Source organism: Tiliqua scincoides, chromosome 1, assembly GCF_035046505.1.
Source record: "Tiliqua scincoides isolate rTilSci1 chromosome 1, rTilSci1.hap2, whole genome shotgun sequence".
NCBI lineage: Eukaryota > Metazoa > Chordata > Lepidosauria > Squamata > Scincidae > Tiliqua > Tiliqua scincoides.
The window spans coordinates 307104846-307249024 of NC_089821.1; the positions used below are offsets into that span (position 1 = coordinate 307104846).

The window sequence follows — 144179 nt, forward strand, 5'->3', positions numbered from 1 at the left end:
AGGTTGTTGAAACAAAGAAAATTGTGGATAAAATCAGAAATGGAGCTTTGTGTGGAAGGACTGTGAACTCAGTGCTGGTACTGAAAACAAACTTCTGACAGAAAATGTGTTCAGAGATGTACCCTGTTCCCTGACTGTAAATCAGTGGTTCCCAAACTTTTTAGCACCAGGACACACTTTTTCTAAACAACACACTAACAGGACCCACTCAGGTTTACCAGACTTTTAAAAAAGGAGATCTAGAAAGAAATATTTTATTTATATGTAAGTAATAATAACCAGAAAAAGAGACCCTCAAACATTTATCTCTCTATGCAGGTTGAGCCTCATTATTTGCGTGGGTTCCATTCCAAGTACTCACTTGGATGGCAAAAAAAAAAAATGCACTATAGCAAATCAATTTAAAAAACAAAGTTTCTTTGCTCCAGTGATTTAAAAACAGCCTTGCTGACCTTTGGAATGTAAGATAGGAGTCATTAAGAAGACAATCCATCATTCAGTCCTTTTCACTCAGTCCCTCCCTTTCTGCAAAGTGATTCCCTTTCTTTCATGTGCTCAGGGGGGAGGGAGGGGTCGCCTGGAGAGAGAAGGATTGATGAATTGTCAGCCAGCTGCCCTCTCTCTCTCTCTCTCTCTCATTAAGGAGGCTATTGTTAAAGGACTGTTCAGTTTTCTAAACTGATTGTAAAGGGACGCATTTTTCCCTTCTCCAGGGATCAGCACATTCCTTCTCATTTGCAGGGGCCATTCGTGTTGAGTCAAATCCATGTATAAATAGGCTGGACCTGTATTTACATGTACTTGCAAACTGCAGGAGCCAAGCCCTTTGCAGGGTAATTAGCAGCTACAGTATCTGATTTTTGAATAGCCTCAGGGCTTGAGGCAATTAGTTAGCTGGTCTTTCCATTACCCTTTGGCAACACACCAAAAACCAGGTTGCGACTCACCAGTGGGTCAACCAGTGGGTCCCAACCCACAGTTTGAGAACCTCTGCTGTAAAAACCTCTGCTGCCACTTGTCGAAAGGTTGATGGTAAAAGCTGTACCTGCCAAAATTCTCTTCTGTTGTAAAAGATGCCAAAACCTGTAAACCACAAGGATCAGGTGGCCACCCTAAGCTGGTCTTATCTTTGCTCTGCTGTGGAATTTCTCCACCGATCTTCAGGGAGCATCTCACACAGGTGCACAAGTGATGTGTATCAGAAGAATGATAAATTGAAGACTGTGAACTACTCATTGATACCAGCGCCTTACTTTCCCACTAAGAGACCCAGGGCCCAATCTTATCCAATTTTCCAGTGCTGGTGCAGCTGTACCAATGGGGCATGCATTGCATCCTGTGGTGGGGAGGCAGTCCCAGAGGCCTCCTCAAGGTATGGGAATATTTGTTCCCTCACCTCAAGGATGCATTGCAGTTGCACTGGTGCTGGAAATTTGGATAGGATTGGGCCCCCAGATACTTGCCAGAGGAATCTTTTCTTACATTTTAAATCAGTTCAGAGATGAAACATGTGAATAAGAGCGACATCTGGTGACATACAAGGGTAATGCTGTGCCATGAAACAATTTCAAGTTGGCTTATGTTGCTTTACATGCCTGAATTGGGGGTGCGTGATGGACATATGTCCAATGGGAGTTTTATTTTCCTTTGTCAAATAGCAGTCACCGGTTGCGTGCGTGTGTGAGGGAGAGATCCAGATCAGAACCATGGCAGGGGCACCTCCTCACAGGTATTTTGAAAGAAATATTATTTAAACAAAAATTTTCTCAAGGTGGTTTTTACAGCAAAAAGCTGTCTCCCCCCCCCCCCATCTCATAGGGGGTTACAATATCAAAGGAAACACATGGAAGAGATGCACACACCCCATTTGCATCTGCACTTAGCTGACCAAATTCAAATCCAGGGCCCCCAGGTGCTGATCGCTACTTTACAAGATCTTTGTTGTTCAAAGAAGAATAAAATTAGGAACCTGTGGATGGCCAGTTTTGTTTGTTTGTTTTGCCTAGCCCAGACTGTTGAGGGAGAAACAGTGTCTCTAGCAGGTTTCATGTTTTAAAAATGGGTCACTTGTGTTTAATAAAGTGGCCCAAATTAAACCCAAGCTGCAGTCTGGTGTCTTTGGGGTGGGGGGGCAAAATGGTAAATAGAATGCAGGATCCAGGGAAATGCAAGTATCTTGTGGTCTTGTGTGCTCCCTAATGCATCTGGTAAGCCGCTGTGAAATTCAGGAAGTGGACTACATGGGCCCTGGGACTGATCCAACCAACAGGGCTCTTCTTATGTTAACTCACTCACCTGCCTAGGGCTTTAACAAACACACATTTGCTTGGATGTTAAAATCTCTGTGAAACCCACAGGCCTTTCTTCCCAACAAACATGATGAGAGTTGAGAATAAACTCATCAGCAAACACGGAGAATAGTGCTTCACTTTTCTTCACAATAGTGCCTCCCTTTGATACATGCACATGAGTGCAGACAAGGGTGCAATAATGCTTGCCTCCAAAGCACATTAGACTTTGAACATAAGAAGAGCCCTGCTGGATCAGGCCAAAGGCCCAACTAGTCCAGCCTCCTGCATCTCACAGTGGCCCACCAGATGTCTCAGGGTCCAATCCTATCCAACTTTCCATAACCGGTACAGCAGCAATGCAGCCCAGAGGCATCTGTGACAAGCAGCAATGCAGCCTTGAGGAGGCGTCTGTGACTGCCACCCCACCAAGGATGCAGCACACACCCCATTGACACTACAGCACCGGCCCTGGAAAATTGGATAGGATTGGGCCCTCAGGGAGCACACAAGACACAGGAGACCTGCATTTTGGTGCCCTCCGTTGCATCTGGCATTCAGAGGCAGCCTACTTCTAAAGTCAGGAGGTTGCACATACACATCATGTCTTGTAACCAGTAATGGATTTTTCCTCCAGAAATTTGTCCAATCCCCTTTTAAAGGCATCCAGGCCAGATGCCGTCACCACACCCTGCGGCAAGGAGTTCCACAAACTAATCACATGCTTGGTAGAGAAATAATTTCTTTCTTCTGTCCTAACTCTTCTAACACTCAATTCTAATTTTGGCTGGTTTTACCTGGAGTAACAGCACAAGCCTATGCATGCCTGCTCAGAAGTAAGTCCCATTATAGTCAATGGGGCTTACTCCCAGGTAAGTGTGGATAGGACTGCAGCCTAAGAGCCCAATCCTCTGCATGCCTGCTCAGAAGTAAGTCCCATTATAGTCAATGGGGCTTACTCCCAGGTAAGTGTGGATAGGACTGCAGCCTAAGAGCCCAAGCCTCTGCACGTCTACTCAGAAGTAAGTCCCATTATAGTCAATGGGGCTTACTCCCAGGTAAGTGTGTATGGGATTGCAGCCTTTCTTTTGGATTGGGAGGGAGGAGGATCAGAGGCTTCCCTTGTCACCTCCAGTCAGCCTCTCGCAGCCAGCAACGCGCACCCCGCAGTGAATGGGCGACCCTTGCCCTGCTCTGGACACCCAGCTGTCTCACGTGACGCACCTGCTACTCCCAGGCTCCTCTGGTTGGCGGCTGCCTAGCAGGGGGCGGGGAGAGGCGGTTTCCTAGGCGACCGCTAGCTGCTGCTGCTACACACAGTGGCCTTCAGCACCACTGGAGGCTCCAGGTGAGTGAGTGGCTGCCAGGGAGGAGGGGCTGCCCCTGGCACCTGTCCTTCCTGCCAGCCGCCTCCTGCTGGCCCCCTCCCCCTATAACTTGCACCCCCCATCCTAACCTTGCCTCCCCCCCTTTTACAACCCCTCCTTCCCCCTTCCTCCCTCTGCCTGCACCCTTTCCGGCATCCCATGGAGGGGGGGGCATTTTTTGCCTGCAGGTGCACACTTAGCATCACACTTAACCCATTTTTGCCCACACATTTGGTCCCTGTTGCGTATATGCAACGTTGGGCAAAAATGGCTTGACTCAGATTAGCTACTCCTCTGTGGCTCCTGACTAGTGACAGGCAGTGGGTGGGAAAGCAGGTGAGGCAGAGCCTCCGCAGTGGAGTCCTCTGAAAAGCGCCGCCACCGTGGAAGGCACCCAAGCACCCACAACCCATGCGCAATGCGCGTGGGTTGTATGTGCTTGGGTGCCTTCCACGGCGGCGGCGCTTTTCAGAGGACTCCACTGCGGAGGCTCTGCCTCACCTGCCTCACCTTGCCTCCCCACCCACCGCACATCCCTGCTCCTGACTCGTCTAGAGTCACAGTGGGCTGGTTAAGGGCTCACCCCTGAAAAGTCTTCCACCAAAAACAAAGCCTCCTCTTGGAGGAGACTTAGACGTGGCCGGAGGGCATGGAGTGAGTGGAAATTCCGACCCTGGTCAATGATTGTGATGGTAGAATTGCAAGCCCTTGCCATGGAACACTGCTATTGTTTAGGACTTCTGGGTGAGTCCTTTTGGAATATTGTCAATTTGCAAAGCTCTTGCCAGGTCTGCCTTGAATTACCTTTAATTCTTTACCCATTGTGCAATATGTGGAACTCCTTGCCACAGGATGTGGTGATGGCGCCTGGCCAGAGATGCCTTGGAAAGGAGATTGGACAGATTTCTGGAGGAATAGTCCATCACCAGTTCTATGCCATGATGGATACTCAAAATCTCCAGGTTTTAGAAAGAGGCTATCTCTAAATGCTAGGTGCAAGGGAGTAGCAACAGAATGCAGGCATCTTGTTGTCTTGTGTGCTCCCTGAGGCATCTGATGGACCACTGGGAGCTATAGGAAGGTGGACCAGATAGGCCTTTGGCCTGATCCAATAGTGCACTTCTTATGTTTTATATGCTGCCCTAACAATAACAATAGTGTTTATAAGGAGTACTGTTGGATCCTCAGAGCAGACACAGAGGCAGGCTGTGCAGCATGGCCTTTCCCAGTTTGAAGAGACACTTGGCCAACAGTCTGAGGCTAAGAGGCAAAGAAGGAAGGCCCACAGCCAGGGAGACAGACCAGGGACAGACTGCACTTGCTCCCAGTGTGGAAGGGATTATCACTCCCGAATTGGCCTTTTTAGCCACACTAGACGCTGTTCCAGAACCACCATTCAGAGTGCGATACCATAGTCTTTCAAGACTGAAGATTGCCTACAGAGATGTCAACCCAACATCTACACATTGTCTGTCATATTCTAAGCCCATCCAGCACAAAGGAAGAGGGGAACAAGAGCCCAGGCAGTCCTCCACAAGCACCCATGGAAACCCCAACACAGCCCACTGATCATGGGATGACAGCCTGATGTCAGATCAACAGCCACCCCATGTGCAAACAGCCAGTCATCACAATCTACCCTTCTGCAGTGTTGTTTGCCAGAGTACTGTCAGGAAGAACCAAGCAGAGGGGGTGGTGGCAGATGCAGGTCCACTGAATGGCATTTACTAGCACAACACCCCCCCCCCATAGCAGGAAGGAGCATCAGCATGTGGAGATGTGTGACACACAAAATACAGTTGTAGGCGCCTGCATGTTCCCCTCTTAACCCTCTTTCCAACTTATCCCAAGATTGGTGGCTTTTAAATGATGAGGCTAATTTGCCAGCAGGTAACTATATTGTCATTCTCACCTTTAGGTCTTCTGCTGTGTCCATTATGCTAAACTGCTTAGAAAATGATCCAGAGTGATACTCAAGACCAGATTGCTTCCGAGGAAATAATTAAAGAGCTTGTAAGTTTAACGTGTTGATAAAGGTATCTTTTTTTTTACATATATATATATATATATATATATATATATATATATATATATATATATATATATATATATATATAATGAACGTAGCAGCAAGGAACCTGAGAATTCTACTTCTGTGAAACAACCTGGAATTTATCATAGGACTGTTGCTTCCAGATCTTGCTTATAGGCTTCCTGGAGGCACCTGTTTGACCACTGTGGCAAGTAGTATGCTGGGTGAAATGGAGCTTTAGTCCCATCCATCAGAACATCTTCTGATGTTCTACTTTCCTGCTGTGACTCTAAAAAGGGAGGCTGAGTTTTTTGCTGACCTAACTAATTGCTAGTGGACCTTTATGTACTCATGTAATCCTTCTAAAAAGCTATTTATGCTAATAGCCTTTGCAACATCCTGAGTTTTCTAGATGAATTATGCATTGTTTGAAGTTTTTGTTTCTTTTAAGCCTGCTGTTTATGAGTGCATTTCAGTTGGAGGCTCTTCAGAACATTTGCCTTTGGAGAGAGAAGAAAAATAATTTTTCCATATTCCTTTTTTTTCCCTAAATTGCTTCTGATTTTTGTTAAACCTCAATCTTAGGGCTGGCCCAAGCTCCCCTGCTCTACACTTGAGGTGGTGTGGTGAATCATTGCCACCCCTTGCATAGAGCATAGCTGCCCCAAATGGTGCCCAGATGCACACACCTCTCCTCCCCTCTCCGGCAGCCTCCTTGGCACCTGCTCCTCTCTCTTCCATTCGCTGCTTTAAAAAAAAAAAAAATGGGACAGGAAATATGTGGAGGGGAGGAGCCAAAGATCATCTTGGCCACCACTCTTTTTTCCTCAACACACTTCCACTTTTGCTCCCTGTGCCTTTTTAAAATTGCTGGAGGAGGAGGAGAAGTGGTGGTGGCGGTAGTGGCGATGGCAGTGGTCTGTGGCAGCAGCTGCTAGCATGCCACTACCAGGGCTGGGCCAGGTAAGGGGGACAAGCACTCTGGAGGACAGTGGGGAGTGAGAGGCTAGAGACCAGCAGAGGTGGCTGGAGGGTGGGGAAGAGGCCAATCATTCCATTTCCTTTGCTGAGAACAGGCTGGATCCAGCACTCTGTTAGCAATGCATTTGGGACCAGTCAACTGCTTCTGAGAATCCCATGAGTCAAGGTAGCAGCCCTCTCCTGCTGCTTGCACATTCAGAGGTACCCTGCTATTCAGAAGTGCGCTGCTTCTAAACCTGGAGTTTCTATTTAACTCTCATGGCTAAAGCCCCAGCTGTTTTATACTTCTTTGAAAATAATGGTAAAGGAAAGCACTTGTGAAATGAGGTTCATTCCTAGGATCTTTTATGTCCAGCAGATGGCAGTGCCAGCCCAAACATTGCACTTGACATTCTCACATATGGTAAAGGCTGAGAGTCAGTACGTTATGAATTGACTAAGATCTGCATAGTATAATTGCTCACTCACAAGAACCATCTGAACTTTGACCCTATTCACATACTGTACATGACTTTGTGAACTCCATGGTACAATCCCCTGCTGCTCCAGTATGATTTGAATGAAAGAGCCAGGTGGTCAGGACCAGTCATGTGGACTAAGAGAGCGACTAAGATGATTACGGGGCTGGGGCACCTTCCTTATGAGGAAAGGCTATGTCCTGTGGGCCACTTCAGCCAAGAAAAGAGATGCCTGAGGGGGGACACCTGGAATATTGTGTCCGGTTCTGGTTGCCGCATCTCAAAAAAGACATAGTGGAAATGGAAAAGGTGCAAAAGAGAGCTACTAAGATGATTATGGGGCTGGGGCACCTTCCTTATGAGGAAAGGCTACGGCGTTTGGCCCTCTTCAGCCTAGAAAAGAGACACCTGAGGGAGGACATGACTGAGACATACAAAATTATGCAGGGGATGGACAGAGTGGATAGGGAGATGCTCTTTAAACTCTCACATAACACCAGGACCAGGGGACATCCACTAAAATTGAGTGTTGGGAGAGTTAGAACAGACAAGAGAAAATATTTCTTTACTCAGCATGTGGTCGGTCTGTGGAACTCCTTGCCGCAGGATGTGGTGATGGCGACTGGCCTGGATGCCTTTAAAAGGTGATTGGACAAGTTTCTGGAGGAAAAATCCATTACAGTGTACAAGCCATGATGTGCATGCGCAACCTCCTGATTTTAGAAATGGGCTATGTCAGAATGCCAGTTGCAAGGGAGGGCACCAGGATGAGGTCTCTTGTTATCTGGTGCTCCCTGGGGCATTTGGTGGGCCGCTGTGAGATACAGGAAGCTGGACTAGATGGGCCTATGGCCTGATCCAGTGGGGCTGTTCTTATGTTCTTATGACATGATTGAGAAATACAAAATTATGCAGGGGATGGACAGAGTGGATAGAGAGATGCTCTTTACACTCTCACATAACACCAGAACCAGGGGACATCCACTAAAATTGAGTGTTGGGAGGGTTAGAACAAAGAAAATATTTCTTTACTCAGTGTGTGGTTGGTCTGCGGAACTCCTTGCCACAGGATGTGGTGATGGCATCTGGCCTGGATGCCTTTAAAAGGGAATTGGACAAGTTTCTGGAGGAAAAATCTATTACGGGTTACAAGCCATGATGGGTATGTGCAACGTCCTGATTTTAGAAATGGGCTATGTCAGAATGCCAGATGCAAGGGAGGGCACCAGGATGAAGTCTCTTGTTATCTGGTGTGCTCCCTGGGGCATTTGGTGGGCCACTGTGAGATACAGGAAGTTGGACTAGATAGGCCTATGGCCTGATCCAGTGGGGCTGTTCTTATGTTCTTACTACTTGTTACAGCTACTTGGCTTTTCTCTCCCTCTTAATACACTAGCAATAGACTTCCTGCATGAAGGGCCCCATTGATGTGGTTCCAGTTAAAAACTTGCTGGATAATTTTGAGCCAGTCACTATCTTTCAGCCTAATGTACCCCACAGGGTTGTTGTGAGGATAAAACAGGAGGGGGATAACCTTCTATGCCACTGAATTATTTGGGGGAAGAATGGAATAAAAATGTAGTGATAATAACAAACCAAAAACCGGAACTCCCAGGGAATCCACATAATTACCACCTTTTTCTACATGAACCTGCCCACCAGTGCCCCTGTCATTGTAGATGTATTTTTATTTATCACAAAAGTCTGTATGCTGCCCTTCAATAAACATAGTGTGGTTTATAAGTTTAAACTATAAAATACAATACAAAAGGTGGGGAATCACCCATTAAACCAGGTGGGTCAAACTCATTTCATACCGAGGGCCGAATGACATTCATGATGCCTGCTGAGGGCCAGAAGCGATGTCGTTAGGCAGGAAGTGATCTCATTAAACAACTCATAACCGAAAATAAGCACTTTTTCTCACTTAGGAATCCATTAACTACAAATGACAGAAGACAAAACATGCAAATCTTTATCATATCTCAAGATATGGGAGAGCCCAATTTTCGTGGGGGCTGCCCTTTCAGCAGTAACACCTCAGCACTGCTCAGCAGCTGAGAGCCTGAGGGTTGGATAAAAACCTTCCGCAGGCCGCATATGGCCCCCGGGCCTTATGTTTGACACCCCTGCATTAAACAATGCTGATAAAAGCAACATTAGAACAATTTGGTAAAGAATTCAAAGACCTGGGAAAATAAAAAGGGTTTCACTTAGTGACAAAAGGATATCAGCATGCAAGTCTCCCTGTGGAGGACATTCCACAAATCGGGTACCACCTCCCAGTTGCCATCTGCCTCACTTCAGATGGTGAGTGTGCCTGGAGGAATGCCTCTGGGAATGACCTCAGAGTGCAGGCAGGACAAGTCATAAGGTGGGGGGAGTTGCTTCAGATTAGGTAGGGGGCTGCCATTGAAAGGGCCTTTTTATGGATTATGCCAAATTTTGGAACTCTTTCCCCAGATATTTCTGCCCAATGCCCGTATTGGTGTCCTCTTGGTGCCAGGCCAATGTTTTCACATGTTCTTTTAAAAACTTTTAGTTGTATTGGAAATCCCTTTGATTTACCTGTCTTTTTTGTGGATTTTAATGGTAGATGCAACATTATTTATCTGTTGTTGCTTTTGCTGTTTTTATTAGCTGCTGCTCTTGTTGCTTTTTATTAAATTTCCTTTTTCTGTATTGTAAGCCACCTTGAGGCCGTTGGGTGAATGACAGGATAAAAATGCTTTAAATCCAAGCCTCCCAGACTGTTCACTGCCTGGGTCACATCACACAGACTTGTTCTTATTGGGGGGGGTAGGTCAGTTATAAAACACATTTTGTACATACCGATAAGAATTTTCACAATATAAGAAAAATATTTGCAGCTCTGGCTCTGTTTCTCAACTGAGTTCTCAGCAAGAGCAATCCAGCTGAGCTGTTCCTTCATCCAGCAGGAGAAAGCAGGTATGTGGTGGGCTCAGTAGCATAGCTAGATGGGGTTCAAAGCACTAGGTTTTGCAGGGATCCTCACCGTGATGTGAAGGCGACCTCTTCTCATCCCCTTCAGAGCTATTCAGGGCGATGGAAGCAAAACTGAGGTGAATGTATTCACCTCCGTTTTGCTCCCAATGCCCTGAGTGGCTCTGAAGGGGAGGGGGAGGGGGGGTTGCTTGCAGGCTGTGGTGAGGCTCCTTGCAAAACCTAGTGCTTTGCGCCTCCCCCCCTAGCTACAGTACTGGGTGGGGTGTGTGGGAGGGGGCAAATGCATATACAATATAATAATTGTTAGCCCCCTTGATTTCGTTTAGAAAAGTGGAATATAAATAAAATATATAACAAATAATGCTCCTGAGCTCAGTGGACTGGTCAAAATGAGTTGAAAGATCTAATGTAGCCTGCAGACCATTGGTTAGGGGCTCTCCGCTTTAAATAAGGAAATGAACAGTTCATATAAATACAATTCCAAATCTGATGCTTTTCACTATTATATTTTCTTGAAAAGGATCTTTTTTGAAGAATGGCAACTCATATGGCATGGCACAACCCATGTATTGATTGGCATAGTTTATGATCTTAGGGATTCAGAGATGGGCTGGGGAGAAATGTGCATCTCCTGGAGGCTAGAGGCCTCTAGTTTCCTGCACCTACAATAAAATGCTGTACCACCGAAGTCTCATTATCATCACCTCCACACTCTCTGTCATGTGTAGTACTGAGCTGTAATAAGTAAGCTCATTGTTGTCGGAAGAGGCAGCAAATGGTAACCAGAAAAAATGCACATAAGAACATAGAACATAAGAACAGCCCCACTGGATCAGGCCATAGGCCCATCTAGTCCAGCTTCCTGTATCTCACAGCAGTCCACCAAATGCCCCAGGGAGCACACCAGATGACAAGAGACCTCATCCTGGTGCCCTCCCTTGCATCTGGCCTTCTGACATAGCCCATTTCTCAAATCAGGAGGTTGCGCATACACATCATGGCTTGTACCCCGTAATGGATTTTTCCTCCAGAAACTTGTCCAATCCCCTTTTAAAGGCGTCCAGGCCAGATGCCGTCACCACATCCTGTGGCAAGGAGTTCCACAGACCGACCACACGCTGAGTAAAGAAATATTTTCTCTTGCCTGTCCTAACTCTCCCAACACTCAATTTTCGTGGATGTCCCCTGGTTCTGGTATTACGTGAGAGTGTAAAGAGCATCTCCCTATCCACTCTGTCCATCCCCTGCATAATTTTGTATGTCTCAATCATGTCCCCCCTCAGGCGTCTCTTTTCTAGGCTGAAGAGGCCCAAATGCCATAAAAAGACCCACAAACTTTGCCCACATGGGTTAGGATTAGGGTGGGGAGATTCAATGGGAAAGGGTTAGGGTAAGGGTAGGGTTTGGGATTAGAGCATTTTTTCTGTGGGCAGTTCTTGTGTGGATTTTTAAAATGTGGGCTTTTTTCGTAGAACTGCAGAAAATGCATCAAAAGACAAAAAAGTTTTTTCTCTTAGGAGTACAACATTTACATTCTACCCCAAAATTAGTTCCACCTAGTTAAATGGGACATACTCCTAGGAGAGCCCTTGTTGATTAATCCATCAGAATAGCCAATTAGAAATGTTTTGTTCAATTAAAAAAGTGTCCTTGATTAACTGTGAAGCAAAAAGAATCATTTTTTTAAAAAGTTGATTATTTCTAATGTAAGTACTTCGAAATCTATGCTAAGTGCCTTCTCAGAAGAGGCTTTCCCTCCATCTCTTTCTAACATGGCCAACTGAGTGTTGGCAACCTTCAGTCTCGAAAGACTATGGTATCGCACTCTGGATGGTGGTTCTGGAACAGCGTCTAGTGTGGCTGAAAAGGCCGATTCGGGAGTGACAATCCCTTCCACACTGGGAGCAAGTGCAGTCTGTCCCTGGTCTGTCTCCCTGGCTATGGGCCTTCCTTCTTTGCCTCTTTGCCTCAGACTGTTGGCCAAGTGTCTCTTCAAACTGGGAAAGGCCATGCTGCACAGCCTGCCTCCAAGCGGGCCGCTCAGAGGCCAGGGTTTCCCACTTGTTGAGGTCCACTCCTAAGGCCTTCAGATCAACAGAATCTTGCTAACATGGCCTTTTATATATAATCATAAGGAGAAAATTGGGTGACTTTTTTTGTCTTCAGTATTCTTTTATGCATGTGCAGATGATGCAGATATAATTATGAACTAAACTGATGAATTTATTAAAATCCATATGATGATTAAGATTTCTGTAATTGAGTGACAATATTGTTATCTTATTGAAAAGGAATGAACGGTTTGTTGTTTCTCTCTTCCCCTTTCCCTGTTGCCAGTGCACTTCCAATGGACTATCTTATGAAAAAGTTGAGCAAGAAGGATCCATCATGGTGAGCCTGGAGATGTTTTTCTCGGGCTACCCCAAAATGGTCGGCCTGACGTATTTCCCCAATTTAACCAGGCTGACTCTTGTAAGACAGAGTATCTCACAGATTTCTGACCTGAGGCACTGCCCACTACTGAAAGAGCTCTGGGTGGCTGAGTGTTGCTTGAAAGTAAGTATAGCTTTTCTTTTCGTTTATCCTTTGGCCCCCACTGCGAACAGTTCTCTCTACCCCTCTGCCAACTAAAGACGAGATTTCATACGTATAATGAAGTGGGCTCTGGTCAATGAAAGCTGATGCAGTGGTATATCTGGCAGTGTTCAAGCTGCTACAAGCCTCTTTGTTACTTTCTGTTGATCAGGTTTGGTTGGCTTAGATTTTGGAGTTCTCTGTTCAAATTCCCACTCAGACATTACAATTAAGAATATTACATTACAATTAGGAGTATTTATATACAACTTTTCAACAAGAACAACACAACAACAAAAATTCACGAAGCAGTTTACACAACTGAATAAATGACTTCCAGACCCAAAAAAGCTCAAAAGATACAGAAGAAACACCAGCAAAGATCTACTGGAAATGAAGTTAATTATGCTAGGGTAATGGATGAATGCCATTGATTCTGTGGTACTATAAAATGGGAATCCTAGCAATCTGGGAAGCAGCAGTTCATGAAGTTTAAGGGGAAAAAAGTTATAAAATGTTGCATATTTAAAAAATAATTGTTTATACCCTTTCCTTACTGACACATCCTTGATGAACAAATCAATCTCTCTCTTCCATGCATTTGTTTGACGGAAGCATTTGTCAGAAGGTGTTGGTGATTAGTTAAATTGGTGGGAATGTTTTCATCAAGGTAATTTCATTCAGGAGTGCACTTCCTACTGCAATTACTTGAAAATAATGCATGATTTCTTCCTTTACAGAAAATTGATGGTCTAAGACCATGTGTTCATTTGCAAAAGCTTTACCTCTATCGCAATATGATCTCAAGAATTGAAAATCTGGAGACTTTAACAAAGTTGGAGGTTGTTTGGCTCAATGGCAATCAGATTAAAGAAATAGAGGTAAGATTGGAGGTTTTGGCCATTGATTCTTCTGTATTGACTGGGTGAAGGGAACTAAAGGGGGGAAGGTAATGCACGCAGCAGTTCAGAATGCTGCCACTTAAGGGCAGAACATCTCCTTGATTCCACCCAAGAGCCCTTAAGCTCTTACTTAAGACTTCATTTTTCTGCAATTTGCTGGAAGCAAAATCAAAACAGAGGTTTTGCACAGTATTCAGCATAGTCCTTCATAAGTTTTTCAGGGACTGTAATATCTGACTCTAACAAAAACTTTCTATAATGTTTACAGGGGTTGAACACACTGCAGAAGTTGAAGGATCTTAATCTTGCAGATAATTCTATTAATAAGATCGGTAAGTGATATTTTAAAATGCCAAGTAATATTTTACACAGCTTGCTTTGCAGTTGTGGAAAGTGGAACAAAGGCACCTGGAGAAGGGACTGCCATCGACCTTCAGCTGTTTAAATGCAGAATCAGAAAGCAGATTGAGAACCACTGTGCTCAAGGCCAATGGAGGAAAGGGCAAGAAGAGGCCAGCATCTTGCAACAAACACCCAGTATTCTTTGTGCTTAAGCTGAGGCTTTGTGGTTCAAGTTCCAACCTGTTAAACGCTCTGTTCAACTGGTTCCGTGCTTAAAAATAAAATAAAAACAAAATCTGAAAGGACAAGTAAAAAATGGTTGGCAACCTTCAGTCTCGAAAGACTATGGTATAAGCCTACAGCACCCGGTATTCCCAGGCGGTCTCCCATCCAAGTACTAACCAGGCCTGACCCTGCTTAGCTTCCAAGATCAGTCGAGATCAAAGCACAGTTCAAAAGCAAGGGAGAAGGAACTGTGCTGTCTTCCCCTGTGTGCATCCCATGATCCAGTCTCCTACACACTGACTTTCCACACTTACCTTGGGGAGACTTCCAACAGCTGAAAATCCCCTGCAGGAGGCAGTGTAGCCCGCATCATTGCCTCTGCATCACCACAAAGGGATTTAGTTAGGATTGGCCTATAAATGTGTATTATTCTTCTGTTCATTTTTGTTGTTCCACTGAATTGGAATAGGCCTTCATATAGTGATATATATTGTAACTAGGCCGGAGCCCTCGGAATGCATGGAGTAAAATACACAAACAGAAATTCACTTTGAGATACAATATTTTCTTCTTGTTATATATATTTTAGGAAATTGCTTGGACTCCATTGGAAAAATAGAAAAATTAAACCTGTCAGGGAACAGAATATGCTCATTGAAGGTATGTGCTGGAATCTCATTGCCATTTAATAGGTTTTCTTGGTTGCCTGTGGTCAAGTCTGGGACTGGGGGAAGAGGGTGCTAACTCTTCCTCCCCCACCCTCAAGACTCTTTGTCCCACGGGGGGGGGGGGGGCGGACTATATTGGCAACACTAGTTAATAGAAATGTGAAAACCTGGAAAAAATTCAGCAGCTCCATCTCTAGTACTGCAATTAGTGTTAGAGATATAAGTGCCTTAACATTATTCAAAGAGCCCAATCCTATGCTCAGCCAACCTGTGTAATACAGCATTGCCAACACAGCCTCTGCTGCATCCCTCAGGCTGGCCAGAGACCACCAGCAGCCGACAGGTAAGTAAAGAAATGTTTTCTTACCTTCTCCGCTGCTCCCTGGTCCCCAGTGGGCCTGCTTGAATCTATGCCAGCTCTTCTGCTGGTGTAAATCCAGTAGGTCCAAGGGGGTGCATCAGGCATGGACTGGGAGCACAGGATCTCAGTGGCCGCTTCTGTCCTGGGCCCAGCCCTCTCACTGCCCTGTTCTGCCCCCCCCAATCCTTCCCCCCTTCACCAACATATCAGTGTAGTAGATGATCTGGTATCCATAAATGTCCTCTGAGCATATCTTTGGGGCCAGCTTTCCAGAGCCTCTGCCCACCAGCTCCATCCGGATCCATCCATCAGTGATGATGGATCACAAGATCTATCATCGCATCCTTCCCATAGGGCTGGGCTGTCAATTACTTAAATGTAGAAAACAGTACAGTTATTAGTGGAGTACAGTTGAAGGGTATATATGTAGGATGAGCAAGAAGTACTCACAAAAGAACTTTCAGCTTGAAGTTCGGGACCTAAATGGGGGGCGTTTCCTGAAATGGTTCCCTCCTCCTTGGCCCACCTTGTTTTGCTGCCACACCTGTCTCTTAGCAGTGGTGCTCAGCTTCAGGAGGCTATGTAACATTATGTTGAGAGCAGAGGCATCACTAGGGGTTGCGACACCTGGTACGAGAGCTCATTGTGTCACCACCATGATGGACCTCCTCCCATACCAGACCATACACAATAAATTACAATATCATACGCACAGCCTACATGCATTGCCATCACTGGAGTTGGTGCAACCCTATTAACTTAATTTATTTCAGTATATAACTGTACAGGTCACCCAACGAATCATTAACCAACAAAAACCAGTGACCAACTTGATGACACTCCCATAACTGAACAAGAGTTCTAGTATTAGTTCTGATATATAGAAAAGAGAGCCTTAATGGTTCCCTACTATGTCCTAATAACACTTCATTGGCTATTGGAACAATCAGTATCATTGGTCAGTTTTGAGTTATCCACTTTTTGTCACATAAGGCAGTTGTGATTTCCTTTTATGGTTATTCGGCCATAACTTTTGATAGAATACAGATACTTCAACACAGCTTGTTTCATTGCATTTTGCATTAAATTCTCCTTTGAATGATATATAACATGATGGTATTATTTGAAAATGCAGAGATTTTCACAATTTTGGCTGTGATGGAGGATGTCACAGGAGTGATGTCACACACACTCCTGAGGGTATCACCTGGCGTGGTCCACACACCCCTAGTGACACCACTAGTGGAGGGGACTTCTGGTATTGGCAGCATATGGGTGGAGGCGTAATTGGAGGGGGGCGGACCACTCAGTGGCCCCTCCCTTCGGAGCCATTCCCGTTGGGGGGGGGCAAAACGGAGCCGTATGGCTCTGCTTTGATCCCCCGGGAATGGCTCCCCGGGAATGGCCCCCGGGGCCGCTTGCCCACCTCCCTGCCAGGCTGAGTGCTCCGCCCCTCCACCAGCTACGCCACTGCATATGGGAATTAAGTGTGGTATAGGGAAGCATGATGAAAATGGTTCTTGGTTAAAGAAGCCTCTTCTTTTTTTATGTTTCCCCTCAAGGCTTCTCTTTTACGGATTAAACATGCATCTTTTCCCCTAAAAATAAAATGTATTCTGAATGTGGTTCCATTTTTTTCAAAAGGAAATTACGCACTTGGCAAGACTACCTCATTTAACAGATCTATGCCTGAATGACCCCCTCTTTGAACCCAACCCAATTTGTCTCCTTTGCAATTATGCAACACATGTGCTGTATCATATTCCTCATCTTCAAAGGCTTGATACTTATGATGTTTCTTCTAAACAGATCAAGGAACTAGCAGAAGTAGGTGCAAAGTTATCAAATTATTTTAGAAATAGAGCCTAATTAACAGAACCTTGCTCAACCAATCATAGGAGTTTTATTTTGTGTAATCAATAAATCTGCACATGAACCCTCCCGAATTATTCTAAGGTATACTTCTTTGTTCATAGATGATGCACGCCCATATCACACCAAGCACTGTCTGAGAAACGGGATTTACTTCTGATTGAACATGTATAGGATTGCACTGTTAGTTTATTTGGTTATGTTTGCTGTGTCCAATTACCCTCTGTGCACATTTTAAAAATCATATTAGTTGTCAACTTATATTTTGTGTCATTGCTTGTTTTTGAATAGTGTTTGTTCCCACTGATTAGAGTGAATTTTTTCATTTTTATTCCAAGCTATTTTGATTTTCTCTAGACTAGCTGAGGTGTTAAACTCATGTCATATAGTGGACCAAATAGCATTCACCGTGCCTGCTGAGGGCCAAAAGTGACATCATTAAGCAGGAAGTGATTAAGCAGACGATGGCCAAAAATAAGCACTTTATTTTCACCTACAAACTTATTAGCTGCAAGTGATGATAGAACAGAAAGTCAGCATATGTTATTTTCAAAATATGGGAGAGCCCAATTATCTTGTGGGCCAGATAAAGACTTCTGCAGGCTATATCTGGCCTGCAGGGCTTATGTTTGACATGCCTGCTCTAGAGGGCTCATGTTCGTATCCATTAGAAATGTATAACCCCTGGAATTGAGAACAGCTCCCTCTTTAGAGTCCTTTTGGTGGGGGCTTATGACCTTTTTATTTAGGAGGCCTTTTATGCTGACAGCAGGGCGCAGGGTGCTTTATGAATGTGTTTTAATTTGGGATCCAGGTTTTTATTGTGTTTTATTGTTTTTAATGTCTTTCTGTATAGATGTATATTTTATGTTTTAAATATATTTTTAATTGTGAGCTGCCTTGAGTGTCCTTCAGTGGATAGAAAGGCAGGACATAAATTTCTTAAAATAAATAAAATAAATAAAAAAACGTACTGGGACTGGGGTAAGTAGTTTTGAAATGCCATTTAACAGCCGAAGAAGTTACTTAAATATGATAGTATTTCAGGATTGTTACGATGCTTTTGCATCTAATTCCTGTTAACATTTAGAGGCCTTCTTGGGATGAACTTCTTGGGATGAAATAATATTTACTTTTTGGGCTTTCCTATATCTTTGAAGTCGATGGTGATTAAAAAAGTGATGTACTACAATATGCGAATCAAGAGTGCTCAAAGACAGCTCAATGAGGAGCTTGAAAAGCTGAAAGAGAGGAAGTCCAAGCTTCAGAAGCTGCCAGAAGATCGAATTAAGCACTTCAGCTGCAGCATAAAGCATGTAAGCAAAATAATTCAAGAGCACCAAGTGAAATGAGTGCTGATTAGGCTCCATAGCTACTTCTAAGCCATGAACTTGCCAGGACTTTGTCTCCCGCTAGCTCTCATCTTGCAAGTGCCTATTGCCAACATGTTCCTCACCAGAATTCTGTGCAGTAGTGACCTTCCCCACCCCTATGTACAGTCCAGTAGGATCCTCAAGGTTATTTCATAAATTTCATTTATTTATCCTCAAGTTCATTTATTTCATTTCTTGCCCACCTTTCAGTAGGATCCTCAAGGTGGCTTACGTGAAGCATTATCATATAGTATTGTTGCTTCTACCCCCTCTGGCACATGGCATTGTTCTGGGAGTGCATCTCTTCCCTCCCAGTCTTTTTGCTATCCACAGGCAGAGAGCAACATGTATCTATGCTGGCTGGATTTTGAACAAGGCAACAGAAAAGCCAACCACCATCACACCGCAGCTCACTCAAGCCACATCCAGGAGCAGAAGCTGTAAAGTGATAGCAGTTGGCTTTGTGAGCTGATTAGGTGTTCTGTTGCCTCATTCAAAATCCAGTCAGTGTATGCGTAATCTAACTGCAATACAGTCAGAGGGTGTAGTGTGTGCTTCAGCCCCCTGTACAAACATGCTACTCCACTGCATGGATGTTGGAGCATGATCCCAATCCCTTCACAAGAAGTACCCTGTAGTTATTTATATTTCTAACTCAAGCCATCCTTGGGATAGTTAGAAAAAGCAACTCCTTCCTCACCACCGTAATATAAAATTTGAGCAAATTGTCTGACATTTCCCCAACTTTTCCTGATTTAACCTTGAACCCTGAAAGTCCTCCAAGAGAGGTAGCCTTTATAATCCTTTTGCAAGTTGCTCTGGACTGAAGTAATACTAATATTGCAGTTTTCTGATGCATTCCATTTCATACGTTGTGGCTGAGCCCCAAGGCGTTTGTCATTTTGTTTAATAGGTGGAACGCGATCTAGCAGAATTGCAGACGTCTGGCAAAATACGGGCTAGCAGACCTCTTTTGAACAGAGACTCTGAATGTGAAAAATCAGATGGGAACTGTGACAGTCCAGATGAGGCCCCTGAGCAAGTCAGCCTCGAGGATCTGATTCGTCACAAATTAGATGCCCTCCAAAGAAGAATAACCTTCTGGAATAGGAAACTAGAGGAGTACGTATGTTTTGTGAAATGTACAAGAGCTGCTGTTTGAATGGGCTTGGAACTTATGGCCTCATCAGTCATTGGTTGTCCTCCAGGATTCTTCTTGGGGTGAGATATAGTGCAGGCCTTGGATTTACACTCTCTCCCTTGGACTTTGTCCTTCCCCTTCCTTGTTGTCTGTTCCCCCATTGGAGCAGTTGGAGCCAAAAAGGAACCCTGCATTTATTTGAACTGCTGTGTTATTCCGGTGGGGGAGGGACTTGAAAATATTCGTCCAGGCCCATAGCATAGAAAGAAGGACAGAAAAATTAATGCCAAATATCCAGAACCTAAATACAAGCCTTAGAACCCAATCCTATCCAACTTTTTGAGCCAATGAAGCTGCATTGTAGCCCTGATGGAAGGGAACAAACGTTCCCTTACCTTGAGGAGGCCTCCGTGACTGCTCTTTCACCGCAGGGTGCAGTGCACACCCCTTTGGCATGGCTGCATCATCACTGGAAAGTTGGATAGAATTGGACCCTTATTTATTTAAAGTTATTAAGGGCGTAGTCCAACCCTGCACTGGAACAGGCAAGCCAAGAGGCTTGCACTGTATCCAGCGCAGGATAGGGGCCAGAGTCGGCTCAGCCAGAGGCAAAGGGAAACTTTTCCTCTTACCCCTAGGAAAAGCACCCTGGCCCCTATGGGTCTCCTTGAACCCATGCCACCTCCAGAGGTGGCGCAACTCCGAGGACAGCGGAGCGGCTTCAAGTCACTCCAAACCCCCTGGGAACGGGGGTTGGGATCCGGCATAACTGCCTGCCCACTCGTTCTGCTGACTTGAACAGCATGGGTCATCCATTAAAATTGAGTGTTGGGAGAGTTAGGACAAACAAAAGAAAATATTTCTTTACTCAGCGTGTGGTCGGTCTGTGGAACTTCTTGCCACAGGATGTGGTGATGTCATCTGGCCTGGATGCCTTTAAAAGGGGATTGGACAAATTTCTGGAGGAAAAATCCATCACGGGTTACAAGCCATGATGTGTATGCGCAACCTCCTGATTTGAGAAATGGGCTATGTCAGAATGCCAGATGCAAGGGAGGGCACCAGGATGCAGGTCTCTTGTTATGTGCTCCCTGGGGCATTTGGTTGGCCACTGAGAGATACAGGAAGCTGGACTAGATGGGCCTATGTCTCCCACCGAAACGCATCATGATGCCCAGTATGAAACCTCTGGGTTGGAAACGTCTGGGTTTGAGACTTTTTTTTAATGAAAGCTAGATATTCAGGACTAGAATCACCCTGTAGAGGTCAGCCCTCCCATACTGTGCTGTCAGCCCCCTTGAATGCACCAAGCATACTGTATGATTCTTTGGATCAGGGCCATTTTCTCTGCTCCATAATTATTCCTTTTAGTGATTCTTCTAGCTCAAGTGTGTCCTGCTCATTTTGTTGCAGAATTGAAGCAATTTATCAAATAGAAGTAAAGAAGAAGAAGAAAAACAGTAATCTAATAGTGCAGTTTATGCTAACTGAATTAGAAACCGTGGGAAATACACGATTTGAGGAGGGCTCTCCAAGTGATTCCTGGTATGGCTCTCTGAGATACGAAATTTTCAGTCTGCAGTACTTTGGGAGCGGGGCTAGTTTGTTTAATGTGTTTTGAATCCTTTTGTGGCATGAATATTTCTTTCCTTTGAATATACCTAGCAATTGTAAATAAAATTCTCAAAGTAGGTATCAGTAAGAATAAGATCAACAAAGTGTTTCAAAATAAAATCCTTAAAATGACCAAAGTTCAAAGTTGCAAATTTAAACAGCTAAAAACCACAGAAGCAGATTTTTAAAACAAACATTCCACAAAACAGCAATTAAAATCATTCCACGTACAAATAATCCTGTCCCCATTCAATAAAAATGGCCATGAAAGTTCTTGAGCAAACAAAAAAATTTGAAACTCGCACCTAACATCTTAAGCAGTCATCCTCCTGGATGCCATCTTTTTTTCCCCCTTACAGTACCTTTTCAGAGCTACACTGTGTCAAATATATTATCTGCCTGAAAGGAAACTGTGGGACAGGACAACCGTGGCCATTAGCTGCTGAGATGTGTGCCACCTCTGGCAAGGCTGCCCAAGACCATTTCAGACCATTTCAAATAGACCAACTATATTTCAGTGTTGCAGCTTCATTTGGTGGTTAAATTGAACCACCTAAGACCAAGACTAGGATGTATGGCAAGCCCATCAAACATGCTAGAAGATGGTCTGTTTAGATTTAAATAAAAGTTTATTGGGTTGAAAAACCATGGTCAATTAAAAACAAGTGCTACCGTGATGTTTTGCCCGCTGTCTATGGCAGGCTTCTTCAGAAGTTGGTGCAACTCTGCTGAGTCGCACATCACTTTTAGGTCTGTTTAGAATTCAGCACTTGAAAGGGTTTGCCCAAAATAATTTATTTATGAGGTGTAACATACCATCTTGTGCCCAGTTCCAAATCTATTATTCAAAATAAGGAAAAAAAAAATTACACTGGGCAAATTTGAAATATGTAAGTAAGGAACACCAGCTGACCATAGGCTACAGCTTGCCATTTTTTTCTCTCCACAGATTGTATCACAGTCATCAAATATTTACAAGAACACCTTATATGTGCTAGGTGCTGTATAAAAATAGGAAACACAGCAATCCGCTTCCCTCAGGCTCACAGATACGTGAGACTTGAGGACAGGAGGAGAGTTGAAAGGAAAGGGGAGTATTTTATGCTAGCTGAGAAAGAGCAAAAAGAGGAAAAAGAGTTGAATAACCTTGTAATCAGAAGAAACAGAGCTCAAATTATGCATTGAGAGAGGAAGATGAATTTTTAATAGGGGAAAGGTGAGGTCTCCACACATAAGGAGCCACAAGATAAAGCACAGAGATGAGTTTGCACTAAGGAGTGGAGGTTTAATAAGTGTTTGATGAATGGAGGTACTTTGGAGAAGAGAGAAAAAGCAACAAAAAAAAAACTTGGGAGGAAACAGAATTTAATACGACACAATAGGGGAACCCAGTGATGGGAAAACATACTATTGATTCAATGTCCTCTGTTTCCCTGACCACAGGTTTAATTCCTGTTATGATTTAGTACTATCCCGGTTTTGTGCCTGGGACTTCAAAGCGTATGGCATCACAGGAGTGAAAGTGAATCGCGTAATCAGAGTTCACAACCGGATTTTGAGGTTGAAATTCGAGGACAAGTTCCAAGTCTTTGCCGAGAGAGAAGATTTCAGTGAGTCCGTGTACGTGAAGAACTCTGGAAGGAAATTTAAAGAAGGAAGAGTGATATGATGGACGAGATCAATTTTGCGAATGAGAGTTGTCTTTGTTAACCTAAGTTTGAAACCACAGTTTAAAGGGTATTGCAAAAGGATCCGGTTAACATTAACACTGCACCATAGTTAAATCAAATCTTGGAAAGGGGGAAGGGAGATTCATACAGCAGAAGGAGAGAGTGTGCAAGCCCAAAGCATGCTGTGGATCTCCTCTTCACTGTCGGGGGTTCATTTTTAAGGTTTTCCTGTACCGAATCACGATCAACATATTGTCATAGCCCCCATTTTCTATGTCATGCAGATAGCTTGTTCCAAACCCAGAATGGACAGCTAATTGGAAGTGTATGGTTAGGAGATGGCTTCCTCACAGACCTCTTAGCACTTGAGACAGCATGGGAAACGCTGCTCCCTGCCCTATACCTGTTAATGTGCTAGTCACTACTTCTCCCACTTTCTGGACTAGAAAAGGAAGAGGGGGATGGAGGGGGAAGGGAACTAGGGATCAGAATTTCCTCTTCTGCTCCCTCCACTCTTTTTCAGTCCAAGGAGTAGGAGGCGAAGGCAACTGAATGGGCAGAGGTGGGTGTCCCACCATTCGGCAGGTACAACCACTTGCCTGGGCTGGTCCTGTCTCCTGATACCTTTGATATGTATCTTCAGTGTTTTTGAAGGAGAGAACTTCTTTAAACTCTGACGGCAGACTTCAAATCCCCAACTCAACGAAGAGGAGAGACTGGAGATATGTGTTGGCAGATTTTAACCATGATAACTGAATGGCCTCTCCAGGATCAAATGTAGTGTACTTTTGAGAGCAGATTCTGGAAGCAAATGAGAGAGAGAGAGAGAGGCCATCACCTGGGAGCTTCAAAGGGCACCTGAGTGATCACGCTTAGAGGGAGGGTAGTGTGCTAGACCCGTCTTACTGAGGTTCAGCAAGACAATTTTTGTTGGACCAGGGAATCAATTCTTATGTGTATGACTAAAGTTATTTATCTTGGTGTTTTCTTCTTCTAGAAGCTACAGGAAGATGCTGGAGTATCTCTTCTATGTTTCTCCCCCAGAAGTGCCCTTGAAAAAAAAACAACTCATCCAAATCCTGGAGGAAGGCTTCCAGGTACCAAAAAAGGTAGGAGGATGTTAAATGTGCCAGAGCCCATCCCTCTCATCTTCCCAGGTTTGACTTCTTGGCCTCATTGTGTTATAAAGCATTTCATCTGAACTGTGATTTGCACCTTCAGAAATGTCCCCTGCTACAGTGCTCCTAGCATATTTCAGAGTATGGGGAGGAGTCTCACTATTTGAGTGCTTCATTTAAAAAAAACACCAAACACTTCCTTGCATATAAGAAACTAGCATATCAGGGAGGATGTGCTAATAGCTCAGTCCTATTCAGATGTGGTACTGATGGCGCACAGACACAGGCCTGATGTCTGTCATATCCTAAGCCTGTCCTGGAAATAGCACACTGACAACGCACCAGAACTAGTGCAACAAGTGCCAGATGCCAGGCCTGTCCTGGCAATGCAGTTTTGACGCAGCCCTTCTGAGCAACACATCCATGGAAACATCCGCAGATATGGTGTATCAACTGTGAATATGCCATACTAAATTAAAATTTAGCACCCAGGCCATTCAAATCTACCCCCAATAAAGCTAAATTTTGTAATCCATATAAATCAATGGTTCCCAAATTGTAGGTCAGGATCCACCAGTGAGTCGTGACTCAGTTTTTGGTGGGTCACAAAACTGACAGGGCTGGTTAAGCTGTGTACATCAAGCGTTAAACAAACTGCTCCTTGGGTGCACCGCTGCCCAATCACCATTACAGCCATACCCGTTGGCATTTATAAATCAGGAAGCAGCTTTAGGGTTGCAGAAGCCTTTAGGGCAGGGGTGCTCAATAGGTAGATCGCGATCTACCGGTAGATCGCGAGGCAAAATGAGTAGATCACAGAGTGCCGACCCCCCCTTCAGGTGCCTCTGGGAGGAAACGCCGGGAGTAAGGCCCATTGTACTCAATGGGGCTTACTCCCAGGTAAATGTGGTTAGGATTGCAGCCTCACAGCCTAATCCTAGGCATGTCTACTCAGGAGTAAGTCCTGTTATACTCAGTGGGGCTCAAGGTACACCAACATACATTGTACACATAAATGTTATATGTTATGATGGCGCGAACATTGTAAACAAAACTCTGGTAGATCTCCGGGCCTTGCTGGGTTTCAAAGTAGCTCTCGAGCCAAAAAAGTGTGAGCACCCCTGCTTTAGGGCAAGGGGAACACCAGAATGGTCCAGATCCAATGTATGTGGAGCTCAACAAACAAAATGAAGGCTGATTCTCAAAAAAGTAAATTCTGCAGTCAACTGTACATTCCATGCTTATTTGTGCTCAGATGGAATCATGGCATGGACACAAAATAGGTCTGCCCCAAAAGAATCTCCAATATCACAAGCTTGCAATATATCAATGTTGGCATCCTTCAGTCTCGGAAGCCTATGGTATTGCGCTCTGAATAGTGGTTCTGGAACAGTGTCCTCTCCAGTGCGCGAAGCCTGGGTAAAGTAGATATGGAGGATAGACTGTTTCCCATGCAGCAAATCCCCCCTCTCCACATTGCTGAAATGGTCCAATGGAAAGGCAGAAGCCAATATGGTTGGTTCCAGCAGTGTCACAGGAGTTGCCAGAGTGTGACTGTGTTCAGCCATGAACTGCCTCAGGGACTCCGGCTCTGGATTTTGCCTCGAGGTTGACTCCTGAAGCCTTTTCCATAACTGGATGTAGCCACAAGGCAGTGGAGGTTTGGGATCAGAGTTTTCCTTCTCTCAGATGAGCTGCCTTCCCAGGCTAACGAGTCCCATCTACCCGGTGGCTGTTTAGTCGCCTCTTACGACAAGTACAGCCAAACTGAGGACCTATTCTTATCCCCCAGCCCCCAGGGAAGAGATTTGGGGGAAAATATATTGCAATATAAAAATGCATTTATTTAGGTTAATATTGCACCTCCTCCTCCAGGATGCATCAGTCTTTCCATCCTCATTTCTCCTCACATTTGTCCTGTAAGGTAGATCAGGCCAAGGTCACAGAGTGAGTTTTATGGCTGAGTGAGGAGTGCAGCTTGAGTCTCTGCAGTCAAATCCAACCGCTCTGCACTTTTTCAGCCCACTTTCCTTCCTCCCTTTTGGTATCATGTCACAGACTTCCTGGACTTCCTTCCCTTGTAATTTACTCCTGCTTCCCACCTGCTTCCCACCTGCATATCGTATATCAAACCATTAGTCCAGAGTTGAATGCTGAGGCCTGTTTTTTGCTCTTTTTAAGGCACCTGGCAGCAAGGAGGTAGCTGTTGAAGCCATCCCACTCTCAAATAGCCTTAGTATCTGTGAGTGTCCAAGAATTGAATATTTACAAAAACAAGCCAGAATCAAGGGAGATTCTGAGGACCTATTCAGGCATGGTAAGATAAGAGACGTTACTCTAGATGTTTATGGATACAGCTGCAAAGTCACTTTGCAAAAGTCATGCAAATTATTATTATTATTATTATTATTATTATTATTATTATTATTATTATTATTATTATTATTATTATTATTATTATCAACAACAACAACAACAACAACAACAACAACAACAACAACAACAGTATTTATATGCAGCTTTTCAACTAAAGTTCACAAAGCGGTTTACAGAGAAAAATCAAATAACTAAATGGCTCCCTGTCCCAAAAGGGCTCACAATCTAAAAAGATGCAAATGAATACCAACAGACAGCCACTAGAACAGACAGTGCTGGGGTGAGGTGGGCCAGTTACTCTCCCCCTGCTAAAAAAAGGAGCACCCACTTGAAAAAGTGCCTCTTACCCAATTAGCAGGGGTTTTGCCCTTTTCAGGTAGGAAAAAAAACATAATTGTGGAAACACAGTTCAGATTGTTGCTGAGTTACTACTGTCACTTGCTCTTCACTGCCTCCCAGTAAGCCTCCCTGCTGGGCCCCCAGCTTACTTCTTGGGCGACAATCCATCTGCTTCTTCCCATGGGTTTGTTTTACAAATCCAGTAGCTACTCCTCCATCATCCAGTAAGCTAGCCTAGGGCCCAATGGGAAGATTTAACTGGACCTGGAAGTGCAGAAGGTTTAAGTCCTCCCTGCTGCTACTCATAGTTACAGTGACAGTGGTGGAGTTGCTGCCTGTAAGAACATAAGAACAGCCCCACTGGATCAGGCCATAGGCCCATCTAGTCCAGCTTCCTGTATCTCACAGCGGCCCACCAAATGCCCCAGGGAGCACACCAGATAATAAGAGACCTCATCCTGGTGCCCTCCCTTGCATCTGGCATTCTGACATAGCCCATTTCTAAAATCAGGAGGTTGCACATACGCATCATGGCTTGTAACCTGTAATGGATTTTTCCTCCAGAAGCTTGTCCAATCCCCTTTCAAAGGCGTCCAGGCCAGACGCCATCACCACATCCTGTGGCAAGGAGTTCCACAGACCAACCACACGCTGACTAAAGAAATATTTTCTTTTGTCTGTCCTAACTCTCCCAACACTCAATTTTAGCAGATGTCCCCTGGTTCTGGTGTTATGTGGGAGTGTAAAAAGCATCTCTCTATCCACTCTGTCCATCCCCTGCATAATTTTATATGTCTCAATCATGTCCCCCCTCAAAACACTAAAAGCAGGCTCTGGCAGCCCACCAAGCTGAGTGCAGATAGGCTTGCAGCCCAACAGCCATTTCAATGGCACCCTAAGGGCTCAGCATTTGCATGGGTGAAGTCATCAGAACCTGTTTGCACTTAAGCAGCTTCTGGCTATACACCTGCTCCCTGTTTCTGTGACACTGTGTAAAAAAAAAAAAGTCCTTGCAAGGTGACTTTAAGAAGTCTGTCCTGTCATTTTCATTTGGTGACTCTCTCATTTGACAAAGAACGTTATCAACCTTGGTTATAGCCTCCACCTTAAATTTTATAGTGGTTTGTTCTAAAAAAAAAAGTTATATCATGCCTTTATAATTCAGGGAGTTTTCAAGGTGGCTTTCATTCATCAACAAGAAGGTCACACATGAATCTACCTGTCCTCTAAGAGTATCTGATGAAGCCCTTTTGCCTGGACTCATGGGATGCTTAAGAGGGGCTCTTTGTTGTGCAGCCCTTGACCCAAGAAGTGTGGTTCTCCCCCTTGCCCCACCGCCAGCATTCTGTCATTATTTTAACTGTTTGCTGCTGACAAACATTAATTGATCTGTTGCCTAGTAATATATCATGTTCCATTCTGTACTTTTATGTTACCACTGGCTCAGTTCCCCTCGAAAGGCCAGAGGCTCATAACACCAGCTCCTATACAGACCATCATTGGCCTGAGGGTTTCTCTACTGTATTGTTCTTTTTAAAATATCATGAGCCATCTTGAGAATCTCTTTAGAGGCAAAGTGAAGAGAGACAGAGAGAGAAACTTTGGGTTTGATTTCTGCTTTTTTTCTGCATTGTATGCCTGCGTCTTTGCTGGATAAATTGTTTTTCAGTCTTTGTTATGTAAGCCAACTTGAGCACTTTTATTTGGGAGGTGAAAAGGCAGGATATAAATGTTTCAACCAATAATCATTTTATAGATAATTAAAAAATATACAGCCACCAACAGTACAAGTAACAGTTAAGCAGCAAAAACAAAACAGGCAGAACTCAAAAGCAGCATCAGCAGCACAGATGAGAGACTGAGTGCCTGGGCAATTAAAATGATCTTGGTTTGGCACCTTAAGTTCATCAAGCTGGGTGCCAGGGGAACAGCCCTGCGGTGGGCATTCCATAAAAAGTGGGGTGGTCCTTTCCCCAGCTGCCAGCCTCCTAACCTCGGGAGCCTAACCTCCGGAACCTAACCTCCTAACCTTGGAGAAAGGCCTTTAATGATTATCTTGATACAAAGGAGCAGGAAGTTCTTTAGGCTTGCATTGTTCACTCATTACTTGAGTCATGAACATTTAATTGAGAATTAATTGTGTTATGCAATAAATAAGACTCTCTTTTCTCAGGAAAACTCATAATTGCAAAAGTCTTTCTTGGACACAGTGCTTTAGCTCATGAGTCATATCCAATTGAGCAAGAATACTATCCTGAAACCGATTCGGTGTACAGAATTCGCCATGTCTTCCAAAACTTTGCCTGTACATCTGATGACAAGACTGTGGACCAGCAAGGGAAACCAAGGCGTGAGTTGGTTTTTCTAACTTGAGTTACTTTTATGCTTCTAGAGCAGCGTTTTTCAACCGATGTCCCGCGGCACACTAGTGTGCCGCAGGGCCGGAGGAGGCAGGCAGCAGCCACCGGTGGAGAAGCGGTTGCTTTGGTTGCTTTGACCCTCAGGCAGCAGGCGAAAAAGGAGCTGAGCAAGAAGAAGGCTGAAACCCGATCCTCATTTACCTGGGAGTAAGCCCCGTAGACTATTATGGGGTTTACTTCTGAGTAGACACGCCTAGGATTGGGTATCAAATCCATTGTTTGATTGGGCAGTGAGAGAAGCCTGGAGGAGGTCTGGGCAGAGTGAGAAGGAGCCTGGGGCAGGCAAGCAGGTAGGAAGCCAGCCAGTCTGCTGAGGCCAGCAGCCTAAGAATGGACTGGCCTTTGAAGTACCTTCTCCTTGCCACAGTTACCTGCAGCTCCCTAACGCAACCCTCCCTGCCTTGCCTTTGCCTTTGGGAGGAAAGGTGCTGGGCCACAATCCTACCCACACTTCCTGGGAGTAAGCCCCATTGACTATAATGGGACTTCCTTCTGAGTAGACATGCCTGGGCTGGGCTCTCAGGATCCTTTCCTAGCCCCACTTTCTTGGGAGTAAGCTCAATTGACTATAATGGGACCTACTTCTGAGTAGACAGGCATAGGATTGGGCTTTTGGTCACACTTTTTTTCTGAAATACAGGAGCAGGCAATGGGGGGGGAGAATGTGAGGCAAGTGATTCTGGACTTTTGGAAGGTGCAGACAAGAGAGGAGAGGGACAGTAGGAGAGGTGCTAACTGCAATTATGAGATGGGGGAATGTGCTGTGGGAGGGGGTGGGGTGGGGGAGAGGAGGAGAGAGAAGTGCCAATTGCCTGCTCCTGTATTTGAGAAAAAAGAAAGCAACCAAAAGCCCAATCCTAGGCATGTCTACTCAGAAGTAAGTCCCACAGGCACATTCCCCCCCCCCCCCAGTCTTTGGCTGCAATCCTAACCGCACTTTCCTGAGAGTAAGCCCTATTGAACAAAATAAGACTTACTTGTGAGTAGACCTGGTTAGGAGTATGCCCTTTGTCATGTAATGATTTAATTGTATTAATTATATTAATTAAAAATTAATTGTAATGTAGTGATTTAATGTAAGTAAAAAACTAGGAGTGTGCCTCGACAATTTTAGTGCCTTGACAGTGTGATGTGAGCTGAAAAAGGTTGAAAATGGCTGTTCTGGAGTGTCATCAGGGAAAGCCAGTTCTGGTGTTCCTCACAAGGTGTCAGGGGAGTCTGTCATATCATAACACCTGGAACATAACCTCAGATTACGGGCAGAACTAAATTGCAGGGATAGCAAGGGACTGTGGCTATGCTGGTGGCCAACTAAGGCCTCTTAACCCTATTGAATTTATCCTACCCAATGTATTTTAGAAGGCAAACACTCAGGACAAAATACTAAGGAGAATGTGATAGAAGGAAGCGTCCAACCTCCTGAATCGCAGAGTTGAGCTGCATGGTTCAAAAAGGAGGGCAAAATGGCTGCCTCTTCCAGTCCCTTCCAAGAATGGTGATTTACATGTGGACACCAGTGCAAGCCATGAATGGGGAAAGTTATCTCTCCAAATGCTAATTCCCAGAAGTGAAACTCCAAGGGATGACAAGTGTCCCAAAACTGATGATAAAATCAAAGTTTCCAAGAACCAATTTAAGGCCCAATCCTATCCAACTTTCCGGCTCTGGTGTAGCCACAATGCAGCCCCTTGGTAAGGGAACACATGTTCCCATACCTTAAGAAGGCCCCAGTTACTGCTCCTCCACCACGTGATACAGAGTACATCCCATGGGCTCAACTGCACCAGCACTGGAAAATTGGATAGGATTAGGTCCTCAGGAGCCTATTTTTCATTTACTTGGAAGAGTTTTCAGGATGCAAGGAATAAACATCACAGGCAGTGCAATCTAAACAAGAAAATCCCTTGAGCTCAGTTAAATAGAAGCCTGCATGTACGAAGGCAAAATACTTCTGAATGCTGTGTGCTGGGGTCTGACAACAGCAGTTTCCTATGATCTTGGTCTGATCCAGTAAAATAATTCTTGATGCTCATGCTATGAAATACCTCTGAAGAACCACAGAGCTCTGGTGAAGGTCTCCTTGATGGGTAATTAGTCATTTGGCCCAGTGCAGTTCATCTTCATTATGTGTCTCAGAAGTTATGATTTGTAAATTCTTCAAATGTTGGTGGAAACTTACATTGGGGCAACGGTTCTCTTATAGACTCCCAGTTCTGGTAGTAAAAAAAAAAAAAACAAAAACTCTTCTTACAAGTTTCTACATTCTGCAGTTAAAACCTTATTGTAAGAATCTGAGAGCACAACTGCAAATTCTTGAAGCAACAATTGCAAATTCCTGAAGCAACAAAAATCACCAAAGAACTTCAGGGCAGGCACTTTCTCAAGCACAGAAAAACAGAAACTGCTTTTATCACCTCAGGAAGTCATAAAGCATGAGTAACCACTAGAGGGAGCTCCAACCACACATGTTACCTCTGCACTTCTCAGAAATAGATTTTTTGAATTTTGCCTGCACAAGCGCATGTTCTGACCCGAGGCTACAGAAGGAGGAGGAAGGTTGTGCTAGAGACTGTTAGGAAAAGGATTGAAAATAAAACCGCCAGTAAACAAGGCGTCAGTGGCAACACTAGGGTTTCCGTCACCTGATGTGGGAGGCCAGTGCTTCACCCCTATGACGAACCTCCTCCCAGCAGTGGGTGGGGCAATACCTTGGGTGGTTGGCGTGGTGATGTTCCATTGTCCTGCTCCTGCTCGGTTTTTTTTTGGCTATAACTGTTGATAGAATAGAGATATTTCAATGTGATTTTTTTCATCGCATTGTTCATGAAATTACACATCGGTTGATATATAACACGATGGTATTATTCAAAAAAACCAAGATTTTAGGAATTTTAGCCAGTAGTAGTGGTGCTACCCTTCCTGTGCGTGTCGCCCGGTGTGACCTGCACCCCCCTAGCATTGCCACTGTCTCTTGTTTTCAACCAATTTCTCTTTGTGTGTGTGTATACATAAGAAATATCTCCTCCTGAGTTCAGTTGGACTTACTCCCAAGTAAATAGAGCAAGTCCTTACTTGAAATAATTTCATTATAAAGTTTGTACATTCCCCCCATGTCTGCATGTGTTTTCTCCGGCCTAGAAAGCTCAGTGTTTAATAGTAGATGTGCTTGGGGTCTTTATTTAGAAGTTTGGTGATAGTTCTATAACCAGAAATATGCTGTAGAAATTTAACTCTTGTTTACATATATCAGTTAGCCTCTGGCAAAACTGGTTTCATGATAAGTGCTTTCATGATAAGTGGTTTCATGATAAGTGCACTGGGCTGTAGGGCTGTGGGCTTTTACTTACACTGTTGCAGGTGGTGCAGGGAGTCCTACGCAGCGCTCCACTTCCGGTTTCCAGGAGATGCTTTGTGATCACTTGTTTTGAACATTCCAAACCTCGGGGAGCCCCGGGAGGGCTGCGTGGGGCCCCCTGCACCTCCTGCAATGTCCTGCAGCCCAGTGTGAGTAAAAGCACCCCCTCTTCCTCCCCTTAGCGATGTAATCCTGGGGATCGCATCACTGCCTTTGCTCCTCCCCTGCAAAAACTTACTTAGGGAATAAATCTCCCTAAAAATTTGAGAAACATGCTGTAGAATATGCAGGAGCAAATTGTCATGAAAGATCTATCAATGGCAGTTAGCTACAATTGCTGAATGGAACTTCTGAATACCAGGTCCTGGATATGAATGATAGGGAAGGACTGGTACCTTCATGTCTTGCTTTTGGGCTTCTTGGAGACCCCTGATTGGCCACTGTAGGGAAAAAAACTGACTTGAAAGGGCTCTTATTATGTTCTTCTAGCAGTCTAATGCTACCTTTCTGTCCTTTTTTTTCAGCTCCAGAAACATGTTCCCTGGAGTACAGGAACTGTGACTGCAGCCTTCGACAGTGTGAGTGGTTTGTGTTTGATCGCGAGCTGGTTTTGCCAGAGTACGTCGTTGAGTTTGAGTACATCACATTGGTACGGATCTCCCATTTGCTAGCACCATGTCCCGCGCTATGCACTTGTGCAGACTTGCTTTTCAGTTGTGCTAACAGCAGCTTCCCTCATAGGTTACTGGGATGCTTGCTGCCGTCCTACTGTGTAGAGATGACATGTTCAGATGAAACACAAAGGTGCGAAAGGAGACTGATACCCAAAAGCCCCAGATGGAATGCTGGGGAAATCATTTCCACCCCTTTAAGAAAGAATTGGGAATGTTGGTGATCTCCAAAGCTGGAAACAGATATTAGAGTTTCCATAGAACTGAAAGCAGTGAAAAGAGAGGGGCCAGCACATGCATTTAATATTGTGTGTGCTTTGGCTCTCAGAAATTACTGTCTGTCTTCAGCTTGAAACATTGTTGTCTGCTTTAAAAAAAAATTAATTTCTTGATTTCTCTTGTCTTTTAAAATGCACATGAAAGGCAACTAAGAAGATCAAATCAACAGAAAATGTCTGATTTTTGTAGTCTGTAGTAAGCTGTTTTTGCAGCTGTTCTCAAAGTGACCATGGTCACGGCACCCTCCTTTCATGGCAGCCTTTTCTTCCCAGCTGTCCCAGGTGCTGCTGTCTTGAATTGCACAAGATCTCGCGTGATCCAAGATGGTGCACCAATGCTGGGAGAGCTGGAAAGAAGAAGCTGCCAGGATCACTCTGTGGTGCCCCTGTGATTTCGCCCCAGTGCCCTCAGGTGCCGTGGCACACAGTTTGGGAACCACTGAATTACTGCATGGTTAGAGGCAGTATGAATCCCGCCTGGGAGAAGTGGGGAGGGGGGAATGCAGCTCAATTTTGATTTGTAGAGCATTTGAAACTGAGTACTATTGTTAACTTTTGGGAAATGAATGAGTCACAGGGTGCAATCCTAACCGGCACTTATGCCAGCATAGGAGCCTCGGGAGGGTCGCAAACGTGCCGTAAAGCACGTTTCGCCTCTGTGGGAGGAAGCTGCGTTGGCGCATCTAGATGCGCCGATGCATGGAGGCCAGCAGAAGCCTCCACAGTGGCTTCCTTCCCGCCGCTTGTGCCAGTGCACCCGCGCTGACACAAGCGGTGAGGGTAGGCATGGGGGGTGGGGAGGAGGTGGGAGGGGGCATTTCTGGGAGGGGGGAGGGCGAGCAATGGGCGGCCCCGGGGGCGGGCGCGTAGGGAGCCAGAGGTGGGGCTTGGAACTGGCTGTTATGCCAGATCCGAATCCCTGTCCCCGGGGAGAACGGAGTGGCTTCAAGCTACTCAGCTCTCCTCGGACTTGCACCACCTCCAGAGGTGGCACAGGACCGAGGAGACCAATTGGGGCGTGCAGCCCTTACCCAGGGGTAAGGGGAAGAGCTCCCCCTTGCCTCTGGCTGAGCCGGTACAGCCAACAAACCTGCGTTGGATGCAGCACAATCCTCCTGGCTTGCCTGCTCCAGCGCAGGTTTGGATTGCGCCCGCAGTCTCAAAAGCAAATCTGTCTGCCTTGTCTGTAACAAACAATTGAAAAGAGAAACTGTTGGGTCTTTCATGTAGGTGAAAGTGGAGCCTCTGTTCTCCTCTCTCAGTAATGTAGTTGGGGAAGAAGGAAGGAGAAATTCAGCAGGCTTTGTGTTGTCTCGAGATCTGCAACACGATGATGAAGTTTTAAGCATGGAGCCTCCAATCAAACCTAAGCCCAAAATAATTTGCTTGGATGAAAAAACTGTATTAGCTGTTGCCAAGGCCAACGTTTACAGTCAGATAATGGTGAGAATCCTCTTCATCCTCTCTTGTTATATTAATACACTATTGCAGAATCAGGATTTTTCATTATACAGAATTTGATTGTCTGCAGTGTTCTTTAAATTTCAGCATAGGGCACACCACCCTGCTTGCACTGCTCCTATTTAAATATTGCCACATCATTTTTATGTCAGTTACCAAAAGAAAATTGTGTTCATTATTGATCAGTTAAATTTACATATGAATAGACTATTTTGCAGCAGAAGTATGCTTTAGTTGTTGTCAGAAGATGTCGACAGCATCCTCAAAGAGGATTATCTGTGGGAGAAGGCGGAATGCCTCCCTCTGATACAGGGAGAATCTGTCGCTTTTTTAGAACTACTGTATTTGCATTAAAATAACCTTTTAAAAATTGCTGCTCATTTAATTGAGGGCACGTTTTTATTTGTTCACAAGGTTTTACAATCAATTACTCTATCAATTGCTTGTTAAATATTGCAGCTGTAATCTTTATTAGTGTTTTTTTTTTTAAGAAATCACTTTAAATGTTTCTTGCATCATGGTTGGGCGTTCAGCGGATGTCTCAGTTTTTATTTTATTTTATTTGCAACTGTTTTCACATATTTTGCCCCTTCTTTTAATTTTTCTTAGTGTTGTTTTTGGCTCCACTTGTTTTTGTTGTGGTTTAATAGTTGTGTTGGTCTACTGCTTTTGCTGTTACAGGTTTTTATGACCTATTAATGCTGCTGCTGCTGTTCCTTAATCCTGGATGTGTTATTTCTTTTTGAGATTTCTGAAGAAACGATGGATTGCTTGGCTGTTTCTCAAGCAGTCACCCTTGGGTGCCTTCCAGGAGATTGTTGGCTCATCAGTACCTGGAACAAATGAACAATTTTTCACTTCACTTTCAACATAGGTTCTGAATCTACATGGGAACAGGCTGAGCAAGCTCCGAGACATCTCCAAGCTCATTGGGCTGCGCAAACTCATCATCAGTTTTAACGAGTTCACTTGTCTAGATGATGTTTATCACTTGGTAAGGGAAAAGTATCCATGCTCTGAGGCAGGGGGTGGGTGTATTCCTGATAAACAATCCTTTGGTTTCCTCAAGGAGTGTATAGTTTTTTTTATAGCCCACCCTTTGCAAAAGGCTTGTGGCAGGTAACAACTGTTACGCTGCACATGCTGGATCTTGTCTGATCTCGGAAGCTAAGCAGGCTCAGGCTTGGTTAGTACTTGGATGGGAGACCGCCTGGGAATACTGGGTGCTGTAGGCTTATACCATAGTCTTTCGAGACTGAAGGTTGCCAACCAGGTAGCAACAAGCTGTCATGTGCAAGGAAGAACATAAGTAGAGCCCTCCTGGATCAGGCTGCTGATGTATCTAGTTCAGCAGTTCCTAGTTGATGGGGGAAAACTGCAGAAGCTCTGTTGAACACAGGGCTTTGCAGAATGTGGCTATCATCTGTATCTGTTTAAGCTTTTTATACACCTTTATTGAAATCCACTGTATTGTAATTGTAGATGTTTGTATTGTATTGTTGGAATTGTAATTCTGTTAATTATACAGTTTCTTCACTGTATAATTCCTTCGCTGCGTAATACTCACGTTTAATACTGCACTGCAGCCAAACCTGGAGTACTTTGATGCCAGCCATAACCATGTGATCACCCTTGAGGGCATCAGAGGCCTAAACAAATTGAAGTACTTGGACCTGAGCTGGAACCAGCTGAAAAAATTAGGAGAAGAAATCAACATCTTACGGAAGCATACACCAACTGTGCTCAGTCTGGACATCAGGCATAACCCCTGGCATAAGGTACAGTTAAGAGTTCCTCAGCCTCACTGCCACAGTAACTAACTAGTGGGTATCTGCTGCTGTTCCCATCATTACTTTTGCTATATTAGTTGTACTACCACTACTTACTGGCACTACTGCTGCCTACAATATTAATTTGTACTAACATTATTATGATTTACTCTACACTCATTCACGCTACTAATGCCATCCTCTCCCACTAATGCTAAGACTGCCAAAGCTGTGATAGTTGTACTACCACTACTTAGCAGCACTACTAGTGCCCCTGCTAATACTACTGCTACTACTTCCACCCACTTCTATTTCTACAATTGCTTCCATAGTAATACTCCTACTACTATGCCTGCTACTACTCTCACTGCCCACTACTACAGATAGTAGGGATGGTATGACATGGAATAAGAAGGATGTTTTCAATCTTCTGAAATCAGGAGTGGACTTGATTTCATAAGCAGGTGTCTAATACTTTGAGTGTGACAACCACCATCATCCCTCCAGCCTGGGTAATTGGAGGAATATTCACCGCCTGGGGGAGAGCCACTGGTATCCTTCGAGGTGAACTTCACTTCACACCCCCCTCCCACCTTGGTAAACAGAAAGGTCTTAAGAAAGTAACTATGAATAGGCCTGACAGACTGTGCTGGGGAGAGGGGCACTGTACCTTACCACTGACCCACTGAAAAGTTCTGTAAGATAGAAAATTTATGCCATTCTGTTCTCGTTTTTCCCCAAGCCAGCCTCTGTGCGTTTGAGTGTGATCGGTCAACTGAAGGCTCTGACACATCTAGATGGTGTCCTGATTACTGAACAAGAGGCAGCAACTGCTGTTGAGTTTATGGCAAGCTCGAAAATCACTCAGGTTTGGCATCATAAGAAACTTTCTCTTGGTCCTAATTTTAATCACATTAATCATAGTTAAGTTATCAGATTTAGACTACGAGATATTATCTGTGTGTTTTTTAAAGAGAGTAGATGACAGCTGTAGAGTGCTTGATTCCTCAGTTTGATTCCTCCTTTCCTACCTGGCAGTGGTAAAAAGTGACTGTGTTTTGTTGTTGGAGTTGTCTCCATTCAGGGCCTGCTTTTTCTCATACAGTATTAACGCTTCCCTGCTCCTTGCAATATCGCAGTTCTCCCTGTGCCCAGTTAGCCTTGGCCGTGGCAACTGCTTTCTTCATCCTCCCTGGATGAACATGCGGCCTCTCCGGGCCTTGAACACCTCTGGACATGACTAGAGGGTGCCTCTGGTCATGTCGGGAGATCTGGCGTGCTCTGACCCGCAGATTTGTTTATCCACAGGCTTTGGCGTCTGCGGGGATTCCACGAATGAAACCCCCACGGATGCTGAGGCACAAGTCTGTTGTCCTAAGCAGAGCCTCAAGAGGTGAAGAGACTTAAAAAAAAATCTCATAGATATTATAGAAAACAGCATTTCATTTCCAGAATATAACAGTCCAGAAATGAATGAAAAAAGTTAGCTCTAATAAGGGAAAGACGAGTGTCTTCTCTCCTAAGAGATAAAAATTACAAAATGTCTCATTGAACAGTTTGATTGACAGCCCAATCCTATGTACAGCAACTCCCTGTGTGGTGATGCAGCAATACCAATGTGGCTTCCCCTGTATCCCACAGGGCAGTTTTGGCATGTTGAGGTCTCTTCAGGGGAAGGGAACGTTTGTTCCCTTGCCCTGGGGTAACACCCGGCAGTGACCTTGGGTCAACTCGGACCTGCGCCGCCCATCTGCGTTGACCCATGAAGACAGATCAGACCCAGGAAGGGAGTTAGGACTTGGCAGGCACTGCTGCTGCCCAACCTGCCTTCTTCCAGGGGCTGATCTCCTCCTCCCCACCCTTTCGCCTCCCATTCCACCTACACCTGCCCGGTTCCACCTACTTTCTGTCTCCCTCCCAACCCCTGCATGAACTTACCAGTGGTCACCCCTGCAAGAACTTATTGGTGGCAGCAGGCATCTAGTTCCCAGTGTCATGCGAACCCAACTGCTTGCCACTTACGGCAGCTGCAAGGCTGTGCTCGAGGGCACTGGAACATTTGCAACAGTCATAAATCTGTTTACACACCAGAACGCCAGAAGTTTTTTTGTTTTGTTTTGTGGTTGTTTTTTTTTGCCAGGCGTCTCTGCTGGAATATTCCAGAACTGATAAAGAGAAATTGCGTGTGCTTGGTGTCCTGCCTTATGCCAAAATTGTGAGCCAGATTAGCAGGAACAAGGTGAATGAGTTTCAGAGCAACTGGCCTTCTATGGTAAGGAGAATCTGATCAAATATCTTGCATTTATTATTCAGTTACGATACCTTGCTTGTCTGTTTACTTTCTAGATTACATTCTGTTTGCAACAGAGTTTGTGGAGATTACAGACTGTTTAATTACCTTGATGAAGATAATTTTTATCAAAACATATTGAACAGAGCAAGCTAATATTTTGTGCCCCTTATAGGTTTACCTCTCCCTGCAGTGGTGCTTTTCCTCCCCCTTCTCCCACGGTATTTTAGCCTGACCTCTCTCAAAGATTGTTGGAAAGATGAATTGGGGTAATTCCATGTCTGTTGCAGCAAGCTCTTGTTGATGGGAATGGCAAGATATTAGAGAGAAATTTTAAAGTTCAAAACTTTGTATATTCTCATTACAGAGATAAAAGAAGCATTAGGCAGATTATGAACAAAAAAACTTTAACATCTACTCAAAAAATGATAGTTATATTCTTTAGCAGGACTGAATTCAAGAACTCAGCTTCAGGGTAAACAGCTTGTGAATACGGCCCCAGGAGAGTTCACAGCTCAGTGACAGAGCGCATGCTGAAGGCCCTAAGTTCAGCCCTCCCAGTACTGCTCCCAGGAAGGATGGGGCAGATGAGCAAATAGAGGCCAGGGGCAAAGATGCAGATTTAAGGGCAGCACCTGGGAATTGCGTGGTTCTTTTGTGGGGCCCCTGAAGGGATCTCTGGGAGCCCCAAGGCTCCAAGAAGCACCCTCTGAGAAACACTGCCCTAGATGGATCAAAAGTCTGATTTCATACGCTTTATATGTGAATGGTATAAAGGAGCTGCCTTACGCCCAGGCAGGGCAATGGTCCCTTTAATCTAGGGATGAGCAGCCTCTCTCCAGTTTCTCAGAACAAAGCTGGTCAAGCTGATGTCAATGCAGTGCACCTGGGCAATATTCTTGCTTGCTGTCTTGACCACCCACAATTTATAGTGCGTTCTGTAAGATAAACCCTTTGAACAACGCCATCTAGGAAGCTCCTCGGGCACCCTGACCTATCATAATCTGTGTTGTGACCCATCATCCAGAATCATGTTAATCTGCCAAGCAGAAAAGGTTAAAAGCTCCTCTGTCAGTTCAATTTGTTGGGTGGTGCGTAGCATAGCTAGAGGAAAACACATTTGCGCAGAGCATTCTGTTCATCATGCATTAGGAGAAGTACATTCATAGAAACGGCCACAAGAAGCAGCATTTCAGCTGATGGTGTCGGCATTACTGGGCAGCATCAATATTAAAGGTAATTTGTATTGGGACAGGACACATTTGTGTAGAATCAAAGTTGTGTCACAATTGGAAGCAAAGGCAAAGGACCTTGTTGACAGCATTTTTGAGTAGTTTCAGAGAGAGAAGTTCAAATCCCTCCCACCCCAGTTACTTATAACTGGATAACCCTTTGCATTATCTCTCAGCCTCAGTTTCTCCCCAACACAAAATGGGAATCGTAGGACACCTTGTTATTTCAAGGTGTACAAAGGATCTGTCTATAGAGGCAAAGTAGGCAGTACAGTTTACACAACATGCATTTATTACTCTTTTGCACAAAATCTAAACTTCTTGCCATTTCCTCATAAATTGGACAGCACAGGTCTGTGTGTGACCTGGTGCTCTGACTCGGAACACTGGTGGTGACACGAAGCTCCCACTAGCTCCCATAACCCCCATTCAGACACAGCAGCATTGGGACAGGAGTAAGAAATGCAATGGTAGCTCTAAACTTTACCGTTTTGGGCAGGGGACCGAAATAATGTAATCGCTGAATGTTTGGTTTGCTGAGTTCCTATAAGTAGCTGCACAGAGCCTGGCTTGGCAGGTGAAGCCTCTCACCCCATTTGCTGTGCACTGGACAGGGAGCTACCTGTCAGAGGCTTACAGAATCAGAACCCTTAGCCTAAACCCTTAGTCTGAAAGAGCAGGGACATTCTTTTTTTTTAATGTATATTAGGTTGGCTGACTGTGCATTGGTCACAACCCCAGTATTTCTTAAACTAGACCTCTACCATTAGCAACCCACAAAGCCTAACACAGTCCAAGGATTGTTCAGCTGCCTGGGTCACAGTTGTGCATACCTACGTAAGTTAAATCCCCATAGCTCCATGTGACCCCTCAGTGCAAGAATTAAGTCATGCAAACCCTCAGTTATTCATCCTTTCCTGTACCGTATCTGCATGGTGCTAATAACAGCAGTAAAACTTTTTTTCCCCCTTACAGATTACTGTGTTAGACCTAGATGGGCAGCACCTCAGCAAAATCAGCAATTTGGAAAAATTAGAGAATTTGCGATGGGCCTCTTTTAGCAACAATAATCTCACTAAAATAGAAGGGCTGGATTATTGCGTCAATCTGGAGGAGCTCACTGTGGATGGAAACTGCATCTCAAACCTTGACGGTAATGTGTTAGCACAGTGCATTCTGGTCCGTAGCCACAGGGTCCTGTGGGGACCCGGCCCTCTCAGAAACATTCCAGGCTCCTCCCTGAGTGCTTAGTTGTTCTGAGTGCAAAAAATTCTTTTACTTGCGGAACTATAAGGAAAAGTGTGTGACTGGTATTGTGCCAATTGTCCATGGGCAGCCCAAACCAATGCAGTCCGGCCAGCAGGGAACGTGCTGCATCCCGCGGGGGAGCTTCAGATTGTAACAGCCTCTTCGAGGTAAAGAAGCATTTGTTCCTTGGCCTTGGGGTAAGCCTATATATCTGGTGCCAGTCTGAGTGGATACAGGAAGGTGAATCAAGGCTGGGAAGGGAGTTAGAATGCTGCCAGTACCGCTCTTTCCTAGGCCTTGATCCACCTTCCTCTCTGTTCAACCCTACCCTGTATTCCCTCACCAGCAGCATAGCTGGAAAGAGTGCCACTCCAGGGCACACCTCACAGAGCTGCCCCCTGACCTGGGCTCCCCCTTACCTAACTCCTCTGAACGCAACCAGAGCTATGCTCCAGTAGCATCTGGAGGGTGTTTGAAGGCCTAGGGAAGCTGCATGTGACCTCCCCGGGCCTCAGAGTACATTCTGGCTGCAGAGCTCTGGTTGCGTTTGAAGCGGGGTAGTTGGGAGCAAGGTGCGCAGGACCCCGGGCTGCCACGTGGAGTCCTCTGAGCCCTGTGATCCCCACTTCCTGCCTCCTGTGATCCCCACCCCCTCTATACAACTGCCCCCACCTCCTACCTTCCTCTCAAACCCTGCACTAACTTGCTGGAGCTCTTTCTCCATCCACTGGCTCACAGACTGTGCCACTTGTGGAGGCCAAACCACGATGCATTTTATATCGTGCTTTGCGGCAGCCGCAAAGGACCTTACAATGTCAGAACACTAGTTTGGGCAATGTAAGGCCCTTGCTAATGAATGAGCCATGTCCACTTTTTATCTTCTAGTATTCTGGCCAGTGTGTACAAAGGGTCTGTGGTTACTAAATCTCAGTGGCTGAGCATAAACTTCTCAAGTTCAGTCCTTGGCATCTCCAGCTAAGGGTAAGGTAGCAGTTGATAGGAAAGGCCTGGAGGACTGCTGTCAATCAGAGTGGACCATATTGGTCTAGAAGATGGACCAATGGTCAGTCAGTCTGACTCGGCAGAAGGCAGCGTCCTGAGCTCCTATATGCTAGCTTCCTCAGTATTCCATACAAAATTCTGGAATGGCTTAGGAAATGGTTAAACAATGCAACCAGCTTCAAACTGACAAAGCATTAGGCCAGTGGTTCCCAAACTGTGAGCTATGGCTCCCTGGGGAGCCATGGAAACCAGCCAGGGGAACCCCAGAACTTTTTCACTCTACAATATATAGGATTGTAGCCCTAATAGGAAGCCATGGCCAGTCAAGTGGAATGACTAGTGGTCAAGGGAACCACCAGTCAAAAAAGTTTGGGAACCACTACACTTGGTCATTATTTTTATTTCCTAAAATTAGATATTATGTTTTTAATGTTAATGCACTTGCATAACTTTAAACACATTAGGCTACCTGTATTTGTCTTCTTTCAGTCCTACAATATCCTGCCCACTCTGGTTCCCTCATAACAAAATGTCTGTCTTTGGGTCTAGCTGCTTTGCAAACCCATGTGCCCTCAGGCATGTTGTTGGCAACCTTCAGTCTCGAAAGACTATGGTATCGCGCTCTGAATGGTGGTTCTGGAACAGCATCTATGGCTTATTTAAATAACCAGTGTTACTTTTCCTTCCCGAGGCATTTCAAAACTCTCCAGACTCATGCGGCTCAGCGCCAACAACAACCACCTCGCCAGCCTTGAGAGGAGCGTGTTTGATAACTTGTCACATCTTCATTATCTGTCTCTGGAGAACAACCGGATCACATCACTGGGGGGTTTGCAGAAGGCCTACGCCCTCATCGAGCTGTACATAAGCAACAACTATGTTTCCTCTAACCAAGAGATCTACCAGCTAAAGGTAAAGGCAGCTGCCTGAAAGCCTGAAGTTGGACTGGTGTAACATAGTGCGTAAGACCCACACATGGTGTGCTGGTGGACTTCCCTGATAGAACACCCAGTGTCCTTTTTTTAAAAGGTGGCCAGTGACAACATTCAGAAACCAGGGGAAGAACTTTGCAGTTTTTCAGGTGATTCTGCTGCTGACCTGAAAGTTGACATCCTTCAGCAGAGAAACTTCAAAGGGAGTGTGCAAAATTGCTGAGTTAGGATGTGGTGGGAAGTTTGATTCTGTTCATTGAAGCCTGAATCAAAGGGATGGTTTCCTATTCCATTTACAGATGTTAATTAATGTGGTTAGCCAAGGAAAATTGTATTCTCATTACTGCCACTGTAAATTATCACTCTGTTTATCTTAAATATTTAAGCTTTATCTAGAATTCTCACAGATGATTCACTTCTTGCTTTTTGTGGTCACTTGGCTCAGCACTTGCAATGTTTTTCACACCCTCATGTGTGTCCAACCAAGGGTAATACAAAAATGCACCTGAACTGAGGTCCACAAAAGCCTATATTTTCGTTTAACAAATGTGTAGGTTTTTTAAGTTGCCAGAAGCTCATTTGTTGTTTCGACTGAACCTGATGATTGCCTGACCTTGGGAAATCTAAGCCTTCTTTAAGGGGTTTAATTATCTCAGTACATAATCCAGTTACCTTGGGATTTCCTTTGCTTTTGAAATTGTTGAGTTAATTAAGAATTGACTGCCCTGTTCCTTCCTAGGGGCTGAACAATCTGATCATCCTGGACATGTATGGAAATCTAATTGTTTGGAAACAAGATAACTATCGGCTCTTTGTTGTTTACCATATTCCGTCTCTGAAGGCCTTAGACGGTGTTGCAGTAGTAAGTTGTTTCCTATACCTAGCGTTTGTTTAAACCTTTTATCTTATAGGTGAAGAGAACAATGTGTGCTCAGCAGGAAGTACAGGTGGAGTGACTTGAGCATTCAGCACTCCTAAATATCTAACTACAGCACAATCGGGAATTTCTCAGATCACACTCAGGGCCAGATTGGATGAGATTTTAGAATTCCATGACTGAATCAACCATCTATTTAAAGACCAGATGTGGGAAGGGGGTTGCATTAAGATTGCACTGCTAGGGGAAGGGGTTTCATCTTTTTCACCTGTTACGTTTAATAGTGAAAATTGCCCCTTCCTCCAAAGCTGCTGTTTGCCCCAATAGAGAAAACACAGATGTATACAATGTAGTTTTGGCCCTTACTTCCCAGGGTTGAGTTGGGAACCTCTTCGAAGTGGAGCCCTGTGATACTGGAATATGGTACAAATGGTACTAATTGTTCCTGGGCATATTGTGAGAAACATACCGAGGTGATAAAATATATCCATAAAAATCCTTCAGTCCTTTCTCATTGTAAGTGAATATGGGATGAAAGCCATTTCTGAAAGTGCACATTAGCCAATATAGGTTTTGCTTTGCTTTACAGAAGTGAGAAATGCAAAAACTGAATTCTCAGATGGCAAAGTGGCCATGATTCTTTTGACAAAGTAACTTGGTTTCAGAGTCCATTATTTACAAATGTTTAACTTGCATGAATGTTCCTAGAGTGACTTGCAAGTTACTTAAAGTTTTGTTGAGTTGTCCATTCATCAAGCTAGTCCATTAACTAACCAGCAGATTCCACCAGGCTCAAGACAAGACTCCACTTTGCAAGGCAAGTTTAGGGAAGGGTCACATCTCAGTTTAAGAACATTTGTTTTGCATACAGAAGGTCCCAGGTCCAGTCGATAGGGCGACTTCCTGTGTTCTTTAAACTGATCCCTGGGGGAAGGCCGACAGGAGCCGAGGGGCATCCGGTTCGGGACTCCTCATCCCTATGGGATGAGGATGGGGAGGTTAGAGAACAACAAGACAAAGGCAGGGTAGGAGAAGAAATTGGGAAAGGTAGGGTGATGGGATGTGATAGACGGTTTGGCACAATGAGAGGATGCGGGGACAAAGGAGCGAATAAGCAGCCCATCCTGGGGCATTCCGTGTATAAATGCTTTTATGCGAATGCCCGAAGTCTACGAGCAAAGGTGGGAGAACTGGAATGTCTGGTGACAAGGGAAAATATTGACATAGTGGGCATAACGGCAACCTGGTGGAATGCGGAGAATCAGTGGGATACCGCAATCCCGGGCTATAAACTCTACAGGAGGGACAGGCAGGGGCGTGTTGGAGGTGGGGTGGCCCTTTATGTTAAGGAAGGGATAGAATCCAGCAAAGTAGAGATTGAAGGTGGGTCCGACTCCACCGTAGAATCTCTGTAGGTTAAATTACCAGGCTTGTGCAGCAATGTAATACTGGGGGCGTGCTATCGTCCTCCAGACCAGAAATCTGATGGGGACCTTGAAATGAGGAAACAGATCAGGGAGGTGACAAGGAAGGACAGGGTTGTAATCATGGGGGACTTCAATTATCCTCATATTGACTGGGTCAATTTGTGTTCTGGTCACGATAAGGAAACCGGATTTCTTGACATGCTAAATGACTGTGGCTTAGATCAGCTAGTCACGGAGCCCACCAGAGGACAGGTGACTCTGGATTTAATTTTGTGCGGTATGCAGGACCTGGTTAGAGATGTAAACGTTACTGAGCCATTGGGGAACAGTGATCATGCTGCGATCCGTTTTGACGTGCACATTGGGGGAAGAATACCAGGCAAATCTCTAACAAAAACCCTTGACTTCCGACGGGCGGACTTCCCTCAAATGAGGAGGCTGGTTAGAAGGAGGTTGAAAGGGAGGGTAAAAAGAGTCCAGTCTCTCCAGAGTGCATGGAGGCTGCTTAAAACGACAGTAATAGAGGCCCAGCAGAGGTGTATACCGCAAAGAAAGAAGGGTTCCACTAAATCCAGGAGAGTGCCCGCATGGCTAACCAGCCAAGTTAGAGAGGCTGTGAAGGGCAAGGAAGCTTCCTTCCGTAAATGGAAGTCTTGCCCTAATGAGGAGAATAAAAAGGAACATAAACTGTGGCAAAAGAAATGTAAGAAGGTGATACGGGAGGCCAAGCGAGACTATGAGGAACGCATGGCCAGCAACATTAAGGGGAACAATAAAAGCTTCTTCAAATATGTTAGAAGCAGGAAACCCGCCAGAGAAGCGGTTGGCCCTCTGGATGGTGAGGGAGGGAAAGGGGAGATAAAAGGAGACTTAGAGATGGCAGAGAAATTAAATGAATTCTTTGCATCTGTCTTCACGGCAGAAGACCTCGGGCAGATACCGCTGCCCGAACGGCCCCTCCTGACCGAGGAGTTAAGTCAGATAGAGGTTAAAAGAGAAGATGTTTCAGACCTCATTGATAAATTAAAGATCAATAAGTCACCGGGCCCTGATGGCATCCACCCAAGGGTTATTAAGGAATTGAAGAATGAAGTTGCAGATCTCTTGACTAAGGTATGCAACTTGTCCCTCAAAACGGCCATGGTGCCAGAAGATTGGAGGATAGCAAATGTCACGCCTAGTTTTAAAAAGGGAAAGAGGGGGGACCCGGGAAACTATAGGCCGGTCAGCCTAACATCCATACCGGGTAAGATGGTGGAATGCCTCATCAAAGATAGGATCTCAAAACACATTGACGAACAGGCCTTGCTGAGGGAGAGTCAGCATGGCTTCTGTAAGGGTATGTCTTGCCTCACAAACCTTATAGAATTCTTTGAAAAGGTCAACAGGCATGTGGATGCGGGAGAACCCGTGGACATTATGTATCTGGACTTTCAGAAGGCGTTTGACACGATCCCTCACCAAAGGCTACTGAAAAAACTCCACAGTCAGGGAATTAGAGGACAGGTCCTCTCATGGATTGAGAACTGGTTGGAGGCCAGGAAGCAGAGAGTGGGTGTCAATGGGCAATTTTCACAATGGAGAGAGGTGAAAAGCGGTGTGCCCCAAGGATCTGTCCTGGGACCGGTGCTTTTCAACCTCTTCATAAATGACCTGGAGACAGGGTTGAGCAGTGAAGTGGCTAAGTTTGCAGACGACACCAAACTTTTCCGAGTGGTAAAGACCAGAAGTGATTGTGAGGAGCTCCAGAAGGATCTCTCCAGACTGGCAGAATGGGCAGCAAAATGGCAGATGCGCTTCAATGTCAGTAAGTGTAAAGTCATGCACATTGGGGCAAAAAATCAAAACTTTACATATAGGCTGAGGGGTTCTGAGCTGTCTGTGACAGATCAGGAGAGAGATCTTGGGGTGGTGGTGGACAGGTCGATGAAAGTGTCGACCCGATGTGCGGCGGCAGTGAAGAAGGCCAATTCTATGCTTGGGATCATTAGGAAGGGTATTGAGAACAAAACGGCTAGTATTATAATGCCGTTGTACAAATCTATGGTAAGGCCACACCTGGAGTATTGTGTCCAGTTCTGGTCGCCGCATCTCAAAAAAGACATAGTGGAAATGGAAAAGGTGCAAAAGAGAGCGACTAAGATGATTACGGGGCTGGGGCACCTTCCTTATGAGGAAAGGCTACGGCGTTTGGGCCTCTTCAGCCTAGAAAAGAGACGCTTGAGGGGGGACATGATTGAGACATACAAAATTATGCAGGGGATGGACAGAGTGGATAGGGAGATGCTCTTTACGCTCTCACATAATACCAGAACCAGGGGACATCCACTAAAATTGAGTGTTGGGCGGGTTAGGACAGACAAAAGAAAATATTTCTTTACTCAGCGCGTGGTCGGTCTGTGGAACTCCTTGCCACAGGATGTGGTGCTGGCGTCTAGCCTAGACGCCTTTAAAAGGGGATTGGACAAGTTTCTGGAGGAAAAATCCATTATGGGGTACAAGCCATGATGTGTATGCGCAACCTCCTGATTTTAGGAATGGGTTAAGTCAGAATGCCAGATGTAGGGGAGAGCACCAGGATGAGGTCTCTTGTTATCTGGTATGCTCCCTGGAGCATTTGGTGGGCCGCTGTGAGATACAGGAAGCTGGACTAGATGGGCCTATGGCCTGATCCAGTGGGGCTGTTCTTATGTTCTTATGTTCTTATGAGCTTGACCATTGGCTTACCTAGCTCAGTATAGTTGACATGGACTGGCAGTGGCTCTCCAAGATTTCAGAAGGGAATTTTGTTCTGCCCTCCCTGGAAGTTCTGGGGATTGAAGCTGGGGTCTTCTGCATGCAGATACTCTTCCCCTGAACTGTGGCCCTATGTTCCCCTGAACTGTGGCCCTATAGGCCCAGTCCTATGTTCATAGAGCACTTCCATTTCTTTTGGCTGATGTCAGTATTCTGCATTTGCTTTCATATGACTTGGTTGACATTTAAAATATCCTCTGTTCAGGAAGCAGCAGAGGTTGAAAATGCAAAAGATCTGTTTGGTGGCAAACTTAATGCTGATATGGTTGCAGAAAGACTGGGACATTCAAACTTCAGCAAAATGCAAGAACTAAACTGGACAGCGTCTATGATCAGGTCAGTCATTTTTTAATGTAACAGTGAAGGGCATCCAACTGTTGTCCTGCTCTTTATGTTGACAGACTTTCCAAAACCACATTTCGGCCTTTAATGCTGCCGGTCCTGTTTCCTCTTAAAACTTGCCAGGACAATAGATTCTAAAACTTCTCAAATAAAAGCTTTTTTTCTGTTTCCCGGCTGTTGTTGGGATGTGTTTTTTTTCCAGAAGGAGGAAGGACAATTGATGGCTTCCTGTCCTCACAGTCCATTCTGTTGCCACTTTCTCTGGCTGTGTAATTCATTCTAGCATAGGGAAGACTAACTGGTGAATAAACAGCTCAGCCTGCTATGGGTCTTGGCCTCTTCAGATCCATCTCTGCCTGCTGATCTACTCCAGCTGTTCCTCTTGAACAGTGGTTCTCAAACTCTCTGAGAGTCTGAGAACCTGGGGTAAGTGCTTGTGGGGGTGGGGACTGGGATGGGAGGGATGTCACGACAGCGCCACAGCAATCCAGCACCATGGGCACCCAAGCACATTACGCATATCTGGGGGGGACTGTGCAGCCCCCCGGTGGGTCCTGGAGGCTTGCGGCTGCCTCCTTAAGCCTCCCCTCCACTGCAGTGGGCTCCAGTTTGTAGTCGGAGCCCACTTCCAGTTTACGTTCGGAGCTCCACAGCCCAGAGTTTCCTAAACCAGAAGTGAACCGAATCTAAACTGGAGCCCACTGCAATGGAGGGGAAGCTCACAGAAGGGGCTGCAAGCCTCCAGGACCTGCCAGGGGCTGTACAGCCCCCCCCAGGTATGTGTAAAAGTGCCTGGGTGCCCACAGCGCCACGATCTCTGCAGCATAGTTGGGAGACCCATTGATAGGTCACTCCCCTTAAGGGGAAAGTGACTCCTTTTGGTTCCAATGCTGGGTTGTGACCCACTGCTTTGAGAATCACTGCTATAGAGCATATTTGCTAGCTGGGGAGGATTTTGCACCAGAAGCCTCCCTACTTACCACAAGTAATTTTTTTAAAAGTTAAGTAAATGTGTATATCCCATCCCAAATGTGTATATCTCCAAAATTGTCCAAGGCAGCTTACAATAAAAAATAAGCATCATAACTAAACAATAAGTTCATGAGTAAGAACCGCTGGCTGCTGCTTCGTGTGGCCGGCTAAGGTGCATACTCATAAGTAGACCAAGTGTTCTTTGAAAGATCTGTTGAGGTGTGGTTAGGAACTTTACAGGAAAGTAAATTCCTCTTTAACATGGAAGTAACTTTTCTGTGTTCAAACTTGAAACTGAGCACTCGAGCTGCAGTGTAGTTGTCGGGTCCAGCATTGATCCAAATTTGCTGGCTCTTACCGAAGGTGTGTTTAGCCCAGCATGCTATCTCCAACAGGGAGTGGCCAGACACCCCAAGGAAGCTTGTAAGCTGAGCATGAGCATGAATGATAAACTATTATTTATATTTCCTCCAAGGAGCTATGGGGGGCAGGCATAGTTCCTTCCCTTCTCTTTGTCTTCAGAACAACTCTCGAAGATAGTTGAAGCTGAGAGATAGTGACTGGCCCAAGGTCACCCAGGAAGCTTCAACTACCCTCCTCTGTTGGTCCACTAGGTGGTAACTGGAAGCACAGTGACGGCAAGCACTGAGATCTCATCCATAGTTCTAATAACACTGGCAGACCTATCTTCTTCTATGACTTTGTCTCATCCTTCTGGATAAAAAAATTCACAAGAAACACCAGCAAACAGCCACTAGGAAAAAACACTATGCTGGGGTGAAGAGGGACAGGGTCAGTTGCTCTCCACCTACTAAATTCAAAAGAGGACCACTTTTAGAAGTTCCTCTTTGCCCAATTAGCATAGGCAGTATTTGATTTGCCTGCCACTGAACTCTCTTTCTCCTCTAAATGCATTTCTTGCCTGAATCAGAATGGTTGATCTTGTGCCAGCAGAGCAGTTTAAAAACATCACCAGTGTGAATTTGCAGAACAACAATCTTGCTTCTTTCAGTGGATTGGTCTACCTCCCTAACGTCAAGGTGAGTCCTGTTGCTCCTGTGTCCTACGTCTTTCCTGTCATACATACTGAGCATACTTACTGGACTGTTAGAGATGACCTTCTGGATGGATGATGACCATGTCAGACTTATTAATATCATGTGTGCTGTTTATACTCCACTTTTAAGTCAAGGTTGGTCCCCAAAGTGGATTACAACTGAACCCACAAAACATACAATATACTGTATTACGGATACATGGGAGTGTTTATGGCTGTCTCTTCTGATCCTGAAAGTTCAGCCGTAACCCAGGTTCCAGACTCTCCCCTCCAGAAGAAATTGCCTGCTGATGAACTTGGGGGCTGGCAGATGGTAGAGATACCATCAACCCACAAAAGCCGCCCATCCGATTAGTCTTCTGGTCTCTGGTAGCTGAAGTCATTCCCCGTCAGCCTTCTTCCCATTTGCAGTATGCAATTGTTGTAAAGATTGCATTAGAATTATGTGTGGAAGTGTTTGGAACATTTAACAGTGCTGAATATTATCTCCTAGGTGAGTGACTGTGCTCATCCATCACTCATATATGACACAGACTGTATTCACTGACAGACTGTACTCACTTATTTGTCCTATTTAGTTATTTCATAATTTTGCTTATACCCTGTGGGTTCCTACAAGGAGTTTGGAGTACCTTACTTAAAGCTTCCAGGTAGTTTGCCATCTAGAAAGCTTTAGCCTACTTAAATAATAATAATAATAATAATAATAATAATAATACAGGTATTTATATACCGCCTTTCTTGGTCGTCAGATTTCTCCTCAGACTTTATTCAAGGCGGTTTACATAAGCAGGCTATTTAAATCCCCGTGGGGATTTTTACAATTGAAAGCAGGTTCTATCTTTCAAGAACCACAACATTCAGATGTTTCTTTCTGATCTGGTTTCACATTCTGGCCTCCATCTTCCCACGCTCAGAGCAGATGGAATAACTCAGCTCAGCTTGTCAGCTGCTTCAAGGTCGCACAGTTCCAGTGGCCTCAAACTGGCGACCTGTGGATGTTATCTTCAGGCAAACGGAGGCTCTACCCTCTAGACCAGACCTCCTGCCCAGTAGTATTCAGTAGTAGAACTACTCAGAAATTCCTCAGTAGAATTCTGAGAATTCTACTCAGTAGAAATTCAGTAGTAGAACTGCATTCTGTGCCTTTAAACTATTCTCAGGGCCCCTTGTATGAATGTACTGGGGCCTGAAGATAAACACTATGGAGATTGTAAAGCATTTGCAGTATAAAGGATATGTAGCAAAAGAAGGCTCCAGAGGACCAGGGAAGGAGGCAGTTTCTGCTGGTCCCATGCAGAAATAGCGTTAGTAAGGCTAAAGAGGCCAGGTCTGCAGAATTCTGCTTATGCCATTTGCACTGGAATTCTGCAATTTCAGGTATCATCATAGGCAGTTAAAAATCCTTATTGCTAACATGTGAACTGAGCAGAATTTGTTTGGTGCCCTCCAACTCACTTTCATGCAGGTTCTCTGCCTGAACTACAATCACATTGAGTCAATCCTCCCCAGACAAAAGCCTCCAAATCACCTGACGAACAGGCAGCTACTGTATCAGAAAGTGACATCCAGTGGCTATGGACAGCAAGGGTCTTCCAAAAGTGGCAGGTATTGTCTAATTCCAGCATGAGCTAATTAAGGGTTGAGATGGACTTAATGCTTTCAGAGCCATGAGGCCAACCTGGACTTGCCCTTGCTCTATGTGTTGCAGACATACCTTTTCCTCTGTAAAGTCAAGCTCTGAAAAAGACACACCTGTAAATTTGTAACAGAAGCTGGTTGTGCATACTACTGATGGTCTGGTCCAACATGGGCCTTTGATGATGGACCTTTTGGGCAACTCTTGACCTCACTCCTGATTCTCACTTCTGTTGACTTCAGTCTCACTTCAGTCTCCAGCCAACAGACCTGCTACAGGTTTGTTGGAATGCAGATCTCCCATTTAGGAAGGCATCCATCTCAGTTCAAAGATCAAGGTGGAGTCCTTCCACCAGGAGACCTACTTGAAAGTCCACACTTGCAAGATAATTCCTGGAGGTAGCTCTAAGCTCCCCTTGAGACAGAGCCCTTCCCAGTTGACTGTTGTACCTGATTTCTTCCTCCAAGGGAACATCTACTGGCTGAACTTTACTTCGCTACCTGAAATGAATACTTTTTCCACTGATTGATTTCCTAGAACCATCATGGTTCCAGTAGATGGATCATCTGGAAAGCTGGGACTAGCAAACAGCAGCCATCCCAGTCAGCCACACAGTTGTTCCCACGATAACTGTTCACACAGTGTGAGAAAAACATGGTCTTTTAAAAAAGAGAAATTGGCTTCACTGCCACTAAACCCACAAGTAGATCACTGGTCAGGGGCTCCACCCAGCATTTACACCAGCTTCTCCTCAGACACATCTTGAGGCAATTGAAGGGGTATGATGCACCCCTAGGTTAGTAAATGAAGTAATACAGAGGTCAGTCAGAAATGCAAAGAGACATAAGTGCCCCTTTGTCTCTTAGCCCTTTGGTCCAGACACACAACCTCTTGATCACTTCTTAATCTAGGAAAATTGGACTTACTTGTACAGTCTTTTCCTCAGTCCCTGGGTCCAGGTGTATCATGAAGCTTTTGTGCTTTCCTTCCTAAAACATCTGGCAAAGAAAACATGCACTGTGGAGATCGGATATCTTTGACAGACCCTAATCAGGCTTAGCTATTGGGGTATTACGTTTCTGAACCTTTTTTAATTAATTAAAAACTGCTTAATTCTATCGTCTGATACATGGGAGTATCAGCATTATCGTTTTACTTAAGGCAATTAAGTACTCTAGTTGAGCCTGATTAATTTATCTAACTTCAAGCTTCTTCTGGGCACAAGGATGCCCGTAACGATCACTGTTTCAAATGTTAAATTTGCACAATTTGTACAGAACTGCATTGCATTGAAGCCTTAGGACAGATTACAATTGTATTTTCAGCACTGATGAAGGTGTTGTGATAGAGTCATATTTGTCCATGGTGTGGACACTATATCTATCCCACTATCACATCTGTTCAGATAGGTTTTTTTCAAGTGGTGGAAGCACTACAAAAACCTTTAAACTCTGACTGACCCAACAATAATAGGGGAACCAAAAGGAGGTTTGTGCCCAGGCAACCAGGGCAGCTCTATCACACCACTTTCAGGTCTCCTAAAACCTATGGAACATGCAAAGTTGCTGAGAAGACTGCTGATCCGTTTAGCCCATGTTATTTATCTGTCTACAATGGCAGCAGCACACCAAAGCCCTCCAACAGTGTTGTGTTTGTCTGCAAAGTGGCAGAACTACTGCATTTAGATTTTAGATATCTTGTTTTGTGCTTCCTTGCCAGCATATGGCTGTTACCAAGGGGGCATCATAAAACTTTTACTAAATAAAAAACAACTGTTTCCAGCTGTTCCTCTTCCTTCCATCCGGCATTCTGTGGGTGGAAGAGTGAATTTCCATGTTTATGCTTGATGTTCAAGGTGTGGATCCAGTTATAGCTCAAAAAAAAAAGTTCCTCTGTAAGTGTATGTAACGGGTTATCTTTTTTTCCCTTTTAAAGTTCTAGTGAAAAAAAACCCAGCAGCACGTGGAAACTTCTTTCTGCAGTTGTTAAACTTGGAGGTTCATTTCTGAGCCCTACCCACTGACCCAGTTCTTGTTTTGTTTTAGGGATATGGAAAGTTTGCCTCCGCTAATGGAGAGTTTAGAAGTCCTTCATCTGGGTTATAATGGAATTACCAACTTGTCCCTTCTGCAGCTTAGCAGGCTTAAAAACCTGAAGTTTCTGTTTTTACAGGGTAAGTAACATCAGCACTTAGTATATGTAGACAATGGATCACAGGGGCGCTCCCATGAGTTGCTGCAAGGACATACCTAACAGACAGGAGCCTCTCCTGCTTCCAGTCAGGGAGAACCCCGTCACCCTGCAAGTAAACTTTTTATTGCACTCCATCTCATCCTTCTTTGCTCTTGGCTTGGCAGGCAACGAGATCAGTCAAATAGAAGGTCTTGATGGTCTGCAGTTTTTACAAGAATTGGTGCTGGATCATAACCGAGTCAAAATGATCAGTGATAATTCCTTTGCCAAACAGAGCTCCCTGGTGGCTCTTCACCTAGAGGAGAACCGCCTGCGTGAACTGAATAATTTGCAGTCCCTGGGGAGACTGCAGAAGCTTTTCCTTGGTCTCAATAGAATCCAGGTACAGTGGATCTGATCTGATGGTACAGTTGCAAAAGACCCCAAGGCAGAATCCTCCGTTTAGGTGCTCTTGCTGCTGTTTCACTACCTCTTTGGATTGATGAAGAAACAATCGAACCATAAAGTCAGAGGTTCCCAAACTGGGCGTCAAGACCCCAGGGACATCATGGGAGGCATGCCCACCAAGGTGCTTATCAGCACAATTGAGATGCAACAGACCGAGGAGCAGAAGCTCTGCTCCATGAGCTGCATATCATTTCACTGGGTTTTGGGGGGCCCCAAGCCCACCCTCACCTGTTTAGTGCCAATTTCAGGGTCATCTCAAGTTGCAGAACCAGGAAGTAAGTGCTGCTGATGTTGTTGCATGACATTTTGTGGCATCATTGGCACTTCCGGGTTCCATGACTGGCAAGAGCAGGGCGTGGCAGGCCCAATAAATTTGGGAAGTGCTGCATTAAGTGATCAGCTGGGAAGTACAAGCTGTCAAGTTGCTCGGCTCCACTGTTGATGGATATAAAATAATGGGTTTGAAATATTACTGAAGGTCATTTAGACCTGAAAGGCCAACTGGCCACATCTACCCGCCCCCCTCAATTCCCATTGTCCTGCCCTGCTTGAAAGTAGCATGTGAATCTCCTTCATTGCTCTCTGAAGAGGTGCCTCTTTAACACAGAAGGCTTACAGGGCATCCTTTGTGTACATGCTGGGAAGGGTGCCTATTGTCCTTAGGCAACGTCATCCATAGACTCCTTCTTGCCTCTTCCAGCCAATCAATAAAAAATATTAAAACAGGCTCTCAAAGATCCCTGAAGGACCTAATAACTCCATGCCTTATGCTTAAAGTTTTATTGTTTTTAAAGGCTCTAATATATAACATTTTAAATCTTGGGACAGGATTTGTCAGAACTTGAAAAACTTGACTGTCTTCCTTGTCTTAAAGAGCTCTCCATCTATGGAAATCCAGTGAGTACGCTGTTTTGCAAGACAAACATGCATTAAGCCTGTGTTTACCTTTTGTCTCTTTCACTGTAGTTGTATGTAATCTCTGGAATCAACGTGTGCTATGCAGTAATGCCACATTAAAGTTGCAGCGCTCACATTGATGGCTTTCCAGATGCTCACAATGATGGTTTTCTGTGCACAGCGTCTTAAGGCAGATTGGTTCACTATCCTCAACTGGTGTTTTGTTTAATGTAATATGGCACATTTGAATGTGTATGTTGGAATTCCCCCAGCGTTGTGAAACAGGTCACATCTTTGCGTGGTCAGCAAATGACTGAATCAGCTTTGAAGCGTTCCAAGTTCTCCTTGCCCTGGTAACCTCCAGATTGAATTTCTGCTATGCCTTAAATGTGTGCAGCTCCCTTTTGAAGTCTTCTGAGAAACTTCAGAAAGTCTTATGAGAAACAAACCTGAGTTGCTAACTGGCTGTTAGGAAATGCATCCTAGGAAATGCATCTCACCAATTATGAAACAATTTCACTGGCTGTCAATCCATTTCCAGGCATAATTCTCATGCTGGTGCTTACCCTTTAAAGCAGGGGTGCCCAAACCCTGGCCCTGGGGCCACTTGCGGCCCTTGAGGCCTCTCAATGCGGCCCTCAGGGAGCTCCCAGTTTCCAATGAGCCGCTGGCCCTCCAGTGATTTGTTGGAGCCCACACTGGCCCGACGCAACTGCTCTAATCGTGAGGGCGACTGTTTGACCTCTCGCGTGAGCTGTGGAATGAGGGCTCCTTCCACTGCTTGCTGTTTCACATCTGTGATGCAGTAGCAGCAGAAAAGGAAAGGCCAGCCTTGCTTTGTGCAAAGCCTTTTATAGGCCTTGAGCAACTGCAAGACCTTCATTCATTCATATAAGTTCATCTTTAATATATTCATTTATGTAAACGTATGTAAATTTATTCAAATTTGAAATATAAATTAATTCTTTTTTTCCCCCGGCCTCCGACACAGTGTCAGAGAGACGATGTGACCCTCCTGCCAAAAACTTTGGACACCCCTGCTTTAAAGCACTGTATGGCTACCTGGAGGACCACCTTTTCCCCTTATACATGTCTGTGCCATGCAGTTATAATTGGAAGCTTTTTTCTTTTCTCTGACTGGCAGAAGCTCTTCATAGGCAGGATCTTTCCCAGCCCTGCCTGGAGATATCAGGCCTTGAACATGGGGCCTTCAGCATGCAAAGCAGGTGTTCTACCAATCATCTACTCCCTGCAGATCCTATGCACACATGGGGTAGAACCCGCAGGAATAGTCCCCTCCTTCATCCACTCTTGTGAACAGACTTATTGCCTGACAACAAGATAGTCTGTGTTCATGGAGACTATAAGTTCACTCATAAGCACAGCCAACTTCACAGCCTTTTCCAAAGTACCCTCAGCCAACCTTATACATTTGACCCTCTTTGTCTCCGACTAAGATCAGAGTCATAATGATGACACAGTTTAAATGAACAATTTTTTTTGCCTTTTAAAAGTGCAATAAGAGCTATTAATTCTTTTTTTCTCTTTCTGGAAGAACAGTTTGTCCTTGTCTGTATGTGTGCCTAATTGCAGGCAACTATCAAATATTGATGTCTCATAGCTGCTTTTTCCTGCAACATTTTCTGGAAAGCATAAATAGAGAACTTAACATTCCTTTCTGCCTGTAGCCCTGCCTGGAGCAAGCGAAGGAGAAGCACTTTATTGGTATCTTCCTTGAAGGTAGTTGGTCATCTCTACTTTGTGAGATTTCTGATTGGTTTGGGAACCACTGCCTCCAGCCCTAGGCATCAAGCTCCTGACCTCCCCCCTCCCCCCACACCCTGATGGGATTCTAAGTTTAGGGAAACTCAGAATTTTTCCTGCATGAAATTTGTAAAGAAGTAATAAAATAAGTGCAACCTCGTCTCTGCCATAATTTTAGCCAGAGCTTATTTCTGAAAGCAAGCTTCAATTCTGCAATAGATGCTATAAATACGTGCTGGAATCCCTAGCATGTATGCACTGCTGAAACAGAGACGCCTGCGTTGGCTCGGTCATGTTGTGAGAATGGATGATGGCCGGATCCCAAAGGATCTCCTCTATGGAGAACTCGTGCAAGGAAAGCGCCCTACAGGTAGACCACAGCTGCAATACAAGGACATCTGCAAGAGGGATCTGAAGGCCTTAGGGATGGACCTCAACAAATGGGAAACCCTGGCCTCTAAGCGGCCCGCTTGGAGGCAGGCTGTGCAGCATGGCCTTTCCCAGTTTGAAGAGACACTTGGCCAACAGTGTGAGGCAAAGAGGCAAAGAAGGAAGGCCCATAGCCAGGGAAACAGACCAGGGACAGACTGCACTTGCTCCCGGTGTGGAAGGGATTGTCACTCCCGATTCGGCCTTTTCAGCCACACTAGACGCTGTTCCAGAACCACCATTCAGAGCGCGATACCATAGTCTTTCGAGACTGAAGGTTGCCAACAACAGCTGTAAATAATGAATAAGGGTGCCACTTAGCATGGACAGGGTGCTTCTCCCTACCGAAGAATAATCCTAGCCATCCCTGCCCTGTACATCTGGGATCAGGGAGGGTAGCAGTTCTGGAGCAGTTCCTTCCAGCATTGTTGCTGCACTCGCATTTGGCGCTCACAGATCTCCTGCATAACATACTGTTTTTCCTGAATAGCAAGAATATGTAGCTAAGCACCATTATCAAGCTCATCTATCTACTAACAGCGAATGGAGGTTGCTGCACGTCTGTCTGCTTGTACACAAAATAGGGCCACCCCTCACGTAATAGTTCCTGTGCGCACAGAGAATCTCAGAATCTCAGGAACAATAGTTCCTGTGCGCACAGAGTTGCAAAAGTAGAAGTTTGTAAATTGAAAGAAAAAGGGGAAACCTACCTATACCCAAGCAGCCTGGTGTGGTTGGAGTCAAGCTCAGTGACCACCCCCCAAGACACAATGTCTTGAGGTGTCAGTCAAACAAAGACACCAACAGAACACAGGGGGACATGATTGGGACATACAAAATTATGCAGGGGATGGACAGAGTGGATAGGGAGGTGCTCTTTACACTCTCACATAACACCAGAACCAGGGGACATCCATGAAAGTCTAGTGCTGGAAGAGTTAGGACAGACAGAAGAAAATATTTCTTTACTCAGCGTGTGGTTGGTCTGTGGAACTCCTTGCCACAGGATGTGGTGATGGCGTCTAGCCTGGACGCCTTTAAAAGGGGATTGGACAAGTTTCTGGAGGAAAAATCCATTACGGGGTACAAGCCATGATGTGTATGCGCAACCTCCTGATTTTAGAAATGGGCTATGTCAGAATGCCAGATGCAAGGGAGGGCACCAGGATGAGGTCTCTTGTTGTCTGGTGTGCTCCCTGGGGCATTTGGTGGGCCGCTGTGAGATACAGGAAGCTGGACTAGATGGGCCTATGGCCTGATCCAGTGGGGCTGTTCTTATGTTATGTTCTTATGTTCAGAGAGGCAGCATTGACCTGTTTAACCCATTTTTGCCCAGCCCACAGGTGTACACATTTGGTCCCTGTTGCATATATGCAATGTTGGGCAGAAATGGCTTAAGCTAATGAAGCAATAGGATTATGGAGAGAAAACATATTTTTGCATATCCCACTTAATAACTTTGGAAGTTTCTAAGTGACCCCTCACTGATATGAAAAGCAAGTCTTTGCTTGGCACCAAAAATACATCCTAGTTGGTGCCAGGCAAGATTTTCTGGGGAGGGCATTGCATTTCCAAGGTGCCACAACCAAGAAGACTCTTTCTCTGCTCATCAGCTACTTGGCCTTGGATGATGGGGGAACCTGGTGGAGGGCCTCTCAAGATTGAAGGATTCAGGCACGCATATGTAGAAGAAAACTACATTTCCAGAAGATTTCCAGAAGCCAGTCTCAAGCCATTAGGGGCCTTGTGGGCAACAAGCAGCTATTCAAATGAAACCTGGAACTGATGCAAGCTAGGAAGCCAGAGAAGGATGTGAATAAATTCTTGCCACAGAACTGGAGTGTCAGAGTACTACCAAGTTCAATTCAGGGCGCTGGTGCTTCCCTTAAGGGGCTCTTCACAGCCTGGGTTGCACATTTCTCAGAGAGTGCCACTCCTTCCAGTGACCCACACAGCAGCTTTAATCATCTTCTTGGGCCCTCCTGTGCGTTCAGCTATTTGTGAAGAAAGGCCTGTTGCAGCAAGAAGCAGGCTTGTTGTGTCTGTTGCCCCAAAGTGGTGGAATCAACTCCCCACTGAGGTCTGCAATTCCCCCTCTTGATTGGCCTTTGAGAGCAGGGTCAAAATATACCTCCTCCTGTTTGCTGTAGCAATCTCATCTGGTTGTCATAAATCAGCTGAGTTTTACAGTGTTGGGGTTTTATTTGATGCTAGGTTGAGCATCTTTAGAAAAGCTGCTAAAAAGTGATGGCTATAACAATAAATTGCTAGTATGAGTACACCTGACCTGGGTTAACCAATGGTCTCTTTCTCTCCCCACTCCAGGTATCTCGCAAGATATGCCACCGCCCGCTTCTTGTTTTTCGTTTACCGAACCTTCAGGTGTTGGACGGAGTAACAGTCAGCTCAGAGGAGAGGGCGAGGGCCGAGGTCCATTTGCTAGAACAGCAAGTAAAGCAATTCTTTTAACTAAGGTCTGTTTTGGCCTCATGCCATTTTGGAGGGGCGAGACAGACTGCTGTGTTTCCACCTTCACGAGATGTTGCCAGTAGCGGGTTCTTTTCTTCCTTCCCCTTCTTCTAAATTCAGCTGCTTTTTAATACGCGTTTCAGGAGCGTATTATTTTCTTGTAAGCCATATTTTCTTGTAATTGTGGTGTCAGCATGTGACAATTCAGCCATGTAGCCTGTTTCATTGCATTCAATGTTTCTGCAACACCAAGTCATTCTGGGGACAGCATGTCTGCATGTCTCAGAATGATCAACTTAGGGCCCAACTAAGGGCCCTACTTAGTGCTTTGCACCCCCTCTAGCTACGCCACTGGGCCAGCTCATAATGCTTGCCTCATCTCCAACATTAGTATTATAGCACTGCAGCTTTCTCCAGGACTCAGATTCCAGCACTCCCTCCATCTCATATACAAGGAATAAGTGAAATGATGATTCTTGCCCCATTGAACATTACTTGACACTTACTTACACTGCAGGGCTTCTGCCATTTTGCTGCACAATCCCCCAATTTGGAGGGATCTTTGTGGAGCTCTTCACAACCCATTCTAGATTTTACCACCCAGAAAGATTTAGTGTCAACCGCAAACTTCGCCACCTCATGGATTATCCCCACCTCCCCATCAAGCAAGAGTCCCTTATGTTACAGAGTCCCTTTGCATTTATGGACCTTCAGAGTGACTGTCTCTTGGGGTAAAGGAATGAGCACAGGAAGCCCCTCCTTCAGTGAAGGAAACAGGCAAGGGTGCACATGTACAACACTCGTGGTGTACATCTACATAACCTCTACAAGTGTTCTACAGTGTACACAGGACTCTGGACTGGAAAATGTTACTGGATTATACACATGTCCTGATGTACATATCTGAATTTTAAAAAGTTTCTGGTGTTCTTGTGCCCTTATTATAAGTGTACATGTTCTCATAACATGTTCTCACAGCATTTTCCTGTGGCCCCGTGTGTGTGGTGAATCTTACACTGCAAGCAACTGTATCTTGGACTAAAAATACATAGACAAGTATGTAACCTCTCCGGCATCCCAGTTCGATCCCTCACCATGCTAAAGCATTCAGCTGTGCTGACAAGGTGTGTGCTGCATGCTGTGATGGGGGGGGGGGGTTTCAATCAGGAGACCTGGGAAAGGTAAGGACAGGAGGGGATAGTATTACTTCGTGAAATTCCACAAATGACATTCCAAAGATGAATTATCAGAGCAATCTTATGCATTTTTCTTGGAAGTAAACCTCACCGAGTTTAATGGGACTTACTCCCCAGAAAGTATGTATGGGTTTGCAGCCTGAGGGCCAAATCCCATCCAACTTTCCAGCATTGATGTAGCATACTGTAGCGGGTGGGAAGCCTCCTTAAGGTAAGGGAACATTTGCTCACTTATCTCAGGGCTGCACTGCACCTGCATTGATGCTGTTAAGTTGGAGCTTGACCATTACAATATTGTATGAGAGGTCTTGTGTAGAATGTTGATAGCCTTTTAAAGGTTGGGAGACCCCACTTCCGATCTGCCATTCACCAGAGGTCCATCCATCTGTAATTCTCTTTAAGCCCACATCCCACAAACATGCACCAGGCAAGCCCTTTGCCTTGTTTGCAGGAGCAGAGGCATCGCATCTCAGTGTAGCACCAGCTCAGCAAGTCGCTGCACGAAAACAGACGCGTTTTTGCCACTCGGAGCTGCTGTGCTTTGTATACAAGACTTCTAAGTGCTTGTGGATTGAGTCGCTGCATGTTGTAAATGCTTTATTTCCAAACTGACCTGTGCTTTCATACATTGGACATCACTTAAAAATAAAAAACATGGCTGCATTAGTGCAGCTGGGGAAATCATGTAGAGGCTCTCCTCTCTTTAGAGAGATCTCTGTTTCATGGAAAGCTTCACTGGAGATTTTCTACCTCGTTAGCTGGAACAGAACTGAGGCATTATCTCGTTAGGCCACCGAAGTGGAACAACAAACGATCGCTCAGTTTTCTCCATGACATCCAAGCTGTTCTTCCCTAAGTGCTTGTTGGAAAGTTAAGAAGCAAGATGAAGAAGATCGGTTTTTTAAAAATAGATGCTTTTTACTTTAAGCATGACAAAAAAATTTCATATGGAAGAACGTATCTTAATTAGCACCTTATTTACTACCAACATTGTCAGAGATAGTTTGGACTCTGAAGCAGAAAATCCAAATGCAACACCCCCACACACACAGCTGCATGAGGGGTGTGTTATGTATTCCTTCTGCAAGGTTTGACCCTCGTAGAATGCTATGGGGAGAAGATGCTTCTCTCCAGGCATTATGTAGGACAGCAATTTTCAACATTTTTCTTTTCATGGCACTCTGACCTCTATGGTCTTTGCCTCTTATGGTGTCACTTCTGGATTCCAGGAGATTCTTCCAGGTTCAGCGGCTCTGTTTCTAGGGCAACTGCCTGTAGTAATAATTGGTCTGTCCTTCCTCCACCAGCTCTGCCAGCAGAGGAAGAGGAACAGACAATTTGTTACTACAGACAGTTGCCCTGGAAACAGAACCCAGAAGAGTTTTCCAGCAATTTTTTCAACTGCTGTGCTCCAAACTCGTGTGGCACACCTGTGGACCATTCACAGTACACCGAATAAAAATTGCTGATGTGGGGGTTTGAATCATAGCGGGTTTTCTCACCTCATCAACATGCTTATGCCAATCAGGATCTGTGCACTATACTCTTAACCTGTTTCCTTTTGGGGCTGGAGCTTGCTGCATTTTCCCCATTCCTCCAAGGCTTTCTTTAATGAGACATAAACAGGGCCTGCTTCACAGAGGAATTTTGGTTTTCAGACATGTAAAAACATGTCAGCAAGAGATGTGGGGGCCACTTTTAACCCTATCCCTGAAGGTGAGGAAGAACAGTTGGTGACGCTACGGCAATATGATACCGTCTGGTTAGGGACTAGAACATGGATGAAAATAAAACGTGGAAGAATGTCAAAGAATAGCCTTATTTAGCTTGCAAGTTTATTTTGGCTGCAAAAAATGTCAATAACTATATAGCACATGCAAATGCATGCAAAACCTAAATAAACATAAGAACATTGTCAAACGGTGAAAGAGGAAAGCACATGGACAAAATTTGAAATGTGGTTATAATTGAAAACAACTGGTTGCGGCACGTTCACAATAGGAGAAAAAAGTTGCAACTGTGGGCCCGCTTCCTGTGCCTGTTGCTCTGCTGGCCTCTCAGCAGGCAGTTCATCAGGAGGAAGAAAGTGCGTGATGGTGGGACCACATGTAATTATAATGCCGCTGGGCTCAGCAGGCCAGGCAAAATGTGCTGGTGGGCCATGCTTTAGAGACTTCTGGCTTGTCTTGTTTGACCAGACCCCTCATGTCTAGTTTGACCTTTAGCCACTACACTATACCATCTCTTAGACTGTTGCGTGTCACATACGTCATCTTTGCTAAATGCTATGCTGTCATTTTCAATCACCATTTTTTTTACTTTTGTTATGTTGTCAGTGTTGTTATGTTGTTAGTTTTACTTTTGTTATGTTGTCATGCTTAATTTCCATAGCACAATAAACTTAAGCCTAACACCCCCCCCCCCTTTTTCAGAAACTTGTATACTGTGCCTTATCTATTAACTTTCTTAAACTCTGTTGGAACAGACCCAAGGACCTAGTTTTTTTTAATAGTTTGTTTAAAGTTTGCAGGGTGAGGCATTGGGGGACTTCTCTGGGCACCATGTTCCCCTGCACTGGGGTCAAAATGCTCTCTCCACTCATAGTTCTAATTCCCCTGGCCTGAAGGAAGGAGAAATATTACGTCATATGCAGGTTTATCTGGGATTGGGAAAAGCAGGGCCTCTGAGAGGAATTTTATCAGGGGGTAGAAAGTTTCTGTTGGGCCCCTTTGCAAAGAGGGAGGCATGAAACAGAGCTGGGGAGGGTGGTGCTGGGCAAGCAGAACTGGGGCAGGGAGGGGCAAAACAGTTTAGGGGGAGTGTAAAGACAGCTGGAAACGTCTTTGGAGCCCAGGTCTACCAACCCATGTGGCATCAGTAGTGTCCCCAGCATCCCGTGTAGGCAATAAGTCTGAGTAGATAGGAAAACATAAGATACCAGGAAATTTCTGGGACCCCTCCTTTGGCTCCTGGGCCCCCCTTTGAACCCTGGGCCAGGTACAAATTACCCCCTTCACCCCCCTCTCGTAGGCCCTGGGGAAAAGCGAAAACCTGAGGGGAGAATAGGTCGTGGTTGCGGCTGCAAACAGCTCTTGACGCTCTAGCTCCACAAACCAGGTTTTCTGAGTTTTAAATGCCAACTCTGGTGAGAGGGTTCCTAGCAGATCTGCTGAGAGACCTATGGCCTGAACCTTATTTAGGAACAATAACAGACCTGGGGAGAATGTTGGATGGGTTAATAGGTTTCTGAGCAGAATATCTTGCTCAGACGTGTAATAAACCCTTAGCCAAAATTTGCAGAAACTCACCCAGGCCATGGTTTCCAACTTGTGTTGGCCGGCTTCCAAACATAATACTTCGTATGGGACACAGTGTGGTAGAGCAAATATTTTATATAGGAACCATGACTGGATCCTCTCAATGCTGGCACCAAATGCAGATATCTAAATAGGACATACTATATGTAAGCAGCCTCAGGAGCACAGGGCCTCGATTATTATTATTGATTAATAATTTATTGTTGTTATTAATACATAAAAATATCTTTTCTTCATATCTTTTTTCTTTTTTGGTCTAGTGGGTCGTGATAGATTGTCATTTTAAAAAGTGGGTCCTAGTGCTAAAGTGTTTGAGAAGGACTGCATTAGGGTGATCAGAAGCATAACAGGACCTCTTTTGCACTGTCAGGAACTGAAAGAGCACCCTCCAATGTGCCCCAGAATCCGCTGCAGATGTTCCCTTGTTTCAGAGTAGATAGACCAATGCAGAAAAGGTCCACCGGGGTAGAAAGTATAAAAACAACTGACACAGAGAATCTGTAGTAAATCCAGGCATAAGCATCTTGTGGTCAAACTGTATGCAGCAGAGAACTTGCAACCTCCATACGTGGAATACGGGAAGGAGATTTAGGGCAGAAGGTGTGGTCCTGTGGTTGAGCTGCCATACTGCCTGAAGAGCTAAGCAGGAGCAACTCAGGTTGTGCCTTTGGAGGGGTGACGGAAAGCCAAGCAGACAAAGTGCTATTGTCTGTTGTGAGGGGACGGAGTCGCAGTTGAGCTACCTGCAGTGAGAAAGTGGGAGACTGAAGATAGATCAGCTGGCAAGGATGGTTAAGACCATGAGAACCTGCCTGGGGTTGACAGAAGCTCAATGGCGTGTGGCCAGAAGAGACCACCAGACCATGAAGGAAAACATCAGGTGGACTGAGGGTTTTGTGAATTCCTCTCGCAGAACAAAATGGTAAAAATCCCATTGAACGATGGTGGTTGATTTGCCCTTCCTATATAAACTGCCTTGAATGCTGTGTAAAAACAGAGAAAACAGGTATAGGAGTACTTGAATATGGATATAGGGGAGGAGCTGTAGCTCACTGGAAGAGCACTGCTTTGCATGCCGAAGGTTTCAAGTTCAGTCCCTGGCATCTCTAGTTTGGACTGGGAATGTCCCTTGCCTGAAACCCTGGAAAGCTGCTGCCAGTCTGTGTAAACTGGGGATCAGAAATCTTTTTCTTTAAAAGGGTTGGACGTTCAATGACCGCCAAACTTCAGGGTTGCCAAGAACCCAGAAGTGGCCTGTGCAGAGCTCGGCTTGGGAGGCAAAATGCCAGATGGGGAATGGAGGAGCCATCTGCCTGGAATTGCTACGTTGCACAGGGACTCAGCAAGCCTGCCAGCCTGGTGGGCTGCTCTGCCAGCCCATTCCCCATCCAGTATGTGGCAACTTTGTTAAGAGGTAAAGCCTCCCAAGCCAAGCAATGTGTGGGCCAGATTTCAGCTGGTGGGTTGGATCTGGCCCACTGGCCACAGGTTGCTGACCCCTGGTGTAAGCAGTATTGAGCAGTATCGGCTCCGGTACAGGCTGGGAAATTCAGGCACTGTGACACATAGAAAATTCTTTGAGATATAAGGGAGGAGTCAGACGCACCACTGCCATTTTTTTTGTCAGCTACATATCTTAGCATGATGTCTAGTTGGGCATTTAGGCCTAAGCTACTATCCTTCTATCCAGTCTTTAGTTTGCAAGACTTACTCCCCAGATAAATGGGTTTTGTATTTTGGCAGCATTTCCAAGACTGAGAACCTAGACTTACTTGCCTTGCCTCTTATCACACAGGTCTTTCCTCTTGCTAACTGTCCAATGGAGTGTGGATTTCCTGGACTGCAAACTTTCCCTAAAGCTTGTGCCATGAGGATAGCCAGCATGAACCTGCCTGGAGGTCTCAGCCACATGTACGGGGCCGACTTTGTCTTTCCTCATACAGTTGACGAACTTGTTGGGAGTGAGGCTAACAAAAGTGAGTGGAAGCTGACTGGGGGTTCTTTTTATTTCATTCCAATGATTTTCTGTAGGTGAGGATGGGCTGTGGCAGTGCTGAAAGCCAGCAGACCATGCATTGGGGGACCTAAACACTCATAGGTGGTGTTGGATGGTGAGCTGATTCCTCTTCTGACTCCACCCAACCCCACTAGGTTTGGATCTGTGTGATGCACACAGACAAAATTGAAAAAGAGTTCAGCACACGTTCACAAAGCTTTGAGCCCCTTTGTCAAGTATGTCGCATATCCATGAATCGAACAGATGCATGTGCTCTTCCCTACTGGCTGGCCAGCCTGGTCTCTGTAACCACTGCCCTCTTCCTGAGAACAAACCATCATGCAGCTGGTTGGCTGGGAAAAGACAGTGCTGTCTATTTTTATAAATTAATTTCTTCCCCACCCTTCCTCCAAATTGCTATATAACTGGTGTACAGGTGGGACCTCAGTGTCCATTGATTTGGTATCCACTGATTTGACTCACCACTGATACCAAAGTTCACCTTTAAATGCCTTGTAACGGGGGGGGGGGGAAGCATCAAAATCCAATTTCCTACCTTTGCACTGTTAAATAATTAGTTTTGTTCCATTAGATTCCATTATTCACCACATCGAGTGGTTGAATATTGTGTCTATACCAATGCATTCTGGGCCAACAATAGAAGAGCAAGAAACTTGGACGTGGGTCTTTAAAGCTATTTTTCCACTGATTTGGTATCCACTGTATTTTTTTTTTTAATTCACTGGGGGTTATGGAAAGGAACCAGTGGATAATGAGGCACAACCTGTACGTTCAAGCAGCAAAAAGGTTGGCATGGATTTCCACAAGATGTGGGGATGGCCACTAGGTTAGATGGCTTTTTAATTGAGTTAGATAAATTCTTGGAGGATTGGTCTATCATCTGTTAGTACAGTCTGACCTTGGCATCTGCAGGGGTTCTGTTCCTGCAACCCCCGCAAATGCCAAAAACCACGGATAATGAAATCCATGGGAGGGGGCTGGCCTCTGTATCCAGGCTGTGGTTTGAGACCTGGGGAGGTTGTGGGTGGCCTCCCTGGGCCTCAAAAAGCCCCTGGAAGTTCTTTCTTTTCTAAGAACTTCTGGGTTTTGCAGAAACCAGAAGTTTGTTTCTAAGGCCTTCTAAGGACCTTCTGAAGCTTGGGGGTCTCTGAAAGGCACTTCTGATTTCCAGCTGAAATGCGAAGTGCCGTTCAGAGGCCTTTCAAGGCCTGGGGAGGCCTATGCAAGGTCTCCTGCACCTCAGAAGCCTTCCTGGATAAGGTCCTGGAAGTACAGTGAGGGCTGACCTGTGGATTTCATTATCTGCAGATATTGGTATCCGTGGGGGTGGGTTTGGGAACAGATCCCCCACAAATTCCAAGGTCCAACTGTATATTTTATGCAGGAGGAACTATAGTTCAGTGGTAGAGCACATGCTTTGTCTGCAGAAGGCCCCAATTTCCGTCACCTGCATTTTTGGTGGTGGTGGTTGTTAACAGTATTTATATACAGCTTTCAACAAAAAAGTTCACAAAGTGGTTTACAGAAATAATCAAATTAAATTACAAGTGTGCCTCCTTATTCATGGGGTTTCCGTTCCAGAACCCCCTGCAGATAGCGGAAACCGCAGATACGGGTGAACTCCCATCCCCGTGGTCCCAGGATGCCGCGCCCCTAGGCAAGGTGTGCCACACCCCCTAGCCCCCCTCACCTCCGAAGGGGCTTCTGAGCTCAGCAGGCAAAACAATGCAATTTCCAGTTTCACAGAGAAACCGGAAGTGACGTTTTTAATGCCAAATAAGGCATTGGGAGTGCTGGGAAAGTTGGACATCCCCGGCCTCTGCTGAACTCAGAAGCTCCTCTGGAGTTCAGAACTCAGAAGCCCATCGCCTCCAGTGGGGGTGTGCACAGGTATGTGCGTGCTGGGAGGCCCCCGTACCCAGTCCACAGATAACTGAATTCACGGGTATAGGATCTGTGGATATGGGGGGCTCCCTGTATTTGATAATTTAACTAAATTATCACATCACTAAATTATTATTTAAAAGGATTGGGTAGCAGATGATGAGAATAATGTCCGCTTGATACCTGGGAGAGCTACTATCAGTCACAGCAGACAGTTCCAGGCTAGAGGAACCAATGGCCTGACTTGGTATTAGGCAGCTCCATATGTTCCCAACCACTGACAAGATAGAAAAATTCATCAGTTAGGCACTGTTTGGGGGGCCTTTGAACACAAGCCTTATTCCTCGGAGCACCCGCTATGCTATTTCAAAACTAGTAGATTTGGGAATGTTTTCATCTTATTTATTTTATATTCATAGTTTGGGAGAAACAAGAGCTCAGCTTTGTAGTTCAGTTTCAGTCCATTATCTTCAGTGTTCTTTTCATCATGTCGTGCACTAGCAACACACTGACAATAATATGTATACCAGGCTCCTTTGATCACAGCTGGATTGTCTTCTGACAATCACAGGGTTGGGTTGTTAGTCTAAAAAGTTAAGTTTGGAGAGTGCCAGTTATACAGTTTGACTTTCAGATAAGAAGATGAAGAACGTAGGACTGGGAATATGTAATCCCCGGAGTATTCATGCAGAAGTAGCCTTGAGGCAAGCCAAAGCTTCCAAGCCACGGGACACCACAGAGCGGACCTTCACCAATGACATAAGCCCATCACAGCAGCAAGGAAAATGAGGGTATGTGAGACCTCACACAGCAGTTGTTCTGTATTCTTTCTCTTGGTGTGCTGGTGTACAGTGTGAAGAGTCCCCAAGGCATGGCACTTGTCTTTCAAGACAAACAAAGAATATGGTGCACCCACTTTATTTGCGGGTATGGCATCCATGAATTTCACTATCCATGGATGCCACAGATGCTGGGGACCTCTTTTAAAAACATTTTATAAAGTAAAAACAAGTAAGAACATAACCTTCCTAACTTTGTACCTCAAAATCACACTGTTTACAGGGCAGTTTGCTGCAACCCCAGAAGAACATAAGAACAGCCCCACTGGATCAGGCCATAGGCCCATCTAGTCCAGCTTCCTGTATCTCACAGCGGCCCACCAAATGCCCCAAGGAGCACACCAGATAACAAGAGACCTGCATCCTGGTGCCCTCCCTTGCATCTGGCATTCTGACATAACCCATTTCTAAAATCAGGAGGTTGCGCATACACATCATGGCTTGTACCCCGTAATGGATTTTTCCTCCAGAAACTTGTCCAATCCCCTTTTAAAGGCGTCCAGGCCAGTCGCCATCACTACATCCTGTGGCAAAGAGTTCCACAGACCAACCACACGCTGAGTAAAGAAATATTTTCTTTTGTCTGTCCTAACTCTCCCAACACTCAATTTTAGTGGATGTCCCCTGGTTCTGGTGTTACGTGAGAGCATCTCCCTATCCACTCTGTCAATCCCCTGCATAATTTTGTATGTCTCAATCATGTCCCCCCTCAGGTGCCTCTTTTTTAGGCCGAAGAGGCCCAAACGCTGTATCCTTTCCTCATAAGGAAGGTGCCCCAGCCCCGTAATCATCTTAGTCACTCTCTTTTGCACCTTTTCCATTTCCATTTCCTAGAAGCCACTTCTAGGTTACACAATCCCTTCCCTTGTCCCTGGCTCACACCAGGATATCTTCCTGGAGCACAGAACAGTACCCTGCAACCCTACAAATGGCACAGGTTTGCAGTGCAGAGGTAGGGAAGGCTATTTTCTTACTGATTTTTACTTTTTAAAACGTTTTTTAAGAGGGGATTCCAGTATCTGCAGATATTGGTATCCGGGGGGGGGGGGGAGGTGGGTGGAACTGAACCCCTGTGGATACTGAGAGACTATTGCATATACACAGAAGAATATATGTAGCTAACTTGGCAAGAAGACTTACGTCAAGTCAAGAATGCAATTCACCAGTTTTCTCTCTGAGTTAGTTTCATGTATTCATCTAATTCTGAACTTCCACATATAATCTGAAAAATCCTTACAGATCCCATCCTGCTTGCTCCACGAGTGGTCACTTGAAAAATGGCTCTTATCCAAAGTGTCACATGCTCATGGTTTGTTCTTTCAGCTGGGCTACGTAGATTTGTTATTTCCATATCTTAGACCACAGGATAAAAATATAAACGTGCAAATGACAAGAACTTTCACATGAAGATGGTCCTGAAACACACTGGAAAACCTGGTTTGCTGTATATATAGAGTTTACAGACAGACAGCAACCATACCTTCTCCAGGGAGCTGGATCATGCAGCCTACTGGGTGTGTGCTCTCTCCCCAACAGACACAAGATTGTGCACCAGTCTGGTCCCTTTAATGTGCCAGGGCCTTTCAGTGTTGCTGAGGCTTGTCTGCAGTCAGCAGAAAGTGGAACTAAAAGTATGGATCCATACCACACTTATTAGTATAGCATGATACGCCCACTCCCATAGCCAAGAGTTTTAATAATGACTACTCAAAAGTAAGCCCTGCGTAGCAAAGGACCTCAGCAACACTAATTTAAAGCTTCCTTCCTGCAGCTTTTGTCCTTTTTATTACTTCCTGTTCAATGCAGCAGCAGCATGGTTACTGATGAACCGCCTCTTGATTGCACTTTAATTACTTGGTCCCCATACCGTCAGAGAGCAGGAACTTTAATTACAAGAAAAGAAAAATAAAGATTGGGGCACTGCCTCCCTTCTGCTTCCCTCTCCTTCTTTCCCAGCCAGCACTCTACCTCTCCTGTGCTTCTCCTGCCTAAAACTCTCGGACAAAGGCACCTTCCCGTCCTGCACACACTAGAGCAGGGGTGTCAAACATAAGGCCCGAGGGCCGGATGCGGCCTGCGGAAGCTTTTTATCCGGCCCTCAGCTGCTGAGCCATGCTGAGGTGTTACTGATGAAAGGGCAGCCCATTTGAAAATTGAGCTCTCCCATATTTTCTCTTCTGTCATTTGCAGCCAGTGAGTTCCCAAGTGAGAAAAAGTGCTTAATTTTGGTCATGAACTGTTTAATGACATCACTTCCTGCCTAATGACATCACTTTCGGCCCTCAGCAGGCATCAGGAATGCTATTCGGCCCTCTGTATGAAATGAGTTTGACACCCCTGCACTAGAGCATGAACAAATAGCTGGCAAGTGGTAAATGGAACCCACAGCCATCTGTTACAACACCCATGACTCAAAAATGTCTGTTCAAATCCTGCTTGAATTTGTCCCACTCTTCTTATTTGATTTTCTTTTTCTCTTTCAGAAAACTAAATAATAGCGCTTCCAGACCAAGTTAAACATAAATAGCTATAAAATGCTATGGACACTTGTTTTAACCATGATCCAAATGTATCCAGAATGTGAGGTCACCAACTTCAGCTACCAGGAAGATCTGGGAAGAATTTATTCCATTTCACATTCATATCTCTGATCACACATGGAAATGAATAAACCAATTATGTTTCTTAAGACTGGCGAGACATACATAGACATACACAGATTGGTGATCCAGAACTGTACATGACATCCTGGAGAAAGTTTGACTCTAAGGCTCAAACTATAGGTTGATTCTCCCCTCCCCCCCCCCAATCTTTGAGGTTTGTATGTTTTTTAATTAAAAGTCTGCAACAGGGAGCATGAACAGCAGCAAAGGGGCTGCTGTTTAACCCTTTCCCCTCCAGTTTACTCATGTCCAGTCCCCTGGAGAAAAAAAGCACCAGGGTGGGATGGGGCTTTAGGTAAGTAACAGCTTACAACTCTCTGAGGTTGCTTTGCATTTTGTAGAAAGGCACAAAAATCTCACCACTGATCTTCACATTGTTGTTTGAGCCCCAGCCACAGTTGCTGAAATTATTTATTTTAGAATATTTTTTCATACCTGTCCCTTTTACTATGGCCAAAGGTGGCTAACAACCGAACAGAAATAAAAAATAAAAAATAATGCACAAAATCAAAACATAAACAGCACCCAACCATAAGTCATAGCTCTGGGTTACCTGGGACTGGGGTTAGGATCTGGCACAAGTGTCAGATCCTGGCTCCACCCACCATTCGGCCATGGCCTGCTCAAGAGCCCACCCAGCTATAGTCTATTTCTATATTTTGAATGGTTGGTTTTTAATCCTCTTATGGCTGTTTCTGTTCATTTTGAGTTTTTGTTTTTTGTAAAATTGTTTAGTGTATTCTTTGCTACAGAAAAGCAACTAACAACATAGTCCTATGCAGAGGTAAGTCCCATGGTGTTCAGTGGGGCTTTCCTCCCATGTGCGTGTGCATAGAATTGCAGCTGAATCAGTTGAATAATTAACAATAAAGATAATAGCTTGTGATGCTTCACAGTCATGCCTCTTCATAGCAGTGTCATTTGGCTGCCCACTTTTCAAGGGGGAAAAAAAGCATTTGATTTTTACTGTTACACAAAAAAAACCACACAGGCAAATCACTTGCACTCCATCTAAGCTTCCTGGATCAATTTAAAGAAATAACAAGAAAACCTGATTGAAAATGCCATTTCCAACCACAAAAATCTGCTGTTTGTCTTTTTAAAAATAGCTGTGTGTTCAAGGGTGAATAGAAGGAGAAATGAATTATTTCATAACCTGATATACTATACATGTCTGCCTGCAGAGACCATTCCAAAGCTACCCATTCTGCTCAGAATCTTTGGTTTATTAAAATATCATGCTTTTCACCCATCTTTTTCCCTTCTAAAAATTGGATGTTGGCCCCCCCCCCCATTATGGATCCCCATTGCTTCCTCAAAACATTATTTGCATAAAAGGAATTGAATAATTGATAGCTAGCAGGCCCTGGTGTGTAGCTCAGTAGAGATTTGCCCATGATCAGACTGCGTCTCACACGCAGCGCATAGCTTGTTTAATGGGATGGAAGCTGACAGGTTTTCCATGTACCGCTGCTATAGAACTCATAGCTTTCAAATGACCTCCATGTACTTAGCTACTTTCCTTGTTGATCCTGCTGCTTTCTTCCTTCCATTAACAGGAGAACTCTTAGAGGAAAACACTCCATCAAGTACTAGGCGGTTTTGGCTCAGAAGATACCTCACACTTCTGTACCAAAAGAAATCTGTTGCAAAATCCATTCTCTTACAAAAGACTTACACTGCCAGTGGGGTTTCTATTTGCAAACACCAAAATTTTGGAGGGGTTTATTTCCTTCACAGAAAGGTTGCAAATACTGAATGAAATCAAATATATATATAAAATCCTCAAAATGATTCTTATATTTTGCAAAGCACCTGGGCACGCTCAGTCTGCAACCCAGATTCTTTAAGATTAATCTTCTCTGTTAAATGTGTATGAATCGCCTTGAATCTTAGCAAGGAACGGATTTTATAGTTCTTGATTTTGAGGCAGGATTTACTTAGGCTTTATGTCCCAGAGGTTCCCCATTCAAATTCTTGTTGGCAACCTTCAGTCTCGAAAGACTATGGTATTGCGCTCTGAATGGTGGTTCTGGAACAGCGTCTAGTGTGGCTGAAAAGGCCAATTCGGGAGTGACAATCCCTTCCACACTGGGAGCAAGTGCAGTCTGTCCCTGGTCTGTCTCATAAGAACATAAGAACATAAGAACAGCCCCACTGGATCAGGCCATAGGCCCATCTAGTCCAGCTTCCTGTATCTCACAGCGGCCCACCAAATGCCCCAGGGAGCACACCAGATAACAAGAGACCTCATCCTGGTGCTCTCCCCTACATCTGGCATTCTGACTTAACCCATTCCTAAAATCAGGAGGTTGCGCATACACATCATGGCTTGTACCCCATAATGGATTTTTCCTCCAGAAACTCGTGCAATCCCCTTTTAAAGGCGTCTAGGCTAGACGCCAGCACCACATCCTGTGGCAAGGAGTTCCACAGACCGACCACGCGCTGAGTAAAAAAATATTTTCTTTTGTCTGTCCTAACCCGCCCAACACTCAATTTTAGTGGATGTCCCCTGGTTCTGGTATTATGTGAGAGTGTAAAGAGCATCTCCCTATCCACTCTGTCCATCCCCTGCATAATTTTGTATGTCTCAATCATGTCCCCCCTCAAGCGTCTCTTTTCTAGGCTGACGAGGCCCAAACGCCATAGCCTTTCCTCATAAGGAAGGTGCCCCAGCCCCGTAATCATCTTAGTCGCTCTCTTTTGCACCTTTTCCATTTCCACTATGTCTTTTTTGAGATGCGGCGACCAGAACTGGACACAATACTCCAGGTGTGGCCTTACCATCGATTTGTACAACGGCATTATAATACTAACCATTTTGTTCTCAATACCCTTCCTAATGATCCCAAGCATAGAATTGGCCTTCTTCACTGCCGCCGCACATTGGGTCGACACTTTCATCGACCTGTCCACCACCACCCCAAGATCTCTCTCCTGATCTGTCACAGACAGCTCAGAACCCATCAGCCTATATCTAAAGTTTTGATTTTTTGCCCCAATGTGCATGACTTTACACTTACTGACATTGAAGCGCATCTGCCATTTTGCTGCCCATTCTGCCAGTCTGGAGAGATCCTTCTGGAGCTCCTCACAATCACTTCTGGTCTTTACCACTCGGAAAAGTTTGGTGTCGTCTGCAAACTTTGCCACTTCACTGCTCAACCCTGTCTCCAGGTCATTTATGAAGAGGTTGAAAAGCACCGGTCCCAGGACAGATCCTTGGGGCACACCGCTTTTCACCTCTCTCCATTGTGATATTCTACTACAGTTACCCTGGGGGCTGGGGGCTAAAAATAGGCCCTCAGTTTGGCTGTACTTGTCGTAAGAGGTGACTAAACAGCCACCGGGTAGATGGGACTCGTCAGCCTAGGAAGGCAGCTCATCTAAGAGAAGGAAACTCTGACCTCAAACCTCCACTGCCTTGTGGCTACATCCAGTTCTGGAAAAGGCTTCAGGAGTCAACCTCGAGGCAAAATCAGGAGCCGGAGTCCCTTAGGCAGTTCATGGCTGAACACAGTCACGTTCTGGCAACTCCTGCGACGCCGCTGGAACCAACCGTATTGGCTTCTGCCTTTCCATTGGACCATTCCAACGACGTGGAGAGGGGGGATTTGCTGCATGGGTAACAGCCTATCCTCCATACCTTCTTTACCCAGGCTTCGCGCACTGGAGAGGACACTCCAACTTCGCCATACGGCGTCGGCACAACACGGGAAGCAGCAGTTTACCGGTTATAAGTCTTTGCTCGATTGGCGTAGAGCATGACGCCAGGGGCTGCTTCCGACAGTGGGAGAGATCATTGCATCTCATTGGGCAGCTACCGCCCGCCTTAAGCTGGGCAGTCCCCAGCCAGTAAGGTGTTGCCTCGCCACGGTCCGTTAACCTCATGGGGTGCGTGGGGTTTAGGGTGAAAACCGACAAGCGGATCGACAACTCTGCACCATGCAACAGAAAACAGAAAACTACTGCCCTAAAGCTGGGCACCTGGAACGTTAGGACAATGACACCTGGCTTCTCTGATGACCTGCAAGAAATAGACGACGCACGCAAAACAGCTGTCATCGACATGGAGCTGTGCAGACTGCAGATGGACATTGTCGCCCTTCAAGAGACTAGGCTGCCAGATTCCGGATCTGTCAAGGAGAGAAATTTCTCATTTTTCTGGCAGGGAAAACCACCAAACGAAACCAGGGAACATGGCGTTGGCTTTGCGGTCAGAAATACCCTGCTGAAATCCATCATCCCACCTACTGTGGGAAGTGAAAGAATTTTGTCCCTGCAGCTCCAGTCATCAGCAGGACCTATCACTCTCATCAGTGCTTATGCACCGACTCTGTCGTCTCCAGCAGAAGCCAAAGACAAATTCTATGATGACCTGGCCACCACTGTCAAGAAAATCCCTGTAAAAGAGCCATTGTTCATCCTCGGCTATTTCAATGCTAGAGTTGGTGCTGATAACAGTTCATGGCCCACTTGCTTAGGTCAGTTTGGCACTGGGAGGATGAACGAAAATGGCCAACGCCTGCTAGAGTTTTGCTGTCATCACAGTCTCTGTGTCAGCAACACGTTCTTCAACACAAAGCCCCAACATAGAGTCTCTTGGAGACATCCAAGATCAAAGCACTGGCACCAGCTCGACCTGATCCTCACCAGACGCTCCAGCCTTCCCAGCATCAAGATCACACGCAGTTATCATGGTGCTGCCTGCGACACTGACCACTCCCTGGTGTGCAGCAGAGTGAAACTGCAAACAAAGCGACTGTATCACACGAAAAAGGAAGGAAGACCTCGCATTGATACCAGCAAGACCCGGGATCAGAGGAAAGTGGAGGAATTTGCACAAGCGCTTGAGGAATCTCTTCCAGGCCCAGCCGACGCAAACGCATCCAACAGATGGGAACATTTCAAGAATACCGTTTACAACACCGCCTTGTCCGTATTCGGCAAGAAGACCAACAAGGCGGCAGACTGGTTTGAAGCCCACTCTGAGGAGTTGACACCAGTCATTGAGGAAAAGAGGAGAGCTCAAGCAGCATACAAGGCCTGTCCCAGTGAGCGCAACCTGCAGGTCCTCCGAACTGCTCGCAGCAAAGTCCAACAGACTGCCAGGAGATGTGCTAACGACTACTGGCTCCAGCTCTGTTCCGAGATACAGATAGCAGCTGACACGGGCAACATCAAGGGGATGTATGATGGTATCAAGCAGGCCCTAGGTCCAACACAGAAGAAAATTGCCCCTCTGAAGTCTGCCACAGGCGAGGTCATCCAGGATCGGGCGCAGCAGATGGAACGCTGGGTGCAGCACTACTCTGAGCTATATTCCAGAGAAAATGTAGTCACCGAAGAAGCACTGAACAACATTGAGTGCCTGCCTGTGCTGGAAGAGCTTGACAGTGAACCAACCCTAGAAGAACTTCATGTGGCCCTGGACTCCCTTGCCTTTGGCAAGGCACCTGGAAAAGACAGCATCCCTGCTGAAGTCCTAAAATGCTGCAAAGAGATCATTGTCACTGAGCTGCATGAAATCCTCTGTCTCTGCTGGAGAGAAGGTGGAGTACCTCAAGACATGAGGGATGCAAACATCATCACGCTGTACAAGAACAAAGGTGACAGGGGTGACTGCAACAACTACCGCGGCATCTCTCTCCTTAGCGTTGTAGGAAAGCTGTTTGCCCGAGTTGTACTAAAGAGGCTCCAGGTACTTGCAGAGAGCGTCTATCCAGAATCGCAGTGTGGATTCCGAGCCAACAGGTCCACCACTGATATGGTATTCTCCCTTAGACAACTGCAGGAGAAATGCAGGGAACAACGACAGCCACTCTTTATAGCCTTCATAGATCTCACAAAGGCTTTCGACCTGGTCAGCAGAGACGGCCTCTTCAAGATTCTCCCCAAGATTGGATGTCCACCCAGGCTCCTCAGCATCATCAGATCTTTCCACAAGGACATGAAGGGCACTGTTGTCTTCGATGGCTCCACATCAGACCCTTTTGACATCCGAAGCGGAGTGAAGCAGGGCTGTGTTCTTGCACCAACCTTGTTTGGGATTTTCTTCGCTGTCCTGCTGAAGCAGGCCTTTGGAACTGCAACAGAAGGCATCTATCTCCGGACCAGATCAGACGGAAAGCTCTTCAACCTCTCCAGACTGAGAGCAAAATCCAAAGTCCAGCTGAAATGTCTGCGTGACTTCCTCTTTGCCGACGATGCAGCTGTCACTACCCACTCTGCCAAAGATCTCCAGCAGCTCATGGATCGTTTTAGCAAGGCCTGCCAAGATTTTGGACTGACAATCAGCCTGAAGAAAACACAGGTCATGGTTCAGGATGTGGACTCACCTCCCTGCATTACAATCTCTGAGCATGAACTGGAGGTTGTCCATGACTTTGTGTACCTTGGCTCAAGGATCTCCGACACTCATTCTCTCGATACCGAGCTAAACAAGCGCATCGGTAAAGCAGCTACCACGTTTTCCAGACTCACAAAGAGAGTCTGGTCCAACAAGAAGCTGACGGAACATACCAAGATCCAGGTCTACAGAGCTTGCGTCCTGAGTACACTTCTGTACTGCAGCGAGTCATGGACTCTTCGCTCACAACAGGAGAGGAAACTGAGCGCTTTCCACATGCGCTGCCTCCGACGCATCCTCGGCATCACCTGGCAGGACAAAGTTCCAAACAACACAGTCCTGGAACGTGCTGGAATCCCTAGCATGTATTCACTGCTGAAACAGAGACGCCTGCGTTGGCTTGGTCATGTCGTGAGAATGGATGATGGCCGGATCCCAAAGGATCTTCTCTATGGAGAACTCGTGCAAGGAAAGCGCCCTACAGGTAGACCACAGCTGCGATACAAGGACATCTGCAAGAGGGATCTGAAGACCTTAGGGATGGACCTCAACAAGTGGGAAACCCTGGCCTCTGAGCGGCCCGCTTGGAGGCAGGCTGTGCAGCATGGCCTTTCCCAGTTTGAAGAGACACTTTGCCAACAGTCTGAGGCTAAGAGGCAAAGAAGGAAGGCCCATAGCCAGGGAGACAGACCAGGGACAGGCTGCACTTGTTCCCGGTGTGGAAGGGATTGTCACTCCCGGATTGGCCTTTTCAGCCACACTAGACGCTGTGCCAGAACCACCTTTCAGAGCGCGATACCATAGTCTTTCGAGACTGAAGGTTGCCAATACTATATTGTGAAAATTGCCCATTGACACCCACTCTCTGCTTCCTGGCCTCCAACCAGTTCTCAATCCACGAGAGGACCTGTCCTCTAATTCCCTGACTGTGGAGTTTTTTCAGTAGCCTTTGGTGAGGGACCGTGTCAAACGCCTTCTGAAAGTCCAGATATATAATGTCCACGGGTTCTCCAGCATCCACATGCCTGTTGACCTTTTCAAAGAATTCTATAAGGTTTGTGAGGCAAGACTTACCCTTACAGAAGCCATGCTGACTCTCCCTCAGCAAGGCCTGTTCGTCTATGTGTTTTGAGATGCTATCTTTGATGAGGCATTCCACCATCTTACCCAGTATGGATGTTAGGCTGACCGGCCTATAGTTTCCCGGGTCCCCCCTCTTTCCCTTTTTAAAAATAGGCGTGACATTTGCTATCCTCCAATCTTCTGGTACCGTGGCCGTTTTGAGGGACAAGTTGCATACCTTAGTCAAGAGATCTGCAACTTCATTCTTCAATTCCTTAATAACCCTTGGGTGTATGCCATCAGGGCCCGGTGACTTATTGATCTTTAATTTATCAATGAGGTCTGAAACATCTTCTCTTTTAACCTCTATCTGACTTAACTCCTCGGTTAGGAGGGGCCGTTCGGGCAGCGGTATCTGCCCGAGGTCTTCTGCCGTGAAGACAGATGCAAAGAACTCATTTAATTTCTCTGCCATCTCTAAGTCTCCTTTTATCTCCCCTTTCCCTCCCTCACCATCCAGAGGGCCAACCGCTTCTCTGGCGGGTTTCCTGCTTCTAACATATTTGAAGAAGCTTTTATTATTCCCCTTAATGTTGCTGGCCATGCGTTCCTCATAGTCTCGCTTGGCCTCCCCTATCACCTTCTTACATTTCTTTTGCCACAGTTTATGTTCCTTTTTATTCTCTTCATTAGGGCAAGACTTCCATTTACGGAAGGAAGCTTCCTTGCCCTTCACAGCCTCTCTAACTTGGCTGGTTAGCCATGCGGGCACTCTCCTGGATTTAGTGGAACCCTTCTTTCTTTGCAGTATACACCTCTGCTGGGCCTCTATTACTGTTGTTTTAAGCAGCCTCCATGCACTCTGGAGAGACTGGACTCTTTTTACCCTCCCTTTCAACCTCCTTCTAACCAGCCTCCTCATTTGAGGGAAGTCCGCCCGTCGGAAGTCAAGGGTTTTTGTTAGAGATTTGCCTGGTATTCTTCCCCCAACGTGCACGTCAAAACGGATCGCAGCATGATCACTGTTCCCCAATGGCTCAGTAACGTTTACATCTCTAACCAGGTCCTGCGTACCGCACAAAATTAAAGCCAGTCTCCCTGGCTATGGGCCTTCTTCTTTGCCTCTTTGCCTCCGTCTGTTGGCCAAGTGTCTCTTCAAACTGGGAAAGGCCATGCTGCACAGCCTGCCTCCAAGCGGGCTGCTCAGGCCAGGGTTTCCCACTTGTTGAGGTCCACTCCCAAGGCCTTCAGATCCCTCTTGCAGATGTATTGCAGCTGTGGTCTACCTGTAGGGTGCTTTCCTTGCACAAGTTCTCCATAGAGGAGATCCTTTGGGATCTGGAAATATATTCTTTGGGAAGATGCCATAGGTCTGTGGCGAGCATTAACTTTGCATACAGAAAGTCCCAGTCCCTGGAGGATCCCCAGGAGAAGGGGCCCTGCCCTGGAACTTGGGGAGCTGCTGCCCATCAAGTGACAATACTGAGCTAGACTGACCATGAGCTGATTCAGAATACAGCCGCTTCATCCATTCAAAGAACTGCACCAAATGTTCTGCATGGCCAAGGGGGCTTTGTGTTGTTGTTTTTTTTTTTGTTTTTTTTACAGCAACCCCACATGCCACAACACAAACCTGTTATGGAAACAAAAGCACAGTGAGTGAACAGCAGCAGTTTGTTGTGATATGGCGGAGAAATGGCTAGGTGACTAAGGGCCCAATCCCATCCAACTTTCCAGCTCTGGTGTAGCCACAATGCAACCCCGCGGTAAGTGAACACATGTCCCCATACCTTAAGAAGTCCCCAGTGACTGCCCCTTAACCACAGGATGTAGCGCACACCCTACTGGCACAACTGCACCAGCACTGGCAAATTAGATTGGATTGGGCCCTAAGCATGGCTCAAGTTACTCTATGGAGCCTGAACAATGAAAATAAAGCAACGTTGATTCTCGGACATTCTTGCCACTTCTAGTCAATGTGCTTACTGATACTTTAAATTTTTTTTAAAAGCCTTAAATTAAAGAGTGATTTAACATCTGCCATCATTTATCAAAGCCCCAAGCAGGCTGCAGATATAATGCTGCAGATATTATTGTAACTGTTGCAGTAACTGTTAGAAATATAGTGGATGTTGACATTTACCAATGAATGTGAAGATTTCTAATGGCCTAAGTGAAAAGGTCAGAAAATTCTGGTTTATCTCAAAGCTGACAAACTGTCAGCAGCAAATCTCCAAATCTTTTATATATATATATATATATATATATATATATATATATATATATATATATATATATATATATATATATATATATATATTTTCTTACACTTCTTAACCAAAACAGATTCTCAAAGCAAAAATACAACCACATTGCAGTATAGCTAGTAATTTTAAAATACTGCTAGCTGGGCATAGAGGTACTTTTTAATGTAGTGTTCATCTTATATTTAGCAAGGAAAGAGCAATTGTCCCTCTTCACCCCAGCCAAGTATCTTTTTCTAGTGGCTCTTTGCTAGTGTTTCTGCATCTTTTTTAGATTGTGAGCCCTTTGGGGACAGAAAGTAATTATTTATTTTGCGACATAAACTGCTTCACAAACATTTTTGTTGTTCACATATAAATATTATATGTGAAGCATCACATAAATATTCCTAATAACGATAATATCCTAAAACATACCACTTAAGCACACCAAAAAGGCAAGTTGAATGTCCTCCTTTCTCCATTGTTTGTTGTTCTCTACATGGGAATGAATGTCCCAAAAATAAGCTTCCACTAACATTTCCAAGTGGCAATCCTAAAACCTTAATCACCTGCAAATTAAATTATTATTACAAATACCACTTTTTAACAAAAAGTAGTTCATGTGTCAATGTTATTTATTATGATAGTTATATACCACCTTTCTCAATTATCCAGCTTTCTGACGTTTACAATAACATGTATCAAAATATACTGCATACACTATAGTAAAAATCCACAAACCACCTTAAGAAGAATAATCTCTTTTTTTTTCAGCTAGAACAAAATTTTGTTCAGACAGAAAAATTTAGCAAGATATACTTTGTTATTAAAAGAGAAGTTTATTAACTAAAACTGGCAGATATTTTGAATCACAGTGACAACCATTTTTTGTCTCGGAACTGAGTCCTAGTTTTCATAAGGTGAGGTTAGCTTTTAAAGGGTGAAAATATATTTTTTCTTACATGTCAAGTATTTCAAAGTAAGACAAATATTTATTTGAAGTTGCACTAACTGGTGCATTCAAAAATATTTTTAAAAAATTCAGCAAGTTGCTTTATTTTTGAAATGATTTTTTTACGTGCGCTTTTCCAATTTGTGAAAAAAAACAGGGAAACACATAAACACCTATCAATGGCATTGTTAAGTTCCCGGTTCTTTCAGATTCCTTCCTACCAATTTGTCTGAAAAACAGGTATTTGCAAACACGGGTAGCCTCATTTCTGTGTCCTTTCATTTTTCATGAAGTGTTTTGAAAAGACTTCAATCAGCCTTAATGGTGCATTTTTAGTTAAGGAAACAGAATGGGAGAGAAGTCAATTTAAGCTCCCTGATGAACAAGTGTCTCCAGTAAGGGAGGGGAGCCATAAATGGGTTTAGAAAACAGAGCCAAGACGAGTAATGTGGAGTGAGCAGAGCACTCAGGGAAGCCGAGATACAATGGAAAGAGTAAAATACTGCAGAGGCTTTATAAACTACAGACAATTGGAACAATCGGCTGGACTGAGACATCTGCGTTAAACTGTTTGGAAGAAGGTGAAAAGGAAGCCACCGGGCTCTAAAGAGGCCTGGCAAACCAAAGAATGGAGGGGGCTTAGCACCGGAGCCCAATGAATGCAGGGCAGTTGACAGGGTTAGAAATCAAAATTGGGATATTTTGTGGCTTAATTCACTTGGCAAGGAACTGTCTCCTGATTTGGCCTGGTTTTTCTATCGAGATATTGGGGCATTATTTCAAATGGTTTTCTTTTATCCCTTCCCTGGAATAAAATACCCCTCCTTTGATGGCCTCTGTTTCCTCCCGCAGAGCTTTAAAACCTCAGAATTATTAGAAAATGTTGCTTTTGTAGACGTCAAAGTGTTGGCTGTATGAAAATTGTTCGCATAAAACTCAGTGTTGGAGGTCTCCATAAGAAATCATTGCAGGGCATTCTGTTTTGACTAGCACTAAAAGGCTCAAGGCAAGAAAACATTGCAGCAAAAAGGTCTCCTGCACAAGCTCCCATTTATTTCAATGGCAGCCCAATCCAAATCCTAGCTTGAGCCGGTGCGGCCATCTCTGTGCGGCTCAAAGTATCGCAAACATGCCATAAGGCACATTTGAGCTTACGTGGGACTGGCAGTGCCAGCACAAAGACGTGTGCTGGCCTGCTGGCACAGGACCCACTCCCCGTGCTGGCCAGCACAGATAAGTGTGCACCAGGTGGCAGAGGGGGTGGGAGAGGGTGGTGTTTTAGTGCAGGGGGGGCGGAATATGGGAGGATCTCCTTAGGTGGCAGAGGTGGCAGCATCACACACTGCATCTTAACCCTCCCTCCCAGACCAGGCAGCTCTTCCTGGATTCACACTAGCAAAATAGAAAAGCATTCCCTTACCCCAAGGTTGATCTCGAGCTGCCTTCGAACCTGCATGGGATACTGCTCAGGCCATGTAGCCTGGCTGCGCTGGTGCAGGTTAGTTTGCACTGTACGGCTCATGCAGGAGAACTTCCCACTATATCGTTTGTCCCAAAATCAAACCTGTCCAGAAAGGTGATGAAATCACCTGGTTCCAATTGTTCCTGTAAGTCAGGGGTGGCCAAACCATTTTTGGAATTGGTGTCCTCAAAATACCCAGGAATAGGTCTAACTTTAAAGACAGCAAAATATGCGTTGGCCTGCATTCTTTTTGTTTTAGAATTGATTGGTATTGGTTCACTCAGTCTTATTCTTACTGCACTACTCTCTGCTTTGAGAGCTATAAAGACAAAGAGCAGTTTATAAATGGAAATAATAAATGAATATAAAATCAATTTATGTAGAGTGTCTTGACATCTGTAGTGTTGTGTATTGAATCAACCTCTTCTGCCTTTTATGGTTCACTGCCTTTGATTTTAAAATTCACCTGACATCAGGGGCCAACCTTATTCACTGTCTTAATGCAGAGATTTCATATAGTACACAAGGATGGGAAGTATATTAGAGAGCAGGAGCACAACCCTGTTTATTCTTTTAATGTGGATTTTGGCAAGATGGGAAATTACAAGTGAAAATCATTGTAACGCCAAAAGAACATCTGACTCATGTCTACAGAAGACGTTTTCTCTCTTTTTATCCTCCGCATGATCTGTAAAGGAGGATTTGCCCCAAAACAATTAATTTGGTTGCCTAACCCTTCTTAGATCTAAGGAGATTTGGGAGGGAATAAAATAAAACCTCTCATCTTTTTTGTGTCTTTGTGGACCACCTGATTGCAAGATAATTCCATCGTAGGGCTGTTTTGTTAACTGCGATGTGGCACATAATTGGACTGTTAAGAAAAACCAAAGACCCATCAAATCTCCCCAATCTCCTCTGCATTAATTCCACCATCACCTTTGTGCTTTTATTTCCCCCAGTACTTTTTTCTCAAAAGCAAACAAACAAAAAGAAAAACCAAAAACAATTAAAAGATCAGAACATCACAAATTATTTGTTTTCCTTAACTTTAATACCAAAATATCTTATTAAGCTTGAAGACAAAAAAAATTACAGACACCAGTCTTGGGGCCAAAGTAGAGCGTACTGGCAAGATAATTAAGGTGACGGTCTTTTGTGTCTAGGTACCGCAGAACATATGGCGTGCCATTACTTAAAAGTCACATATTGGAATGCAGCATAAACTAAGCCCTGTGCTAATTCTTTTAATTGTTTTGTACATGGGTTTGTACACGAGTGGCTGCCACTCGATCCCTCAGTCACCACTTCTTTCTTTGGGAAATAGGAGAAGGAAAGAGACCCAGAGCTGCTGTTGCAGGGCAGGCCAACTCTCAGACTGTCCCATGTGTTGCAGCTTGCCAATTGCATTGGTTGGCAGCAAGAGAGGGACAGCAGCTGGGCTGAGAGAGCTGGCTTCTGTTCAGCCAACTAGTCACTTGGTTTCTCAGGTACCTGATCAAGAGACAGAAAGAGGGCGTGCTGGTGGCCAGTGGTCAGCCAAGAGCTCTCTCTCAGCCAGGCTAGTTCTCCTGGTCTGGTGGCAGCCATTGTCACCCACTCACTCTCTATCTCAGCCAGGTGGCTGAGTAGGAGGGCAGGCACCCCACCAGCTCACAGCCTCCTGAGCAGGCTGCCTATGCTCAGGCAAGAGAGATCAAGAAACAGAGAACTAGGTGGGGCAAGGCAGGTGATTATTTGGGAATGACCATCGCTCAGTGGTAGACCACCTGCTCTGCATAAAGGCTCCAGGTTCAGTCTATTACAGCATCTCTAGGCAGAGTCCACTGGTAGCAGTGACGTCGCTAGGGAGGTGCGGGAGGTGCAAACCGCACCGGGTGACGTGCACGGGGGTGTGTGTAATACCACAAATGACCAAAATCGTTAAAATCGTGATTTGTAGGAATAATACTACCATGTTATATACCATTCAATGCATAATTTACAGCACAATGCAATAAAAAAGAGTGAAATATCCCCATTCTATCAAAAGTTATGGCCAAAAAACCAGAAAACGAAAAAGGCAATTGTCTTATATAACAAAAAAGTATATTTCCTTAATTCAAAATGGACCAATGTGACTGATTGTTTGAAGAGCCAATGAGATATTATTATGACACAACATGGAACCAATGAGGTGTTAGTAAGGTGACATCCTGGCAGGGGTGACACCACTAGTGACCAAAATTGCAGTTTGTAGGAATAATACCATCATGTTATATACCATTCAATGCGCAATTTACAGCAGAATGCAATAAAAAAAAACTGTGCTGAAATATGTTTGTTCTATCAAAAGGTATAGCCAAAAAACCAGTGAGGGCGGGGCAATGGTACATCACCACGCCCACCACCAAGGGAATTGTCCCACCCATTGCATGGGAGGAGGTCCATCATGGGGGTGATGCGTTGACCTCCCACACCGGGTGCCACAAACCCTAGTGAAACGACTAATCAGTAGGCAGACTTCTCCACCTGCAGGGCTGCCATTGTGCAGGTACAATGGCTTATCTCGAGATCAGGACTGGACTGCTGTTTACTGAAACACTTATAATCCACCTTTTGCTTTCTTCAATCATAAAGGTAACTAAAAACTTCACTAAAAACCTACAACCTGAAAAATAAACCCCAAAGACAAGAAAGCAGAACTATCATAATGACAACCGCAGTGAATAAAACCACTTAAAATACCAATACAGGATATAGCCACAGCATGAAAACAGTTAGGAGCCATTGGATGCAATCCTAACCACACTTTCCTGAGAGTAAGCCCCATTGAACAAAATAGGACTTCTGAGTAGACCTGGTTAGGATTGTGCTCTTAAATGCCTTTTGGAGCTGTGAGAGTTTTGCCAAGTAGCTAACGATTCACAGGCAACAGCTAAGAAGTACTGCTCTAGGAGAGAGTTACATGATTTGGGTGCCACTGTGAGCAAATCCTGATCTGAGTTAATTACCATCTACCATGCTTCTGACAGTGAGAATATCTGGATCAGGGTCTCTGATGGAGCTTAACATGTGGATTTGTGTGGGTCCAAGCGGTTCTTAAGCTATCCTGGACCCAGATCGTTAGGCTGTTAAAGTTTAAACTTACCAGCACTTTGGACCCAAACCCAACTGGATGCCAGTGCAGTCCCTGGAGTATTATTCTATGCTCCAAACAACCTGTCCTGGATAATACCTTGGCAGCCACAATCTGAACCTGGTGAGCTCCACAAGTTTTACAAGGCCCTTTGAGCAGGGAAATGGTGACTTCCTCAAATAAGAAATGCAACTGTGAACTGTCCTGTTATCCATCATTTTAAAAGTAAGTAGGTATAAGGTGATGCATCCTTATTACTCCATTACAGCATCAGCAGTCCAGGCTCTCTTCTTGCTGCAGTGGATCAAAGGAACACAAGAGGCCGGTTTGGATGATACTCTCCAACTAACCAATACTCCTTTTGTGATTTGGAGTGCACCATGACCAGATATATCCTGGGCCCCCACCATGCTAGGGCACCTTTACCAATCAAGGGAAGGGCTTGCCCACACCACCCCTCCACAATTTAAAATCTTAGTTTAAACTAGTGTTTAAACTGCACATGGAGGAACATTTCAAAAGTCACATGCACCCCGCCATGATTAGGCAGCAGTATCCCAGTCAGACAGACAATAAGGTCCAGACTGATCCAAGAGAGCCCTGCTGGTTCTGACCAAAGACCTTAAGAACATAAGAACAGCCCCATTGGATCAGACCATAGGCCAGACTAGTCCAGCTTCCTGTATCTCACAGTGGCCCACCAAAGTGCCCCACCTTCCTAGACTTAACATTCTCTTTCACTCAGTGGCTAACCAGATGCTTCTGGGAAGACTGGAAAAAGAGACTGTCCCACTAAGGCTTCTCAGCAACTGGTGTTCAGAGGAGGTTTCTCTGAATCTGGGGGTAGCATAAATAACTATCACTGCAAGGGGCCATTGTGAGACTGATCCTCCTCCCTGCGTTGTCCCATCCACTTTTAAAGCCATTTGGTCTAGTGGCCATCACCACATCTTGGGGCAGCAAATTCTGCTGATTAATTACATGCTGTGTGAAGAACTCCTTCCTTTTGTCTGGCCTGAATCTGCAGATCCTGGCACCAAAAACTATGGCAGCATAGGAGAGAAATAAAACTACCCATAATATTCACGTTGTTATTCAAGCCTCTTTTCGGTTTCTGACAGACTTCTGCGGGGCTTGTAATAACATTATAATGGGACCACTATACACACAAAAACTGTCCAATTCTTCCCAAGACAATCTTCTAGACTCATCAGCATAGACAATCACCCCCTTTCACTAGCACCGTAATAGGAAGATTTTAAGCAGTACCTTTTGATTGGAATTGGACTTGGGGAGGGAAGAGAAAAAAAAACACACACACTCCATGACTTAGCTGGGGGCCTTATTTGAAATGCAATGAGGCTGAGGAATGGAAAGTGCAATTTCCCATGTGGGCTTGTTGGAAGAAGAATGAGGCACTTGTCCCAGTTTTCTTAATTGTCTCTGATTGCTGTTTGTGTAGCCCTTTCACTTTTCCAGCCTGAAAATCACCTTCAAGGGTTCCACCAGTTTTTATTCTTCTGACTGCTCTGTTTAAAGAAAGAAAGAAAGGAAAGCAACCAAAGAAGAGCTTAAAGAGCAAATCATTTGAACATCACAACAGCAGGGTCTTTGTGTGTTTTGTGGCCTTTCAAATCTGGTTTATTTAATTGACCTTAAAGAGTATTTAAATAACGGTTTAGTGCAGGGAATATGCTCATTAAGGTGATATTCTTTACCAGATGGTTAATATACTTGTGACAATTGATTCTTAGCAATGACTGTTAGAATGGTAGGTACTAATTTTCCAGTAATGTAAGAGCTGGATGGTTCTGTTTGGGGGATTTTTAGTCATCCTTGACTGAGGCCCCAAGATGCTGAGCAGTCCCACAAATGCCATATGACAGTCCTGCAGTGCTATAAGTGATTTGGTGGTTAAGAAACAGCCAGCCTCAAGTATTTCTGAGTGCTGGTCTGAGAGCCATGCTACACGATTACCTTAAATGCATTGTTTCAAGAAAAGCTGGTGTAGCGTAGTGGCTAAGAGACTGAGAGTGAAATCCTAAGTACATGTTAGGCTGGTGCAGGCCTACAAGTGTCATGAATGTGCCATAAAGCACATTTGTGATGACTCCTGAGCTGGATAGGCTGGTGCAAGGATGTGCGCCGGTCCGCTGCACCAGATCCATAAGAAAATAAGAACAGCCCCACTGGATCAGGGCATAGGCCCATCTAGTCCAGCTTCCTCTATCTCATAGAGGCCCACCAAATGCCCCAGGGAGCACACCAGATAACAAGAGACCTGCATCCGGGTGCCCTCCCCTGCATCTGACATAGCCCATTTCTAAAATAAGGAGGTTCCACATATACATCATGGCTTGTAACCTGTAATGGATTTTTCATCCAGAAATATGTCCAATCCCCTTTTTAAGGCATCTAGGCCAGATGCCGTCACCACATCCTGTGGCAAGGAGTTCCATAGACCAACCACAAGCTGAGTAAAGAAATATTTGGAAACACAGGTCCAGCTCTGGACCTGATAGGTTTATACCAGGCCGGACAGGCCACTGCTAAGGATATGGGAGAGGGTGGCAGGAGGGTGTTCTGGGGGTAAGGAGGGTCATTTTTGGGTGGGGGTGGCTGGACGGAACATAAGAACATCTCCACTGGATCAGGCCATAGGCCCATCTAGTCCAGCTTCCTGTATCTCACAGCGGCCCACCAAATGCCCCACGTAGCACACCAGATAACAAGAGACCTGCAAGGCCTCCTGGGAGTTGTCGTTTAAGAACATAAGAACAGCCCCACTGGATCAGGCCATAGGCCCATCTAGTCCAGCTTCCTGTATCTCACAGCGGCCCACCAAATGCCCCAGGGAGCACACCAGATAACAAGAGACCTGCATCCTGGTGCCCTCCCTTGCATCTGGCATTCTGACATAGCCCATTTCTAAAATCAGGAGGTTGCACATACGCATCATGGCTTGTAACCCGTAATTGGGCCTGGGAGGGGGCGGGATTGGCCACATCACCTTAGGCAGCATCCTAACCCCCACTCCTGGCTCGATCGGCCTTGCACGGGCCGCACAGATTTGCACCAGCAAATTCACTGGTGCAGATCCATGTAGCCCCATAGGGGTAGCTGGCACACAACATGAAGTATGGGAGAAATATATCTCCTTACCCTCAGTTGTGCTCTAGCCAACACCTACCTCACGCTGGATACAGCACAGGCCACTTGGCCAGGCTGTTCCAGCACAGGTTTGGGCTGTGAGCAGCAAATCAAGACTTGTGAGCCTCACCTGTGTCCTGAACTCACTCCTGCAGTGGCATCAGGCAAGCTTCCAAACTGTTGTAAAGACAACATATTTGAGGTGCTTTTCAACACTCCAAACACACTGTACAAACGCATTGTTATTCCTTTCATCCTGTGTGTTTTTTCTCCAGTTAAATAGCAATCACTGAACAGGGGTGCAGCTTGTGATCAGGTTTGGGATCATGGCTTAAGGGGAGGGAATATTTACACATTTCCTGCCAAGCTGTGGTCTCTAGAAGAATGGTGTCCACAAAGCAGGTCTTCGCCCTGGAAGGAAGTGGTGCTTCCCTTTGTGCCAGCAATCCACCAAATTTAAATGCACTTTCTACCACATCCACCAGTCCATACATACGCAACACTTAGCACACCATCAGTTCACTACCGGTGTGCTAAAACTGTAAGCACATGGGAGGTGTTATAGAGGGGAAAGGAAGAAGAATACTCACATAGGTAAATGCTTTCTTGTAACCTGTCAAAATTGGGCTTTGTCCCTTTGACTTCAGAAAGACAAGGGTATATCTTTCTGTGCTTGACTCTGGGAGTCAGGTGCTCTCATGCAGGGCAAGAAAGGCAGAATATAAGCCATGCAGATAAGGATCTTTCCTAGTCTTACTACCTGGAGTGTGAGATGGGGGCCTTCTGCATGCAAAGCAGGTACTAGCCACTAAGCTACAGCCCCTCCCTAAAAAAAAGAGGGATGATGTTATAGAAACACTGTATAATAACATGAATGTATGTGCGCTTGTCAGATGTTTATTGAAAAAAGAAACCTGAAGCCAGAAACCAAAACCTTGTACTGTCTTTTGCCAGTGAAAAGGAAAGGCTTAGCTATCACTGCTAGTAGCCTTTGGCCTCATGGGGGCACTGCAAGGCAGTTAAAGCTCAAACTGCATTGAGCCAGCCACCAGCTTTGCAACCAGCAGGGACAATGAAGAGATTCAGTTACAACAGTCATCAAAAATAATCCCTTAGCAACAAGCTCTCCCTTCAGCTTCCTTCTGATGACAACAGCTGCATGTGCTTCTAATTAAAGAGTCTGATTTGCCTTCAAAAACACACTGTAAAGATTATGACGTATTCAACGGGGTGAAACGTGAACACCCCTAAAGTTCCTCCAGTGTCACCTCTGCCCATACAGATTTGCTATGGAAAAGGACATTGTGCTAGTAAACATAGGGCAGAGCTGGAGAGGGAGAGAAGAAATAAGTTCCAGTGTTTTATGGATTTGGAAAATGAATTCCAGCCTGCCATCAGCCAGGTCTCGGTGCACTGTATATGCTAGTGTGGCATTTGGGAAGGATGCAGACTTCAGAGCAGAGGTGTACTGGAGGAGGTCTGTGTAAATCCCTGCTAACTGGGCAAACAGACACTTTTTAAAGTGATGTCCTCTTATAAGAGAGCAAGTGTCCCTCTTCACTCAGCATATACATTGAATGCTTTGGGAACAGGGAACCAATTATAGATTGTACTATATAAGCCATTTTGTGAAATAGTCTTGTTGAAAAGCAATATATAAGCAGTATTCTTAATAAACAAGCAAGCAACCAAACCCCCCAGTGGTGTAAACCTCCAAGTATTCTTTCTTGAGTAGGACAAGGCGAGGGAAAGCAAAAAATTTCATTCTCTGTCTTCCCCTGCCACATTTTAATTCATTCAAAATGGCAGTCTCCTAATAGCTTTGGGTTGATTACTTGGTTAATTAAAGCTGCACATGCGTAAAAAACATAATTCTGAAGACTGAGAGGACTCAGGGCAGGCTGAGAGGACTCCAAGGACGTCAGAATGGTCCTGATCCAATGAATGCAGCTCCCAAAAACATAAAAGGGAGAAGGAGGTCCCTCCCTCCCAGCCCTATGGAAAGCGAAGCAGCCTCACAGTCGCATTTACTCACGAGTAGGCAGACGAGCCTTGGCTGGTGGTCAGGCCAGGCAAAGGGGAATGTGAGGATACCATAATGGTCCCGATCCAATGGAGCTGGAGTGCAACAAATGCTCCAGAAGGCAGCCTCCGCCCCCCCAAAAGGACCCAAAAAAGGCTTCAAGGGGTAAGGGGTAAGGGGAAGTTTTCTATTTTGCACTTGCAAAGCCAGGAAGGTCTTTATCTGGATATGCCTGAAATAGAAGAACTTTAAACTGGGCACAGGGGAGGGCTGGAAATCTCACTGATTCTTTTTGGGGGATTGTTGTTGCAGGATTGTTATTGTAACAAAAGGTACAGCCAAAAAACCAGCGGGGGTGGGATGATGGCACATCACCACGCCCACCACCTGGGGTGTTGCCCCACCCACTGCATGGGGTGACGTGAAGGCCTCCTGTAGCGGGTGACGCGAATCCTAGTGATGCCACTGAATGATAGACAGCAAGATGTGAAATGGAATTTCTCATTGATTACCTGCTCCTCCATCACATGTGATTCTATAGCATCTGACTGGCCACTTTTAGAAAATCATCAAATCTTTTTTTTCTTCTGTGCTGCCATTCTTGAGAACATCTCCAATTAAATAGGTGACTTTCTGCAAATTGCATACCTTTGAACAGATACATAAAACTGCATACTTTTCATACCAATAAGAATTCTGTTCAAGCTGGGGGAGAAAAAGTCTTTGACTTTCCGAAAATGGAGAAGAATAAAAGAGAGAGCACATGATTACAGAGGCATTGCTTGCGCCATGACTAAAATTAGATCATTTCTTTTGTTCATCTGAACCTTCTGCTCTATTTGCGGGGAATCACATCAGCAGTGAAACTGTGAGAATCAGTCTAAACATATTAGGTAAAGTTGGTGACTAAAATAATGAAGGTCTATTGAAAAGCATGTTTGGGCAACAGCAAAACACTTGACTTTTCAATTTTAAAAGTAGTTAAGAACTAAAAATAACCTTTCCTGAAAAACAAGAGATTAGCCCAATTAAAATAGGTAGGAATTTTTTGGTAACATCATTTTAACTAGTTAACAATTTTAGTATACTCAACAACACAGAACAATCATAAGACCATAAGGCAAGCCCTGCTAGTTTAGACCAAGGGCCCAAGGAGACTAGCCTCCTCTTTCCAGCAGAAGTCCATAGACAGGACATGAAAGTAAGAGCTCATCCCCAGTAACTGATATTAAAGGGTATACTGCCTTGGGACATGGAGGTTCCACTCCACTAGCAAAGCTGTATAAAATCTGTACTCTTAAATTAATCACATCCAGTTTGCCAACTGTTCTGAATTAGAATTGCACACACTCTGACAATAAAAAAGAGTATTTCTGGAATATCTAAGAATGACCTGCCCTCAGAGAAGCTCACCTCCATGCGATGCTGACATGGATGCACACTCAGTGTGTGAAGCCAGGAGCCTGAAGATGGCTGGAGCAGTGACACAGTGAGCTGGCCTTCTCTGAGGGTCAGTCCCTTTGCTAGGGTGATTGACTCATTCTGTCATTGTGAATGCAAAGACAGGACAGAATTACACCCACACCCTGCTACTTAGAAGAAAGTACTGTATGCCCAAGCAGCCATTCACACAGAGGCCAGCAACAGCAATTTCCTCTGTGGGTGGGTGCTCCAAAGCTTGTAGGATGGAGCTGTGTAGATGTGTACAGGATTGCACTGACAATAGCTGTAATGTAAGCCTCTTACATATAGAGCATCACCTTTAACTCCTATAATTTCATTAGAAAAGTTACGCTCAAGAGTGCATCTCTTCCATATATTGAAACCCATGAAGGAAACCTGTTTACCATTGGCTCAATCCACATTTCTGAACGGTGGACTGTCTCATCTCTCTGTTGAAAATAGAGTCAAATTATCAGGGCTGACCCAAGACCTCTTGGTGCCTAAGGTAGTATGTCTAATGCTAGTTCTCACTTACTGGTGATATGCCAGCCCCTGCTCCCTAGAATGGAAAAGGGAGTGGGGGATGGAATGAAAGAGGAGGTGTGGAGATTGATGGACTAGACCAGTGGTTCTCACGCATTTAGCACTGGGACCAAATTTTAGAATGAGAATGTCAGGACCCACAGGAAGTGATGTCAGGACCGGAAGTGACATCATCAAGCAGGAAAAAATTTTATGATCCTAGGCTGCAATCCTACCCATACTTACCCAAGAGTAAGTCCCATTTACTATCATTGTTAAAAGAATATACATAGTAGCTTGTTCAAAGTACAGGTCCATAACATTTCCCCAAATGCAGTCACATACCATGGTAGCATCAAGTCTAATACATTAAAAATATTGAAATGAATGGGGACCCACCTGAAACTGGCTCAGGACCCATCTAGTGGGTCAACCCACCAGTGTTTGAGAAACACTGGGCTAGATCATCCTGCGCTTTCTAGCTCAGCAATTTTCACCCTTTTTCATCTCACAGCACACTGAGAAGGCACCCTGTTCCACAAGCTTTTTCTGCTGCTAAACTGTGTTTGCAACCTGAAGACTGGTTGAAAGCCTGAACAATTTGCCAAGTGCCTTACCTGGAGAAGAGACTAGGGCTGCAATTCTACACTCATTTGTCAAGGTACACAATCGGTTTTTTGACAATTGACAAGGCGCACCCATTGACAGCAGGGGATCGCGTTCCCCAGTGGCCCTAACAACTGATCCTCCCCCAAGTTTGGGTGACACACCTGCAGACCTTCCCCTGCCCACCAGTGTGTCACAGCACAGTGGTTGAAAATGGAGGTTCTAGCTCACCACTCTCCTCTTTTGCTTCACCCTCCTCTTCCTTTTCTCATACAGCGCATAGGAACAGCAGCAGAGATGAGTGGGTGCCCCCCCCTGCCAATCTGCTGCCTGAGGACACTGCCTCAATGGGCCAGGACTGGGAATTCTCCCCATCATCAGACCTCTGCATGCATCACAGGATTTCTAAAGAGGCTGCTAGGCCTGAACAACGCATGCAAGAGGATTGCAACATCCCTTACACATTGTGCCACAATGTGTCACTTTTTCTGAAATGATAAATCTACCTTGCTCTTCTGTAACTTCATGATTGATTACTAATCAACTAATTAGTTATAGTAACTAATTATGGTAACAATATAAAACTATCTAGCATGAGCACATGGAATTTTCCCAAAGTTCCAATGGTTGCGGCACAATTTTATTTCCTGAATTCATCTTTATACCCAAGAGGTTTACCTTTAGAATATTTTTTAAATGTATTTAGTAGTAGTAGTAGTATGGTATCGCGCTCTGAATGGTGGTTCTGGAACAGCGTCTAGTGTGGCTGGAGAGGCCAATTCAGGAGTGGCAATCCCTTCCACACTGGGAGCAAGTGCAGTCTGTCCCTGGTCTGTCTCCCTGGCTATGGGCCTTCCTTCTTTGCCTCTTAGCCTCAGACTGTTGGCCAAGTGTCTCTTCAAACTGGGAAAGGGCATGCTGCACAGCCTGCCTCCAAGCGGCAGAGGCCAGGGTTTCCCACTTGTTGAGGTCGACTCCCAAGGCCTTCAGATCCCTCTTGCAGATGTCCTTGTATCACAGCTGTGATCTACCTGTAGGGTGCTTTCCCTGCACAAGTTCTCCATAGAAGAGATCCTTTGGGGTCCGGCCATCATCCATTCTCACAACATGACCGAGCCAACGCAGGCATCTCTGTTTCAGCAGTGCATACATGCTAGGGATTCCAGCTCATTCCAGGACTGTGTTGTTTGGAACTTTGTCCTGCCAGGTGATGCCGAGGATGCGTCAGAGGCAGCGCATGTGGAAAGCGTTCCGTTTCCTCTCCTGTTGTGAGCAAAGAGTCCATGACTCGCTGCAGTACAGAAGTATACTCAGAAATTTATTTAGCATATGGCATATAATACATGTTAGTAGTTGGCAACCTTCAGTCTCAAAAGACTATGGTATCGCGCTCTGAAAGGTGGTCCTGGAACAGCGTCTAGTGTGGCTGAAAAGGCCGATTCGGGAGTGATAATCCCTTCCACACTGGGAGCAAGTGCAGTCTGTCCCTGGTCTGTCTCCCTGGCTATGGGCCTTCCTTCTTTGCCTCTTAGCCTCAGACTGTTGGCCAAGTGTCTCTTCAAACTGGGAAAGGCCATGTTGCACAGCCTGCCTCCAAGCGGGCCGCTCAGAGGCCAGGGTTTCCCACTTGTTGAGGTCCACTCCTAAGGCCTTCAGATCCCTCTTGCAGATGTCCTTGTATCGCAGCTGTGGTCTACCTGTAGGGCGCTTTCCTTGCACGAGTTCTCCATAGAGGAGATCCTTTGGGATCCGGCCATCATCCATTCTCATGACATGACCGAGCCAACGCAGGTGTCTCTGTTTCAGTAGTGCATACATGCTAGGGATTCCAGCACGTTCCAGGACTGTGTTGTTTGGAACTTTGTCCTGCCAGGTGATGCCGAGAATACGTCGGAGGCAGTGCATGTGGAAAGCATTCAGTTTCCTCTCCTGTTGTGAGTGAAGAGTCCATGACTCGCTGCAGTACAGAAGTGTACTCAGGATGCAAGCTCTGTAGACCTGGATCTTGGTATGTTCCGTCAGCTTCTTGTTGGACCAGACTCTCTTTGTGAGTCTGGAAAACGTGGTAGTTGCTTTACCGATGCGTTTGAACCAACCCTAGAAGTGAACCAACCCTAGAAGAACTTCACGTGGCCCTGGACTCCCTTGCCTTTGGCAAGGCACCTGGAAAAGACAGCATCCCTGCTGAAGTCCTAAAGTGCTGCAAAGAGATCATCATCATTGAGCTGCATGAAATCCTTTGTCTCTGCTGGAGAGAAGGTGGAGTACCTCAAGACATGAGGGATGCAAACATCATCACGCTGTACAAGAACAAAGGCGACAGGGGTGACTGCAACAACTACCGTGGCATCTCTCTCCTTAGCGTTGTAGGAAAGTTGTTTGCTCGAGTTGCACTAAAGAGGCTCCAGGTACTTGCAGAGAGCGTTTATCCAGAATCACAGTGCGGATTCCAAGCCAACAGGTCCACCACTGATATGGTATTCTCCCTTAGACAACTGCAGGAGAAATGCAGGGAACGACAGCCACTCTTTATAGCCTTCATAGATCTCACAAAGGCTTTCGACCTGGTCAGCAGGGATGGCCTCTTCAAGATTCTCCCCAAGATTGGATGTCCACCCAGGCTCCTCAGCATCATCAGATCCTTCCACAAGGACATGAAGGGCACTGTTGTCTTTGATGGCTCCACATCAGACCCCTTTGACATCCGAAGCGGCGTGAAGCAGGGCTGTGTTCTTGCACCAACCTTGTTTGGGATCTTCTTCGCTGTCCTGCTGAAGCAGGCCTTTGGAACTACAACAGAAGGCATCTATCTCCGGACCAGATCAGACGGAAAGCTCTTCAACCTCTCCAGACTGAGAGCAAAGTCCAAAGTCCAGCTGAAATGTCTTCGTGACTTCCTCTTTGCTGATGATGCAGCTATCACTACCCACTCTGCCAAAGATCTCCAGCAGCTCATGGATCGTTTTAGCAAGGCCTGCCAAGATTTTGGACTGACAATTAGCCTGAAGAAATCACAGGTCATGGTTCAGGATGTGGACTCACCTCCCTGCATTACAATCTCTGCACATGAACTGGAGGTTGTCCATGACTTTGTGTACCTTGGCTCAACGATCTCCGACACTCTTTCTCTCGATACTGAGCTAAACAAATAATACATGGACTTATATATCAATTAGACTAGATCAAATGTCAATGTCCAGTTCGTCCAGCCATTCAAGGACAGAGTTACCTTCATTGAAAAAGTCAGACCATGGGCCAGTATATGCCCTCAGTTTGCAGTCAGACACAATATGGTATATGGTTTGGTGGGAGAACCCGCAATCACACTGTGGGGTAGATACTAGCCCCTTTAGAATATGAAATAGTAGGAATGGCCCACTTCAGCAGAACCCAGCCCCTGTGTTTCTCTAGGAGTTGCTGTTCTGAGTGTGTCTACTGATTAGAAAGAAGAAAAGCTGGATCTGTGATTCATGCAGAAATTAGCAAGACCATTAGGACTTACTGCATGATCCAGTGCAGAGAAGTGACAAGTTATTTGATCCCAGCAGAAACCAACTGAAATATGGCTGAAGCAGGAATTATCCAGAGACACAGTGGGCACCCTTGAATGTGTGTGGGTGCTCTGGGCCTACAGCCTTTAATTATGGCATACTGGTGTGACCGAGTGTACCATTTGGGAATTGAAACATGTTTATATACATATGAAAAACACATTTATTAATCTATTTGGTCTCCCATTAAAATAATATCAAAATACACCCTTCATTTTGTGGTGCATTTCTTATTTGGGCAGGTGAAGAAAACCTTACACAAAATTCTATACAGGGCTACTTGGAATTGAACCCCATTGCATTTAATGGGGCTTACTCTCAGAAAAGGGAGCAAAGGACTGTAGCCCAACTTATCAGAATGTTCCAAAAGTCTATTTGACTAAATTTTTAAAATCTATATATTATTGTCCTGTTTTCCAAATACTGTTTATATAACAGCCCCTGTATCTCACAGTGGCCCACCAGATACCTCAGGGCCCAATCCTATCCAACACTGTGGAACCACAATGCAACCCTGAGGTAAGGAAACATTCCATACCTGGAGGAAGCCTCTGTGACAGCCTGCCTACCACAGGATGCAATGCATGCCCCACTGGCACAGCTGCACCAGCAATGGAAAATTGGATAGGACTGGGCCCTCAGTGAGCAGCACAAAAGACAAGAGAGCTTCATTCTGGTGCCTTCCCTTGCATTTGGCCTTCTGGGTTACCCTACTTTTGAAACCAGGAGGCTACACAAACCCATCATGGCTTGTAACCTAGATGGACTTTTCCTCCAGAGACCTGTCCAGACCCCTTTTAAAGGCATCTAGGCCAGATTCCATCACAGCATCCTGTGGCAAGGAGTTTCACAGACTAATTAAATAATTTCTTTTGTCTGTTCTAACTCTCCCAACACTCAGTTTTAGTGGATGTAAACCATATACTGAGGAGCTGCGAACGATGAAGCGGCAGGGCAGGCGTCTAGAGCGACGGTGGCAGAAAACTCATGATGAATCCGATCGGACACGGAGTAGAGCTCATTATAGAGCCTACTCCGTGGCGGTGGTAGCAGCGAAGAGATCGTTCTTCTCTGCTACCATTGCGTCTGCTGATAGCCGTCCGGCAGAGCTGTTCCGTGTGGTGTGGGGCCTCCTTCATCAGGCCCCTTCAGTAGTCCAGGAGGAATACACGGTCAGCCGCTGTGACGTGCTTGCCCAACACTTTTCAGATAAAATTGATCGTATTCGTCGCGACTTGGATGCCACATTGACAATGTCTGTTGATGTCCCCTTGGCAACTGCTTGTCCAGTATTGTGGGATTCTTTTCAGCTTGTGCAGCCTGAGGATGTGGACAGACTCCTTTGGAGTGTGAGGCCGTCTGCCTGCCTGTTTGACCCTTGCCCAGCTTGGCTGATTAGAGCGGCCCGGGGGGGGACTGGCTGAGTGGACGGGGAGGGTGGTCAACTCTTCTTTGATGGAGGGGACATTGCCGCTTGCCTTGAAGCGGGCGGTGGTTCGCCCCCTCCTGAAGAAGCCCTCCCTGGATTCCACTGTGTTGAATAACTATCGGCCAGTCTCCAATATCCCGTTTCTGGGCAAGGTAATTGAGCGGGTGGTGGCGGCCCAACTCCAGAGGGTCTTGGATGAAGCAGATTATCTGGATCCTTTTCAATCTGGTTTCAGACCGGGCTTTGGGACGGAAACTGCCTTGGTCGCCTTGGTGGATGACCTACGCTGGGGACTGGACAGGGGGAGTGCGTCCCTGTTGGTCCTGCTGGACCTCTCGGCGGCTTTCGATACCATCGACCATGGTATCCTTCTGGGCTGATTGGCTGAGTTGGGAGTTGGAGGCACTGTTTTGCAGTGGTTCCGCTCCTACTTGGAGGGTCGGTCCCAGATGGTGGTGCTGGGGGATGCCTGTTCGACACCCTGGCCCTTGAGGTGCGGGGTGCCGCAGGGCTCAATTCTGTCCCCCATGCTATTTAATATCTACATGAAACCGCTGGGAGAGGTCATCCGGGGGTTTGGAGTGAGGTGTCATCAATATGCTGATGACACCCAGCTCTATCTCTCCTTTCCTCCAGACTCCAGGGTGGCGGTTGAGGGCCTGGAGCACTGTCTGGAAGCAGTGAGGATCTGGATGGGGGCTAACAAGCTGAAATTAAATCCGGATAAGACAGAAGCTCTCCTGGTTCAGAAATCCTCGATGCAGGTGCTGGATTATCAACTTGCTCTGAATGGGGTTGCACTCCCTCTGAAGGAGCAGGTTCGCAGCTTGGGGGTCCTCCTGGTCTCGCAGCTGCTACTGGATTCCCAGGTGGCGGCTGTGGCTAGGGGGGCCTTTGCTCAGCTTCGGCTGGTGCACCAGCTGCGACCGTACTTGGATCGTGCAGACCTGGCCACGGTGATCCATGCCACGGTGACATCGAGGTTAGATTACTGTAACGCGCTCTATGTGGGGCTGCCCCTGAAGACGGTTCGGAAACTACAATTAGTACAGAATGCGGCGGCCCGTGTGGTCACCGGAGCCAGGCGGTTTGACTCTGTCAGCCCGCTTCTCCGGGGGCTACATTGGCTGCCCATTCGTTTCCGGGCCCAATTCAAGGTGCTGGTTTTGACCTTTAAAGCCCTATACTGCTCTGGGCCAGGATATCTTAGAGACCGCCTACTCCCGTACAATCCGGCTCGCCATCTCAGGTCATCAGAGAAGGCCTTTTTGCAAGTGCCGCCACCCAAGGAGGTCCGGGGGGCGGCTGCAAGAAATAGGGCCTTCTCGGTAGTGGCACCAACATTATGGAACTCCCTTCCCCTTGACTTGAGAATGGCTCCCTCTCTTGAGAGCTTTCGGCGAGGCCTGAAAACACTGTTGTTTAAACAAGCCTTCTGATTTCTGGCCTTCTTAACTTTTTTATACATCTTTTAGTTTTACAGGCTTGATTCCTCGGTGATCTGCTCTTTTACTCTTTTAATCTGACTACTGTTTTTATGGCCCTGTAGTGTGTTTTTAAATGTTTTTATCTGCTTGTATTAATGTTTTTAAAATCTATTGTGTTTTTTTAATATGTTGTTAGCCGCCCTGGGTCCCGTTAGGGAGAAGGGCGGGATAAAAATAAAGATTTATTATTATTATTATTATTATTATTATTATTATTATTATTATTATTATTATTATTAATATTAATATTATTATTATTATATACATATGTGTACATATCTATACATGCATATACACAAATGTATATGTATACATGCATACCTGCGTTGGCTCGGTCATGTTGTGAGAATGGATGATGGCCGGATCCCAAAGGATGTCCTCTGTGGAGAACTCGTGCAAGGAAAGTGCCCTACAGGTAGACCACAGCTGCATTACAAGGACATCTGCAAGAGGGATCTGAAGGCCTTAGGAGTGGACCTCAACAGGTGGGAAACCCTGGCCTCTGAGCGGCCTGCTTGGAGGCAGGCTGTGTAGCATGGCCTTTCCCAGTTTGAAGAGACACTTGGCCAACAGTATGAGGCTAAGAGGCAAAGAAGGAAGGCCCATAGCCAGGGAGACAGACCAGGGACAGACTGCACTTGCTCCCAGTGTGGAAGGGATTGTCACTCCCCCATCAGCCTTTTCAGCCACACTAGACGCTGTGCCAGAACCACCTTTCAGAGCGCGATACCATAGTCTTTCGAGACTGAAGGTTGCCAACAACAACATGCATACCTTACATATACACACCATTTATTTATTTGTATATATGTAAAAATCTGACTATATTTTTAAAATCCATACTGTATATCATTGCCCCATTTTTCAAATACAGGTTACATATGTCAACAGTTTACATAATATACTCTATACATGTTACACACGTATATATTCATGTTTTGTATGTATTCATATGTATATAAAATAATATGCATATGTATTCGCATACGTATGTATCCATATGTATATTAAAAAAACTGAGTATATGTAAATGGTATCCATATGTATATACAAATGGGTTTGAAGCCCACTCTGAGGAGTTGACACCAGTCATTGAGGAAAAGAGGAGAGCTCAAGCAGCATACAAGGCCTGTCCCAGTGAGCGCAACCTGCAGGTCCTCCGAACTGCTCGCAGCAAAGTCCAACAGACTGCCAGGAGATGTGCTAACGACTACTGGCTCCAGCTCTGTTCCGAGATACAGATAGCAGCTGACACGGGCAACATCAAGGGGATGTATGATGGTATCAAGCAGGCCCTAGGTCCAACACAGAAGAAAATTGCCCCTCTGAAGTCTGCCACAGGCGAGGTCATCCAGGATCGGGCGCAGCAGATGGAACGCTGGGTGCAGCACTACTCTGAGCTATATTCCAGAGAAAATGTAGTCACCGAAGAAGCACTGAACAACATTGAGTGCCTGCCTGTGCTGGAAGAGCTTGACAGTGAACCAACCCTAGAAGAACTTCACATGGCCCTGGACTCCCTTGCCTTTGGCAAGGCACCTGGAAAAGACAGCATCCCTGCTGAAGTCCTAAAATGCTGCAAAGAGATCATCGTCACTGAGCTGCATGAAATCCTCTGTCTCTGCTGGAGAGAAGGTGGAGTACCTCAAGACATGAGGGATGCAAACATCATCACGCTGTACAAGAACAAAGGTGACAGGGGTGACTGCAACAACTACCGCGGCATCTCTCTCCTTAGCGTTGTAGGAAAGCTGTTTGCCCGAGTTGTACTAAAGAGGCTCCAGGTACTTGCAGAGAGCGTCTATCCAGAATCGCAGTGTGGATTCCGAGCCAACAGGTCCACCACTGATATGGTATTCTCCCTTAGACAACTGCAGGAGAAATGCAGGGAACAACGACAGCCACTCTTTATAGCCTTCATAGATCTCACAAAGGCTTTCGACCTGGTCAGCAGAGACGGCCTCTTCAAGATTCTCCCCAAGATTGGATGTCCACCCAGGCTCCTCAGCATCATCAGATCTTTCCACAAGGACATGAAGGGCACTGTTGTCTTCGATGGCTCCACATCAGACCCTTTTGACATCCGAAGCGGAGTGAAGCAGGGCTGTGTTCTTGCACCAACCTTGTTTGGGATTTTCTTCGCTGTCCTGCTGAAGCAGGCCTTTGGAACTGCAACAGAAGGCATCTATCTCCGGACCAGATCAGACGGAAAGCTCTTCAACCTCTCCAGACTGAGAGCAAAATCCAAAGTCCAGCTGAAATGTCTGCGTGACTTCCTCTTTGCCGACGATGCAGCTGTCACTACCCACTCTGCCAAAGATCTCCAGCAGCTCATGGATCGTTTTAGCAAGGCCTGCCAAGATTTTGGACTGACAATCAGCCTGAAGAAAACACAGGTCATGGTTCAGGATGTGGACTCACCTCCCTGCATTACAATCTCTGAGCATGAACTGGAGGTTGTCCATGACTTTGTGTACCTTGGCTCAACGATCTCCAACACTCTTTCTCTCGATACCGAGCTAAACAAGCGCATCGGTAAAGCAGCTACCACGTTTTCCAGACTCACAAAGAGAGTCTGGTCCAACAAGAAGCTGACGGAACACACCAAGATCCAGGTCTACAGAGCTTGCGTCCTGAGTACACTTCTGTACTGCAGCGAGTCATGGACTCTTCGCTCACAACAGGAGAGGAAACTGAGCGCTTTCCACATGCGCTGCCTCCGACGCATCCTCGGCATCACCTGGCAGGACAAAGTTCCAAACAACACAGTCCTGGAACGTGCTGGAATCCCTAGCATGTATTCACTGCTGAAACAGAGACGCCTGCGTTGGCTTGGTCATGTCGTGAGAATGGATGATGGTCGGATCCCAAAGGATCTCCTCTATGGAGAACTCGTGCAAGGAAAGCGCCCTACAGGTAGACCACAGCTGCGATACAAGGACATCTGCAAGAGGGATCTGAAGGCCTTAGGGATGGACCTCAACAAGTGGGAAACCCTGGCCTCTGAGCGGCCCGCTTGGAGGCAGGCTGTGCAGCATGGCCTTTCCCAGTTTGAAGAGACACTTTGCCAACAGTCTGAGGCTAGGAGGCAAAGAAGGAGGGCCCATAGCCAGGGAGACAGACCAGGGACAGACTGCACTTGCTCCTGGTGTGGAAGGGATTGTCACTCCCGGATTGGCCTTTTCAGCCACACTAGACGCTGTGCCAGAACCACCTTTCAGAGCGCGATACCATAGTCTTTCGAGACTGAAGGTTGCCAATACCTAGTACATACAAATGGATACAGTTTACATATGCTCTGATTTTTTTTATTAAACAATTCAAACAAAGGTCACGTTATTTGGCTGCTTTGCATATCCTATGCACACTTTCCTGAGAGGAAGCCCCATTGAAGACAGTGGGGCTTACTTCTGAGTAGACAACATAAGAACAACCCCACTGGATCAGGCCACAAGCCCATCTAGTCCAGCTTCCTGTATCTCACAGCGGCCCACCAAATGCCCCAGGGAGCACACAAGACAACAAGAGACCTGCAAGGCATTCTGGGAATTGTAGTTAAGATCATAAGAAGAGCCCCACTGGATCAGGCCATAGGCCCATCTAGTCCAGCTTCCTGTATCTCACAGCGGCCCACCAAATGCCCCAGGGAGCACACCAGATAACAAGAGACCTGCAAGGCTTCCTGGGAATTGTAGTTAAGAACATAAGAACAGCCCCACTGGATCAGGCCATAGGCCCATCTAGTCCAGCTTCCTGTATCTCACAGCGGCCCACCAAATGCCCCAGGGAGCACACCAGATAACAAGAGACCTGCAAGGCTTCCTGGGAATTGTAGTTAAGAACATAAAAACAGCCCCACTGGATCATGCCATAGGCCCATCTAGTCCAGCTTCCTGTATCTCACAGCGGCCCACCAAATGCCCCAGGGAGCACACCAGATAACAAGAGACCTGCAAGGCTTCCTGGGAATTGTAGTTAAGAACATAAGAACAGCCCCACTGGCTCAGGCCATAGGCCCATCTAGTCCAGCTTCCTGTATCTCACAGCGGCCCACCAAATGCCCCAGGGAGCACACCAGATAACAAGAGACCTCATCCTGGTGCCCTCCCCTGCATCTGGCATTCTGATGAAGCCCATTTCTAAAAGCAGGGGACAAGCATGGGACTGAGCTGTTCCACAGGAAAGAGCCCTGACAGCCCAATCCAATGCATGTCTACTCAGAAGTAAGTACCATTTCTGCCAATGGCACTTACTCCCAGGAAAGTGTGAATAGGATTGGGGTGTGAGTCAACACACTCCTCCTGGATGTGAAAGGCCAATCCTGGGCCTGTCTACCCGCAAGTAAGTCCCAGTATAGTCAATGGGCCCTGCTCCCAGGTGAGTGGACAGGACCGCAGCCTCGGCCTGCTCAGAGCCCCGTCCTGGGCCTGTCAGTCCCCCTGCTCCCAGGCCAGCGTGGACAGTCGCGGGCTTGCAGGCCGTCCCTGTGCTTGCTCGGCCCGTGGGCTGCGGGCTGCTCCGGGCCAGCTGGCAGGCTGCAGCCCGAGCCCGTCCCGGGGAGCGCCCCGCGGCCTTGCTTGTGAGCAGGCGGGCGCAGGCGGCGCTGCGCCGGCCGTGCGGGCGGAGAGGCGCGCTCGGCCTCCGTGGCGCGGGCCGAGCGGCCGCTGAGGGCGCCGCGGGAGGCCGTTTCCCCGCGGGCTGGCGAGCGGAGGCCGGAGCAGGCGGCTGCAGGCGGGCCGCTCCCGGGCTGGGTGAGTGGCGAGGGGGAGCGGGGCTCCGGCGTCCCCAGCACGGCCACGCCGGAGGCGGCGAGGGCACCACGGCTGCCTCCCCCGACCTGTGGGCGCAGCGGGCCCCGGCCCAGGCCCGGGAGTGCGTGGCAGCCCCGCAGCCGCCTGCCTGGGAGTAAGCCCAGGCTGAGTAGACCTGCTCAGGACTGTGTGTGGCTCAGTCCCAGGCGCACACTTTCCCGGGAGTAAGCCCCATGGAGCACAGTGGAGCTTGCGTCTGAGTAGCCCTGCACAGGGTTGTGCCCTGTGTGTATGTGGCTGCAGTCCTAGGCACACACTTTCCTGGGAGTAAGCCCCGTTGAGCACAATGGGGCTCACACCTAAGTTGACCTGCACAGGATTGTGCTCTCTGTGTGCAATCCTATATGCACACACTTTCCTGGGAGTAAGCCCCATGGGGCTTGCATCTGAGTAGACCTGCACAGGATGTACTCTGTGTGTGTGTGTGGCTGCAATCCTATATACACACTTTCCTGGGAGTAAAGCCCATGGAACACAATGGGGCTCACACCTAAGTAGTCCTGCACAGGATTGTGCTCTCTGTGTGCAATCCTGTATGCACACACTTTCCTAGGAGTAAGTCCCATGGAACACAGTGGGGCTCATGTCTGAGTAGACCTGCATAGAATTGTGCTCTGTGTGTGTGTGAGTAAAAAGAAAGGTGCCCGTTGTTTGTTTGGTGTTTCTGCTGCAGTTGCCAGGTGATGATGGTGCTGGGTGAGTGGACTGGCTGAGTTAAGCTTCTTGTTTTGCTCTGCTTTAAAGGGCATTTCTTAGACTTTTTCCTATCTATGTGGGCTTGTTAGGGAGCAAGTACTGGATCAGGAACCTGTTGTGGCTCTTCAGTGTACAAAAGAGGCGCCTGACGGGGGCTGCATATATGTTGACTGCATATGTGCATGCGCTGGAGTGATTTTTCAAGTGAGAGCCAGTACTGCAGCCACCTACTTTAGTTGTTTTCTCACAACAGCTTGATGTGCAAATGTGAGCATAGCATTAATCTCTGTCTGTGAAAAGGGAACCCATTTGGATTGGGGAAGGGTTGAACTCCCTCCTCCCCTCCCTTAAGCCATAGTTCTAATTTAAAATGTCCCCTCCCTGCAAGCTAAATGTGCCTGTAAATTTTCCCCTCTCTGTGGCTAATAAGTATTTGGGAGTGGAGTTTTAAGCTGGGGAATCAGTGCTGGAATTGGGGGTGGGGGGTGGTTGGGAATGTTTAAACCCCTGATCCAAACTGACCCCCTCCCATGACTACTTTGTTGAAAAGAAAAAGCTTTTAGGAATTCCAGTCATGGTAGTGCTGTATCCCATCTCAGTGGTAAAGATGTACTGTATATGATGTGCCTTAGGGCCCATTTCCAGCATTGGTGCAGCCTCTTGAGGAGGTCTTCATGAGTGCCCCCCCCCACTGCAGGAGGCATTAGTGCTAGAAAGTTGGATAGGATTGGGCTCTTAGTCTACAGCAGGGGTGCCCAAACCTTGGTCCGGGGGCCATTTGTGGCTCTCGGGGACCCCTGATCCAGCCTGCGGGGAGCCCCCAGTCTGGTGACTTGCTGGAGCCCATGCTGGCCCAACGTGGCTACTCTCAGCGCGAGGGCCGACTGCTTGACCTTTCACACAAGCTGCAGGCTGAGGGTTTCCTCCATTGCTTCCTGTTTCACTTCTGTGAAGCAGCAGGAGCAGCAAAGGAAAGACCAGCCTTGCTTTGTGTAAGGTCTTTTATTGGCTTTGAGCTATCACGAGACCTTCAGTCGCAGGCCACTCTGGGCTTCAACAGTCTCTGATTGTTCAGAGGCTTATTGGAGACTGGGGTATCCCTGTGGGCAGGATTGGGGGGTCCCTGAGGGCCGCAAATGGCCTGCGGGCTGAGGTTTGCTCAACCCTGGTCTAGAGACTCTAGCCTAGCTGTATATCTTGTACATAAAAGGCCTATACATATGCCATATGCTTTCTGTCAAGTGAGCCATATTTCTAATCTGGCAACATATTATTTCCGGGTAGGAGGTTGGCTCTTGATCCACTTAGGCCAGAACTGTATACTTGGACTGGTAGTGGCCCTCCAAGGCAGAGGTCCCTTTCCCAGCTTTGCTACTTGAAATCATTTTAACTGAAAGTGCTAGGTGAGAGTGTCTCCATTCTGGCTTTTTCAGAACTGTATTTCATTTTTGCCATTCTGTTGACCTTTCCTGATGAAAGGTCCTCTAAGCAAACCTTAGTGCCTACTGGGTCCAGTTTCAGATGGGTCCGCATTCATTTCAATATTTTATTTTTAATATATAAAATGATGATGCTTGATGCTACCGTAGCATGTGACTGCATTTGGGGAAATGTTACAAACCAGTACTTTTAACAGACTAAGTCTGAGGAGAAATCTGACGACCAAGAAAGGTGGTATATAAATACATGTATTATTATTATTATTATTATTAGTAGTAGTAAATGGGACTTATTTCTGGTTACATGTGGTAGGATTGCAGCCAAGGACTGCAAAAATTTTTCTTGCTTGATGATGTCACTTCCAGTCATGACATCACTTCCGGTGGGTCCCGACAAGATTTTTTTTCTAAAAAGTGGGTCCCAATGCTAAATGTGTGAGAACCACTGCCCTAAGTTATTTGTAACACACACTTTGGGAGCCCCTAGTGTACAGTATTTAGAAAGTCTGGTCTCTGTGGTTTCTAATGGACAGCTATGGTTCTCATAGCTTGTATAGATCCAAGCAGTGGATACTGGGCACCAAGGCACTTCAAAGTGTTGAATATTATAGTAGATAGGTTTAGAAAGTCACATCACTTCTTTGCTATGTGTGTAACAATAATTAAAAATAGGGCAGAATGCACTTGTCAGAGGAAAGTTAGTTGGGATTTAAGCGCTAGCCGTGTTAATGCTTCTTGTTTTATGTCCACAGATATCAGAAGAAAAGACAGACAACGTATTACAGATGGCCAGGAGAAAGCTAGTGAAGCAAGATGCGTGGGGAGAGAGGCTGCTCTTCAAAGAAGATAATGGTGTCTTGACTTGTACTCTTGTCTGCAGTCTTTTAGATTGCTCTGCACTCGCTGGTTGATTCTGAAATATTTCATGGCCTGTCGGTTAGTAATATCAAGAATGCAATTTTAGATGTATGAATGTTGTTCACAAAGGAGATTGGGAGCAGCTCACTTATATTATAAAAATAGCCAGCAGACTTGGGATAGAAGAGGCTGAAACTTTTTCAATATACAAGTGATTAAGCGGTAAAATGTGTTTCACAGAAGTATGTTGTGAAACAGAAAAAGTCGAACAGTGGGGGGGGGGTGGCTATCCATGCAGCTGAAATGCTAGCTTCAATTAAAAAAATATTTTGGTGAAAGAAAGGGCTGGCGAGGAGGCCAAAGGGGTCTCAAAGGGGAGGGGGTTTTGCAACATGGGGGCTTCAGGGGAAGAGGCTTTGTCTTGCGCGCCCCTGCCCAGATGAGCGTCAGAGAGAGGAACCACAAGAGGCGGGTTTCTGGTGCTGAATGAAGTAAGCAGGCAGATTCCTCTGGGAAGAGACAGGTCTTGAAGTGTTCTGGTCCCAGATTGTGAAAGGCTTTGAAGGATATAAGCAGGGCCTTGAATCACCCAGGGAGGTGGTACAAAATGGGAGTGTTGTGCTTCCTAACACAAGCCCTGCCCCTGTACATCTGTATTCTGCGCCAGCTGATGTTTCCAGATATTCCCTTCAAGGGTACAAGTAAAGTTGGATCCAGGAGAGCCCCCCACCCCCCAAAAAAAACTGTGAATCTGATCTTTCAGTACTACTCCATCTGGAACAGGCTATACACCAAATTCAGATCACTTCAAATGAACAGTAGCCTGTTATCTGGATTCAGTTTGTTTGTTCATCCTCATTCAGTTCATCTCTGAGCTCAGGAATAGATTTAGAACTCTTCCCCCCCATCAGACAAAAAACATAGTTGGGCATCATCAACGTACTGATGAGAGTTTGGCTCAAACTGCCAGGCAACCTCTCTCAGTGATTTCTCATGGATGTTGAACAGCACAAGAGATGGGATGGATCTCTAAGGATGTTTGTAGGCCAGCAACCAAGCAGATGGACAGTAGTCTCCTAGCATCACCTTCTGTGGCATACCCTCTAGGGCAGTGCTTCCCAAACCCCTGCAAGGGAATTGGGAGCACTGTAAGTTGTTGTGGGGGAGAACATAAGATTATAATGCCATTGTACAAATCGACGGTAAGGCCACACCTGGAGTATTGTGTCCAGTTCTGGTCGCCGCATCTCAAAAAAGACATAGTGGAAATGGATAAGGTGCAAAAGAGAGCGCCTAAGATGATTACGGGGCTGGGGCACCTTCCTTATGAGGAAAGGCTACGGCGTTTGGGCCTCTTCAGCCTAGAAAAGAGGTGCCTGAGGGGGGACATGATTGAGACATACAAAATTATGCAGGGGATGGACAGAGTGGATAGAGAGATGCTCTTTACATTCTCACATAACACCAGAACCAGGGGACATCCACTAAAATTGAGTGTTGGGAGAGTTAGGACAGACAAAATATTTCTTTACTCAGCGTGTGGTTGGTCTGTAGAACTCCTTGCCACAGTATGTGGTGATGGTGTCTGGCCTGGACACCTTTAAAAGGGGATTGGACAAGTTTCTGGAGGAAAAATCCATTACGGGTTACAAGCCATGATGTGCATGTTCAACCTCCTAATTTTAGAAATGGGCTGTGTCAGAATGCCAGATGCAAGGAGGGTGCCAGAATGAGGTCTCTTGTTATCTGATGTGCTCCCTGGGAAATACTAGTTTTCTAGCAATCAGTAGGATGATGTGCCTTTGTTAAGTTACTTTTGTATCCTTTTTTTTTTCTCTTCAGAGAAAATGAGATTCAGTCAAAATTTGAGTAACTAAGAATGGGCCCAGATGTGCCTCTCCTGAATGACCACAAACAAGAATTCCTCTTGAAGCGATTTCCACAGACTGTTCTGGGCGGCCCTCGATTTAAATTGGGACATTGTGCACCACCCTATGTTTATGTGAATCAAATCATTCTCTTCCTGCTACCATGGGGCCTGGGAGGAGTGGGGACACTTTTGTATCAGTTCAGTGTTCTGCAAGATTACTGCACAGCTGCACTCTCTGGAGGACTAATGCTTGCTGCAGCCATTGTTATCCAGGCAACAAACTTGTATGCAAGACAGAAGAGTTCATCGGTGGAAAAGGTGCACATTCACAGTACCCTAACGGATGAAGACGAATGGGACTTTTCCGGTTGTGTGGGTTCAGAGACAGTCAGATTTATAATTCCAGGCAAGAAGTACATAGCTAATCTCATTTTTCATTCAGTTCTTGCTGGTGTGCTTTGTGGCTTAGGAACTTGGTACTTGCTCCCAAACAGAATTTCCTTGTTGTATGGAGGTAACATTGGGGGAACTGTTACGATCTTTGTCTTTGGCTGGGTGACAGTCTGCATAGCGGAGTACTCGTTAATCATCAATACTGCTTCAGAGACAGCTACTTTTCAAGCACTGGACACTTACGAAATTGTTCCCCTGATGAGACCTTTCTACGTTTTTGTTTTCATTGCAGTGGATCTTGCTCACAGGTAAACAGTTAGACCAGGGATGTCAAACTCGTTTCATACAGAGGGTCAAAGTTAGCATTCGTGATGCCTGCTGAGGGCCAGGAAGTGATATCATTAAGCAGAATGTGACATCATTAATCAGAAAGTGACATCATTGAGCAGATGATGGCCAGAAATAAGCACTTTGTTCTCACATAGAAACTCATGAGCTGCAAATGACAAAAGAGAAAATGTGCAAACCTTGTTCATATTTTCAAGATACGAGAGTCCAGTGATCAAGCTGAGAGAGCCCAATTGTAATGGGGTCTGGAGAAGTTGCTTCCAGGGGGCGCATTTGGCCCACAGATCTTTTTGACACTCCTGAGTTAGGCATTGCCTGCAGAATTGTATCTGCTTTGGAAGCCTTTATTCTGAGTGTAAGTCTTTAAGAAATTTATTGACCCAAATTATGTAACAGCTCTACTGAAATATTTGTATTTAGTTAAGTTCATGGAAATAATTCATAAGGATACCCAAACCATTCAAGCAGGTGGGAGATTTGGGGTGGCATGCTAAAGGGCAAAGAGATGTACTGTATATGATGTCTTCTTCTGCCATGGACTGCTGTAGAACTGATAGCTTTTTTCCACTTTTATCCAGATTTCTTGCAGATATACCAGCTTTAAAGTTGGCAAACCAGATTTTCCATGTTTTATTTTTGTGCTTGCCATTCTTGTGGACCCTGGGAATTCTGCCTCCACTGGATGCACTTTTTCTCTGGGGAATGGAGCAAGTTTTGGAGCTTGGTCTAGGTGGTTCACCCATGTCAAGCAACCTAAGGTAAGATTGGTTGGTTTGACATAAATATGGAAATATTACATAGTTCACAGTTAGGTGACATATCCTGTCTGCAAGCCTGTTTTGTGGATCCTCAGAGCTCTCTACAAATCTGTATAGAGTATAACCAGTGAGACTGTGTTGGAAGGGGATGGGTCATAGCTCAGCAGCAGGGCACATACCTTGAATGCAGGAGCTTCCAGGTTCAGTCTTTGGCATCTCTAGGCAGAGCTGAAGACTGCAATCTGAAGCCCTGAAGGGTTGCTGCCAGCCAGTGTAGACTGTTGAGCTTGATGAACCAATGGTCTGACTGTGTTTCATGCCAATATGTTCAGCATGCTGCCTGAACCAGCTGAGAATACCTTTGCTCCCTGCCCTCCAAATGCCATGGGGTCACCATGTTATGGGTCATGGAAAGTTCTCTTGAAACTCATGGGAGGAAGAGAAGCTGACTCTCAGGGTGGTGGGAGGAAAAGAGTGGACAGGCCCAGTCCTTCAAAGGAGCGACACCCATTACGTCGTTTATAATTTTTTCATCTCCAAATAACTTTTCCCAACAGGCTGCTAGCAATGTTCCTCGTTTCTGTGGGAACAGCCGTGGCATCGTATTTCATCCCGACTACTCTGGGTGCAGTCCTTTTCATGACTGGATTTGGTTTCACATTGAGTCTTAATTTGACCGAGATTGGATTTGCCTTCAGGTACTGCCTGACCAACTGTTTACCTTCCCACAAGTTGAAGAACACAGCCAGTGATCACAGGACACAACTTGGATGGAGAAAATTACTTTTCTATTTGATTATATTGACTTTTGCTCTCCTGGAGGCCAGTCTTTTGCATCACTTCCTTGATTCTCGTGCTTTTTCGGAAAATAGTTTGCAGGCGATTATGAGTTACGTACTGATAATATTGCTCCTTGCTACTTGGATCCTCCGAGAGATTCAGACAGTCTATTTGTTTGGAATCTTCCGAAACCCATTTTACCCAAAGGATGTCATGTCCATGAATGTATTTCTGGAGAAGCAAAAAAGACTTATGAAAATGGGAGCTTTCAGAAAGATTTTACTAACCCTAGGTAAGAGATAAAATCTTCTGTATGATATGTAGGCTATATTGTGGTGTTGGCTACTGAGTGAAGGAAATCCTGGAAACGTTGCACATGTTACTTTTCAAAATGTATGTCGTAAACAACCAAATTGGCACTGAGTTTTAGGAAAATTTTCTGGGGATTTATTTGTATTTATTTAAAGTATTTCTACCCTGTTTTCCCCTTGTAAGCTGCCTTGGGCACCTTGCTTACAACAGAATTAGAAACATGAAATACAGGTTGAGTATCCCTTATCTGGTCTGCTTGGATAGGGATGGTGTCTGGATTTTGGATTTATCTGGATTTCAGAACAGTTGCATAAATACAATGAGAAATTCATCCTCTTGCTCTTTTCACTGTTACCCATGTGGGTGCCTACTGACCTCTCACATTTTTCAACAATATCTATACAGGTACACACCATAGAGCATAGAACCTACAGCCTGTATCCTGTACAGTGCAAGACCTTCTAGTGCTCACACTACTGAAAACAAGTCCTGGACAAAAATGTCTGGATTTTGGAACTGTGTGGATTTCGGAGGGAGCTGGGTTGTCTTGCATGATAAGGTGGTCCCTCAAGGGCCTCAGTCCCAAGGCATAAAGAACTTTAAAGGTCGACCAACACCTTGAATTGTGCCCAGAGCCAAATCAGCAGACATGGCAGTAGCAATCTGATGGGCAGCCTAATCCTAAATACTTGCATGAAAAATAATCAGGAACGCTTTAGCTGGGTGAACTGCATTTAGATATGGAGACTGGCATGTATATTCTTTGTGTGAGGAATAACTTTATTATGTCTGTATCTCTTTTTCCCCTTGTAATTTCAGTGTCTCCATTTGCTATGATAGCATTTCTTTCCATAGACAGTTGCCTGCATCATCTCCCATCCGTATATATTTCCATTGGATTCACAAGAAGCTTTAGAATGGTAACTTACACGTATTTTATAAAAATGACATTGAATAGGAAAAACATTTTTGTTCTGTTAAAGAAAGTAGAATAACAAATGAGTATAAAATCTACATTCTCTAGTTCGTGGAGGAACTATTCATGATAATAAAGGATAATTGTTTGGACCCAGGTAACAGGCATGTGATTTGTATATATCCAGATTTAAATCCAAGTATAGAGATCTAGTTAAAAGTTTGTCTGTAGGTAGCATTGCTAGGAAAAGACTTTGTCTGAGGCATTGAGTGGCCTTAGAATGAAAGAGATGAGATGTATTTGGCTTCTTTGCTTCTGTTTTTAAAATGTACATACCCCCTTCCATGGCTGTTGGGAAATCTGGATTGGGATTTTGGTGGGGGATTCCAACCCTTAGCTTCTGCCACAGTTCCAGTTTGGATTACAGCTTCCTGCAGCTGCTATTTACATTTCAACAGTAACAAATGATATATAGGTCAAACAAAATGGTTCATCTATTCAAAGTATATATGAGTTGATAATGGCTATAAAGCACTTTTTTTGTTTAGTCAAGATTTATTCTGTTGGGCCAGATGGACAACTGAGGAGACCTCAGACTTAAAGGAGTGAGTGAGTGTGTGTGAGTGTGTGAGAGAGAGAAACCACAGTTGAGTCTCTCAACTGGTCAGACACGGTACCTCCAATTACATGTCTGTCTACCCAAGACAGAGGGAAGGGAGTTTGAGTGAATTCTGATGAAGTAGTTTGTGAATGTTTATTCTAAAATAAACTTGTTCATCCTGGAAATTGGAAGGCAGTATTGCAAAAACAAAAATCCACCCAAATACATTTGGAGAATGCTAAACTTTTTTACAAGTCAAAAGCTCTTCAGGTTGGGTCAGATTCAAGAAAAATTCAAATTGATAAATGAATTTCTGTTGCAGGTGTGGCAGGATACAGAGGGTGCTCTGTTGGATATGGTGGTAGTGTCCATAGTTCAGTTGCTGGTGTTCAATACTGACCTGTGGTGGAACAGAAGCATTGATACAGGAATCAGACTGTTACTGGTAAACCTGACTTTGCTGTCTTTATCTGACAACATTTGTATGTCCTCTACTTCCCTCTACCCTCTTTTCTCATATTTTGCTTCAGATTGTTTGGATTTAAAGGTTTTTAAACTCATGATGATTTTAATTCAGTGGACCCGCACTTTACAGTAGTAATCTGTTCCAAAGACACCATTGTATTGTGAAAATATTGCAATGTGAATCCAATAGTAGTTCCCAAACTGCAGGTTGCAAGCTGATTTTTGGTGGGTTGTGCAAAGTTTTCAGCTTTCCCAACTGGGACCATGTGGATGTATGTGGGGCCTGTGCTGTTGCTATGACTCACTGCTGGCTGCCGCTCTCACTGACGGGCAGGAGGTCTGGTCTAGAGGGTAAAGCCTCCGTTAGCCCGAAGACAACACCAGAAGGTCGCCAGTTCATGGACACAGGCAGCTCCCTGATCAGCTGGGAATGGTGAGACCTTGAAGCAGCTGACAAGCCCAGCTGAGTGATTCCACCTGCTCTTGGTGTGAGCAAAAAGCGCCTTTGGCTGCCCTCCATGTGAGAGACAGAGCTGCTTGTCAGCCTGCCTGGGAGAACTGGAGGCCAGAAGTGAGACCAAACCAGGAAGATCCATTCTGAAATGTTGGTTCTTGAAAGAGAGAACCTCTATGATTGTAAAAATCCCCTTGAGGGATTTAGAAATGCCTGCCTATGTAAACCACCTTGAATAAAGTCAGAGGAGTAATCCGATGACCAGAAAGGCGGTATATAAATACCTAGTTATTATTTATTATTATTAATGAAAACATGATGTGACAAGGTCCGGAGTGGGCCAGAGACAGCCGAGCAGAGGCTTAAGCAATGACGAGAGCGGCAGCCAGTGGTGAGGGATGTCCTGGGAGTGACTGTGAGTCAGCTGGAGCTACAGTGCGTGCCATGTGGGTCATGATAGATTGTCATTCTAAAAATTGGGTCATGGTGCTTAAATGTTTGGGAAGCTCTACCGTAATGCGTAGTGGGTTTCATAACCTCAACTTTTGCCCCTGAACCAAGCTATTTCCCTCTCTAAAATGTGATTTGAAAGGTGCAAATGCGCTTGTTAGAGCGCATTCTGGCTGAGAAAACGCTCCTACCGGTTGAGAGCTTTCAGGCTTTCACTTAGCTCAGTCCTTCCTTCAGTACACCTACAGCCATGACACATAGGATCCTACCGTGCTCCTTAGGGACCATTATGTTTTTAAAATGCTCCTACAGGGCCTGAATTTGCCTTTCATAGGAGCTGCTTAAAAGTTTCCTTTTCAGAGTCTGCTCCTTCCCTCAAACACATGCAGCCATGATGTTAAACACGCTGCTATTGGTTGTAACCCCACAAAGGTTTGCAGTTGCTGTGTGGCTTATCTATCACCCACGTGGTTCTGTTGGAGGCACTGTACAGTGAATATGGTAAGCCTTGTTTTGTTGTGGAGAGTCCATTGTACAATGTTTGGATCATACTGTGAGTCCATTCTAAAGCTAGGATGTAATATGTTTGATACTGTTTAGTTGCTATTGCAAAGAAAGGTAACAAAATGGAATACTGAATTTAAAAAATCATTTGCTATTTCCATCTCACTAGGTTGGCATCATCCGGAGCAGACTGTTTCAGTTTATTTCAAAATTGCAGTTTGCACTGACTGTTCTCTTAACCTCATGGACAGAAAAAAAGCAACGGCGGAAATCCACTCCTACTCTGATTACGCTCAACATTGTCTTCTTTCCAATTGTATTGGCCCTCATAGCGTTCTCTGCACTTCTGTCTTCCCCCTTGCTTCCTCTTTTCAGTCTCCCAATATTTCTGATTGGCTTTCCAAGACCCATCCGAACTTGGCCAGGACCTGTGGGCATGACGGCTTGTGTGTGTCCTGATACCATATACTATCAGCAAATTGTTCCAAATTTGACTACAGCATTGCAGTCAGCGTTGTCCACTGGTAACCTGGGTAGGTAAGCAAAAAGTGTTATGAAGCAATAATGTGACAAATTTTGTAATGTCTTTTGTAGAGACCCATTCATATCGCTGTTTTGAGTAGGGAAGGGCCATTACTCGGAAATACTGTGCGTGGATTTAAGTTCTCAGGGTCAACCCGTTAATCGACAGTTAACGGGATCAGAGAATAGGGCTGGGAAGAACTGAAGTGGAGAACTCACCATGGAGTTCTTGCACAGTGGACTAAACAGTGTAAGCATTCCTCTGTTGAACTTTATCACAGAGCTGTTGTACTGCCACCACCAAACTCCTAGGCAGCTATTCCTTCTCCAGAGTAGATCAATCTACATAAGAACATAAGAAGAGCCCTGCTGGATCAGGCCAAAGGCCCATCTAGTCCAGCTTCCTGTATCTCATAGTGGCCCACCAAATGCTTCAGGGAACACACTAGACAACAGGCACAACCTGCGTCCTGGTGCCCTCCCCTGCATCTGGCAGTCAGAGGCAGCCTACCTCTACCTTGCACATACCTACCATGACTTGTAACCCATGATGAACTTTTCCTCCAGAAATTTGTCCAATCCCCTCTTAAAGGCATCCAGGCAAGATGCCATCACTACTTCCTCTGGCAAGGAGTTCCACAGACGAATTACACTCTGGGTAAAGAAATATTTTCTTCTGTCTGTCCTAACTCTCCCAACACTCAACTTTTGTGAATGTCCCCTAGTTCTGGTGTTATGTGAGAGGGAAAAGAGCGTCTCTCTATCCAGCCCCTGCATAATTTTGTTTGTCTCAGTCATGTTCTCCCTCGGGTGCCTCCTTTCTAGGTTGAAGAGGCCCAAATGTTGTAGCCTTTCCTCATAGGGAAGGTGCCCCAGCCCAGTTAATCCCAGTTTGGTTGCTCTCTTCGGCACCTTTCCCATTTCCGCTATATCCTTATGAGATGTGGTGACCACAATGGGATGCATAACATAGCATAATGATCAGTTCCTCTGGTTGATTTTCTAGTGTTAAACACTGGTCAAAGTATATCCTCGATCCATTTGGCTCATATGAACTGTTCTATGGGGCTGGTTTATTCAAGAGACTATGAATCAGCCTCTGTGCACCCAGAAGATAACAGCTGACTCTAGCAGCTATAAGCTCTGAAGGTTGCTACAGCCAACCAGAGGCTTCTAGGCAAGGAACATGTTCACAAGCTCCATCATAATTGCCTTATATGGGAAATGGGGTTTTTGTGTGTGTGTAAGTGGATGTACAGTGCATCATGAGTATATCACTGTTAAACTTTTGCCAATAAAGATGTCTTGGAGCTAACTTTGCTGATAATTGCAAGGTGGAGTTGGAAGGTTGTAACTGTCTTAGGAAAGAGAAGAAATGCAGGCATAAGACCTTTTCTGCTCACGTTGGAAAGTGCAGTGCTAGGGCATGGGTGCCTTGGGGATTAAATGATTTTAAAAATTAATTTTCAGAAAAAATTACCTGGTCTTTAATGGGAGAGACCTTGACTAGATGCTTCTTAGCAGGATATCACTTTTATGTTTTAAAAGACACTTTACCTTTATCTGTTTTGGCAGCTAAGCACAATTAAGAAAATCTGAACAAAAATGTTAGCAAAAGCATGCACTCCATTAACTCAGCAGGAGAGAAAGGACTATTTTAAATTTTAACTAATGTAGAGGTGGATTTATTAGATTGCACTTTACGTTATTCTGAAACACAGAAGTTTTGGCTCTGCCAGCAGAGATAATTTGGACAAGAATGAAGATTTACTAATGAGCGATATATAGACAGCCAACATCTGCCTTAAATCCCACAGGTCTGTCAGGAAAAGGGAACTGATTTTACCATGCCTTAGGTTTGTAAGATTTGGTAGAGGAACTGTTGCATGGAGATGTTTCTCTTAAACTTGCATTTAATAGCTGTATGGGAGAGTGCATTTTACCACATTGTGATTTTTGCAAGATTAATGTGGTGGTGGTTGGAGAAATTACATTGTCCAAAATTCTCCCCTGAGCAATTTCTCCTTAATATGGCAGCCTTGTCCCTGAGGAATTAAAGGCATGGAATTTGATTCCAGTGGTTCTCAAACTTTTTACCATTGGATCACACCTTAAAAAAAAGTTTCAGTACACCAGCCTCTCAAGCCTCTGTGGCTGTCAGGGTGATTGGGTGGCCATGTTCCTCACAAGTAGCAGGTAGTTTAACCCTTGATTCACATAGCCCAGTGTTTCTCAATGTTTGTCCTCCACTGTACCACTTTGCATGGTCCACAGATGTACCACTGGAAGTAACTGGTGATAATATCGTTACCAGTTACTTCCAGATTAGGAGACCAGATGTGATGCAACAAACCACCAATAAGAGGCACAGAGTGGACACAGGAGGGCTTTTTCAAGCATGCAGAAAGCACGCACTGGAGCTCTGCCTGCTGAGCCAAGTCTCCTACTGCTGTTTGTTATATTGCGTTCCTGGTCTCGCTGCTGGGTGGCAGGGGTCCAGGGGTCTTGCAAGTGCCACCAGACACCACCTCAAGTACCACTGGTGGTGCCCATACCGCTGGTTGAGGAGCAGTGACATAGCCTAATCTGTCTTGTACATTTTGCGACCCACCAGAAGTTGGATTGTGACCCACTAGTCAGCCACAGACCCACTGTTTGAAAACAACTAGGTTAATCAATTTGATGCAACTCGGCAGTGATGGACGTAGGTCAGAGATAGTGCTGTTATCATTTCTGTTACCAAAAATCAGTGGTATTTCTGTTACCAAAAAAAGAGAGAGAGAGAGAGACTACTCTCCTTTGAAATTCTAGGCAAAAATGTCTATAGAAGCTCCATACTATTTTGGCATTACTCTGAAGCAATGGAGATGACTAAGCATCTCCAGTCTTCCTCGCTAGCTTTTTTCTTTTGCAGTCAGTCCATACATGCATTTTTCCGCTTTACATTATTTTGGCAAATTGTCATTTGGATCAGGGATTATGCTCCCATTATTTTCCTCCGTGTAGTTTTTGACTGTTAAACAGTAACCGCATCCAGCCATGCCCTTGTATAGGCTGTAGCTGCACTGGTACCGCTGGGCTTCCCTTCTGAGGAATTGGTTTCAAGATTGTGGCTGTAGGATAAATGAAATAAAATGCCGCAGTAAAAGATAGTCTGCTGTTCTTTTTGAAAAGGTCTCTGTTCACCTGGATCTCACTATTTGTGCCGATTTCAAGACAGACTGATATGGATAATTGTGCTGGAAAGAGGCTTCACTTATTGCTGTGTTAACATCAAGGTAACTATTACTGAACCTTCCTAATTAACATTGTGGCAACAAGAGAATACTTTCTTTGTTTCTTCCTGCAGCAATAGAAATCAGTATCATTTTATATTTGTAGGTACTCTCTTTCTGCTAAAGTGAGCTGATGTAATTTAAAATGTGATGCATCTCTTTTACATAATTTGGGGAGCTGCTTCATCTAGAAAACTGTTTCACTGGCCTCCATTTTAGAAGGCTGATGTGTCTTCTGGTCTCTTTTCTGTACATTCAGCTGTCTTGTTTAAATTGCCCTTACTCTGCTCTTTCTCCACGAGTACATGTCTACCCACTTCATTCTTACAGCAACCCTGTGAGGGTAGGCTGAGAGAGTGCAGCTGGCCTCACAAGCTTCATGGCTGGGAGGGTATTTGAACCTGGGCCCCCACCTTCTTGTCATAGATACCTTTACCATGATGCCACACTGTCCCTGTTAGGCAGTTTGTCCCTCTGTCCTGCCAGGGCCCTATACTTTACTATGTGACATTTCAAAGCAGGAACAATTCATTTTCTTTGTATGAAATAGTAGTATTACCTTCCATAGGGTTACTGTAAGCGACTTTGCCAGAATCACTGGGCTGTTAGTCCAGTGGTACAGACTGCCACCCGTGCAGGTGTTTAGTGTATTTAGTTTATAAAATGTTGATCTCTATGTGCCATATAACATCACAAAGAAACATCTAGTATCTAGAATGCTTATTTTTATTAGTACATATTTATATTGTGCTGTTTGGTACCACTAAGGAACCGCCACGATGGATCACTGCTATAGAATCTTCTGTTTTAACATTTTAAAAATGTGAACAAAAAGAATAATACTTACATTTATCAGTGTGCATTTGGTTCAGATGATGTCCCAAACCATGGGTTTGAGGATATGGAGCATGTATAACGCTTATGCACTCCCTCTTTCACTGTTATATACCAGTTTCCTCTTGCAGTTCCAGCTTGCTCTAACTGTACTTCTGGCCAAATTGTTTAGTACTGCCTTCAAGCCATAGTTTGCCCAGTTTGGATGTCACAGCAAGCTATGAGTAGAGCAACACTGAAATGGAGGAGGGGATTGGCACATGGAAAGGAGGATGAGAAAATGTTAACCTACAGTACGCGGTTTGGAGAACCATCAGAAGTGAATCGGCTTGTTGCTTTATGTCTGCAGGAATTCTTGAATATCTGGTCTGTTGGTTTTTCCATTGTTCTTCAGGGGCTAGAACTCCAGGAGACCTCCTGCCACACTGCTGAAGCTCATCGAGTTGATGAAGTTTTTGAACTGGCTTTTGAACATGAAGAACACACTGAGACCCTCTTTCTCAACCATCAGTTTGGGAATATTTTAACACCATGTACTGTTCTTCCTGTGAAACTATACTCAGATGCTAGAAATGTCTTGTCTGGAATAATTGATTCGCCTGAGAACAGGAAGCAGTTGAAAGATGATTTCATAAAAGTTCTCTTATGGGTGCTAATCCAGCGCAGCTCTCGGTTGTCAAAAACACCTAAGACATTTGAAAGAACACCCAAGCCCGAGCAGGAGTTGCCTCCAGTGAAGTCCACTGAAGTTTTAAGCCCATCAATGGGAAGACCAAGCTCTTGGAAAGATGATGGCCTGAGTGTGGACTCTCTAGAGGACTGGACAGACGATAGCAACCTTTTTGATGCTGATGTTGTGCCCAAAGCAAAAGAAGCAGTGCGTCGAGAAGGGACACCAAGACCTTTCTTCTCTCTTCCAGGCTCAGTAGAAATACACACTACAGAAGATGAACTCACTGAGGTGACCAGTCCAGATAAGCTCTATAAAACTGTTGTTCTTGGTCTTCCTGCTGTAGACATTGGAAAACATTGGGGAGTGGCGAACTTGCCCCCTCTCAAATTTAGCAGCCCCTACTCTGAGTTGTTGAGCCTTCCTGAAGAGTGGAGAAATGGCCCCTTGCCTGTTGCCAAACTTCATGAGATGAAGCAGAAGTTTCCAGATGACTGGTTCCATTTTGTACTTCACCAATTAGAATGTTTTCACTGGAAAGAGAATCGTTCAAGTGTGCTTGAGGGCCTTATTGAAGACACCGCTCTGAGGGACTTGTATGTGCAGAGTGTCTTGTCTTGTTACATTGGGATGTTTGGATTGGATGATACAGTTCCCTCACCTGGTCACATTTTCCGAGCATACAACGGAGGCCTCCCGTGGTCAGTTTGTTTGGACTGGCTAATAGGAAAGCAAGAGCTTCTGCAGCTGACACTGAAAGTGTTTCGGTAACTATGACAAGATCTAGCATTTTTTTTAGATTTCTGGTATTTTTTTATATGCATATACCAAATTTCCTGTGCACTTTTACACAAAGTAAAATGACCATTACATTTAGAGAATTCTTTCCTAACTGCGAGAAAATTACCTACACCCATACCTATAAGTAATTGTAATTCCCCTTATAAACAGCTAAGAATCCTGCGAGGCTTTGAAGACTAATTCACTGTGGCAGGAGCTGCCCTGGGTAATGGCCTTCTGCAGTAGCTTTTATTCAGGGAACATTTTCAGGTCAGTATCTGGGAAGGAAGCCCTGAATATTTGCCAAATACATGTTGCAGAAGCCCCTGTAGCAAAATCTAGGACAGGTTCAGTTCACTTGGAAGTACAGACCAGACCTGTTTTATGTGAATTGAGAGTTTAATCTAGAACTGATCCAACACTTTTCCCTGAAGCTGCACATCACAGGAGAAGATCACATGCAGTGGACAGGCTGTTTTTCAAGGAAATGTCTCTTCCTTGAAATTATTGTGTTATTGTGCCATCTGTGTACATGGCACTTTACATAGAATAAGTCCCTGTCTGTCTTGAGGGGCTCACAGTCTATAATCAACACAGGTGAAACAACAGAAGAGGAGTTAGGGATAAACTTGGGGAGAATATGCAGGTTTTTATTTATGCTCACTTAGGATTAATTGCCCACTGATTGACATTCTGATTGACTGTAGTGAAGGATGGGAAGTGGCCATGATGGGTATGTGCAACCTCCTGATTTTAGAAGTAGGCTACCTCAGAATGCCAAATGTAAGAAAGGCACTAGGATGCAGGTCCCTTGTTGTCTTGTGTGCTCTGTGAGGCATCTGGTGGTTACACTATGAGTCACAGGAAGCTGGACTATATGGGCCTTTGGCCTGATCCAGCGGGGCTCTTCTTATGTTCTTATGGGTGAATAAACTGAAACATAATGCTGTAGAGGCAAGACAGAGGTGCTGTTGGTTAGGCGATTGGGTTTGCAGTCTGTTCTGGGCAAGATTACACTTATCTTAGAGAAGGGGTGCCCAAACCTCGACCCGGGGGCCATTTGCAGCCCTCAGGGACCCCAATCCAGCTGGCAAGGAGCTTCCAGTCTCCACTTGCTGGAGGTCATGCTGGCCCGACACTACTGCTGGTAGCATGAGAGCTGACTCTTGCACAAGTTGCGGCCGAGGACTCTTGCTGTTTGCTTGCTTTTTCATGTTTGTGAAGCGGCAGCGAAGGAAAGGCTGGCCTTGCTTTGTGCAAGGCCTTTTATAGGCCTTGAGCTATCACAAGACCTTCATTCATTCATATAAGTTCCATCTCTAATATATTCATTTATGTAAATTTATTCAAATTTTAAATATAAATTCTTTTTTTCTTGACCCCCAACAGTGTCAGAGAGATAATGTGGCCCTCCTGCCAAAAAGTTTGGACACCCCTGCCTTAGAGGGTCAGACTCACAGCTTGGGAGTCCTGGACTTGGCCCTGACTTTGGTTTTCCAGGTTGTGGCAATGGCCAGGAACATTTTTGTCCTAGGCAAAAATGGCATTTCTGGCCATAGTAGTTCATGCCTTAGTTATATTGTGTTTGGATTACTGTAACATGTTCTGTGTGAGGTTGCCCCTTGAAGACCATCTTGAAAATTACAGCTGGTACAGAAAGGGGAGGTCAAGGTTCTTCCTGAGGTCTGTTGGACAGACTGCTTTATGCCAGTGCTTTATGAACTGCACTGCCTTAGACGCTGTTCCAGAACCACCATTCAGAGCGCGATACCAGAGTCTTTCGAGACTGAAGGTTGCCAACTACTACTACTGCCTTCTAGTAAATTTCCAGGTCTAATTCAAGGTGCTAGTTTGGACCTTTAAAGTTTTATACGGCTTGGAGCATTGATATTTCTCTCCTATGAATCTGCCTGGGCATTGTGTTATTTAGTGGATGTACTTCATGTTCCCTCACTGTCAGAGGTGTGGCTGGCTTGGACTTTGACAAAGGGCCTTCTCAGTGGCATGCCACATGGAGATTGTGAACTCTCTTCCCAGAGATGCCTGGCTGGCTCCAGTCACTGCCCACTGTTAATTGGGCTGTAAAAACTTTCTTGCTTCATTTGATGTTCCACTGATGTTTATGGTTTTGTTCTGCTCCTTGGTTTTATGTGTGTTTATTGCCTTTCTGGTTTTATGTTTTTATTCTGTTTTAAATTGACTGTTGAGTTGTTTTAAAGAATGCTGTTAGCTGCCCTGGGAGGACAGAATAGCAGGATAGAAATGTTTTTGAATTTAAGTGAATTACGGCAGAGTAAGAGGAGTTGGGATTTGAACCAAAGGCTTCACACACAAAATGGGTTTGAAGGGGTATTTAAGAGGTAGCACTCTAGATGTGATTCTAGGAATAAGAGGGAGAAACAAGAGGGGAAAAAAGCATCATTATTAGAGAAAGATCTGTACACGGCTGAGACTGATGGAGCTGAACATGTTACAGGCAAAGCGGTGTCTGGATATGAGTAGGGAGGGATAAGGGGGGACAAGGCCACAGGGAGTGTTAAAGGTAAGGCTGAGAAGTGTGTAGTATCTTGTCTGTGAGAACTCTCTGATAAGCTCCCAAGGAGGCCCAGGGCTCCCTGGAACACCAATTTGAAAACCACTGATTAGCTTCATCTGGTCCATGAAGGGAACAGTGAAGATGTTTGGTACGTGCATCAATGGGTCTGCAGTTGAGATGGGACTCTTCTGTCGGGGGAAGGCTAAAAGATAAAGACACTCCTTGAAATAAAGGTACCATATTTATATATCAGTGGAAATGACAAGATTCAGGGGCCCAATCCTATCCCACTTTCCAGCACTGGTGCAGCTGCAGTGCAGCCTGGAGGTAAGGAAACAAATGTTTCCTTACCTTGAGGAGGCCTCTGGGACTGCCACCCCACCAAAGGATGCAGCGCACACCCCATTGGCATGGCTGCACCGGCCCTGGAAAATTGGATAGGATTGGGCCCTCAGTCATTAGACACTTGCCTCACCCAGTGTTTGCTAAGGCTGGTGCTGGGTCTGCATTATGTCTTTTATGAGTGTGTGAACACCAAATGACCCCATTTCTCATGCCCTCCACTTTTAAAAAGAGGGGGGAAAGGATCAGCAGACATGTTCTACTTAATGTGTAGTTTGTCCATAACTGTTTGTAGTTATTCTTCTAGGATTTACTCTGTGCCCATATAATGTCATCCATGTTTATAATCCACCACTACTAAAGGGAGCATGATTTGCCTATGAACTCTCTTGCCTTCCCACTGCCCAGATGACTGCTTTTCGCTTGCTTGTTTGAAACAATGGAAAATGTGCATATTGATAATCTCTTGATACATGATGTCAAGAGATTCTAGTGATTTTCCTCCAGTATGAAAGGAGAGAGGAAATTTTGAGATATCCCTGATATTGTGAAATAGCTGGTGCATAGGCAGGATCAGAAGCATGCTCTGTGTGTGTGTGTGTGTGTGTGTGTGTGTGTGTGTGTGTGTGTGTGTTTTAAAGAAAGAAAGATGGGTTTATTAGTGGGGATTTGCAAATACAGGTTGAGACTCATTCCAAGCACTCAGGTGGATGACAAAAAAACGCTCTATAGCAAATCAATTTAAAAAACAAAGTTTCTTTGCTCCAGTGATTTAAAAACAGCCTTGCTGACCTTTGGAATGTAAGATAAGAGTCATTAGGAAGACAACCCATCAATCAGTCTTCCTCCAAGCACTTAGAAGCTTCTCTCAGCCCCTCCCTTCACCAATGCAAAGTGATCACCTTTCTCAGGGGGACAGGAGGGGTCGCCTGGAGAGAGAAGGATTGATGGATCGTCAGCCAGCTGCCCTCTTTCTCTCTCTCTCATTAAGGAGGCTATTGTTAAAGGACTGTTCAGTTTTTTAAACTGATTTTAAAGGGATACATTTTTCCCCTTCCCCAAGGATCAGCACATTCTTTCTCATTTGCAGGGGCCATTCGTGTTGAGTCAAATCTGTGCATAGATTTTTTTTTTTAGATTTAGAGACCTTTATTAGCATTAATTTATGTTCCAACAAATGAGTCATCAAAGTAAAACAAGATGTAAAATAAAAGGAAATAAAGAATTAAAAATAAAATTAAATAAAGGTCACACAAATTTTAAGGTTAAAATGCAAACAGACCATACAAATAAACATTACACCAATCTCTTTCCATACTTTTCTACAACTGACAAAAGGAAATTAGCAGTGGCCTGCAACATGTCTACTGGGCCGTCATTTAATAAGTAAACAAGTTTCATCAGCTCTGGGAGCCCATTCTTCTTAGCTAGATAAGATTCTAGATGAATAGAGTGCATAGCCGAATGGATTGGACAGAAAAATATATGGGAGAGGGTTTTGACCTGAAGCAGAGAACAAGGGCAGAGCCAATCAAGAAGAGGGACCTTATGGTACCTTCCTGAGGAACAACATTAAATCTAGCTTGTGTAATTACATGATGTTCCTTAGGATTAATCAGAATAGTCAAATAAGGAGCCATCTGGTTGTGAGCTAACGGAATGTGGAAATTTAAGGGGGAACAAGTTCGTGTGGCCTGGCTAAGAAGGTTTTGAAATTCGCTGTCCGCAAGTCTCTGGTTAACTTTTGAAAGGAGTTCTATTTCCGAAGACAGGACCAGATGGTCGAAAAGAAGGCCCATAGATTCTATTTTCTTCCAGACTCTATAGTGTGCCACACGGGGGTATCATGTTCAGAAATCATGAGGTATAGCAGACTATCCTGGCTAGTGCGAAAAAGGACACACAGCCAGTACTTAAAGATTAGCTGCTACACCCTAGTCTCCAGCAATGATTGCCCCAGTTCTAAACCAGTAGCTGCATAAGGTGCATATCTAGGGAGACCCAGTATACCCCTAAAGAACTTAGCCTGAGGACACTCGAACGAATGATTAATCGAGCTTAACCATACTGGAGGACCATATAGGAGCTGCGGTATTACTTTGGCATTATAAACTTTAAGAGTTTTAAGGATGGAATATGTCAATTGCCTTGCCTAAAGAAGAAATGAGTGATAGATTGAATGGTATAGTGGGCTAAGTTAGCTGACAGCTTCTGTTGGGCAGTCCATGTAAGATTGTAACAAAAATTCACCCCCAAATATTTAAAGGTCTTAATTTGTTCAATTTCCCTTCCTAAATCAGTGTATAAAAAATCTGTGTATAAATAGGCTGGACCTGTAGATGGATAGGCACTAAACAAGATAGCACACAATTATCTGAAAATCCTCTGATAATGAAGGAAGAGACCATGACTGGGGTGAGGGGTGCATGAAATGATTAGCCAAATTAATGCGACAGACACTGTAAGAAGACTAGTAATTTTTTTAATGAAAAACAAGAAAACTATATTTGACTAACAAATGCATTACATTACAGCATAAATCGTTGTGGACAAGTAGTTAAGTACAGCGATAGTTCAGAATACCAAAAACAGTAGGGAACATTTTACTGCTTCATCAGCTAGTAAACGAAGCAGCTTCCTTGACTATGCAAAGTTAAAGTGTTGAGACAGGAACACTGTCTCAGGAACCAGGAACATGGTTTCCAGTTGGAGCCTGCATGGGTGGGTCCAGAGCTGTGCTCTAGGGGACCAGGCACCCATGGAATGTGAGATATATGGTGGGTGACTATTCGTATGCGACGTTGAATGCATGAGATAAGAAAACAATAATTTATACCAGGAATAATACATAATAACTTCTGGTGGAGAAACATTGTGTAACAATGTAGTGAGGCAAAAAACCTTAATCTTTCTTAAAAGAAATGGAATCATACTTTTTATGAGGTACATAAAGAAACCAGGAAAAGAAACATGAATTGGGAAAGGCAGGGAATGAAGTGTAATTTGCAAGCTGCACAAACTACTTTTTGATAGTATCTCATGCACACCATACCAAAATCTGCTGGTGCAGGCATACTCATGCCTTGTGGTTGTTACACATGATTGATAGCAGGGAAGCCTGGTGTTCCTAGTGTAACCTAGTTCCAGTCACACAGGAGGAACTTAATCCTACTATTGTAAAGCTGTTCTGAGTTACTCCTGTAGAGTTCTACATTGTATAGTTGCCTTGTGCTGAGCTGCGTGATGCATTGTTCAGATGAATAAGAGTCCTGTGGCACCTTAAAGATAATCGCATTTATTTCAGCTTAAAATAAATGAGTCACTTCAAGGTGCCATGGGATGTGGTGTTGATTTTGCTGCTATAGTCTAATAATGCAGCTTCCCCTCTGGAACTTTCAGATATACAGTGAAGCTTATGGTTGATAAAGCAAGCCTGGGTCCAGTTGAAAACTTCAAAGAGCTGCTGAACTACCTTGAAGAATATGAACAGGACTGGTACATTGGTGCGGTGTCTGAAAAGGAGTGGCAGCAAGCTGTTTTGCAAGAAAAGCCATACCTGTTTTCTCTGGGGCATGACCCGAATATGGTAAGTGGGGAGGGACCATTGCCAAGGAAACAAAAGTGCATCTTCCCGGATTTGTTGTTATTTTTCATGCCTGAATGTACCATAAAGCTTCAAAGGTAGTTTTGCTCTGCTGCTCAATATTCAAGATGTAGCAGCTCATGGCTACGATGACAGCTTGACCTAACTAATATAGTTAGTTCTTGTTCTCCACTAGGGTTAGGTTCCTGGAAAACCTAGTGGATACTGAAATAATGGATATTGAATCATTGAACCTATGGGAAAAATGGGGTTAGGTTCCAGAAACCCTCTTCACCATGCACTCTATGAACCTGAATCTTAACTTGAAATCTATGGAGCTGGGTGACAGTGAGGGTTCATCAACATCTCCAACATTTGATGCTGCAGTTCTGAGGTAGTGCATAGATAAAATGTCTAGCAGCACTTCTCCATGTACTATTTGTCCAATAATTTTAAATACCATTAAAGCTAATGGCCATTGCCACGTCTTGTGGCAATGGGATTCACCATGAGCTATATGATGTACCACCTCCTTTTGTACATCCTTCCTGGTCTAACAGTCTATATCCTTCTTGGTAACTGATGGTCACCTGCCCGTCAGTTACATAGCATGACCTTTGGTTCTAGTACTGTCAGAGAACAAACTCTCTCCTTCCCTGACACCATTCATAATTTTTTATGTCTCAATCATGATTCTTCTTTTTTTTCCAAGCTAGCTAGATAGTTCCAGACATGTAGCCTTTCCTGGTAAGGGCTACATCCCCGATCATTTTAGTTTCCCTCTTTTGCACCTTTTCCAGCTCTGTCCACCTTAAGGTGGGGCAAGCAGAGCTGTACGCAGTAGTTCAAGTGTGGCCACACCATAGAATTGTATAGAAGAATTATAACACTTGGCAGTCTTATTATTTTCTTAGTTACTCCAGCATGGAATTTGCTATTGTTTCCACTGCTGCCCACTGTTTGACTGTTCATTGAGCTATAGACCTTGACCCCAAGATCTTCCTTGGTTCATCATCAGTGGCTCAAACTCTCAGTATACAAGGTGGCCACAAATCCCCTATAAGAACAGCCCCACTGGATCAGGCCATAGGCCCATCTAGTCCAGCTTGCTGTATCTCACAGTGGCCCACCAAATGCCCAGGGAGCACACCAGATAACAAGAGACCTGCGTCCTGGTGCTGTCCCTTGCATCTGATATAGCCCATTTCTAAAATAAGGAGGTTGCACATACACATCATGTCTTGTAACCCGCAATGGATTTTTCATCCAGAAATTTGTCCAATCCCCCTTTAAAGGCATCTAGGCCAGATGTCATCACCACATCCTGTGACAAAGAGTTCCACAGACCAACTGCACGCTGAGTAAATAAATATTTTCTTTTGTCCTTACTCTCCCAACACTCAATTTTAGTGGATGTCACCTGGTTCTGGTGTTGTGTGAGAGCATAAAGAGCATCTCCCCATCCACTCTATCCTTCCTATGCATAATTTTGTATGTCTCAATCATGTCCCCCCTCAGGCGTCTCTTTTCTAGGCTGAAGAGGCCCAAACGCCATAGCCTTTCCTCATAAGGAAGGTGCCCCAGCCCAGTAATCATCTTAGTTGCTGTCTTTTGCACCTTTTCCATTTCCACTATGTCCTTTATGAGATGTGGTGACCAGAATATGCACACGATTGTGTGGATTTAGGATTGAAGCCATGTAATCCTTCATAGGAACTTTGTGGTCACCGTGTATATGCAACATGAGAATCGTTTGGCCCCAAATCCATAACGTTACTCTTATTTATGCTGAACTGCATTAGTTTATTTGACTGCCTATTCACCAATTCAGATAGGTCCTTTTGGAGCATTTTATAATCTGCATTGGTTTTAACCACCCTGAATAGTTCGGTCTCATTTGTAAATGTGACTACCTTGTGCCATTTACCTCTAATTCTATACTGTTTCTGAATAAGCACAAAAACACTGCTCTTAAGACTGACCCCTGGGGCACCCTATTTTTTGCTTCGCTCCAGTGTGAAAATTGCACATTTATTCCTACTCTCAGCTTGCTACTCTTTAACCGGTTATCAGTTGATAAAAGGGACTTGCCCTCTTATTCTGTGACTGCTAAATTTACTCAAAAGCCTTTCGTGAGGGATAATCCCGTAAGATTCTGGTAAAATAGAATTATAGCCCAAGACTTACTGGGTTTACTTCTGAGTAAAATGAATAACGCTGTTTTCAAACACCTCTAGCTATGTGCAGGGATTCTACAATTATCAGTAGCAGTTGTGCAGCAGAGGAAAAACAGTGTCCAAAGAGTGACTGATGTTTTAGGTGTGTATGTTGTCTTTTTCAGGGTGTTTACACAGGCAGGGTGCTTACCCTTCAGGAATTCCTGGTACGAGTGGGGAAACTGAATGGCGAAGCTGTCAGAGGACAGTGGGCAAATCTTTCTTGGGAGCTGCTCTATGCCACCAACGATGATGAGGAACGCTACAGTATCCAAGCACATCCTGTCCTCCTGAGGAACCTGACTATACAAGCAGCGGACCCTCCCCTTGGGTATCCTGTTTATTCCTCTGAACCACTCCATGTGCCTTTGCTGTAGGACTTGACACAGTTATGTTGCATTTAGTTCCTCAAACAGTGTCTCTGAACTGAAATGGACAGCAAGGAAAGCTCATTTGCTAGAGAACGCGCAGTTCTCTTGGCAAGAGTTTGACTGTGCCTCTTTCAACACCAGAAGTGTTTGGGCCTCTGATCCTGTGTGGCTAAAATTGGGAGATGCTGCAGATCTTGGGAGAAGGCCTTGTGTAGGCAATATGCTCTCTAATGTCTTCTGTGCAGGGTTTTTGTTTTTTGTTGTTTTTTTTAATCAGTATCTTGACAGGTGATTTGCTCTAGATGGCAAGTTACAATCTATTTGTGTACATAAACCACAGAATTATTATGAAGGTGTATGGGAAAGTGATCTTCTTAATTTGATATATAAGACTGGATCATCATTGTTACATTATATACTTTATTTTCATTGTCAAAAGCAATACATGAAGAAACACTTAATACACATCTCAGTCAACAACAAAAAGGTATTTTGTTGAGAGTCCTGTAATTTGGATGCTATTTTGGTAAAAAGCAGTTCTTCAGGGAGTAGCAAAATGTCAAGTAGAAAAAGAATTGCTGTAATCCTATATAGGTCTATAAAAGTATGGAGTTATACTGAAAAACATGGGACCAAAGTTCACAGGGCCAGGAACAAGTTTGTACCTGAATACTGATTTTGCATGCAGTATATGTAAATGTTTCTTCCATGAGAGTTCATAGGAAGCCTTAGAATTGCAAATTCATTTGGCTTTTCTGCAGGTAGGAAATGGCAGCTGTGTCATCCTGCTTCCTGAAAAAAACATGGATCATTCCTGAAAAAATCCATATCATTTTCCTTGCATTTTATTGTTCTTATGCCCCACCTTTCCTACAAAGAGCTCAGGATGGTATGCATAGCGCTTCTCCCCTCGCTTTTAGCAAATCATAGCAAATCCACGATACGGATTAGGCACTTGACCAAAGTCTCCCAGCACGTACAGTGGCTGAATGAGGACTTGAAAGCAGGACTCCATACTCTTATCTCACTGGAATTGACCCTTGAGTAGCAAGATTTTCATATTCCATTTATATATCATCTTTGTCACTTTTAAGGACATTTATCTTGCTTACAAAACTGAAAAGCAGAAGGAACAGAGCAGCTGTCTTTGGAGACAAAATTGCAAGGCGCTCTCCATGGAAGATACCAGCATTTTTTTTACTGCCTTGGTTATTAGCACCACACAGTAATAAACTAGAAATAGTGGATTTGGTCTTATATCATGTTTTAACAAAAGTTTTTGTAGCCTGATATGGGTGAGATAAGAATTATGAAGTTTTTGGTTATTCATGTTACTCACACAGCTTTTGAGAAATTCCTTGGAATGGTGCAGCTCTAAATGTTCACTGTAGGATTGAAATAGCATATGCAGCATAAGACACTGCCATAAAAAGTAGATAATTTCCTTAGCTATGCAGAGTTATATAGAAATATTGACAGATGAAACAGGCATGATATCCTGGCCAGAAGTAAAGCAGTACATTTTTTTAAAAGTAAAGCATTTGAAGGCAAAAAGCTTCCCAATTATCTTTCCTGCACAGCTGTCGGTTCTAAGAAGTTGTGGATGTGCTCCTCCTTCACGAAATCTTCTTGAAGTAAGCAACATCAGCATCCTGCAACATAAACAGCACAGTCCTTAATCAAAGACAGCTCTAAATTCTTCTCCTCTACATTATGTTGCACTCATATATTTAAAAAAAGGCAGAGTATACATTGGAAATAGTTAGACCACACAGAGAAGCAGTGTTTAGGGCCACAGTGTGATAAGGTGTACTGCAGCTGCGTCCACTGAATGTGTAATACTACCTAATACCATCCAGCCCAATAGTTTGATTTGTAGTGATGCTGCAAGGACTTGGTGACACCTTGAATCCAAGATAACTGTGACTGGCAGTGCTAGGAACTGAGTCCCATACATTGTGCATGCAGAAAAACAGGCACTATATCACTGAGCTCTAGCCCCTCCCCCCTGAACTGTGTTGCACTGTGGCTGGTCAATTGTCCTAGTGGATCTTCCCAAATTGAACCTGATCCTTTGGAGACTAGATAGTTGCTTCATTTGCATTACTGGCTCAAGATGAGCAATCCAAGCTAATCTGCTACAATATTTCACAACTGCACTTAACCCAACAGTGCCATTGACTGCACCCCCCCCCCCGAACAATAAGGAGCAGATACAGCTGTAACATTGTCGTAAGTCACAACTAGTGCCTTAAATTATCACAGCATATTTTTGCATTTACTGTGACAAGAAACGTGTATGCTCAAATTCCATATATTCCAAAGCTAAGGCTGTATGGGTAAGTGAAAGGGCACACCCAGCTCAACAGCCTGTGCTTTCCAGCTCAGTTTTGATAAAGCTACATTCTGAAATGGGCTTTCTTTGAGAAATTCCAAATGACGGCATTCTCTGATGTGGCTGTCCATTGCGATGACAGCCAACTCAGGAAATCTATATCGCCTTGGGATTCCAAACCTGCAACAAGGGATCAAATGGTAGCCTAGTGTTATTAAACTGCTGTCAACCCCACTAGGTGTAGGACAGTGTTAGCACAGGGTCCTCCCACACCATTATATCCCATCTTTGGAGGTACTTTCCTGCTGCACTGAAGTGGAAGCAACAGGAGGTGCAGATAAGCCTTCAAAAGGATTACAGGCAGGGAGGCATGACCAACCCACTGTTAAAACACTGATTAGAAAGATGAAGTTAAATAAGCTTTAAAGCCACTTACTTGCAGGATTGGGATGAAACACAATCCTGCATGCCTGAGTTCCCCAGCTATGCAATCAGGGCTCTGCTTGCCACAACTGTGCTCATATGTGTTGAGCATGGGAGTTTGATATTTAAAATGCCCTTGATTGAACATTTGGGACATTCCTGTCTAGCAGCATTGAGTTGGCATCCTTCAGTCTCGGAATACTATGGTGTCACGCTCTGAATGGAGGTTCTGGAACAGAGTGTCCTCTCCAGTGCGCAAAGCCTGGGTAAAGTAGGTATGGAGGATAGGCTGTTACCCATGCAGCAAATCCCCCCTCTCCACGTCGCTGAAATGGTCCAATGGAAAGGCAGAGGCCAATACGGTTGGTTCCAGCGACGTCGCAGGAGTTGCCAGAACGTGACTGTGTTCAGCCATGAACTGCCTCAGGGACTCCGGCTCCGGATTTTGCCTCGAGGTTGACTCCTGAAGCCTTTTCCATAACTGGATGTAGCCACAAGGCAGTGGAGGTTTGGGATCAGAGTTTTCCTTCTCTCAGATGAGCTGCTTCCCAGGCTGACGAGTCCCATCTACCCGGTGGCTGTTTAGTCGCCTCTTACTACAAGTACAGCCAAACTGAGGGCCTATTCTTATCCCCAGCCCCCAGCCCTAGCAGCATTACTGTATCACGTTTTGAATAATGAAATAAGCAGCTTGAGGGGAGATCCAGTGAGTCACGGTATGACTCCTGATTTCACCCTACTGCTTTCCACTACAGCCACTGAAAAGCTACACCAGAAAACTGAGAACCCTTTCCAAGAGGTGTTTGATACAGCAAAAGAATCCTGTCAAGGACCTTGTAAACAGCACTGGTACACATGGGCTTTGATACACGATACAGAAAGATATAGTTAGTATGAAGAGAGGGAGGCTGTCTTTACTGAGGGCTGCCTTGCTATAAATCTGCACTCTTGTGCAATATTTGCATACTGCATGCTGGTGGTGAGACAGATGGCACAGGCAAACTCCAAGGATGTGACGGAGGGAGGGACCTGAAGCACTCTGTGTTTCTGATGCTACTTTACCTCTTGTAGCAAGCACCACTGAGCTCGTTTTTCCTTTTCAGAAGATCACAATTAAAGAGGCTGATTGCACAAGGCAGAGAGAGCTACATCCATATGGGCCATGGGGATGCCACAAAGAGCAGGTGCAGAAGGAGTCATATGCTAGCAGTGAGGATGGATGCCTGGTACCATGAGCTGGCGGGGGGGGGGGAGTGAGCCATTTGGTGCAGAAGTGTTCAACTGCATGGGCATGCCCGCTTGAATTGCTGCAAAGTCTACAGGGCAAGTTCCAGGTTTCAAAAGGCCTTCAGCAAAGTGCCTTCAGTGGACACCTTCCTATGTTGTAACGAGCTTCCCAAACCTGGAGGCGCTTACGTTTGCGGGACAGCAGTAGTACAGACGACTTCTCGACAGTTGTCACCTTTTAAATTTACAAGATGATGCCCCCAACCCAACAGCACAATCATGCTGTCTTGGGCATCGTGGATTTAAAAAAGATGGCGGTCATCAGGGTAGTGCAGGGCACAGAGGCTCAATCCTCCCTAGGTAGTACCTGGTGACAAAAGGTGGCCCGAGCAGTTACCCAAGGATGCTGCACAGTGACAGTGGTCCAACAGCTCATCTCAAGTGGGACTCCCACTCCAGTTCTGCTCACATCTCTGCCCTCCTTTACCTGCTACCTCCCCCCCCTCCTTCCTTTTGAGGATTCAAAGTACATCATGTACATCTATTCAAACATAGCAGGCTACGGTGATAAGGTGACATGGAAAAAAGATACTGTTCCAAGAACATACCACTCCACTCTTGAAGTTCTGTATGCGTCTCCTTCCCATACGGTTCAGTAGCCACCAGGCCCATGTGGGTGCATATTGCCAGAGGTAACAGACCGCCAAATATGGCTGGTCGCTGATCCAGGCTTCCTTCAGTTCATTAGCCACGCTAACCAAAGTTAGACGGGCACAACGCTCAGTTGTCATTTTGTGCTGCTGGTCCCCAACAGTTTCATTTACCTGGAAAAGGTGGGGACAGCAAAGAGGTAAGTAGGAGAAAATTAATATGTACAAGAAAATTCAAGTGGTGCTGCAACAGAATATTTGACAAGGCAAAATAATCTTTGAATCACTTGTGCACCATGAGATTCTTGCATTACAATTATTACACTAAACACTAAGCCTATCACCACTGTAAACAAAATTCTTTCTTAGATTATTAAGAATTTTTATATACTGCTTTTCAACAACAACAAAAATCACAAAGCGGTTTACAGACAAAATAAAATGGCCATATGACTCCCTGTCCCCAAAGGGCTCACAATCTAAAAAAAATGCAGAATAAATACCAGCAAACGGCCACTAGAAAAGACGCTGTGCTGGGATGAAGAGGGACAGTTATTCTCCCCCTGATAAATATAAGAGGAGCACCACTTGAAAAAGTCCCTCTTTGCCCAGTTAGCATTACTGGTTTCTTGTGCTTGTGGCTGCAAGCATAAAATATAAGATAGGTCCTGCTGGATCATCAGCCTTCAGGGCCAACGAACTAGTCCACACTCCTGTTTCCCAGAATGTCTAATCAGGTGCCTCTGGTCAAACACAAGAAGGGCACAACCCTCCCCAGTGACTGTCACTGAACCTGGAGTAGCAAATGGCAGACCTCCCTCCCTGAGTTGGTCTAATCTCCCTTTCAAAAACCACACACAAACTTTCTTTATCAGATTTTTCACATTTTGCTAAAACAGACTGGACCAATGCACCTAAGTCCACACTTTCCCATATTAAGTGTGTATGTAGAGTAGAGCAACTCAGGCTGCAATCATATATATGCATTCCTGAGAGTAAGTCTCATTGAATCTAATGGGGCTTACCTCTGTGTAGACATGTATAAGATTGTGCTGTCAGTAGGCTATGACTATTATTCAAGACTTAAATGACACATAAGGGGGAAAAGAATTAAGCATATGTACCAACTTTACAGCCCTTCCAACATTTTGTATTATGTCATGTGCCATCTACTATTAATTTTCAGAGTTGATTCTCTGTGGAACCATCCCAGCTCACACACTGGTGGATGTTTGCATATCCCTTAGCCGATGTGAGAGGTGTACAGATGCTAATGGCACTTTGAGAATTTGGTCTAATTAATTGATTAATCAACTGAAAGCTCTATCTCATCCAACTTTCCAGCAACGATGCAACCACAATGGAGCTCTCTGAGGAGGCCTTCATGATTCCCCCCCCCCCCTAAAAAGATAAGAAGAGCCCTGCTGGATCAGGCTGAAGGTCCATCTTGTCCAGCTTCCTGTATCTCACAGTGGCCCACCAAATGCCCCAGGGAGCACACAAGACAGCAAGACACAACCTGTGTCCTGGTGCCCTCCCCTGCACTTTGAGGTAACCTACCACTAAAAGCAGGAGCTTGCACATACCTATCATGACATGTAACCTGTGATGGACTTTTCCTCCAGATATTTGTCCAACCTCCTCTTAAAGGCATCTAGGCAAGATGCCATCACTATTTCCTGTGGCAAGGAGTTCCACAGACTAATTGACATGGCTATATCAGTGCTGGAAAGTTGGAAATTTGGGTCAAGTAACAGCTTCTGTGTATACCATATGCAGCCGATGTGTGAATTATAGTACAGTCAATTCTCATTATCCTCTGAAGTTAGGTTCCTGAAAACAACAGCAGATACTGAAACTGCAGATAGGGAGTCATTGATCCTATGGGAGGGGATAACTAACTTGCCAACAAGAGCCAGCAGAGGCCCTCTGAGTGCTATTGGGCTATGTCAGAATGCCAGATGCAAGGGCGGGCACCAGGATGCAGGTCTCTTGTTATCTGGCGTGCTCCCTGGGGCATTTGGTGGGCCGCTGTGAGATACAGGAAGCTGGACTAGATGGGCCTATGGCCTGATCCAGTGGGGCTGTTCTTATGTTCTTAGTGGAGACCTTCAAAATGGCTCCAACAAACAATGTAGACAGATTTAAAATGGTTGTTTGAAGCTTCAGATTGGCACATAATAATTCTTAAGCTATTCCTTATTTTGAAGCTTCCCATGGCCATCTTAAAGCTATTCATGGGCACCATTTTGACAATCTCTGCTGCATTCTGAAGTTCTTCGCTGGCATCCTGAATGCAGCAGACCTTAAAAATGGCATGGACAGCTTTAAAACGTTGTTGGTGAATAGCACAGAGATCTTCAAAATGGTGCTGCAAATAGCTTCAAGATGTTTGTAGATGGCATGGGGATCTTCGCGGATGGCTGAAAACAGGTCTTTTAAAAGTCTTTTTTATATCATTATTGGACTGGAAGAATATTTTTTCCAATTTAGATAGATTAAAAGATATTGACTCAGGGTTATCTTACATGATCCTCTTTTGTAACAAATGTACATTACATGGCATTACATTTCGTAACAAATATTTGTTGGGCTTGGGGTGAACAGCATTGCTGACTTGGTGTAACTGATCTGGAACTGACCTTTTCTCCAGTTTTCTTTCAAAAATTTTTAGCCACATCATCAGCAAATAAATGAAATACACAGTATTCTCCTGCAATAGTCACTTCTCTAATTTCAACTGATTACCAAACAGACAGCAAAAGTGGTGTCATGGACGTTGTGAAATGCGGGGTGAGTGGGAACAGGACTGAACTCTCATGCCAAAAGACCTGGAGTACAAGCAAGAGTCAACAGGGCTAACCCTGACTATTGATTGTGCACTTTGCTGTAATTGGCGAGAGCTTCTAAGGGCACAATCCTATCTTGCGCTGGAACAGAAAAGCCAAGAGGCTTGCGCTGCATCCAGAGCAGGATAGGTGCCCAAAGTGGCTCAGTCTCCAGGTAAGCCACTGCAGCCTCTATAGATCTCCTTGGACTTGCACCACTTCCTGAGGTGCCCAAGCCTGAGGAGAGCGGAGTGACTCCGTTCCGTGCTGCTCAGGAACGGGGGTTGGGATCCAGCATAACAGCTGGATCCCAGCCTGTCTCCCACTCCCCCTGGCTGCCCCCTGGGACTGCCCTCCGCCCGCCTTCCCCTGCCCCAGAATGCCTCCCTCCCGCCTCCTCCCTACCCCTCCGAACCCTGCATCAGCCATGCTCAGCTGATGCAACTTACCTAGGGGAGGCTGGATGCAGCCTCCATTCTCCAGTGCGCCTGCGTGCGCTGGCACAGCTTCCTCCTGAGGAGGTGCAAACATGCTTTAAGGCATGCTTGCAACCCTCCTAGGCTGGCGCAAGTGATTTGCGCCAGCCTAACATGCAGTTAGGATTGTGCTGCATGGCATTTTGTCTCCCCTCCCCACATACACACCATGTGCAGGAAAGTTAACAAATCAATCATTTTATAATTCTTTTCTGCTTGATATTTTAAGTAGAAACAAGTTTGTGACTTGTGTACAAAGTCTTTGCATTTGGAAAGAACAAAATCTGACTAAAGGCTGTAGATGTACCAAGGGACTGCAAAATAGTCAACAAGGCACAGGACATTTGTGAGAACGAGAAAGCGTTGGCTGTGAAGGGCACTCTGTTCAGCATTTCAAAACCCATTCCCCAAAACACAGCCTGAAGAAAAGAAACACCTTCACCGCTGCTAAAAATTCCTGACAGCCTTGGCTCCCCCAGGTGAAAAATTCTTGCCCATGAAAAGCAGCCTAGCTTCTACTCTTCTCCCAATCGAAAGATATTCTATGTGTTGGGACTCATGCAGTGGCATAGCTGGTGGGGGTGGAAAGCACTAAGTTTTGCAGGGTTTCTCATCACGGTGTGCAAGCAGCCCCTCCCCTTCAGAGCCATTCCAGTTGGGGGGGGGAACAGAGGTGAATGTCTGTTTTTCTCCCTCCCCCCCTGCCCATAATGGCTCTGAAAGGAAGGGGCCGCTTGCATGTAGCGATGAGGGTCCCTGCAAAACCTAGTGCTTTCCACCCCCTCTACCTATGCCAGTGGACTCAGGGCAATCAGTCCACTGGCCCTTACAGGGGGATTTGCAGCTAATTCTGCCACAAAGCTGCTCAAGCCTCTTCCAAGTGCAACTAACATTTCAATCATCTCACCCATTCTTACCTTTGAGAGTTCTTCAGTAAATACATTTTGTATGATCTGTGACTGAACTGGCCCTGGGCAGATGTTTGTAACGCATATCTCAGGATATTCCGCAAGCTCAGGTCGAAGAGAGTTAAAGAAACCCTAGGAGGCAACAGCAGCATGACAGTGAAGACGTTGGGACACACCTGTGCTTCTGCCATAGGAATAGATTTTATGCGCCTCAGAGAGACACTGTCAACCAAGAGTTTCCCAGTAATGCTTCTGAAGTTTAACTGGCAATAGAAGGTTGTCCCATGCCCCACCCAACAATATATTATCTTCATCAGATTCCTAGACACAGGTTTACCACCTCCAACCCTCCTGAGTTGAGAAGCAAGTTTGATTTCTCTCTCTCTCTCTCAAAAACAAACAAACAAAGGGGCTACATCTTTGGACTGTCATTTTGACAGCACACAGCTGCCCCCCCCCCAGTCAGATTCTCATAAAGAACACCTATAAAATTTTCCCCAGTGCATATTACCTTCTGTTGACTTAAAATTGTAAGCTGCTTTGGGAGCTCTGCCCCAGTTGAAAACTAGGGAATAAGCATAATAAAGTCTGCTCACAACTGCAGAGTACACTAGTCCTTTTCCTTGAGCTTTCAGGTGTACACTGTCCTTTCTAGACATATTATACATCTTACTTTGCACCAGTGGTGTAGCTAGAGGGTGTGCAAAGCACTAAGTTTTGCAAGGAGCCTCGCCACAGCATGCAAGCTGCCCCACCGCTCTCCCCTTTGGAGCCATTTCAGGTGATGGGAGCAGGTGATCACTTTACACTGCTTTGCACCCTTATGCAGTTTGAAATGCCATCAGGGTGAAGTATAAGCGTAAGAGATATACAACCAAGACATGAAGCTTCGGATTGCTGACTCTCTTCTTAATCAAAAACTTCCATCCTCATTTTTTCTTCTCGTCACAAGCCTCAGGATTCTACTATGTACCTACAGCAGGCCACAAAAGATGCTTACCTGTAGAGCATGTTTGCTGGCACAATAACCAGTTGCCAAAGGAGCTCCCATGAGGCCCATCACACTGCTGTTGGTGACAATCTTTCCCTTCTTCCTCTGTATCATGTGATCCAGGACATGCTTTGTTAAGGAGATTGTGCCCAGATAGTTGAGATCCATTATAGCCTTGTAGACATCAAGTTTGGTATCCACAAAGAGAGAACGCTGGGAACGGCCACCATTGTTCACCAAGACATCAATCTTTGACAGAGAAGAAAGGAGAAGTTCAGCATTTACTGTCCATAGTTCTTTCTCCCTTATATAGGTATCACCAGTTCAAAGGCACTTTGAAAAAGAAGAGATCAAGTTCAAATGGTGAAACACACTGTTGTTCAATTATTGAGCTGTTTGTACTGTTTGTAAAACAGTGAGGAACAAGGGGTGGACCAGCACCATACACATAGTGGCGTAGCTAAGGGGGTGCAGGGGGTAGCTGTCGCACCGGGCAACAAGCTTTAGAGGGGCAACAAGCGAGCTTGACACTAGTGGCCAAAATTGTGAAAATTGTGGTATGTGCAAATAATACCATCATGTTATATATCATTGGAAAGGTAATTTAATGCAGAATGCAATGAAACAAACCACATTAGAATATCTGTATTCTATCAAAAGTTATGGCCAATTAACCGGAAAATGAAAACGCAACTGCCTTTTGGAACAAAAAGTGGATTTCTTTAACTCAAAACTGACCTATGAGACTGACTGTTCCGAGAGCCAATGAGATGTTATTAGGGCACAGTGCAGAACCAATAAGGTGTTGATATGAGTTGGTTCTCATTTCCATATATCATAATACAGCTACTCCTGCTAACTGATAAAGAGGCACTTTTTCAAGTGGGGCTCATCTTATATTTAGCAGGGAGAAAATGACTGTTCCTCTTTACACCATCACTTTGCCTCTAACCAATAAAGGGCACACTTTTTATTTATTAATTAAATTTGATTTTGTTGTGGGAGGGGCTACAAAATCTTCTTTGACCCCGGGTAGATGCTTTAGTTATGCCACTGGCTGGGAGGAGGTGGCAGATCAAGTGGACGGTGGACTGCTGGGGGAGGAGGCAGGTTTCTCCCCAATTTGCACTTGGACTGCTGGGGGAGGAGGCAGGTTTCTCCCCAATTTGCACTTTTTAAAAAGCCCGAGCGTGATGTCACTTCTGGTTGTGACATCACTTCTGGGGCATCATTTTGAGCTCTGCACCAGGCTACATGTTCATTAGCTACGCTACTGCATACACATACACTTACACAAAATAATCTGAAAAACTGCACCACCAGCTTCATCTGCCCAAAGAGGCTTTGGGGTTTGCTTCTAGAACAGTGCAGTGGGTCTTTGGTATCCGCAGGGGATCCATTCCAGGAACACGGTCCCCCCGTGGATACCAAAACCTGCAAATAATTAAATCTTCAGGGGGCCTGGCACAGCACTGCAATAACTTACCTGGGGTGCACACCTGGTTCTCTTGAGGTTCCCAAAAGGCCACCCGGACACTGGAAGTCATAATATGAACTCAATGTGACTTCCAGTTGACTCAACACCTGTGAATGCTCAAATCCATGG

General features: G+C 45.2%; 3 protein-coding genes across 4 annotated transcripts in view; 2 read left to right on the forward strand and 1 right to left on the reverse strand.

Annotated features, from left to right (window-relative positions):
- The first annotated feature begins 5611 nt into the window (after positions 1-5611).
- On the forward strand, positions 5612-69812 carry LRRC9 (leucine rich repeat containing 9). Its single transcript, XM_066612364.1, is given in 32 exon segments — positions 5612-5668; positions 12431-12649; positions 13408-13548; positions 13838-13901; positions 14726-14796; positions 16810-16992; positions 18198-18353; positions 19324-19532; positions 20965-21096; positions 22609-22785; positions 23833-23954; positions 26157-26270; positions 28842-29018; positions 32974-33092; positions 34623-34835; positions 35728-35847; positions 36440-36631; positions 37365-37490; positions 38763-38894; positions 41120-41297; positions 43086-43306; positions 44066-44188; positions 48632-48762; positions 50672-50780; positions 52266-52405; positions 54482-54609; positions 54794-55011; positions 55905-55973; positions 60492-60617; positions 66944-67124; positions 69684-69765; positions 69767-69812. Coding segments are annotated over 32 exon segments (4476 nt in total).
- Positions 69813-106602: 36790 nt separating this feature from the next.
- PCNX4 (pecanex 4) lies at positions 106603-134762 on the forward strand. Of its 2 annotated transcripts, none has more exons than XM_066629662.1 (12): positions 106603-106702; positions 109650-109833; positions 111598-112326; positions 112945-113124; positions 113682-114196; positions 115036-115136; positions 116056-116178; positions 117776-118139; positions 121303-121406; positions 122587-123674; positions 129965-130151; positions 132490-134762. In XM_066629662.1, the coding sequence occupies exons 3-12, from the start codon at positions 111635-111637 to the stop codon at positions 132739-132741; spliced, it is 3606 nt and encodes a 1201-aa protein (XP_066485759.1). In that variant the 5' UTR covers positions 106603-106702; positions 109650-109833; positions 111598-111634; the 3' UTR covers positions 132742-134762. The 2 variants fall into 2 exon arrangements, with proteins under 2 accessions (XP_066485759.1, XP_066485766.1); XM_066629669.1 differs by having other exon boundaries at positions 122632-123674.
- DHRS7 (dehydrogenase/reductase 7) overlaps positions 133139-144179 on the reverse strand; it is a 27488-nt gene continuing 16447 nt past the window's right edge. Inside the window, exons 4-7 of the mRNA XM_066629680.1 lie at positions 142583-142822; positions 141592-141714; positions 137329-137544; positions 133139-134387 (exon numbers count right to left, since the gene is read on the reverse strand). Of these exons, the coding sequence (XP_066485777.1) occupies positions 134352-134387; positions 137329-137544; positions 141592-141714; positions 142583-142822 (615 nt within the window). The 3' untranslated portion in view covers positions 133139-134351. The remainder of the gene's footprint in view (positions 134388-137328; positions 137545-141591; positions 141715-142582; positions 142823-144179) is intronic.

What these genes read in the sequence shown, in the direction of transcription:
- PCNX4 (XM_066629662.1), top strand. Translation starts at nt 111,635, where the DNA reads ATGGGCCCAGATGTGCCTCTCCTGAATGACCACAAACAAGAATTCCTC. An exon ending in GTTGTCCACTGGTAACCTGG is followed by an intron (nt 118,140 to 121,302) that starts GTAGGTAAGCAA and finishes CTTTTTGAAAAG; the next exon opens with GTCTCTGTTCACCTGGATCT. An exon ending in CTGACACTGAAAGTGTTTCG is followed by an intron (nt 123,675 to 129,964) that starts GTAACTATGACA and finishes TGGAACTTTCAG; the next exon opens with ATATACAGTGAAGCTTATGG.